The following is a 144,179-nucleotide window of genomic DNA, read 5'->3' on the forward strand; positions in this document are numbered from 1 at the left end:
GGCAAGAGCCTGGGCTTGTCAGGGCCCAGTTTGCGTACTGGAGCTCTAAAGCAGGGGGTCTCTATAAGAGACTGGCTTTTGGGAGTGCAGCCTACCTGGCTGGGTAGGTAAGGGCTCCATGCCAGGCAGCTGGAGGGCTGAATGAGGTGGGTGCCAGTTGGCCACCTGCCAAGCTGCTTCCCAGGGCATTGGGCCCTGGAGGCAAGGACCTGTCTATCCGGCTGGGTGGGGGGAAAGTTTCCAGGGAACCTCCAGTGCCAAACGTGAACACCCGGATTGCTGAAGGGGGCTCTAAGCCTCGTGCCAGGCCAACCCTCCGGCTGGTTGCCAATAAATTAGAACATATCCAATTTCAGAAATAATCAATGTGTTAATGGGAAACATGACCTTTTCCTCTTATAAAAACAGCTTATATATAAATGCCATGGTGCCTGTGGACCAGCTCTATGACTCAGATATCAGAGGAAGGTCTTGAGTAGGACATGCAGGACCAGGGCAAGCCTCATATGGCTGAGTCTCCTGCTGTCAGCAGCTTCAGAAGCCATCCTGCATGAGTCTGTAATGGGGCCCTTTTCACCAGACACTTCCACTTTGCAGAAGGAGGCAAAGTACACCCAACTCCTTCCCAAACCAGCGATGAGAATAATTATGTGCAGGGTCCTGGGCCAAGCACAGTGCAGACAAAGGAGAACAACAACTACTAGCAGGGAAGCTGAGCCTGACTATTTCCCAGTCTATTTAAACAGAGACTTGGGAAAGACTGCATGGCTGGCTCAACTGGCCATGTCCTAGCTCTTTGCCTTCAGTTCCATTTCCTGGCCCCCAGCACCTATCAATGTTCCCCAAGTGTTGCTTTCTTGACCTGAGTGCACCACTTCAGAGGAGATTTCACTGGGCTAACCTGCAGATCTCATGACATAAAACCTCACACATTTCCTTAGAGATTGTCCCTTATTCCATAATGCATTAAAGGTGTCATTTTTCTAGCTGTAAGCTGTAATGGGAAAGGCCACCACATTGCAATAGTGAGCAATATTACTGCTAGCAGCATTTGCTCCTCTGTGACACCATGAGGATACACAAATAGTCTGTTTTTTTTAATATTGCCACTTTGACAGGCTTGTAACTCCAAGTTTATGCAGGCTGTGGGTTTCTTTAATTTCTTCTCCACATCTCTGCACAACATCCCCATTTATTTCCAGGTATTCACTTTACTTTCTGTAACAAATACTGGCTGGAAATTTGGCTCAAGCATATGAGCTAGTTTCTCTCCCCCCCCCCCACTCCCTTTTTTTAATTTGTTTTACAATAAGTCATCAGAGTAAGGCCATAGGGGCAGGAAGTAAATGTTATGAAGCTGAGCTGGAGGCTTAATGGCCAGTGTTTTATCATGAGGTTCATGGAACATTAAAAATAAGTTGGGACCTTATGCTTCAGCATTTCCCCTTCTGTGTAATGCTGATATGTTTCATGGACAGTGAATTATACTTCAATTAAATGTTGCAATTTGTAATAATACACAGCTTGTCCAAAGATGGAGCCATAAGACTATTAGCAAGAAGAGTACAATACTGTTTATCATAAAAGAAAAGAAGGAAGCCTTCTCACCAATAGTCAAAATTTCAGTCTTAAATACTTTGGTCACTTTGAATGTCAATATAAAATTCTTGGAAGAGGGGACAGCAGTGTTTGCTGTCTGTAGCAATGTGAGGGGATACTGGGTTTGAAATGACACAGATGTGTCTGCTAAAGGTCAAGAAACTATCAAAATGGTGACTTTCTTTAAAGATTAGTGGCATGGAAAGGACTGATATTGGTAAGTAATGAGGTATGAGTGACAGAATCTCGGGAATGGCTTCTACTGATCTAAACACCGCCTGTGGCGCCACGGGCGCCGCGGACTAAATAATTCGCTAAGGGCTTCTGGGGCGGGATCTGTCTGTGATGAGGAAGGGTCCGGATTGGACCCTTCCTCTGGACAGACAATCAGAGGGACCAATTGGCAGGCGCAAAGCGCCTGCCGATTGGTCCCTCCGATTCCCAGCCCCAGCAACTGCGAGCCGCGCACAGCGCGGCTCGCAGTTGCTCCCGGCCTGACGCAGCGAGAGGCGCGAAGTGCCTCTCGCCGTGTCAGGCCACCCCCTCAAACAGCCACCACCGCTGAGAGCCCACCCTGAGGACCGCCGCCGGGGGACACAAAGGTTAGTTCCTAGCGCCCGCTGTATTCTTCATACAGCGGGCTATATTACTAGTGTTGACATATTGCTCTATTATCGTGTAAAGTTGTCTAACTGGTTAAATGTTTCCAAGACACATCAGACAGCCACTCTCCAGGGGGATAAATCCTCTCAGGTACTTAATGAAGCAATAATGTCACCATTTGTTGAAAGTATCTATCTATCTATCTATCTATCTATCTATCTATCTATTTATTTATTTATTTATACCTTAGAAATACCTGGCCTGTGCTGAACTTTCCTTTTTTGTGAAATGTGGTGACAGTGTAACTTCATGCACTTATGAATATTTTTTTCACTGAGATATTTCAAGCCAGCTCCAAATCTGGTTGCAAGACAGTGATGAGTTTGGTTATAGTGGTAATTCATGCCTTCAGAGCTCTCATAGGCCTTTGTGACATTTGGTCTTTGGGTTACTCTCTGGTCACTTTGTTTTTCTGGACAACACAAAGTGTTCCATCAGAGATGCCAAATCAATCATTAATTTCACACTAACAATTCTATTTAACATCTGTACAAGACTAGTGGTTGAGAAGGTCTGAATATAATCAATTCTATCTCTTAAACAATGAGAAGCTCATGACCTTGAAACAGTATTTGGATACTGTGTTCAAATAGCTGAAGGACTGAATCCAGATCAAACTGGGGTGAAGCTGACAAGGAACACTGATGTTCCAGAAATTATTTTACTTGTGTTAGAAGAAGTCCAGGTTATCTTCTGTTGCCGTGAAGAACATGGGGAAATATTGGACCTAGTATTGTTGATGGAAGAGCTGGTTAATGAAGAGCATTTTCATTTACATTTGGTCTGTGTATTATTTCCCTTCAATACTAGTTGGGCAACATAGAATTGGTTTTAAGAAACACTATGAGTTTTCTTCCAGGACATTTAGCTTCTTACTCTTAAAAAGTCTTTATGACTCAAATATTTGAATTACTACTTTTCCCCAAATGAACACATGTAGCAATTTAGATCCTATGAGCCCTTCTGAAAAAAACAATTGAATCCAGTCTCTCTCCACTTTTTACCATTGAGAAACCCCTGAAATATTCATGCTTCAAGAAACCGCAGAAGTGATGTGATTGTGTAGAATACGGCTGAGAAGCATAGATGTGTACATGCCCACCCAGAGACCCTCCCCTTCCCACCCCTTACAGGCCCATCATTGGCCATTTTGGGAGGGGGGGGCAGTCAACATGATCATATGTGGTCAATATCACCCAATAAGTGTTTAATAATTTTTACATATATATTAAAAAATAATTAACTCCTGCCCAGCTTGGTGTAGTGGTTAAGAGCAGTGGCTTCTGATCTGGAGAGCTGAGTTTTATTCCCCGTTTCTCTCCATGCAGTCAGCTGGGTGACCTTGGGCTAGTCACAGTCCTATTAAAGCTGTTCTGACCGTGCAGTAATATCAGGGCTCTCTCAGCCTCACTTACCTCACAGGGGTGTTTGCTGTGGGGGGAGGAAAGGGAAGGTGATTGCAAGCTGCTTTGAGGCTCCTACAGGTAGTCCTCTCAAGAAACCCTTCCATTTCACAAAACCTTGATTGAGAAAGCCTGATCTAATCATTAGGCTCTCACAGCAACAGAACAGTGACAGCTCTTATTCTTTGTAATCTAAGAAAGTAAACATAGCACCCTCATCATTTGCTATGGAGCCTGTGAGTAATTGCTAGCATCTGTTTTGAGCTGGGCATTCTGTATTGTGAATATGTGTTTTTTTTAAGCAACTATCAAGAAAATGAATACAACTGTTTTTTTTTTTTTTGAGATGCAAAATGAAAGCTTTGAATGCATACTTAAAATAGTTACTTGAAAGCTTGAAAAAGAGTTGATTTACCAAACTGCTATGACCAATGACAATAATGAAAGGGGGATCTCTTTCCATACTTAGCCTTCTTTTCCTCCTCTACTGCTGCTCACTGCAACTCCTGCCCACTCCCCCACAATTGCCACTACCTTACCCCTCTGCTGTCACTGCTAAAGCGTCCTCTTTGGCTTCTTCCATCGTCCCCACCATTACTGTTCCCAGCAGCAAGCCTGCTGTGGTCTCTGACACAGGTCCCTCTGAAAGTTCTTTAACCTGCCCCTTCAGCATTTCCAGCAGCAAGCCTGGTGCAGTTTTTGGTGGGTCCTCTGAGGCATTTCTCACACCTACCATTGCTATGCTCATTTGGGATCCCAGCAACCCTCCTGGCTAGCTGAGAGCAGGGATGTATCCAAGCTGAAAATAATAGCGGGAAAATACCCTATGGTTAGTTTTCAGCTACTCTTTCAATTGAATATACATTAGAGCAGTGATTCCCAACCTCTTTATTACCAGAAACCTCAACGCTTGACAATTTTACTGAGGCCTGGGGGGGGGTAGTATTTTGCCGAGCGATGACTTTGGCGCTGCAGCCTGTGCCCCTGCTCCGCTTGCTTTCCCGCCGGCACAGGATGGGGGGAGTCAGTTAGATTTCCTTGTTTTTGAGCTTCCTCTCCCCCCAGTGTGAGGCCTAAGTAGCATATATTGTCATTTTCCATTTTATCCTTACAGTGATCTGCTCCAGTGAGGATAGGCTCAGAGTGTATGAGTGCTTGAGTGTTAGAATCATAGCATCATAGAGTTGGAAGGGTCATCTAGTCCGATCCCTTGCAGAATTCTCGACTATCTGCCCACCCACAGTGACCCCAATTTGATGCCGAGATGCCCCCCCCCCAAAAAAAAAACCCTGGCCAGTTTTGTATGGAGGAAATTCTCTCAACCCCAAAGTGGGGATCAGTATTTCCCTGGGCATACAAAAGAGAGCCAAAAAAGCCAGAAATAGCAGTTTTGTCAGATAGCTATGTAGCCTCTGCTTAAAAATTTCCAAGGAAGGAGAGCCCACCACCTCCTGAGGAAGCCTGTTCCACAGAAGAACCGCTCTAACCATCTAACCATCAGGAACTTCTGGATTTAGTTAAAAAAAACTTTGTTAATTTCACCTCATTGGTTCTGGTCTGTCCTTCTGGGGCAACAGAAAACAACTCTGCTCCACCTTCTATCTCAGTGGTCCCCAACCTCTTTATCACCTGAGACCGATCAATGCTTGACAATTTTACTGAGGCCTGGGGGGAGGTAGTCTTTTGCCGAGGGACGTCGCCACCGCCTGAGCCCCTGTGTCATTTGCTTTCCTGCCGGCACCCGTGACTTCCCGCCACCAACTGGGGGGCACTGCCAGTAGCTGCACAATGCCATGGCAAGGGGCAGCCCCAGCCATGGCAGCCACTGGAGAGCACCAAAGGTGAGCCATCAGCAGAGTGGTAGGGCAGCCCCAGAGGCAGCAGCCAGGGAGGAGTACAAGGAGGAGCCATGGCCCAGTACCGACTGATCCACGGACCGGTATCAGTCCCTGGATCGGGGGTTGGGGACAGATGCATTAGAGTATTTTTTCAGATCTGAAATAGTTGTGTCCCACAAATTCACCATTCCTAAGAGTTAGCTTGGCATTTGGGATTCTTCAGGACCACTGGATAAGCAAAGTTAAAGGGAATTAAAGGGACTATAGTTCTTCACACCCTCTGACTGAACTTGTGTCTTGGAGAAGGCATTTCAAGAGAACATGATCCCTTTAAAAGTCTTCTTTCCATCCACTGAAAACCATGGGGGTGGGGACACCTACTTTGGGGGTCCATAGAATTGAAACTTGAAGGGTTTCTTTTTTTTTTGAGGAGTGGCCTCATGATGCAAATTTGATTTGTTTACCTTAATACTAGGCCTTGAGACAGCCAGATACCCCAGACTGATTCCCCATTATTATCTATGGGTTATATTGTTGTTCTTAGGTGCGAAGTCATGTCCGACCCATCGCAACGCCATGGACAATGATCCTCCAGGCCTTCCTGTCCTCTACCATTCCCCGGAGTTTTCCAAATTTGCTGACTTATTGAGTGTAGCACTTTTATTGCATCGTCTTTTAAAATTTTGAATAGTTCAACTGGAATGCTATCACCTCCACTAGCTTTATTGTTGCTCAGACTTCCTGAGGCCCATTTAACTTTACATTCCAGGATGTCTGGCTCCAGGTCAGTGACTACCCCATTGTGGTTATCAGGGGTGTTAAGCTTGCTCTTGTATAGTTCTTCTGTATAACTTCGCCACCTTTTTCATAATAGGGTTATAATAGACCTTATAGTGTATAATAGAGCAAAAAAATGGCATTCCTGAAAATCCCATATCAAAATACCATACTGTTATTGGGATTCAGGATTTTCCTAAAATATCAATATTTCTCAGGTTCAATATATCCATTCCCCCAAAATACCATTTTTGTTCACCCCTGACACTGAGACTTTCCTCCTCCTCTCTTCCCTTCACCACTCCTGGCATAGAATCATAGAATTGGAAGGGTCCAAGCTGGCCATCTAGTCCAATTCCCTGCTCAATGCAGGATCAGCTTAAAGTATCCAGGATAGACATCCATGGCTCCTGGCTGACGCATTGCAACTTCCTCCTACCCCATAGTGCTGACTCCAGCACAGCTCCTTTCCGCTCAGGACCAGACCGAAGAGGTAGTAGATTGTTTATCTCCATAGCTGCATATAACATTGGGAGAGTGGATTAAATATCCCCATGTATTTGTTAAACATTTTATGATGTTTCAACAAATCAGAAAATCCCCCAACTTTGCAGAAATATCTGTTTTCATTTGTTTAGTGAGATGCCCACATTTATCTATTAGAATGATACTGCGTAGATGCACCAAATGTTGCCTTTATGCTCTTTGTACTCTTGCCTAAACCAAAGAATCTAGTGTAGCTTGAACACATTTCTACTTAATAAAGCAAATCAAATAGGCATGTAAAGACAAAAACTTATAAGAACCTAGCTTAAGGTGAGAATGCAATGTATTTTTTTGAAATGATTGATAGTGAAATGTGAAGGCTGCTTGGTTTCCTGCTGTTGCAAAGAGCACAGTGTTAAGGAAGCATAATTTTAAACACACCTACTCTCATTGTCTGATTTTCTTCTTTGTACTTGATTAGATGGTTCTTTCCATTAAAAACAGAAATACATACACATACACTAGCAGGGGACCTGCAAGGACTTGTAAGTGAGGATTCATTTTCTATCCATCACTATTTCTTCTTTAAGGTAAAGGTAAAGGTATCCCCTGTGCAAGCACTGAGTCATGTCTGACTCTTGGGGTGATGCCCTCTAGTGTCTTCTTGGCAGACTCAATACAGGGTGGTTTGCCATTCCCTTCCCCAGTCATTATAGCTTTACTCCCCAGCAAGCTGGGTACTCATTTTACCGACCTCAGAAGGATGGAAGGCTGAGTCAACCTTGAGCCAGCTGCTGGGATAGAACTCCCAGCCTCATGGTCAGAGCTTCAGACAGCATCAGCTGCCTTACCACCCTACACCACAAGAGGCTCTTTATCATCCCTAAAAGCCTCTCTAATGCATCCTCCTTTTCCTTCTTTCCTTCATACACACAAGCCAACCTACCTTTCTTTGCTCCCAGTCTTCAGCTTTCCCTCTTTTCCTCCTAGAATCATAGAATAATAGAGTTGGAATATACCTCATGGGTCATCTAGTCCAACCCCCTGCACTATGCAGGATGCTCACAACCCTATCACTCATCCACTATAACCTTCCACCCCCTTAAGCCTTCACAGAATCAGCCTCTCTGTCAGATGGCTATCCAGCCTCTGTTTAAAAATTTCAAAAGATGGAGAACCCACCACCTCCCGAGGAAGCCTGTTCCACTGAGAAACTGCTCTAACTGTCAGGAACTTCTTTCAGATGTTTAGACGGAATTTCTTTCGAATTAATTTCATCCCATTAGTTCTGGTTCATCCCTCCGGGGCAAGAGAGAACAACTCTGCTCCATCCTCTATATGGAAGCCTTTTAAATACTTGAAGATGGTTATCAAATCCCCTTTCAATCGTCTCCTCTCCAGGCTAAACAGACCAAGCTCCCCCAAACTTTCTTCATACATCTTGGTCTCCAAACCCCTCACCATCTTTGTTGCCCTCTCCTGGACATGCACCAGTTTGTCTACATTCCTCTTCAGTTGGGGTGCCCAAAACTGAACACAGTACTCCAAGTGAGGCCGAACCAGAGCAGAATAAAGCGGTACCATCACCTCCCGTGATCTGGACATGATACTCTGTTTGATACAGCCCAAACTCCTATTCGCCTTTTTAGCCACCAAGTCACATTCTTGACTCGTGTTCAATGTGTGGTCTACTAAGACTTGTAGATCCTTTTTGCACATGTTACTGCAAAGAGAATACCATCCTGTGTTGGTGTATTTGGTTTTTCCTACCTAAATGCAGAACTTTACATTTGTCCCTATTGAACTTCTCGAGCCTATCAAGATCATCCTGTATTCTGATTCTGTCTTTGGCTGTGTTTGCTACTGCTCCCCGTTTAGTATCGCCAGTAAATTTAATAAGTATCCCCTCTAAACCCTCATCTAAATCATTTATAAATATGTTGAACACCACAGGCCCCAGGACAGATCCCTGAGAACTCCACTTGTCACTCTTCTCCAAGAGGATGCTGAACCATTAACAAGTACCATTAACAAGCACTCTAGCCTGTCATCTCTAATGTCATTTCCCTGCCTACCTGTATCAATGCTTCCCTGGCTGCAGAGACAGGAATGCTGGTTCCTCCTCCTCCTCACCTATCTTCATAACTACTGCCTCAGCATCAGCAATGATAGGAACTCGAGCTCCTCCTGGCCCAGCTGTCCATAGTCCTCCTGAGACACAGATATTTTCATACACATAGTTGACTTTTCTTAATTTTAGATTTTTAAAAAACTTACCTCAATTTTAAAGGGTTGTTATTTTTTTTCCTAACCTTGACCTCTACGGTTTGTAGGAAAATCTCTGTGGATTTCAGTATCCATTGATGGGACTATGACAATTACTGAAAAGAGCAAACACCCACATCTGTGTTCTTAAAGTATCTAAGAATGCAAAAAAATCCACAAACTTTTAACTCCCCAGGAGTATAATCTGAATTTCATAACTTCTTATCACACATTGTATGAATCATACTTTACAGTGATTTCCCCCCCCCCCTCAAATCTTGACTGAGGGCTTTTATGTATGCAATAAATATACTGAAATACTTACCTAATGTAGCCATTATATTCCAGCCGCTCCACATGACATCACTAATATCTGTGTTTTTCTGTGTTGTGACACAAAGCATGCCTCACGAAAGTTGTCTCCCCACCCCACAGCATCCTGCCCTCCTCCAAATGACAACCTTTCAAATACTTAAAGAGGGCTATCATGTCCCCTCTCAACCTCCTTTTCTCCAGGCTGAACATTCCCAAGTCCCTCAACCTATCTTCATAGGGCTTGGCCCCTTGGCCCCAGATCATGCTCATCGCTCTCCTCTGTACCCGTTCAATTTTATCTACGTCCTTCTTGAAGTGAGGCCTCCAGAACTGCACACAGTACTCCAGGTGTGGTCTGACCAGTGCCATATACAATGGGACTATGACATCTTGTGATTTTGATGTGATGCCCCTGTTGATACAGCTCAAACTGGCATTCGCCTTTTTTACCGCTGCATCACACTGCCTGCTCATGTTTACTTTACAATCCACAAGCACCCAAGGTCTAGTTCACACACAGTATTACCTAGAAGCGTATCCCCCATCCAGTAGGCATGCTTTTCATTTTTCTGACCCAGATGCAGAACTTTACACTTATCTTTATTAAATTGCATCTTGTTCTCATTTGCCCATTTTTCCATTGTGTTCAGATCTCATTGAATTCTGTCTCTATCTTCTGGAGTATTTGCCAGTCCTCCCAATTTGGCGTCATCTGCAAACTTGATGAGTAGTCCCTCCATACCCTCATCTAGATCATTAATAAATATGTTAAAAAGTACTGGACCGAGCACCGAGCCCTAAGGTACCTTGCTACTCACCTCCCTCCAGTCTGATGAAACACCATTGACAATAACTCTTTGAGTGCGGTTCTCTAACCAATGCCCTATCCACCTAACTATCTGAAAATCCAGATTGCAGTCCTACAATTTATCCATCAGAACATTATCAAAAGCTTTACTAAAATCCAAGTAAACAACATCAACCGAATTTCCACGATCCAGCAAACCTGTCACTTGGTCAAAAAAGGAAACCAGGTTGGTCTGACAGGACCTGTTGGAGACAAATCCATGCCAACTTCCTTCGATCACCAAATTGTCCTCCAGATGTTTGCAGATCGCTCCCTTTAATATCTGTTCCATTATCTTCCCCACAACAGAGGTCAGACTCTCTGGTCTGTAGTTTCCCGGGTCATCCTTCCTCCCTTTTTTGAAGATCGGAATAACGTTTGACACCAATTAAACTCAATATGGCCTTTGGCTATAATGGGAACTCAGCTTTTCCACCTTTCCAAGAACCTGGGGTTTCAGTTACAACCTCCAACATTTCAGGGCAACTCTGGGAAGCTCTTCCCTGACTCCCCTCCAAATTCCATAATGATTGGTTGGTTCAAGGGGTCTGCTTTCAGGTGCTCCCAAAGAAGGTGCCCCACCCCTCCATTATATCCAAAGGAGAGTCTGTCCCATAGGATATAATGGAGGGATGGGGGCAGTCTATTCAGGAGCCCCTAGATGTGGATACCTTTGACCAATCATTCTGAAATTTGGAGGGGAGTCCGGGAGGAGCCTCCCGGAGATACTCTGAAAGTTAGGGGGCTATACTTCAAACCCCATTCCCCAGTCCACAAAAATGGCAGAAAAGCCAAAATTCCTATTGTAGTCAATGGTGGAAGCGGATTGGTTGCCTGAATTGATTAACAGGTGGAAGCACCACATGTATAAGGTGTGTTGCTCTCTTCCACCATTTCCAACAGCAGATATGGAGGGTGAGATGTGCAAAAAGGTGGTAGACAAAGGCGAGACAGCAAAAAGTCGAGGAGAGGCTAGGAAGCGCAATAAAATTTAGCATTTTGCCATTCAGCTGGTATAATTCTATTTTTACTAATGTGCGGAAATGCCCTCACAGATTATGCCCTCACAGAAGGTTGCTGAACTTCAGATTTGTTTTCCTGGCATCACAACATTTTGTGTCATCATTTTGGCATTATTGACCTGCACTAATTCTGCCTTCTGGTCTCCTGCCCTCACCATAGTTGTCCCGAAGCCATCATTTGGGGATGCAATGCTATTACGTTGTGACATTACTGGGCATGTGCAAAAACAGACTCTGTTAATAATGGTACATGACAGGAGGTGACATGGTCTCCATTCAAAATAAATGTGGAACTCATTAAGGTTGTCTGATCCTTGCTTAAATCTCCATTATAAAATGAGCACTGCAAATGCAAATCATAAGATGGGGCTTCAACTTGAAGATGAAATGAGGTCATATTGTACTGTGGAAATGGTCTATATGGATCCCTCCCTCTCACCTGGTTATCGGTTTATGTTTTTTTAATTAAAATTTGCTAAGGTTTCTAGAGTTTACTGTTACAGTTAATAATGTTGTCACAGCTGCAAATTTTGCATGAGATGGAGCCTGTTGGCAGGGAGTCTGTGTACCAGACTCTCTGGAGGTTTTGTGGGCATCTTAAGAGGTGACATGGAACAAGCAGCACCAATCCAGCTGGGAAGGCCTGGGGGGGGGGGCTCATTTGCTGGAGATTTGGGAGCAGACAACTGAGGTTGGAACCCTTTGGCTTCCCTACAAGAGGTCACTTCCTGTTAATGGTAGGATTCCTGTAGGCAAGCGGATTAACATAGAATCATAGAATCATGGAGTTGGAAGGGGCCATATAGGCCATCTAGTCCAACCCCCTGCTCAACGCAGGATCAGCCCTAAGCATCCTAAAGCATCCAAGAAAAGTGTGTATCCAACCTTTGCTTGAAGACTGCCAGTGAGGGAGAGCTCACCACCTCCGTAGACAGCCTATTCCACTGCTGAACTACTCTGACTGTGAAATTTTTTTTCCTGATATCTAGCCTATATCGTTGTACTTGAAGTTTAAACCCATTACTGCGTGTCCTTTCCTCTGCAGCCAACAGAAACAGCATCCTGCCCTCCTCCAACCTTTCAAATCCTTAAAGAGGGCTATCATGTCCCCTCTCAACCTCCTTTTCTCCAGGCTGAACATTCCCAAGTCCCTCAACCTATCTTCATAGGGCTTGGTCCCTTGGCCCCAGATCATCCTCGTCGCTCTCCTCTGTACCCTTTCAATTTTATCTACGTCCTTCTTGAAGTGAGGCCTCCAGAACTGCACACAGTACTCCAGGTGTGGTCTGACCAGTGCCATATACAATGGGACTATGACATCTTGTGATTTTGATGTGATGCCCCTGTTGATACAGCCCAAAATGGCATTCACCTTTTTTACCGCTGCATCACACTGCCTGCTCATGTTTAGTTTACATTCCACCAGTATTCCAAGGTCTCGTTCACACACAGTGTTACCTAGAAGCGTATCCCCCATCCAGTAGGCATGCTTTTCATTTTTCTGATCCAGATGCAGAACTTGACACTTATCTTTATTAAATTGCATCATGTTCTCATTTGCCCATTTTTCCATTGTGTTCAGATCTTGTTGAACTCTGTCTCTATCTTCCGGAGTATTTGCCAGTCCTCCCAATTTGGTGTCATCTGCAAACTTGATGAGTAGTCCCTCCACCCCCTCATCTAGACCATTAATAAATACGTTAAAAAGTACCGGGCCAAGCACTGAGCCCTGAGGTACCCCGCTACTCACCTCTCTCCAGTCTGATGAAACACCATTGACAACAACTCTTTGAGTGCGGTTCTCTAACCAATGCCCTATCCACTTGAGTATCTGAAAATCCAGATTGCACTCCTTCAACTTATCCATCAGAACATCATGGGGAATCTTGTCAAAAGCTTTACTAAAATCCAAGTAAATCACATCAACCGAATTTCCACGATCCAGCAAACCTGTTACTTAGTCAAAAAAGGAAACCAGGTTGGTCTGGCAATACCTGTTGGAGACAAATCCATGCTGACTTCCTTGGATCACCAAATTGTCCTCCAGATGTTTGCAGATCACTCCCTTTAATATCTGCTCCATTATCTTCCCCACAACAGAGGTCAGACTCACTAGTCTGTAGTTTCCCGGGTCATCCTTCCTTCCTTTTTTGAATATCAGAATAACGTTTGCTCTCTTCCAGTCCTCCGGGACATCTCCAGTCCTTAAAGAGGTCCCGAAGATGATGGACAAGGGCAGTGCAAGTTCTCCGGAAAGTTCTTTGAGCACTCTCGAGTGCATTTCATCCGGCCCAGGGGATTTGAACTCATCCAGTGCAGCTAAATGCCTTTCGACAACCTCTCTATCCATGTTAACCTGCCATCCAGACACTATCCTTTGGCTATGGCCATCTCTAGATGTGCCTAAACCCTTTGACCTGTGGGGAAAAACAGATGTAAAACAGGCACTAAGCCTTTCTGCTTTCTCTGCATCTTCCGTTAGAGTTTGTCCATCCGCACCCAACAGTGGGCCTATTGCCTCCTTTACTTTACGTTTGCTCCTGACATAACTGAAAAATCTTTTCTTGTTACAATGGGCTTCCCTGGCCAATCTTAGTTCACTCTCAGCTTTGGCCTTTCTAATGATTGATCTACAGTGCCTAGTAACCTGTAGGTACTCTTCTTTAGAGCTCTGTCCTTCCCTCCAATTCCTGAACATTTTCCTTTTCTTTCTTTGTTCCTCTTGAAGTTCTCTGTTCATCCAAATAGGCTTCTTAGAGCTCCTGCAGTGTTTTCATCTTTCTGGGATAGTCTTTGATTGAGCATTCAATAGCTCTTGTTTTGAGTAGCGCCCACCCTTCACATGCTCCCTTCCCTTCCAGCATTCTCGTCCATGGTATGACACTCATCATGTCTCTGAGTTTATTAAAGTTTGCCCTACGAAAATCCAACATCCGCGTCTGGCTACAAGCTTCCTTGGCTCTCCATCTCAAAAGGAATTCTATGAGGACATGGTCACTTCCCCCTAGGGTCCCCACCTCCTTCACCTCATCCACCAACTCTTGCCTGTTGGTCAGTATTAACATTCCCTGCTGGGAACCAGAGTGTGTCTCCAGGGTCCCTCTGGAGTCTGGGGGTTAGCTCTGTGTGCTGGGTCAAGCTCCCTCTCTCATGCTATGCCAATCATCCAGTGGGGGGGGGGGTATAAAATCTGTGGCCATGTTGAAGCCAAATTGTGTCACATCTCCTTCTAGCCCTAAATGCAAGTAAATGTAACTTAACCCTAAAAGAAACAAAAACCCTGTCTTGAGAAGCCAGTTAAAGAACCCATATGAAAGGAACCAGTATAAGAGTGTGTGTATGTGTGTGTGTGTGTGTGTGTATATATACATACACACACACACTTTTCATTGATGATCTATAATAGAATTCAGCCGGTTATATTGAATAGAGCATACATATTACTCTCATATTGCAGGAACTTCACTGGCTGCCTATCAGTTACCATTCTCAGCTTAAGGTATTAGGTATCCTATGTAAGTCCCTTAGTAGCCTTGGACCCTTATATCTGCAAAACTGCCTCTCCCTCTATGTCCACCATGACAGCCTCTGCAGATGCCAATCTGAAAATGAGCAAAATCAACAACTGGCCATACACGTGTCTGTTCTATTGTGCCCCCTACTTTGTAAAACAACTGGGGGGAATTTGTTTTCTGATGAGATCTTATGTTCTCAAATTGTCACTACATTTCAACACTCTAATTGGCCATTCCTTTTTAATATTGTGACTAGTCAAATGTGACACATTCCAACGTGACCTGGAAATATGTTGCTGTTAAGAAGTCTGCCATTTTGTCAATATCCAGTTCTCATTAGAAGAAAAATTAGGTACAACAAGGTAATATTTAAATCTTTGTATCCACTGGGTAAATCAAAGTGCTATTTCAGCTTAACTATTTGGAGTTTCTGTAGACAGCTTAGTTAAGATTTCTATTTTATTCTTAATGAGCTAATAATTCCTTGGTATTTAAAAGGGAAGTGCATGTTTCAGAATGAGCTAAAATGCTTAATGATTCATTCTTTGAAGCCAATGAGATATCCAGACATTGCTATTTTAGCAGTACTTATAAAAAGGAAAACTTTTTTTCTAGTTTCCATGTGTACAATAGGTTTATTGTTGAAGCCATAGGCCACAATAACCATAAGAACAAACAGTATGAACATCTAACAATATGCATCTTACACTAACATTTTAAAAGTTACAAAATTTAAATTAAAAATAACATGTAAAACTGAAATTGAAATTAAGTACAGCCAGTTAATGGGTGTTGTTGGTAACACTGGAAACACACCTTTTCCTAATAATTACTGAAGAAAGTAACATTGGCAACAGATAGAAAACAGGTAAGTAACAGATAGAAAAACATCTGCCAAGAGAAACACATATGATCCTCATGCCTGCCAGAAACCTCAGATAGCATTAGAGTCAATTGTTACCGAATATAGAATCATATAAAGGACATTACAGTAAATACTGGATAAAGTCTTCTACTTGAATAGAGCCAAAAGAGCTCCTGTGTCTCCTTATTAAAACATCTCTGTAAATTCATTGAGGGAAAATTTGAAATTGTGTCCTAGTAAAATCCTTCCTAAGAGGTGGAGTTATATAATTTAATCAAGAAGAAAAGAATATTGAGCATTTGAACTATTTTAACTAGTCTATGGTCACTCATTGCATCTTTTCTGTGAGCTCAGTCTTGAATTTTACTAAAACCGCATGGTTTAACCACATTCAGTGCGAGTAGTGCATATAATGGCAAAATGGGGGGAAAAACAGAACCGATCAACAATTCCTTCACAAAAAAACTGAAAACTGAGTTTAACTAGATCAGGGATTCCTAACCAGGGCTCTGTGGACCCCTGGAGGTCCACGGGAATTCTGAAGGGAGTCTGCAGGAGTTCTGCAATGACATGGTATGGGGGGGAGAGCGGTTTGGGCGATGTCCTCAGCTTCTTTACAGCCTACATAAGGCAGAACCACCATAGTAGTAGTCAAGGCAGGGGGAAGGAGAAAAAGGGAGGCTAAGGGTGTGGAGAGTGATGTCACTTCTGGAGGTATGGAGGCATGGTCAGCTGACATCACTTCCAGGGCTCCTTGAAATCTAAAACATTATTTAAGGGGTTCCTGCATGGTCAAAAAGTTGAAAAGGCCTGAACTAGATGTTTCAAGTTAGCTAGTTTTATATAGTATTTCAAGAGTTTCAAGTGCACTCTAAGATATAGACAGGAATCCCATTTCAGTTCTTAAAAGGACAGCCAGTATACCTTGCAACCCCAGAATTTTCCTAATGAATACAATATTGGATTAGAATTTAAGCCCGCTGTAAGAAAAATACAGCAGGTGCTAGCAAGCAGGGCCATACAGCGGGCCCAGGAATAGCCTGTGATGTGGCAAGGCTGTCCCCGGGGCCGGGAGAAGGCCGCCACCCACCCAGCTATGACCTGGGGCCTTCTCCTGGGCTCAGGAACAGCCTCGCCGCATTGCAGACGCACGAGGCTGTTCCTGGGCCCAGGAGAAGGCCCCCAGCTACCGCATCCCCCCGCAGCGTAAAGGGATCCGGGGCAGGAAAGGAGCAGGGAGGCTGCATATTCTCCTCCCACATTGCCCTTAGCATTTTATTGCTACCGCTCCATAGGAGCGGTTTACAGATGGGTTTAAGTTTATCTATGATCTTTCCAGTCTAGCCAGTTCAATTGTTAGATCATCTGAATTTAGGTCTACCATTACCAAAAATTACTACTTTTGTGTTGTTAATATTGATGTTCAAATGCTCTTTATAACAGTAGGTGGCCAATCTAGTTAACATTCTTTCATATGAGTAATTACAGAAAAATATATCTGCTATATTTGGAGAGGCTGTGGCTCAATGGTGGAGCATCTGTTTGGCATGCAGAAAGAACCAGGTCCTATCCCCATTATTCCCAGTTAAAAGATGTGGCAGTAGGTGATGTGAAACACTGCTGCCTGAAACCCTGGAAGGCTGCTGCCAGTCTGAACAGACGAAACTGCCTTATTTTATCAAAGTCAGTATTGTGTGTCAAAATAATATTTCCAGGCATAAAACAAATACACTGGCACTTCCCAAGTCCTGTTTATAATGTTTTTTTAAAAAAAATCTGGCTAAGAGAGGCTTTCTCTATTCAAACAGATCAAGTCAAAAGATAGTGTGGAAACAAAAAACAAAATACAGGCTTACTGTATCAGACTTATTGACACAGTCTTCAAGAATAATCTACAAAACCATTATATTCTGGATTTAAATTCTTCCCTTGACGATACTTGGATATTTAGGCACCTTTGTAAAGGAAGAGGAATGGTAATGGAAATTTTGAGAACATTCTTTGAGTATCTATATGCTTTTATCTGAGGTGATGTTAATGGAAAGACCTTGATCGTAGACATTTTACTGGATGAAATCCAGCGAAATCATAGGGAGTCTAAGATCAAGGAATAAAGGCACTGTAAACTCACTTATTTTATCGAGTTATTAATGTATTCATAATAAAATCCATGTGGCAAATCTGTATGTAGCTGACAAGTAACTTAAAAATACTAAATGTCAGGAGATGTTAAGAATAAGCTGTAAAGTTTTATTTTGACCTTTGGACTTCTGTGTTATGGAGAATTGTGAAGCTAGGAAATGAGGCTGTTTTCATCCATCCCAGAGATTTTTTTCTCTCTGCAGAATAGATGAATGCTTAAAAGGTCTTTGTTATTTTCATCTTTTTCAAAAGCAGATTATGGAAATGACTGTGTGGCCACATGAAAGAGATTTGTACACATAATAAATTCAGTAAAAAGAACCCAAAAGGTCATTTAGCCTAACAACTTGCCTAAATGGAAAGCATCACATTTTCTTCTCCCTCACGCCATAGGATCCAGCATGTTACAGTAGAGAGTAGAGGATGAATGTACCACACAGCTGTCATAAAGAGAAGCAATAACACAATTCGGGGGAGCCAGATGTTAGGCTACAAGAGGAGGAATACCTTTTGGATCTGAAATACTGGAATGCTACTCTTGCATGGGTTGGAAAACATCTTTTCTTATTAAAGTCATTCACTCTATTATTGCATGCATCCATGTAGGGTGGGGTAGGGTGGGGAATATCCATATCCTATTGGGGCAAAAGTCAGAACAAATGAAACTGATTTCCTAAAGCCAAGAACTGAAGGAAGAAAAGATATACCCAAAGGGGGCTTAAATAAATAGATGAGCAATTTGCATTTCCTGTAGATATGGGAAGGTGGAGGGGGAAACAGTTGAGCTCTGTTTAACCTTTATTAATTGCATTCTCATCCACTTTAATCATTTATAATTACCTACAGTACAAAAGTGTATCAAATCATTTTCTGTGCAACATGCTAATTTATACGGAAGCTCACCCTAGACAAAGGTGTTCAGCGACAATTAATATTTCATCAGCATATTTCTCCATCCTTTATTACTCTCCAATGCCCCTATGCTCTTGGACATTAAAAATTTACACAGTCTAGCTACTGACTAAAGCACAAAGCAAACTGGGAACTGCATAGTAGCCCTTGAAGAACATGGAACTGTGCTTTGTTTCACTCTGCAAAAGATTCACAAATTAGTCTACTTTATATTGAGTCAACCCACATTTACTGTGACTAGGAAGACTTCCAGATTCAAGCTTGGTGTGGCACAAAAAATGCATGCCTTATTAGGAGGTTACAAAAATCGGAAACAGGCCTAGCTTGCATAACTGAGTTTTGGATGGAAGAAAATGATATGGTTTGTCTGTCCCAACTAAGCCCATCTGGCTATGTAGTCCTCTACCAACCTCACTCAGGCAGCCAAAGAGGAGTGATTGTTGTTATCCTCTGTAACTCCTTTAACTTTTTCTCCCAGATTGTTTCCACAGTTGTGATTTCCCAGTTCATTCTCACCACAATGAATTCTGAATGCAGACCCTGAATTTGTGCCTGGCTTACTACGCTTGTGACTTTCTCCATTACTGGCCAGAAGTCCATTCTCAACATGTATTTTGCACTTCCTGCCTCTCACCCTGGTTCCCAGCCCCCTTTATTTTTGTTCTGAGCATGAGTAATAACAAAATTGCACCCTAGCACAATAAAAACTTCAAGGAGAGTTGTTGGGGACAGGGGACAGGCACCAAAATGTGCCTCTGCCCAGCATGTTCTCACATATCCTGGTTGCTGCCACTGCTGCCTGGAGAAGGGTAAATGGGCACCTAGGGCTCAGGCAAGGGCAGCAGAAGCCTCATCCCTTAGTGCAGTTCTTCAGTTGCAGCCCATTGCATAGGCCAGGTGAGTGGGGGAGAAAAGTGAGCATAGCAGCAATCATGAACTTGTGCTGTAACACAGTGGTCTCCAACCACCGGGCCGCGGCTCCCTCTCCCCACCCTCCTGCAGTAAGAAACTTCCCAGGCCGCAAGCAAATCGGCCGCCAAAGCGGCCAATTACCTTGTGGCTCAGCAAGCTTCTTTTTGTGGGGGGGGGGAAAGGGAAGCTCGGCCGCTGGTGCAAACATGTATGTGCGGCAGTTTCACGCATACGCTAAAATGCCACGCATGTGCATTTGTGGCCGCACATGATGCAAACGTGCATATGTGGATCTGCCGTTCAGGCACGAAATTGCAGCGCATGCGCGCTTGTGGCCATTCATGGTGCAAACATGCATGCGTGGACCTGCTGCACATGCGTGTTTGCGCATGGGCTGCCGTGCATGTGCGGTACCCGGATTGCCCTCCCCCCACCGGTCCGCAGCCTAAAAAAGGTTGCGGACCACTGCTGTAACACAATCAAAATGAGAAAAATTTTAAAATGCTGGAAATAGCTCTGTGTGATGTCTCCTTACTTGAGACTCTAAATAGGAAAGCTGTTTACCATAGATTTAGTGAGATAAGAAACTGATCACTCACCTTTGATCTCGCTGACCTGTCCCTAGAAGGTAATTTCCTGCTTCCAGAGTCTCTCCCTTCTCCTCCATTCCTCAAGCCAGCAAGATGATGGGCACAAAGATGCCTCAAACTTCTCTTACCATCTGGCTATTAAGATTAAAATAGGTCCCTTATCTTTACCTTTACTTATATAGTCACTATATTAGTTAAGTACACTCTTATAGAGAATGTGCTTTTCTTTGTTTTTTTCTGACTGCATGTACTCTGCGCACTGTGCTTATTAGCCATAGAGGGTACTCTGCTAACTTTCAGGTTTTAAGGTTTTACCATAAGTAAACCAATATTTAATATCCTTCAGAAATGTACCCCATCCCTCAATTCTCATGACACTCATATCACCCAAGCAAGGTGGGGGTTCTTGTGTTGATTTATGCTCACCACACATGCAGGAATACAAAGCATATCAGTTTCTATTACACACATGTTTTCCCAAAAATAATTTACAAAGTGCCCCACTGCACCTTAAAATCATAAGGTGTATTTAGATGCTGGAAGGGGGGATGGGGGAGTAGGAAGTGTCCCCAGACAGCCGGCGCTTATGCTACTGCAGATTAGCATTATAATGAGATCATGTTCAAGATTAAACAAACATACAGAGTGGAAGGGATGGAAGGGAAGAGGACAGAAGGACAGGCAGAATATTGGTTGGATTTGATACATCATCATTTAAGGTGGGAAATGGAGGAGACAGACAACTCAGCTCTTTTGAGCTTCCACTTTAGGTAAATGCAAATTCCCTCTCAGGGGAGAGGGAAAATATCCAATTTTAACAGTATTCACAAATCGTGCAGCAAATAAGGAGCTGCACCTGAATAGCAAGATCTGTCTAACACTCATGATTCCATAGAACATTAAGACAGCCATTGCACTGTTTTTTGTGGCTGTGGAAACAGTCCCAGTACAAACTATAGCTAGCATTGATTGGCATTAACTGTATGTCTTTTATACAGATTACATATTATGTATCAACCACCTAATTCCCCAGCAATCACTCTCTCTGGGTTGGCAGAGGTACTCTCAAATATGGTGCTGGATGTATCTAGACTGATTGTTCCAGGTGATTTTAAAATTTATCACAAGGGCTGATATAGGATTTTATAGCTTCTTTAGCTGCCCTAGGCCTCTTTGTAATATTTTCAGTTTTCTGCATGCCAAGACCGACTGCATTGTTTATAGGAAGTCCGATCCTGTTGATCATACTGACTTACAGTGTATAATCCACCTTGAGCCTCAGTGATAAAAGTGGGCTATAAACAACATAATAGATTCTAGTTAAAAGACAAGCTTCAGGTAGTGAAAAACAGGGTTGAAAAACAGCTCTTTTTCTGACAGAGATTATCAGCTAAGAGTTTTGCAACAGATTTTTATGGAATTACAAAACCCTTCTGATACAGTCAGAAAACAGACTGACAAAACCAGAATGTACCCACGGACAACCTACTACAAGTTAGGCCTAAGAAACCAACAAAAGAACACCACTGATAGAGCCCGCAGCTAAAACCAGTTCAGTACATTAGTTACCTACAATGTATACTGGATATTCCTCTCTTATAGGCACTGGGAGGCATACCTTTTCTTGCCTGCAGATAGTCCCTAATCTTAGCAACATGTCACAATAATTAATTATCTAAAGTGGGCTCTGGAACCAGGACCTATTGTAAACCAAGATGCCAAGACTGACTGCTAGATCAGGCTCCCTCTCCCATGCTGTGCTAACCCTCCTGTGGGGAGGTAGTAAAGCTGTGGCCTTGCTTATCCCAGCATTGGTGTGTTGCATCTTATTCCAGCCCAAAATGTCCTTCTGTGAGTCAACAAGGTTCACCCACTCAATATATGCATGGATTGAATTACTATTGTCAGCAACCACTTTATCATTGGTAATAGAAGGCATTTCCTCATCATTTGGAAATGTCATGATATGGCAGAATCACAAATACAACAGAAAACTACACAGCTAAACAACTCTTTCAGCAGCATAAACATAGTACTTACAGTTAATATTTTCTTGCTTTGCTTTGTATTATAGAGTTGAATGAGTTCCCAAAAAGGTCTCACATTAAGGCACAGACAAAATTTTCTACCTGAAACCAAAGAATGGGGTTAAACATCTAAACAATTTGCATAGAATAAGAAACAGTGGTGGATGCATCTTTCCTCTATTACAGAAGCATTCATCTGGAAGGTGTTTAAATGAAAGAAAAGGTCTCCTTGCCACAGCTGGTTGCTTGGGGGGATTATATGCTTGAGAAAAAAGAATAAGAAAAAATCAGTGCCGCAGTGAATAAGAGCTACTGAAGATGCAGAATACTGAATTAGAATCCAGACTTTGTCATCTAACCTCCGCCAGTTGTTGTATTTTAACTGCAATCATATGATGACACTTATATATATAATTTATACATATATTAGAGGGACAGCCCTTTGCACCAAAGGAAATAACGGCTGCTAGGATACACACCTGCACTGTGGCCTTCCCGGGGGCTGGATATATGGCAAAAACTCCTGCCCATGACTGGATTTTTGAGGTACCATCTCCAAATCTCAAGGAACAATCCTGACCCAGAGGTCACCAACTCCAGGAATTAGAGGGGAATGGTTGTTTTGAAGGGGGGATTCTGCAATGACAACTCATTTTCAGGCTCCTAGAGATGAAAGGGCTTGCTTGGGAGAAGGAAACTCTGTGGCACTGTGCCCCAGAGAGGTTGCTGGATGCCAGTCTCCAGGTGGGGCCTGGAAGTTGCTGGAATTGCAGGACATTTCCAGGCAACAGATATCACTCCCCTTGGAGAAAAGGGCTTTTGGGAGTGGGGACTCTGGCTGTGGATCCCATGGCGCTGCAGGAATGCCAGGCTCCAGATAGGAAACAAAGAGAAAGGCTGGGTGGCAGGAATTGCTAATAACAATAAACATGAAATAATTCATAAACTTGTCACAGTTTAATTGCTATATAATTGATAGCTAAATTTGCTTGAAGAACTGAAAACCTTTGAGTCTGTATATTTTCCAGTTCCGTATCAGAGTAAATCAAGAACAGTTGTATATTTCAATCAAACATGAAAACATTGGCTGGCAAAGAACTTACAGAGGGTTTCTCTGTCAGCTTTTCTCAACATTTTTACCACTGAGAAAACCCTGACATATTCTTCAGGCTTTGACAAACCCTAGAGAGCAACAGGTTCCAGCTGGAAGCACTCCTCTACACAAACACAGAGGGAACACAGAAGACAAAAGCATTCCATCCTTCTCAAACAGCAAGTCTTATTAATCACACAATCACCTCTTCATATAGGAAATAACTGTCTCCCTCCTTGGATTTCTCTGAGAAGCCATTGGCCAGAAGGCCCATATTTAAAGGAAAATAATCCCCTAACAGTCAATGAGCAAGTCAAAAAAGACTTACACCATCCTTCTGCAACAGCTTCTTCTGCCTATGCCCCAGCTACATCTTTTAAAACAATAGCCATTTGTTCAACTTGGTGTAGCGGTTAAGGATAGCAGCCTCTAATATGGCAAGCTGGATTTGATTCCTTGCTCCTCCACATGCTTGGTGACCTTGGGCTAGTCACAGTCCTGTTAGAAACTGTTCTCACAGCAGTTTCTCTCAGAGCTCTCCTTGCCTCACCTACTTCACAGTGTGCCTATTGTGGGGAGAAGGGAAGGCTATTATAAGCTGAGATACTTTTGGCCAATGAAAAGCAGAGCATAAAAACCAACTGTTCTTTTAATCCACTGGGAAGGTGCTACTGGGAAACAGTGTCTCCCCCCTCCACATGTCCCCATGTTCTCATAGTGCTTCTTGACCCATCTATGGTATCCCATCTTGCATGCCATAGGTCTCAGCAGTACCAAGGTGACAAGCATATGGAAAGGAAAGTCTGTATCTTCAGAGTCCTACCCACATCAGCATTATTTTCCCTGCTGAAAGTGCCTGTGTTGGTTACCCCAAAACATTCCTCCCTTCTGAGATTGCAAATTGCAAACCTCACATGGCCTACTCTTGAGTAAATATTTCTAGGGCAGATGATTATCCTGGGTCCCAGAGAGACAGCAGGTTCTGAGCATCCCACAGCCCCGTCTCCAGATGGCATACAGAAGTTGTACCTGGAAGCAGCTGGCTTCCCCAGCCCTCCCAAATCTGCAGGGCCATTCCGCACAAGTTAAAAGTAGCAGAAGTCTTACAAATGGTAAACGCTACAAATTTGACATTCCGCATGATGTCGCACACAATCTGCAACACTCCTGCAACACTAGCGCTAAAATCACATCATTGTAGCGATTTCCGGTGAATCCAGAAAAGTGGATTCACCCAACAACCTGCAACACTTGCAAAAAAGACCTGTGCGTTCTCAATGTAGTGGCTGCAACAAAGTCCCTCCCCCTGGCTCTCTCCTCCGTACTTCCGGCGAAGCAATCGCCATTTTTTTTTCCCTCGGAGCAAGCGGGGAAAGCAACAAACCAGCGAGGCTTGATTCACCCAGCGAGGCTTCTCCGGCTACAGTCCCTCCACAGAAGTGCTTTAAAGCTCCCCTAAGTCCCCAAGCACAACACAGCCCCCTGTTTGCACGTTCCCTTTATTTTCGGCTGAAAATCGTGCCCGTGCAGGGGGGGGGATTTTTTTTCACTCGGGGGAGCGTGGTAACGATGACTTGCCAGCTCACACACCAGCTAGATGGGTCTCTATGTTAGGAAGAATCAAGGCATATTCGTTGAAACGTGTGTGTGTGTGTGTGTTTAACATGTGCTTAATGGGAAAGGGGCTTTTCGGGAGCATGATAACAGCTGCCCATTGGCTGTTCGGTTGATTGATGGCCAGGGGTAGGAACAAGCACAGAAAAAAATTGCTTCCTTTCTAGCGATTCCTGCAAGACCGGAAACATGTGGGGGAACGAATGAAACGCTACTGGATACCACTACAAATGCAGGTATGCGGAATGCTGAGATTCCACTATTTAAAATAGCATTTCCGCTTTGTGAAACCAATTGGCAACATTGGTCCTTGTGCAGAATGGGCCACAGAGTTGAAAGTCCTGCTGCTCTTTCACTCAGCAGACTTCTGAAACTGGAGGGAAGTGGGAAGGGGAGAGCTATTCCCTTATTAGCTTTTCCTGATAGAGATCTCCCTCCTGATTAGGGCTAAACTACCAGAGTAGGCCATTCCTGGCTAAGGTTCATGACTTACTCATAAGTAAACATTCACAGAATAAGATCTATGACTTACTCCTGGGTGTAAACTGCACAGAGCTTTTATTCCAACCCCAGGTTGATTCAGTCCCTGCCCTCTACACAGAATGCGATTTCCGTTTTGATTTGGGCCAATTTAAATTTTCCTTCTGCAGCAAGAAGGATTGATCCGGAGTGACCCTACCTTTATTGTGCAATATCTTAGAGTGCTTTTAATGCTCAATATATTTTAAAATTGCATTGTTTTGAATCTGGGCTCTCCTCCATGGTAGAGAACCCATGATTGGCTACAGGTGGTCATGTGACAAACTTGTCATAGAATCATAGAATCATAGAGTTGGAAGGGGCCATACAGGCCATCTAGTCCAACCCCCTGCTCAACGCAGGACTAGCCCTAAGCATCCTAAAGCATCCAAGAAAAGTGTGTATCCAACCTTTGCTTGAAGACTTCCAGTGAGGGGGAGCTCACCACCTCCTTAGGCAGCCTATTCCACTGCTGAACTACTCTGACTGTGAAAAACTTTTTCCTGATATCTAGCCTATATCGCTGTACTTGAAGTTTAAACCCATTACTGCGTGTCCTCTCCTCTGCAGCCAGCAAAAACAGCATCCTGCCCTCCTCCAAGTGACAACCTTTCAAATACTTAAAGAGGGCTATCATGTCCCCTCTCAACCTCCTTTTCTCCAGGCTGAACATTCCCAAGTCCCTCAACCTATCTTCATAGGGCTTGGTCCCTTGGCCCTAGATCATCTTCGTCGCTCTCCTCTGTACCCTTTCAATTTTATCGACATCCTTCTTGAAGTGAGGCCTCCAGAACTGCACACAGTACTCCAGGTGTGGTCTGACCAGTGCCGTATACCAGTGGTCCCCAACCTTTATTAGGCTGGGGACCGGCAGGGCATTGGGCCGCGCCCGCGGGGACCGCGCCCGCGCGGGCCACGCTCACGCATCGGGCTGCGCCCGCGGATCGGGCCGCACCCGCGGGCCGCACCCGCGGATCGGGCCGCACGGGCACGGCCTGCACGGGCGCGGCCCGGCTCTGATTCCCTCTCCCCACCCTCCCCGCAGTAAGAAGCTTCCCGGGCCGCAAGCTTGTGGCCTGGGAAGTTTTTTACTGCGGGGGGGGCGGGGAGAGGGAGCTGCGGCCCGGCGCCATGGCCTTTGCGGCCCGGCGCCGGGCCGCGGACCGCAGGTTGGGGACCATTGCCGTATACAATGGGACTATGACATCTTGTGATTTTGATGTGATGCCCCTGTTGATACAGCCCAAAATGGCATTTGCCTTTTTTACCGCTGCATCACACTGCCTGCTCATGTTTAGTTTACAGTCCACAAGTACCCCAAGGTCTCGTTCACACACAGTGCTACCTAGAAGCGTATCCCCCATCCAGTAGGCATGCTTTTCATTTTTCTGACCCAGATGCAGAACTTTACACTTATCTTTATTAAATTGCATCTTGTTCTCATTTGCCCATTTTTCCATTGTGTTCAGATCTCGTTGAACTCTGTCTCTATCTTCTGGAGTATTTGCCAGTCCTCCCAGTATTTGCCAGTCCTTGTCTTAAAGGAGAAGTCCCTAATTCCTCTCAACTTCCGTCAGTCTTGGATTTTTTTGTGCCTTCTTCGTCCCCCCCCCTCAAGAAAAGAAAGGATTTTTTCCTCCCTCCTCCGACTTCTTGGATCCTCTCCTCCACTTCAAGAAAACAAAGAGTGTCTCCATTTGACTCCCCCCCCCCTTCTGAGCCTCCCTAACTATGTGCAGAACACTTTCCTGTTTCAATGGGGAGGGGGGGAGAGGAAGACTGGAGTTCTGGAGTTCAAAGTGATCTGAATTCAACAGGATTGACAATGGAATAAACGAAGTAAGTGCAGACTTTGCCCTGGATAAACATTCCCAGGCAAAAGCATTTCCTGGTGGCCCGGCAGGGTGCCGTTTTTGGGCCTCCCACAGCCTCCGCTCTAGAAGGCACACAGAGGCTGCCCTCAGGAGGCATCCCCCTCCCCCCTATAATGAAGGGATTTACCAGTCAAAGTCCGAGTGGTCTTCCACCAAACAACTCCACATTTGAACTGATCTGGACACTGCCTTATTAACTTTTCATGCAGTCTGGTTAACCCTGTGAGTGGATCAGCCCCTCCCCCCCATGTCAGCATTTCCACTACCCCGACCATATAATTTGAATCCAAGGAAACTGTATAATCAAAGCATCCAGGACCTGAATAATCAGTTATATCAACTGCACACATTTTGTGACCCAGATGCACAACTACTGCTACTGGGGTCCCAAAATCATGAATTGTATGAGACACAATCCTCCAGACTGTGGGCCATTGCAGGCCATGGTGTGCCAACCAGTGAATAGAAATGCCATCTCCCAGACCCAGATGGGTGGTCCAGCCAGAAACTGAGACATAGCAGGATGCCCAGAAAACAAAATTGTGGCCCAGTGACAGCAGCCCTGAAACAACTCATAGGTTATTATCTGGCAAAGGACACACATATCCCTTATAAGCATGTGAACGCCATCTGCCCAAACTCATACTTTGTCCTGGGATGTCCCCTGTTGAATGCCTGGGTAGTAGTCCCAATTCAGAATGAATGGATGCTTTAAATTGGAAACAGAATAAAGAAGTCTTTGTGCAATACCAAATGGGCAGGCAAGCTGGGGCATAAGGCAAAGTAAGCTATAACATTTTGCACTGAGCAGAATCCATTGTGCAGGGATCTGACCAAAATAATGCACATGACCCACCCCATCTGGTATATCTTGGAACAGCATAACAGGATGCATAGCTGCTCCTTGGATGCCTGCACATCCCCAAAGTCCAGTGCTGGGCCACAGTTAGCTGACCTAGCAGGTACAAGAAGCTCACTACTTCTGAAAGCCTTACAAATGCAAGACTAAATGCTGCCTTAGCAAGGGTGGCCCCAAATTTGTCAAAACACACCTGTGGAAGCTGGTCCACTAATTGTTGTAACAATTGAAACATAATGGGGTGTCAGGTATCCTTTTCCAAGGAGCCATCCTCCTCCAACCGCCCACTGCCATACAGGCCAGAAAGGAAGAACTAGGGTCCCACCTTCCCAGGTCTTTACTATAAAAAGGTGTTAATGGGGTGCAGTCCGCCATGGTCTTTTCAATATTTTCAGGAGTCTATCATATTTGGAGATGTGTCTGATGGTTTTAACAGGGTCTTAATACAGACAAAATGTAACCCACCACAAACCAGTCATGAGAGTGGTGAACAATAAATCCAATGAATGAATGAATGAATGAATGCATGAAAGGACCAAGCCCTATGAAGATAGGTTGAGGGACTTGGGAATATTCAGCCTGGAGAAAAGGATGTTGAGAGGGGACATGATAGCCCTCTTTAAGTATTTGAAAGGTTGTCACTTGGAGGAGGGCAGGATGCTGTTTCCATTGGCTGCAGAGGAGAGGACATGCAGTAAAGGGTTTAAACTACAAGTACAACGATATAGGCTAGATATCAGGGGAAAAATTTTCACAGTCAGAGTAGTTCAGCAGTGGAATAGGCTGCCTAAGGAGGTGGTGAGCACCCCCTCACTGGCAGTCTTCAAGCAAAGGTTGGATACATACTTTTCTTGGATGCTTTAGGATGCTTTGGACTGATCCTGCGTTGAGCAGGGGGTTGGACTAGATGGCCTGCATGGCCCCTTTCAACTCTATGGTTCTATGATTCTATGAGTGAATGATTCTATGATTCTATGAATGAACAGGTTCCTTCTTGCCCTGGTGAATGCCAAGAACCCTTTGGCTGCTCCTTCACAGGCCTTGTGTGTGGAAGTAGCCATTGATCCTAAAACTGCGTACAGGATCACCCACCCACTCCTTTTGGGATGACCCTCACTGGCCATACCTTGCTCTGATCCTCCCCCCCAAGTAACCCCACACTGCCCTAAGCCATCACGTCACCCACTCCACTAACAATGAACAAAAGGGGTTCCCCAAGCTCCACTACATGATGCCTCCCCCACTGTGGTACTTCGGCAGGCCATGAGCCACTGTTTCCTGGCCTCCTACTGGCCACATGCATTCTGCTTCCAGGTGCAAGCTGTTCATTCACTGGCTCCTAGAAGGGGTGAGAGAAAGCTGTGTGATGCCACCTACACCTTAAATAAGATGCCCCAGCCACCTGTCCTCCATGTCCCCCACCCACTAATCGAGGACACAGAGTGCCTTCTTCCCACCGGCCTCTCTGCATTGTCAATGGCAGTTTTTGTGGAGGCAAGTCCCTAGCTGCATTTCACCCTAATAAGACATGATGCTTTAACTTCCATGTATAAGAGGGCAAATATATGAGATTGCCAAGGGAGGGTCATTTGCATATATGCAGAGATTGAAATCTTGAGACAGTAAAGCATGTAATTTTTGAATGTCTCCTATATAAACAAATTCAAGAATTTATTTTAGGTCCCATACGGGAAAGCTAGAATGTTTTATCTGGTTAGAATGCTAGGATAAAAATCCAGAAATCACATTTAAAGTGGCTAAATCTGGCTGCCTGGCAATGAAGATTACAAAAAAAGGGTTAAATTACAATGATACTGCCCATTGTTGTTGTTAGGTGGGAAGTCTTGTCCGACCCATCACGACCTCATGGACAATGATCCTCCAGGCCTTCCTGTCCTCTACCATTCCTCGAAGTTCATTTAAGTTTGCACCAACTGCTTCAGTGACTCCATCCAGCCACCTTATTATCTGTGCAGCCACCTCATTCTCTGTTGTCCCCTTCTTCTTTTGCCCTCAATCACTCCCAGCATTAGGCTTTTCTCCAGGGAGTCCTTCATTCTCAGAAGGTGGCCAAAGTATTTCAGTTTCATCTTCAGGATCTGGCCTTCTAAGGAGCAGTCAGGTCTAATCTCCTCTAGGACTGACCGGTTTGTTCACCTTAAGTCTTCTCCAGCCTCAATTCTTTGTTGCTTGGCCATACCTAGGTAATAACATATTTTATATTTCTTAATGGATAGGATTTCACCAATTTATTTAATATTTTATGCTGCATCTCATATTTTGTATGTTTTTTGTATGACTGGTTTTAGACCATAAGGGAATAAAATCTGATTCTCATCTGCTTATAAGAGCCTGGGTTTAACCTAAGATGAAAGCAATTCTACACAAACTGGGGAATGGGAATAATATTTGTCAGGGTGATTTAGGTAGTGGACTGAGATGTCCAGTCAGGCAAATGGAAAGGAGATGAGAAATCATGCTGGAGCTCTGTGGTAGAGAAGCTGTGATTGGCCAAGGCTGCTCAGGTGACAAGCTTGCTTTAAAGGGGAAGCCCCTAATTTCTCAGCAAAAGCCTTCTGTCAGTAGAGATTTGTGTCTTGGATTTTTTCTCCCTCCTCTGTTGTCTGCAACCCTCTTCCCCTCCGCCCTTCAAAAAAGAAAGAAAAAGGCTCTTGCTGTGCTTGGCTCCTCCAATCCTCTCCCCCCACTTCAAGAAAACAAAGAAAGAGGCTCTGGCTGTGTTTGCCTCTCCCCTCCCCTTCTGAGTCTCCCTAAGCATGTGCAGAACACATTTCTGTTTCAATGGGGTGGGGGGGGGGGTTAGAGGAAGACCCGAGTTCAAACTGATCTGAAATCAACAGGATTGACAATGGAATAAACAAAGTAAGTGCAGATCCATCCCAGGAGTGAGAATCAAACTGATTTCAGAGAAGAGGAGTCTGGCTACTGACAGGGCACCAGCCTTCAGAAGACTAGATGAGTTTAAGGGACCTCATAGAAGAATACCATGGTGTTTGAGAAGAAAGATACAAAAGCCTCTCAATATTAAGAACACAGGAAATAAGCTTCATTAATTCTCAGGATGTAAGAACTACAAACTGAACTACTGATTTTTGCCTCAATGTTTTTAATTCCTCTTTCCACCTGACCTACCACTGTGTTAAATTAAATCTTTGATTCTGTTTGTCTTTTTAGAACATCTCAAGAGCCATTTTGAAGGGATTTTGGTAAAAAGAAAAAAAGAAAAAAAGTGCTCCTGCATATTCCTATGTTGTTCCAGGGATGAGTTAAAAAACAAATTATTTCTTTAGACACAGGGGGAGAAAGCCAACTTGATAAATCCCACTGAAGAACCCATGTTACTTGGGCATCTCAGTCAGTGATGGAACAGAAGGTGGGCCGGGTTGTTAATGCAGTCAGATTACATGGATGTCCTAATATATGGCCTGTATTTGTAAGATATATAGTATGCACTCTTTTCAAAATATATATAATTTTAGGAATTTTTCCTTTAATGTGGTTTAATGGATTTGTATGAATTTAATGGATCCTTAATAGCACTGTAAAGTGCTATAATATATGGTTAAATGTACTATATGTCAAGTAGAGGGAAGATTTAAAACTATGCACATTATTTTAAAAACTCTTCTAAGTCACTCCATTTAGAAGATTTTCAAAAAATAATCCCATGCCACCTGTCTCATAGCCATACCTATAAAATAGTCATAAAAGTACACAATATTATGTACAGTTGAAACAAAATAGACAAGCACTCCACAGATAGGTGATTTCCAAAGAACCTATGTCAGGCAAGTTCTTCCATGGAAACACAATTAATCCTTATCCATTGTTGTTCCTCTATATATTTCTGAAACAGCCTAGGGGGTGGGATGTGTCCGGCTGTCCAAGTTAGAATAGGGCCAATCAGGGTGCATCCAGCTTTGCCCTGATTGGCCCTGCTCCTGCAGCTCCTGCCCTCTGGCCCTGGACTCTAGCCGCTTTGCTTTCAGATGCCTCAACGCCTGGAGCCAGCAGTAGGTGAGAGGACCCTGGGAAAAAGGTCATGGTGGAGGGCTTGCTAACGAGGGCCTCCTGGCCTGCTCGGCTGGGCCTGCTCATGAGGGCCTCTCGGCCTGCTGACTGCCTGCTAAGGAGCTCTGTCTGAGCCCTGCTAACAAGCTGCCTAGTCCCCGCCCCACTTGATTTGGCTGCGAGCTGTGGCCCATAGCCACCTTAAGCTGCCTGGCCAGGGGCCAAGGGAGGGGACCCTTCCAGGGCCTGTTCTTAGGAACAGGCTTTGAAGCTAGTGAAGCAATAACAGAAAAATTAATATGCTTGCACCAATTGGGTGAAGATAGAGTTGGTGTACATGTATTTATTTTTAAACTTTTAGCCTACCATTCCCCAAGCTCTGGGCAGTTTACAAAACATCAAACATTTAAATCTCAACATTTTTACTTATAAAATTACATTATAAAATACATATGTTTAACAGATTGTGCTGTTAATAATAACTGAGCAGAGCCCTCCTAGGTGGGCCCTATCCAGCCTTCAGTTCTGGTCCTTGGGCCCCCACCAACCTTGTGAGGGGCAGTGTGCACCTCACTGCCACCAGGAAAGGAGGTTGGTGGGGCTGTGGGGGAGGGCAGGAGTGGGGGAGGGCCCAAAAAGGTCTGCTGAGACTTGCAGAGGCTGTGGCAGGCCTATTCAGCCCAGGGGGAATGTGGGTGGGAGGTCTGCCTGACACAAACTCTCCAAGCTGTGGCATGGTTTTTCAGCCCACAGGTGAATGTGGTCCAGAAGGCTCCATGATGCTGTGTCTCCCAGGCTCACAAGTCCTTTTCAGGGTGAGGGAGTGCGGTACAGACTCACCACCCAGTGAGTCTGGGAGATGCCATGACAGCCCTTGCCCGGCCAGGGAGGAGTATGGGTGGGAGGGCTGCCTGCCACAGCATCTCCCAGGCTCTCTGGGCCTTTTTGCAACTGGGGGAGGAATGGAATTCCTCCTCCACTCCAAAAAGGCCCCTGAGCCTGGGAGACATCACAGAAAGCAGCCCTCCCAGCAAAAGGTGAGTGTGGGCTGTGGGGCTGCCTGCCCTGGCATATATAAGGCTCGCCAACCCTTTTTGGGGAAAGGGGGCATGGGACAGAGTTCCTTCTCCTATCCAAAAAACCACAGCTAGCCTGGGAGATGCCACAGCATGCCTTTTCAACATTCCCTCTCTCTCCTTTTCTATCTCTTACTACATCTCTCCTTCTATCTCTTTGTCTTTCTCTTCTCTCTTTCTATCCCTCTCACCCTTTCTTTATCTCTTTCTATCACTCTTTTTCTTTCTCTCTTTATTTCTCTCCCTCTCTTTCTATCTCTTCCATTCTCTCTATTTCTCTGTCATTCTCTCTGTCTTTCTCTCCCTCTCTATATTTGTCTCTCTGTTCTTCCTATATCTCTTTCTTGTTTCCTGTCCATCTATCTATACTTCTTGCTATCACTTTCTTTTATCTCTCTCTCTTTTCTCATCTCTCTTTCTTTCTCTTTTTCTCTCTCTTAATCACTTTCTTAATTTCTACCTCTCTCTCTACCCAATTTTTCCAACCCCCCATGCTAGTGCCCATTGTATCTGCAGCAATAATGGGCTTTGATTCTAGTAATTACAATATAATCCAAAACTAAATGTATAATTATAATACCATTTGCCCAGTTCTGCTTCCTGTCTGGGGTTAAAGGAAGGGTAGTATATGAAGTAAGTATATAGAACTGACTAGATAAACTCAGTTGGGAATTGGGCAGAGAGACCAGCTGAAATGAGTTGAATCTCAAGCCTCAACCATAGACCTGGTAGAACAACTATGTTTTATCATCCCCGCAGAGTTGGTTGAAGTCCCACTGGGTCCTGATCTCATCAGGTAGAGTGTTCTACCAGGCTGGGGCTGGGACCAGTTTGACTTCTGTGGGGCGAGGAATCCTGAGCACATTATGACCAAAGTGCTCTTTTAGAGGACATAATGGAGATACGATGGTCTCATGTTGTTTAGAGCTTTAATGGTTAAGACCCAAACTTTGAATGTGATTTGGCCTTCAACCTAGAGTAAGTACACTTGGGAGATCACAGGTTGCATGTGTGCTCTTCATTGGGCCCCTATGAGGACCCATGCTGCCATATTCTGGAACAGCTAGTGTTTCTGGTGCAACTTCCAAGGCTGTCATCCATAGAACAAGTTACAGTAGTCTAACCTGGAGGTGACTGTTGCATGGATCACAGAGTCAAGGTCAGATGACAAGTAAAATGCTAATTTTTATGCCCAGTGAAGGAAGTAATATGTCTGGCATATGACATTAGTGACCTGAGCCTCCACTGACAAGGAAATACCTAATTTTTATGCCCAGTGAAGGAAGTAATATGTCTGGCATATGACATTAGTGACCTGAGCCTCCACTGACAAGGAAATACCCAGGAATACTCCCAAACTACTGACAGTGTCTGAAGTTATTAGTTGGAGTCTGGCAAGAGCTGGGAGTTGCACTGTCTTACCTGGGGCATAATAAACCATCCAAACCTCTGTCTTATCTAGATTTAACTTCAACAGACTCCATGACAATCCTTGATGTCCTCCAGAACCTGGCCAAAGACTCTGAAGGATGGGAAAGATGCCATACGTCAGTATGCCGCACATATCTGGGTGTCATCATCATATTGATCATACCCCAGTCTGAAGCTTTGGGTTAGCTGGGCAAGGGGACAAATATAAATGTTGAATAGATCCTCATGGAACCCTGCATGTCAGGGCATACTGCTCGAATGATCCCTGGCGTAACTCTCCATTGCTGATCTTGGAAAAAAGACTGCAGACATTTAAGAGTGGCACCTTGAATGTCAGCTAAGGGGCTATTAGTCCATGATTCACTGTATCTAATGCTGCCATTAAATCCATCAAAAACAGGTGTTGGCTTTCCTAGATTTGCCCAATTCATACTGAGTTATACACCAATGTGAAGACTGTTGATGATATAGTCCAAGGCTATGGAGTATGAAAACTAAATTTTTTAGAACCATCCCCAAAATCATGGCACTTGAGGCATATTTCAGAAGCAATATGTGACAATATAATTTTAATACATTCTTATTGTGACATTGTATTAAGGAATACTTATTTACTTATATATGGAGATATCTGAAGGTGACCAGTGACTCAAGTAAAGTCATATCCTGCCACTAATTTTCTTAGTCTTTAGGGTACTACTGGACTCCTGCTCGTTTCTACTGATTAACCAGTTTTGCAAAATATAGACTTTATTTATTGAACAATGTAATGTTCAATGTTACTTTTTGAAGCCTATAATTAGCATTGCATAGTTAGTAGTACAGTATAGATACTATAAACATGAAGTGTGATTTCTGTTACATCTTAGATATTGAAGGCAACAAACACATTTGTGGCACCAAGCCTAACAGGTTTAATAAGTGTTGGGATTAAGAGAAACAAAAGACTAAAGAGTAGGCTTCACTTGGTTCCTGAGTTTGCTATCTCTTGAAACTAAGAAGCATTGAATATATTTTTCTGTTTTTAATGCTGTTATCAAAAGATTGGTTCTACGAGAGATCCATGTACTTGAATTGAACCATAGACCTGTTGATTGTTCTGTTAAATAGTTATTCTCTGTTATTATTATTACTATTGCCATATTTTACTTGAAACAAAACTGGGTTCAATGCATTGTTCTTTATGTTCCATGTGACCTGCCCTGAGCCCCAGGGGAGGGTGGTATACAAATGCAATAAATAAATTCTTTAAAGGCTGTCATGGACTGTCAAAGCCTCAGTATTCATTTTGTGTTTTCTTTCATCACAGTATTGTATGTCTAAATATTGTTGTACAGGGAAATATTTCTTAAAAGTGTCACTTGTATTTATCAGTATTGAAAAGTAGAAGAATGTCTTCAACTATGAATTTGAAAGCCCCCCTTCCTTTTGATCTAATTGGATATTTCTTTTTTTTTTAACATATTTGTGGGAAGCTTAATGGTATTTATAATCCTTTTACATGAATGCAGTATAGAATGAAAACTACCTCAGTATAACCCCATTATGTAGGAAAATTATGAAAAAAGATCACACAAGAATTGGGCGTTCTATTGAATAAATAGTGTTCCTTGGAAAAGACTATGCAATCAGCTGTGACCAAGTGGTTTGAAATTTTCATGAGTACATCTCTGCAATCTGGGTTGGACCACTCTGAAGTAACAATGGCAGCCATGCTGCAGACCATGTACTTGTGAAACGGAGGGCCCTAGGCTACTAAGTGAAGGATTTATTTCAGACTAGTAGTAAATATCTTTCCATGCTGAAATGTAATGGACACTAGCTAGTGGTTTTGTGTGTGTTTTGTGGAGTGTTGTTTGGTCAAGTGTTTGTACTTGTAGAAGTGCTCACAGAATAATAATTTTCCCAGGGCAAGAGATGTGGACTCCCTTCTCCATGTTGCCCTACATATTGTTCATTTTGGCTTGTTTGGTGTTTTGGTTTAGGGTATCTCCACAGATGTTGGCCAATGCCTTGTGTATCATATGGCAGAATTGTTGTTGCAATTGTTGGCTCAAGCCGGAGATGGCTGTTGATGGCCCTAGACAAAATGAACCATCCTAAAGACAGTGCTATCTATTGACTTGATGATGGGCTTAGCCCCTGGCAGAACGGCCAAGGGTGAGGAGACAAAAAAAGTAGCCAATAGCCCCTGGCCAAACCAGTTCTGGCCAGACCACACTATCAGCAAAACTATGGGGTGGGGTGGGCACCTGAAATTCCAACCTGTAGCAAGGGTAAGCCAAGGCATGTCCTGGTTTCCAAGATGAATTCTGTCTTAGCAGTGTGTCTTGTCATGGTGCTTCAGTCTTTTCCTGTGTCTGGCTTGCTCCCAAGCGATGTACTACTGGTTATGGAGTACAGTGTGCCAATGTGTGAGACAGGGGTGCTGCCATACTTAACAGCTGTATGACTATGATACATTTAACTCACCCCCCCCAAAAAAAGAGGATACACAGAAATATTACAAAATACCAACAAAAGAGTATACAACCAAATTGTGTATAAGGGCAGTGTATAATACAATTGATGCATTTGATGAAAGGTCAAAGGTTGAAGCAGGTTCATTTCTTTCAGTTCTCCAAATTCACTGGCAAGTCATCGAAATTGTAATCCCTTCTCTTTCCTGCTCCTGAACAGGGGAGCAGTTGGCCCAGTGTACTTTGTCCGCCCTGGATTTGTGCTCCCATACAGGAGTTGGGGCAGTGAGGTTTCTCTGTGCTGTGGGGCAGTGGGAGCATGTTTTGTTCTTTAGTTTTAGGAAGATGTTATTGTGTACCAATGCAATACCATGTTTTTAAAAATTAAAAAAAAATCCCCCAGGCAGCAGGAGGTATTTTTTGACCCTTCTGGGATGCTGTACCCATGGCCATGGGTTGGGAGGAGCCAGGCAAGGGATGGCCAGACTCTTCCTTTCTGGATAGCCCAGGCCTGACATAGGTCCTGTTGCCACCCAAGGCACAAAAGGAAACATGGATATATCTTTGTTCCCTTGCCCTGGAGCAGCTAAGGGCCTGAGTAGGGCCAGGCCTGGGACAGCCCCGGCCCAGTGCCAATGTCAAGTAGAACCAGGAATTTGCCCTACCATCACACAAGCGGCGAGTCATGGCAAAATCCTTGTGCAGAAAAGGTCCTAGAAAGTCTTGTAACTGTTGTTAAAGCCTCAAGAATCATGCTGGCTGCTTTCTTGTTTTGTCAGAACAGAAGAAGGAAGCAAGTGGGACTGGCTTCTCTTTTTTGTTACACACACACACAAACAATACTGTTGGTGGTTCAGACATGTGCACACATGTCATTTGCAGGAGAAGAATGAGTGATTGTCTCATGTGTGGTAATCATATAAATAAGCAGTCTTCAGTCTGAATGGGGTGCCCCAGAATCCCTTGTGAAACTGCAGAGAATTCTGGTGCATTCCTCTTGGATTACATGTATATGAGGGGAACCCTTTGCACAATTCTATAGGACTACACAAAAAATTGTTCAAAAGGAAGATCTGCTGCCTCATTCTTAAAACATATTTTTCAAGACATAAAACTACTCCTCTTAACAGGGAATCTTTTATTTAAAGATCAAAAGTGTTGACTAGGAAAACTAGAGGTCAGAACATACAAAACATGCAGCACAAAAAAGTTCTAAATTGAGACTTGTGCATTCCACCTCCTACTGAAGTCAATGGCAGATCTCCCATTGATTTGAATGTTTCTAGGCTGCATCCTGTGTGATTTTAGAAAGCTTAAATTGTAGCTGGCTTTCATCTTTTAGAAAGATGCCACCTTTGTCAAACTGAACCTTTAAAGTTCAACAGAATGAAATCTGAGTTTTTAGAAGAGAAACAAGCTTGTGAATTCATCACCTCAGTTACCATAGAGCTTGAGTTTATACAACATTTTTGACTGCATCTTCAAAATGCCACAAGTATAAAAATGGAGTATGTTCTTTATCTTATGGATATTTTTGTGAACTCTGTTGGTTGGCTTACCTGGAACTTATGAAATAAATTGTTCAATATTACAGAGAAACTGTGAACTGATATTAAAGCTACAGAGGCAGAATAATTAGTGTAATTAATAAGAGTGAGACTACAAATTATGGATGTGGATTTACCTCCTGATGGACAGCTGTTCGCAGACACTCCAGACAACTTTGCCATATGTTTGGAAATAGTGACAGGGTAGCTCACACAGAGTCACCTGAAACTCAGCCCTTCAAAGACTAAGGTCCTGTGACTAGGTAAGAAAGGACCAGGCAAGAAAGTGTGCATACCATGCCTGGATGGGTTCAACTTTCTGTTGTTCCCTCAGCCAGGAATCTGGGTGTCATTCATGATACCTCCTTACCTATGGTCTCAAAAATAGCATAGCTGGCATTTTCCCACCTTTGCCAGGCCAAATTACTAGCACTCTACCTGACCATGGAACACCTAACCACAGCTAACCATGGAAGAGTCACCTCTAGACTGGATCTCTGTACTCACTCTATGTGGGCCAACCCTTATCCTTGCTCCAGAAATTGCAACTGGTCCAGAATGTGGCATCCAGGGTTCTTACAAGAACACCTTGTAATAGCACACATTTGGCAAGTACTCCAACAACTGTACTGGCTCCCAGTTCAATCTGGATCAAGTTTAAGGTATTGGTACTCATCTATAAGGTCCAGGTCCTGCATATCTAAGAGACTGCCTCCCTAACCCTAAAGAACACTATGCTCTACTAATACTAACCAATTGATGGTCACTGGTCACAAAATGATATGTTTGGCCTCAACCAGGGCCAGGGCATTTCCTGGTAGAATGACCTAGTGACTCTACCTAGTGGAACAAATCTAGGCCCTGCAGGAGTTAGCACAATGTCACAGAGCCTTCAAGATAGATCCCTTCCACCAGGCTTTTGGTGGGGGGGAGGTAATATATTAACATCTAGAAGGCCCCACCTATTTGTTCTATTTTACCATCCACTATCAGTATCCTATTATCCATTATAACAGGGGTAGTCAACATGTGGTCCTCCAGATGTCCATGGACTACAATTCCCACAAGCCCCTGGCAATGTTTGCTGGCAGAGGCTCATGGGAATTGTAGTCCATGAACATCTGGAGGACTACAGGTTGATTACCCCTGCATTATAAGATATCAGAATGTAGTCCGGCTTGGATGAAACTAGAAGGGGACTAGAAATTGGGCTGCTGAGGCAGATATTGCATATATGAATATCACTATTGTTTTTTAACAGTTTTAATTTATAATCTAATTTAAAATTTTAAAGATTGAATATTACAAATATTGTTGTACACCAACCTGAGCCAGGCTACCAGGAAGGAAGTATAAAACTCAAATAAATAAAATAATAACTACAATTTTGAAAGCTGTCCCATTTAAACTGTTCACATATAATAAATACATGCTTCAGAGACAAATCTAGTATTCTTCTCCCTATAATGGGAACTCTGTATTTCCCTGAATTTCCCTGTAGTTAAATCTTCTTTATATGATGAGTATTTTTTAAGTTGCCCATTACCTTCTTCTAAGCACTTTGCCATGCTCACAGTAGTCAAATCAATATTTGCTCCTGTTCATAAAGAGTAGTAGCTGAGCTGAGTGCTGGGTAAGCCATGGTAGCAAGGTTTGGTGTAGTATGACTGTTGAAAGATACTAACTGGCGCTGATTACTAGGCTTTTACACTGACTGGTAACATTATGGTTTCTACTAATTTATGAGTATCCTCACACCAAAAACAATTCTAGTCAATACCTCTATAAAACAAAATGAATGTTATTCTACCTTGCTCACTTTCACATCTTAATAAAACTTCAACCTAATATTTGCCTCCATAAAGAGGGCAAGAGAAATACAAATAAAGATATAACTCAAAAACTTGGACTATAAAGAAATGGCATTACTAGCCTTATCAAACATTTACCATATCTTTAGGGCAAAAGTTGGGAACTGTAGCATCTCATTTCGCTTTCAAAACCAGCACATTTTTCTATTTAGGTTTCCGGTCACCTTGCCGCCAGTTATAGTCTTTAATCTGGAGAGAAAACAGAAGTGACGAACACATTCCTCAGCAGGCTTCCTCTGCAAGACTTAGTAATAACAGCAATTTGCATACAGTTTTCACAAAATACCCCTGTAACAACGGCACTTGTAAGTAGAGCCTAAGTATGATAACTTTTTAGTTACCTTGTCTAATTGTAGATTTTCCTATTAAGAAATAAATGTAATAGGTCTAAGAATAGAGTGCCATAATGATAACTACCAGAGGCAATGCAATAATCTCGGAAAATTAGAGATAAGAAAAGATTGCACTAAATCGCTCATTGCTTTTCTCTTTTCACTTCTAGGTTATTTCAGAAACTTCATTATTTGCAGAAATATGTTCTCACGGAATATATGCTCATTTACTTGACATTTGTGTTAGATATCTTTTTAATGGCTTTTAAAACTAAACTATGATGAATGAATAATACTTCATTTATTAGAAAATGACTATGCCACCTCTCAAGGGAGTTCATGTGAGTGAGCATAGGATTGCAGCCATAGCACCTTCAACTGTTGGTCATAATGCCATAGTGGGCAACAACAATGTAGGAATACTATTTCCTTTGTTCCTTGCTAATGGCTTCTTTTAGAAATATCTGGCTAGTCACTATGTGAAACAGGCTGTTGGGGGCAGGGAACAGAAAAACCCAAAGGTGGTTTATCCTGGTAGCACATGCTATTGATCCCACAGTTTCAGGGGCCCTACAGTGCTGTATGGTCAGGGGGCATTGGCACCATGATTGTTAGCAAGTCATCATCCTTTTTCAGTTTGCAGACCACAAGAATTAAAAAAAGAGCTGTCAATTGCTTCCAGCATTCCAATTAACCACTGCAAGGGTGCCCTACTGCTACCACCTGTGCTCTCCTAAGGCCCCATGAATCCTTAAATTGGCTCTGGTGCTACAGGCCCTATGAATCCTTGAACCAACTCTAGAAAAACTGAGTGGTTTAAGTCCTGCATGAAAATGTGTTGCCTTTCATAAATTATGTGTAAAGTGCTTAGATATTATGAATGGGTCTTGCTGGAATTGTGCTTGTGCCATTAGTAGTTGTTATGAAAGCCAATAATGAGCCTCTTGTGGCGCAGGGTCGTAAGGCAGCAGAAATGCTGTCTGAAGCTGTCTGCCCATGAGTTTGGGAGTTCAATCCCAGCAGCCGGCTCAAGGTTGACTCAGCCTTCCATCCTTCCAAGGTCGGTATAATGAGTACCCAGCTTGCTGGGGGGTAAACGGCAATGACTGGGGAAGGCACTGGTAAACCACCCCGTATTGAGTCTGCCATGAAAACGCTGGAGGAAGTCACCCCAAGGGTCAGACTCGGTGCTTGCACAGGGGATACCTTTACCTTTACCTTTATGAAAGCCAATAAGGTGTTTTTTTTTTGTTTGAATATGTAAAATTGTATGCCTGATTCCACAGCATATAAAGCATATCCTACAGGGGGGATTAAAGGAGCTACTAGCTAGTTTATTTTTATTAGGAACTTCCAGTTGTTTTTCAAATAACATCTTCTACATCCTGATGAGCTCATGGGGAAATTCCTGCTCCTTTGAGCCAACTTCCTGCCTGCTTGCCTCCAGAACATATATAATGAAGACAAAAAGTGGCAGTGAGCTTACCGTGTACCATAGTTGGCACAGTAGGTGGGCAGGGCAAAGAAAGATGTGGCTGTGACTAGCCTGGCAGGAATGTGGACACACCATGGAGGCACACTTAGGAAGCACTATAAGTGGTGGGCTCTAAGAGGTGCCTTATAGAGCACCATGTGTGAGAACTTGCCCCTTTCGTTGCAGGAGAGGCAGGAGACAGCTGCCCACCCTCCCGCCCTTTTATAATGGTCCAGGTTTTCTTTTAATTCATCACAGTGGCAGAATATGGGCACGAGGTAGAGTATTTGACCAGGGATCAGTCTGTGTACTGGGGCCCTGGGGTTGGGGGTCTCAGTAAGAGATCAGCTAACATTGAGTGCAGCCTTACCTGGCTGGGAAGGCCAGGGGCTCAGAGCCAGGAGGAAGGGATGGTTGAATGAGGTGGAGGCCTGGCAACCATTTAACCAACCTCCTCCTGGAGAAGGGTATCAAGGGGCAAGGGATCCTTCCTCTCGGCTCAGAGAGAGTGGAATGCAGGGCACCTGTTGAACCCATGTGAGCAGCCAGATGGCTGCACGGGGGTTACTCTACACCTCATGCCAGGCCAACCCTCAGATCATGTTGGTTAATAAAGCTGTGATATTTTGATACCAAAGAAAAAGACTCACATATTGATTGGCCTACATGTCACCCTGCCAGTCAACAGGACAATTAAACAGCTAGGTCTTTCTTCTTTTTATACCAAATTTGTATCTCTTCTAAATAAAATTATTTTATTCCTTTAAGCAACATGGTGCTTTACTTTTTCTTTGCATATTTAAACTCTGCTAATCATCAGAGATTAAATTTTGTATAATACATGCCTGTACAGGGAAAATAAGATTATGGCAAGTTTGCCAATCTACATGCAGTCATATGCGTGCACTTACAGAGCCAATGTGGGTAACCTGTACTGTGCTTGTCTCTGTGTAATTTTTCAAGAGATCCTGATGACATGGAAAACCAAAACTTATATATGATGAGCCAAAACTTATATATGTACTAGAGGGTAAGCCCACTGTAGGGGATACAATGGGTGCTAGCATGGGGGAAGGGGAGAAAAGTAGGAAATAGACAGGCGGAAAGAGAAAAGGGAGATATGAAGAGAGAAAAAGAACTAGAAAGGGAAAGAGCGTGCAAGAAGAGGATGGCAGCAAGAAATATAGGCAGTAGGAAGGAAAAAAGATTTGGAGAGAGATAGACAGAAAGAGAGGGGAAGGCAGAGCGGAGAGAGAAACAGAAGGAGATCGGGAGGGAGACTGAGCGGGAGGGAACAAAGGAAATATATATAGAGAAATAGGTGGAGTGATAAAAAGAAGGAAAAGTTTGGAAGAAAAGGAGACACAGAAAGGGAGACAGGAATAGGAAAAGAGGAAGGAAATGAATCATAGAATCATAGAATCATAGAGTTGGAAGGGGACATACAGGCAATCTAGTCCAACCCCCTGCTCAACGCAGGATCAGCCCAAAGCATCCTAAAGCATCCAAGAAAAGTGTGTATCCAACCTTTGCTTGAAGACTGCCAGTGAGGGGGAGCTCACCACCTCTTTAGGCAGCCTATTCCACTGCTGAACTACTCTGACTGTGAAATTTTTTTTCCTGATATCTAGCCTATATCGTTGTACTTGAAGTTTAAACCCATTACTGCGTGTCCTCTCCTCTGCAGCCAACAGAAACAGCATCCTGCCCTCCTCCAAGTGATAATACTTAAAGATGGCTATCATGTCCCCTCTCAGCCTCCTTTTCTCCAGGCTGAACATTCCCAAGTCCCTCAACCTATCTTCATAGGGCTTGGTCCCTTGGCCCTAGATCATCTTTGTCGCTCTCCTCTGTACCCTTTCAATTTTATCTACATCCTTCTTGAAATGAGGCCTCCAGAACTGCACCCAGTGTGTGTAAGCAGCAGGAGTCCTGGGCATGACGTTTTAGAGGTCCTCCGAGCTCCGCAGAGGCAGCGAAGGGTCTGGAGGACAGGGGTGGAGGCGGGCGGAAGTCCTGCATCCTTACTGTGGGAACAATTTGGGCTGATCCTGCGTTGAGCAGGGGGTTGGACTAGATGGCCTGTATGGCCCCTTCCAACTCTATGATTCTATGACAAAGAGCAGCGCAAGTTCCGGGCAGCTTCCACAGCCCCATGGCAGTGCATGGAGGTGGGTGGAAGGCTGGAGGAGGTGGAGGGAGGCAGCAGGTTGATCCCCTCTGCTTACTATGTCGATTAACAGCACTGTAACTTAGGGGTGGGCCCTTCAGCGCCAGTGCGTCGGCAGGGGAGGGAGGGGGGATCTCTCTGCTGGCTCCGCTCAAATCCTCCAGCCTTGCAGCCGGCTCGGCGTGCTGCACTGGGTCTGCCAAAGGCGGGCGGGACTTGCAAAGGCAGGACTCCCAGCTGCCTCCAGGCACACCCTGATTGGCCCTATTCCAACTTAGGCAGCCAGACTTGCTCCACCCAGCGGCCAGTTTCAGAAATATATAAGGAAAAACAATGGATAAGCATAAGCTCTATAGTGTCTTCCAATTAAAGCATTTATGTTGCACCAGAGATTGCTGACATGACCCCACTCCATACACATTAGTTGTTCCTCTGGCCCTTAGGAAAGAGCTATTAACCATGGCAGAAAAGAACTGAATGGATGACGAACCAGATACAATGGCCACGTGATCCTAAAGGCCTTTGAATCACTAAAATGCATTTGCATAAACAGAAGGTTGTTTGGTTATAACATGGAAAAAACTAAAGGAAATATAACTCAAAGGAAGTGTAGCAGCTAAGGTGAGAGTTGCTTGTTAGATTAATGGGGTTTTAACTTAATATTTTAACCCTCCACCCCTAATATTTCTGGATTGTTTTGATTTAGGCATTAAAAACTATCAAAACATTGTCAAAATGATGAACAGGCCAGATTATTTTTGTTTGTATGTCCTGCCCCCTCTGTGAAGCCAAAAGCATGTCTTCTCTCCCCTATATAAGTCCAATTTCCTCTGCTAATGAATGAACACATTCGGCAGCATGGTCCCTTTGCTCTGGTAAGAATAAGCTTCTTTTTTCTGAAAGAAAAAGCTATTAAATGCAATGGACATTATTAATGTGTTTATGTCACTCTTACTATATTTATTGTAAGCACATTAATGAAACTGCCATGAATATTAGGGCAGATTTATAGAATTGGGACAGTGTTTATAGCTAGATTACTGTGAAGCTCTGGAAATATTTTATTTCACTGAACTCTACACATTTGATATTTATTCAACTATTTCCCACCATTTCAGAAAAGAGGTTCTATTAGAAAGATCAATGATCTTAGGTTTATAGTCTTAACCGTCTTTTCTTTTAAAAAATGAGAATCAATTTTTAATGCAAGTAACATATAGAATGTTTTTCAATAATTTTATTGAAATATTATCAGGGAAAGTGTAAGATTCCTGAATAAGACTTAAACATATGGATGAATGTGCCCAAAAACACAAGGGGAAAATTAATTTAGTCTCAAACCCTTTTAGAAATCCAGAACCATGCAAACCACAGTTATCAGTGTCATATTTTATACAACTTTGCTTTTTTGTGTTCAGAAGCAACATATATAAAAAACATGTATTCTCATGAAGACAGTTGAATGACACTTCCGAAAGTAGAAGAACTGGAAACTACTACATGTATACTGTATAGATTTTTTTCCTTATGATATATTCGTTCGTATCCCTGCAAAGATATTGATTCCAATATCACATGGACAGCCAGTCTTTTCCTTTAATCTCAATTCTATTCCACTTTTCTCCTCAATGAGGACTCAAAGTAGCTTACTATAATAACCACTTTATCTTCATAATAACTCTATAAAATATATTAGGAGTGATTTACTGGTTCAAGGTCACCCAGAGAGTTTCCATGGTAGAACACGGATTCAAATGTGTGTATCCCAGATCAGAAATCAGCACTCTAACCACTAGAGGTGGGAATGAACCTGAAAAACAGAGATTAGTGAGGGCTCATGGGTTGGGGAGGCATCATGAATCTTAAACCTTGAATTTACACTAACCCCATTGTATTTGAGGACTGGTTCAGTTTGTTGGGTTCATTATGTGGTAGGCTGTCTCAGTAATAAGTGCAAGTTAAGGGGGTCATGGCAGCGAGGTCAGAAATATTATAATACTTGGGGCAAAGCCCATTGCATCCAAGAATACAATGGGTGCTAGAGCTTGGCAGTGGGAAGAGGAAGGGGAGGAGTTGTCCAGTCTGTAAGGGCATGGGGTTGAATGTATATGTTGTGTGGGAGGTTGTGGTGGCATGGTGGCAAATGAGGGTATGGGTGTGGAGATATGGGTGTCAAGAACCTGTGGTGTGGAATTTTCGTTGAGTGTGGGAGAGGACAGACCTTTGGGAATTTTGGCATAGTGGTTACAGATGAGCTTTCCAGAGCCATGTCCTCAGATATGTGAAGGGAAAATCAGACTGGAGACTCTTCTTAGGGGAAGATTACATGGCAACCAATTCCCCCCAGTTCTGCGTCATTTCCCTTCTTGCGTGAATTAGGCCACATTCACCGAAATGCCCCTCTGCCCTAATACACATGGAGTAGTCACAGTACACAGGTGTCCACCCTGTTCCTTCTTTTCCATTTTTTCACTGTTGATAAAATGTTATGTGCCCAGATGCTTCTTTCATGGTTGCTCCTTAGAAGAACGGATTTTGTACCCTACTGCTTACTACCCAAAGGAGTCTCAAAGTGGTTTACAAACACCTTTTCCATTTGTCTCTCCACAATAGTCAACCTGTGAGATATGTGGGGTTGTGAGAGATCTGAGAGAACTGGGAATGGGCCGCAGTGACCCAGCAGGCCTCAGGTGTCTCAAAGCATTTTCCAATCATCTTCCCTTTCTCTCCCCATTGCAGACTCCCCATGAGGGAAGCTGGCAACCCTAGGAGGAAGACTCTCTGTGCACAGCAATCTTGACCTTAGTAAGGTTTTTTATACTGTTTTTTTTTTTGCAAGGCCAAGGTTATTTGCCAGGACAATGTCATTCAATTACCATGTGTCTCCAGACATTTATTTGTTCTCTATTTACAGTTTCAGGCTATAAATATTTATTTAGATCTTCCTGCACTTTCCAGACTCACAGGACTGATGCTGGTCTGCCTGTCTGCGCCCCAGAATACAAACAGTTGCTGGTAAGGGCTGGCCATAATCCCTAGGCCCGGAGGGACACACCTGCACCACTCCCTCCCAACTGCAGGCAAAAATGGCTCCTTTGAAGGCTGGACTCTGAGGCATTGTACAATTTTGAAGTCCCACCTCCAAACCTCCAGGAATATTTCCATCCCAGGGGTAGCCAGACTCCAGATGGGGCCTGGAGAGGTCCTGGAATTACAGCTCACCTGCAGAGTATAAAGATCAGCTACCCAGGCAGAAAGGACTACTTTGGACAGGGTTGTGGTAGAAAAGAAACATTTAAGGCCTCCAACACAGGTTGTTGTTGAATTGAAAAACTTGAAGCCTACTGCACAGGGTTGTTGTGCAGATGAAACAGGAGACAAAAGAGCCCATTTCTTCTGCAGAATAATGCTGTACAGTGGACTCAAATCTGCATAGTTGCAAAGGAGAAAGACACATGGCTTGTCTATGTCTAACCCCCGGCCAGAGCAGTATTTTAAGTGAAAAGGGGCTTTTCTGTGGCCTCCCTATCAGCCAACTGTTTGGCAGAAGGGGAAAGTTCCCCACCCTCGAAAGGAAAGACCTCAGGATCCCCTGCGTTGCTCCTGAAGGGAAATGCCTCCCTCCCCTCAGTCAGGGCCTGTCAGAGGCTCCTTCGCAGCATGCCTGAAAGGGGGGAACACCTCCTGCCAGATCTGTCAGTGTTCTGAGGCAATTTGCAGTTGGACATGACAGTTAGGACAGCCTTGGGGCAAAAAGGGCTGCCGCAGCCTGTGATCTCATCTCCCTTGGCAGCCCTGCTAACCTCCTCTCCCTGCGGTGGTCAGGAGCAGATTGGTAGCCAGATTAGGCTGGGTGAATGGAATTTTGGTCTGTCCTGGTGAGGGGCCAATTGGAAGGCGCTTCGCACGCCTCTCCATTGGCCTCTTGTCCCTTGAGCTTTTATCACGGACAGAGCCCGCCCTAACTCCTCCCCAATAGCCCTTAGGGCTTTATTTAACCGCAGGAGCAGTTAAAGATACATTTATAGTTAAATTGTCTCAATCACAATCCAAGCAAGTGGGGCATTTTTGCTAGTTCAGTAGAACCAATATAAATCAGCGTGCCCAGCAGAACCCAGTACCAATATAGAAATGCCAGCTAAACAGGAATGATATCAAGCATAGAATTACAGCTCAAACAACTTGTCTGGTCCCCATTGACTTTCTCAGTGAACACACTTGGCATTAGCAGTAAAAATAGTTTATTGATGTGCTCATGGCATCATTCATGCAAGGCTAACTCAAGGCCAGCCTCACCAATAACGATTAAGATCCCTTCTTCCACAGCTCCACCCTTCTAAAAGAAAATGGGCTATTTGAGTACACAAATGAGGAAATAACACAAAGCAATAAAAACAGCTACAAATCCGTTTCCCACTAGCAGATGACAATATACAAAATGAAAAGGGACACTGACACTGGCAATACCAAATAATCATGGCAGGAGGCTGGCAACCAAGCAGATTCTGGCATGAGGATGGGATTAGAAGTCCAGCAGAAAGAGTATAATGTACTAGTGACCAGCAAAACCCAGTGCCAATGTACCTTCCAAGCAATGGGGGCATTTTTTTTGAAAAACCAGCAGAACCAGCATGGTAAACAGATTGCCCAAAAGCACCCAGTACCACTGGACTGATATCAAATAACAAATCCAAGCAAGGGGCTGGGATTTTGTAAAGGAATGCCATGAAGGGGTGATTACATAGTAGATGTAATGTGTAGTTTCAACCTGAAAGGGGTACAGGGAAAATTGCAAGAATGAAAGGGTTATATATCTCCTCCCAAGTGGTATTTTGAACTGTTCATGCCACTGCAGTAATAGCAAGTTCTTAATTTGTCCACTTGTTGTGGGAAGTTGACAAAAAAAGATTGTTTCAGGAAACTTCTTAGATGACTGATTTCAAGGCCATAACATTAAACATATTTAATGGGATTGATGTGTTATTGGTATAGCTGGTAGCTTGCAACTTATTCAACTATCAGAAAAGGATGTTACTCACCATTAACACTCAAGGCAAAGAGGTTATCTTTTCATTATGCCATTCAAATAGAGCATGTACATTTAAAGCACTGTTCAAATAAGTTCCAGTTTTAGTTTGTAAACCCCCTGTTGAGAATACTCAGATGTAATCATTAGAGTCCTGTCTTTTAATTTAGAGAAAATTGTCCTTTTAACTCCATTTCTCTTTTAAGGGGTATTGAAATTTCTGGTCAGTGACTGAAACATAAATTGAGGGAACTCTACTTTAAAGAGCCAATAGCTTGTTCTCATACTAGCACACCTGTTAAAGGAATGTAAATTTTTTTGATATGCAATATGATCAGTTAAGCTCTTTAATGAATTAAGGGACATTAATAATATATTACTTTCTGATCAAAAGGTATCTGCGTATTTTACTGCAATTAGCTTGTTTTATTAATCAAATTAACATCTGTCATGGAAGAAAAATGTTATTTAAAAATTATCTCTGAAAACTTTTTATCAAAATGAAAGATAGCTTAGCTGACATCACTTTGAATATACAAAGAACTCTGCTAGATAGTTTTAAATGTATACTTTTATTATGTTGTTAGGAGAATTACATTTATATTAAAATAGACATATATTTCTGGATGGTTCCAGTTTACAGAACACCCCCCTCCAGTAACATTGCATGATCAATGTATGTTAAGAAGATAAGTAGCTACATGAGAATTATCATAGATACTTGTTAAACTGGATGAATACAAAATAATTGACTGGTTCCATTTTTTAGATGAATGTCATGTGTTCTGTTCTGTAATTGTTCAATAGTTTTGCTATAAGGATGACCCATATCCAAACTTATATTTAGTGAGTACATATGTCTATCAATAACACACAATTAAACTAGGTGAGAAACCAAGTATAACAATAGCATAAAAGCTTACCTACAAAATAAGAACATATACAGAAGTATGTGTACATACACATGTAAGCAGAAAACTACATGCAATGCTTCTTTTTGACAATGCAGAGATACACACAGAAACACTAGGGAATACTTTATGCATTCCCCAGAGAAAGCTACAAACCACTTGCATCAATATCAGTTAATACTCTGCTCAGAGTACTTAGAAGAGTAGGGAGTTAACCTGACAAAACTCCCAAGGCAATATAATGCTTTGTTACTCATATATTCTATCTCAACTAATTTACATATCATACCTCTCAGCTCTTGTGCATATAAACTGAGGATAGCTTATTTTATGTGGCATATTAAGTGCCACATTTTAGAAAGAAGCACTTAATCTGCGGTTATCTAAAATGCATGCCATATAAATTGCTATCATTCAGTAGCCCTGATAAAGGCATGCAGGATTCCTATGTAAGTATACAGAGTTGTATTAATTCAACACTAAACAGCATTTTTGATGACAGTGAAATTTATTCAGAATTCATCTCAGAATTTGGGCTGAGAGTGGCAAATTTAAACCCGCACAATAAGGCCAGGAACAGAAAAGGGAGGTATTTCTAAAAGAAAAAAAGTTATGCTACTAGTTAAGAATCAGTGTGTAATCTGTGTACAGTACACATCCCAGTTTCGAGAAATGCCAACCAAGCAACCAAGAGGAAGGAGAAAAAATTGTGACAGGACTATTCTGACGAAGAAAGCGGTAATGATGAGAGGGTTTGGAAGGAGGGTAGAATTAGGAGGGTTGTGATAACAAGAAACTTGCGGTCAGCAAAAAGGAAGGATCTCATGGACAATATTAATAAAATTTGAGCATACCCTATCTCATCTTTCAGGGATGGAGGTGAAATTGATCCAGTGCTTTCAGCTTCCATTCATATGATGATACTTTGTCATTTTTTAAATAGGAATATCCCAAATGAGTGTTAATATTTGTTATTATGACTATTACCTACTGTAGAGTTCATTTAGAATTCGGTTGACCTAGCAGTGAATTCAGAGATTGTTCTATCAATATGTTTAAGAATTTGTGCTAAAGTAGGCACCAATCTATGGCAGGTTATGCCAGGATAAGAATGTATTTATCTTTAAGTGCCATAAGACTCCTGTTTATTTTTTGCTGAAACAAACTAGCACAGTTGCCCCTCTCAAAATATTTAACAAAGAGACTTTGATTTGCTGTGCAAATATATCAATACTTCAGTAACTGTTACTGAAACACGGTCTAAATCTGACATCAACTGACACAAAGCAGCAAATGATTACATTTTTTATTATTTTAAACAAAAGTGAGTTTAAGAATAAGAGCAGTTATTCCAATTGTCCACTGTTAGAATTTTATTTTAAAATATTTTGTTAATAAAGCTCTCCACTTCCTGTTCTGCCTATGCCACTTTCCTGGTGAACACCCCACTGCTTCATATGGGGCGTAAATCTGCATGGATCTTGTTTGGATTGCTCTCAGTGCATGGGATAGTGGCCCCTCCTTAATTTTGTTTGGTAACTCTGTTCTGTGTAGCATGTGACTGGAATGCACACCTTGGGTACTGCTAGGAAGTTTATGGGTCCATTCTTTCCTAATTTTCTGTTTGGCCCTGTGGCTGCCACCCAGTGCGCTGGTTGGTTGATTCTATCACTATTCGTATCACAATGAAGTACAGTCCTAACCACTATATGTGTAGAGGGAGTGTGTATAAGCACACACAGATAATCATAACCTAATAGGACATCATTAGGATCTGGAAATTAAGGTTCTTATGATTTCTGCAAGACAAAAAGGGAACTCTTTCCTAAGTATAAAACAGAAAAAATAAGTAATAGTTAAGTGTTCATTTACTTAATACTTTACTGCTCCAGCAATTTTGTTTTCTTTGTACTAACACTTGACTGCCAGCTCAATTGCTAGTATCTTTGCTTGGCTAACTGTTTCATTAAATTAATCTATTGATCCTTTATCTAATTAATTCTCTGCTTGACTAATTAATTGGTTAACTAATTGCTTGACTGATATTCTCTAACTGCTTGTTTAATTGCTTGCCCAGGTCTGGCTTACATTATTATTTAGCTACTTCATTGGTCTATAGATTCCTTACTTAATCATTATGTTAATCTGTTATTAAACTGGTTTTCATACTACTGAACTGGTTAATTTTTGTACCAGTTTTTCCATTGCTTATCACTCCCCAGTCATTTTGCTTACTATACATGACATGTTTTGGCATATTCATCACTTATTTTTTACCATTCCATTTTAATTAAATTGCTTGCCAGTATTTATAACCTCCTGAAGATGAAACTCAAATACTTTGGCCACCTCATGAGAAGGAAGGACTCCCTGGAGAAGAGCCTAATGCTGGGAGTGATTGAGGGGAAAAGAAGAAAGGGACAACAGAGGATGAGGTGGCTGGATGGAGTCATTGAAGCAGTAGATGCAAACCTAAATGGACTCCAGGGAATGGCAGAGGACAGGAAGGCCTGGAGGATCATTGTTCATGGGGTCGCAATGGGTCGGACACAACTTCGCACCTAACAACAACAAAATTTATAACCTCCACATTCATACAATCCAGACCTATATTTGAAATCCAAATAAAGCACTACCATGTGGCTATAAACAATTTTATCATTATGCTTTTGAAAATTCCATATAAATCCATACATTCCATAAAATGCTAAATAATAGCTTAAGTACCAGCCCCTCTCCGGGTATACAGCCATGACCAAAGACAATTATTTTGTATACCCTCTGAGCCAATTTGCAAAAGGTCACTTGCAACATGGGGTCTCTTTTTTTCTTTGCCTCTCGGTATCTCCCCTTATCACCCACTTTCATCGCAGATTTTACAAAAGTGACTATATTGATCCGGAATCCCTCCAAAGCCCTCTCCCATAATTTAATTAATTATACATTTATATACCGCCCTCCCCATAGGCTCAGGGCGGTTTACATAGAACATAAAAACAATACATGAAACAGTCTATAACATATGAATAACAACTAATAGTTGTAACAATATAACAGTATAAACAATGTAACAGTGCAAAAGTGCAAATAGGTCCAGAGCACTCTGGTTGAGTTCTGAGGGGGGGGGAGCAGGGGCCGTTCAGTTGCTGTTGGTTATGCTTGGTCTCAACCAAATGCCTGGCGGAAGAGCTCCTTTTTGCAGGCCCTACAGGCCTCTTTAAGCTCCATCAGGGCCCTGATCTCCTCCGGGAGCTCATTAAACCAGGTAGGGGCCAGAACAGAGAATTCTCTGGCCCTGGTCGAGATCAGGCAGACATCTTTAGGGCCAGAGACCATTAGCCAGTTGGTAGCGGTAGAGGGCAGAGCTCTTTTGGAGGCATAGGCAAGGAGGCAGTTCCTCAGGTACACTGGGTCTTGACCGCGTATGGCCTTCAGCATTCTTCAAGAGATGAATGCCAGGGGGGCTTCTTTATCTTTATACTTCCCAGGAGGCTCCCTCACATCACATACTACCTTCCCTAAATCCACCAGTCATCTGGCTTTGGCCCTTTGCTTGTGCAGCTGAGCAGAAAGGCCCCGAACAAATGTCCCCTCCAACCAATACCAGTCTTTCGGATGGCCGCCATCCCTGTCATCCCCAAAAGAGAACTCACCCAAAGACAAATTTCAGTGTGTACCATACCTGTGTCTATGACTGCTTTTTCTCTGCCCTTTCTCTTGGACCTGGACCATGACAGTCCAATGAAGTATCAGGTTCTTTGGGACTACCAGTCATCTTCCTGCTGAGGTTATCAGATATGCACATCTCACTTCCATGGGGCCATCTCATTTCACAAGTGGGAAGGGAGGAGAAGGAAAAGGCCACTTCCACCCCATCTCATTGTTATGCACCCACCACAGCAAACCTGTGGGATGGGGAGAGCAACAAACTCCCTATGAACCTCATGGCTGCTGGAGTCCAGTGGATGTTGCTATCTCCACCACCAATCCTCACTGCTGGGTTGCTAATCCCCTCCAGCTGTCACAGCTCACATGATGGCAACACTGCTGAGAATAGCTTGCTGTCCACAGGCGGCATTCAGGTTAAAGATGATGGGCTGGCACATTGAAGCCCTTAATAGCCCATTCCTCACCAGCTCCCTGATGATGCACTGCATCAAGCAACACCTTTTAATGCGCCACAGGCATGCCAAGCCAAGTGCACCTTCCCTGTCACCCTGTTCCTCAGCTGCATCAGCCAGTGGCCCCCAGTGAGTTGGAGGCATGATTATACCTATTATTTATTCATTCATCTATACCTGGGGTTGTCAGCTCTGGGTTGGGAAGCACATGGAGATTTGGGGGATGTTGCTTGAGGAGGATCAGATTTGGGCAGGAGAGGGGTGTAATGCCATAGATGCCACCTTGTAAAGTGGCTTTTTTTCCTCTTTTTCCAAACCAGCTGTAGAAGAAGCCCTGTGTGAAGTCTGGCAATACTATTTTTTTTCTCTTTGGTTCTACTCACCTTGAAAATCATTGTATTCCTCTAAATAAATACCTCCACTTCAGGACAATTTTAGCTAGTCTCCAGCTTCAGCCTTTTAATGTGCATCAGTCTTTCATGGTTTTAGACTTACTGCTATTTTTTCTAGAAGACCAGGATAAATTAGAAAAGTATTAAACACTAGATAGGTATTATTTAATGTACTGAAGCCGGTGAAATGAATTCTGTAATCTCACTTCTGACACTAATTTACGTATTATCATTAGCCCATGAGTTGCCCTAACAGCCCCCATCTCTGTTTCACTAATGAAAATGATTCCAAATTTTTCAGGCACTTTTCTCACTATCAGTAACTCAGCTATTTCCCCCTAAGAAATAACTTCTAAGTGAAAGGGACCTGGAAGTGCTGAGAATATAAACAAGATTCAAGAATTAATTGAGATAAGAACTATGAGTTCTGGGATGATTTGGTATAGTGGGGCTCATATTAACTACCAGATAAAGCCTGTTAGTTCATTGTCAGAGGTTTCCTTTGTCTCATATCTGTTATTAGAGATATTGAGGCAAAGTGTTCAGATTGGTATGAATGTCAAGGGCATATTTGCATGACTAAGTACATAGAATTTAATGTTGAAGTTATTGATAGGAATTTAGGAGTGCTTAGTTGATCTTCCTTAAACCATATGAATTTCTCCAAAGTCAGTCCCTCCAGCTCTCACTCTAATGCTGTTATGTCAAGTCCAAATCTCCTTTCCTAGATAAAGTGGAACAGGACCTGCCTTTTTCTTCTTCTATTTTTCCTCTTCTGTGAAGAAGCCAGACTTTTATTTTGGGATATTCATTTTGTTATGGGAACTTAATTGAATTTGTTCAGGCTTATACTTTTTCATTTTGTGGTATTTATAGGATCTTCAGTTGGTATTTTGTAACATGCTTTTATTATTCTGTTTCTTATGTCTGGCAATGGTTTTAATTTAATTCAAGTGTTTAAGTGGTCCCTCACTTGTCTTTTTCTCTGAGTGATTTATGATGGGAGGGGGGGGGGAAAGCTGCAATAATGCTCAGAGTGAATCTTCCAACTGTTAGTATTTGATCACTGAAACCTTTTTTTTTTAGTAATTCTTATTTCTTGCCCGACAAATGTTGACTAACATTGTTCAGATAACAACAAATAAATACTTTGAAAGGGTAACTCCTAAGACTTACCCATACAGCATTTCATTAAAGCAGTTTGGCATCAGTTGAGTGACAAGTAGTGATAAATAACTGGGTGGGGGATTCATATGTAACGTTTGGGTTACATAAGCTTTATTAAAATGGCAAGTGGACAAATGGCTTTTTGTTTGAAGCTGTTCACGATGCCATGAATCTATTCTGCAGGACGAGGTAATGAGGTAAAATATTGAGAAAGCTGTTTGGTATTTGATTAATAAGACAACTAAAGTCTTTCCTAAAACATTTAAGAATGTATAGGTTTATTGTCCTTGGATATAGACTCATAGCAATGCAGAGTTCTTCGCTTTCAGTCCATCTACTTAATCGAAAGTGTGGTTTTATTCTTCTGAGGGAAACTAGAAAGAACCAATTGGGCTTTTATTGTGTTTTTTTCAGTTGTAATCTGTTTGTTTAATGGGTTTTCTTTATTAGAAGGGGAATAAGCAATGAGAAAGGACATTTATTGCAGCATACTTTAGATGGGGCCATTGATTTGTTTTATTCTTGGATCATTAAGTTTATTATTATTGTTATCCATTTCTTTTTTAACTTTAAGTAGGCAGAGTTTTCTACTTTGAACTTTTAGTTTTATTCAATAACTTCTATTCAGCATAACTTCATGCCATATAACTAAGACATATTGTATACAATCTCAACACAATTACACTGTAGAAGTCATGCTGACATTAGGAATGCATCAACATGGAGAATTATTCAGTGCATTTATAATGAGATCAGCAAATCAAAAACAATCTGGCACAAATGGAATTTAAAGATTCTTCTATATGACTAATTCAGAATTACTTTGGCTATTTTAACACAAACATTTTGAGTGCAAATTTACGGATGACGAAATCAGAAAAAAAGAAAATGACATGGAAATAACTATATGCTATTGTACTTTGATTTGGGCCAAGAACCAGATCAAGACAACATAGTTCTAACAGCTTATTCTACTAAATGAGGACATTTTTCCTCCAATGGAAGATTCTACCTTTAATGGATAGGAACCATTGGATTCAATCCAGTAATATGGAAGAAGGTGAGAGAAATTCAAATGCATTACCAACATTTCTTGCGTCTGCATGTAAGAGTACAGTTTCTAGTTAAGCTAACATACTGAACTTATAAAATATGTTTAATTAGTGATTGGATAGATCAATTGTAAAATAATCAAGTCAGAAATTCTTAATATTATCCCATTGTAGACACTGATAGATTATTGAAGGGGTTACTTCCAATATTTATGTATTTACAGAATTCCTATTCCATTTTAATCAGAAAATTTCCAAGAACAAATAAAATTGATTGCACATATTTACATTTTCAAAAATATTTTTAAAATGATATAAGATTCATATAAATGAGAGATGATTTATCCTCTTATTTATTAATTCTTTAATAAACGGCCATGTGTGTGCAAATATTAATATGTTTTCTTTAATTAAAATACATTGCTTATTTAGAAAGAACTTAGGGAGGTTTTAAAATCAGGATTTATTAAAAACAGCATATCAATCTTTAAAAAAGCAACATAAAACAGTTAAACTATTTTTCTAATTGAAAATTAGAAATTTGGATCAGGTGGTACATCCTTAGGTTCTTGCACACGCAAGCCACTATTCAAATGTCTGAACTACATTCCTACAGCAAAACCATAGAAGTGAGCCATAGAAAATCTGAGCTAGCATATTACTCCATCAAACACCAGGTTAGATAAAGATTTAGGCTCCTCAGTCAGATGGTCCCTTTGGACCAATTAGGACACTTCCTTACTTGAACCCTCCAGAAAACTACCTCATCCTCCAAATCACACTTTCCTATCCAGAAACACACAATCAGTTATCTAAGGCAAGTTGTTGTTCTTGAAGGTGATAAGAGAGCCATCCAAGCTAGTTGTCAGTTATGAATACCTGCACAATGAAACAATCTAACATTATACAAATTAACTAGGGTTTTATGAAACCCTGTGGTCTCCTGACAGTCCTGGAAGGGTTTCCTTAGTGGGTAGGAATTAATAAATTTTTGAATGTATTTTTAAAATTTGTTAAACATTTATCAGATGAGAGGACTATATATGATCATGTCAACCTGCCCTACCCTCCCAAAATTACCAAATATAGGCTGGGAGGAGGTGGAGAGGGGTGTTTATACAGCTCTGTTTCACAACCATATTCTGCTTCATTGCATCACTTCTGGGCTTTCTCAAAGCCTGAAGTATGTTTCAGAGGTTTCTCAATGCTAAAAAAAGTTGATAAAAGCCAGACTAACCCTTGGGAGGAGGGATTGGGGCTACTTATATTGTAAAGGAGGTAAGCAGCAAGGAGTTGCACTTGGTTGGTCACTGTTTCTTTTGCCCTAATGGGTTTGATTCAGTTTGAATTTCTAGTAATGCAACCTTGGGATCATAGGTATTTTAACAGCAATACCACACTGACTGTGCATAGTTCCAGGAATAGGCAAAATGCCTGCATAAAGAGCCATATGAAGGGTAAGACAAGTGAAGCACTTGCTTTGGGTACACCGGGGAGGGAGGGAGAGATAAAATCTGTCCCTATGTGGCCTCTAAATAGGAGAAGTGAGTTTGATTCCCCACGTCTCCATATGCAGCCGGCTGGGTTTACGTTGGCCTAGTCCTCTTGTGGCACAGGGTGGTAAGGCAGCATGAATGCAGTCTGAAAGCTCTGCCCATGAGTCTGGGAGTTCAATCCCAGCAGCCAGCTCAAGGTTGACTCAGCCTTCCATCCTTCCGAGGTCAGTAAAATGAGTACCCAGCTTGCTGGGGGGTAAACGGTAATGACTAGGGAATGTACTAGCAAACCACCCCGTATTGAGTCTGCCATGAAAACGCTAGAGAGCGTCACCCCAAGGGTCAGACATGACCCAGTGCTTGCACAGGGGATACCTTTACCTTTTTAGTCATGGTTCTCTTAGGGCTGTTCTCACATAGCAGTTATGTTAGAGCTCTCTCAGCCCCACCTACCTCACAGGGTGTCTGTTATGAAGAGCGAAGGGAAGGTGATTGTAAGCCACTTTGAGACTTCTTTGGGTAGTGAAATGAGGGAATAAAAAACAACTCTTCTTAGTAAGAATGAGTCAAAAATTTTTTTTTCCAAATCCCTGACCATTCGTACTACGTGATCTAGCCACACAAACTCTCATCAATAGAGATGATTCAATTAAATCACCTTCTATTTTCTGGGTATATATGCTAAGCCCCTGCATTTTAATGTAATTAAGACAACAAAATGATAAACAATGCATCTGTACAACAATCAGCATCATGGTGAAAAATGAATGCACTCACTCTCATATAAAGACTCCTGACAGATCTATATGAACCCTCACCATTTAATAATCAAAATGGCAACAAATGATTTGTGCTTGCATCCCTTAGTGAAATGTTACACAATCTCATATTAAAGGTAGCCTGGGATGAAGACAAAACTCTTAATGTATTGTTCATATCAAATGGGATGTGGGGCATCACAGGGATCTATATAGAGAAGGTTCCCCCCGCCCCACATCTCATTTCAGTAATGGTTTTGGCATTTGACTATTATAGCGCACGAGAGAGCAGTTGCTACAATGAGCACTTCAATGAGGTCATGATAAACAAGCCCCCTGTGATAAAGTGTCTTTTCCTGTGGTGTACAATAAATAATCATGAATATTTTAGGACTCAAAAGGTGGAAATAAGCTGTTGGTTAAATTGCTTTTGAATTGGTGCCGTCCATTAACTGTATGTAGACTTCCTTTCAAATGTTCATTTTAAAAAGGCATTGAGAGCTCCTGTTATATATAAAAACAGTAATAGACATTGACATGGTCACTCAGCAACTGGGCAACTATTGCTTTCCCTCCCTTTCTGAGAGAAGGAACCACTGCAATTTCACAGTTGTGCTAGGCAGTTATTGTCTTCACAGCAAAGTGAAATAAGAAATTATTCCTCTGTCTGAGTCTGTGCGCATTAGGGATGTTCAACTTGACAATGCACAGCAAATTAAACTGTGTCCTTGACATATATATATATTGAAAGTCATTTACTTATAGCATATTAAGTCTATCTTCCAATTTTCTTCAGCAACCTTGCCAGCTCATATTGCTACAGGAAATAGAAATGGTCAGTGTTTTTTTAAATGCAGAGCTGAAGCAAATAATACTTCTATGTCCCATGTTACTTCATGGACATTTATTTTAAAATATTATCATGGATCAACAAGAGATCGGGTGAATGTGTCTCTATCATGAGTAGTGTTAGACCAAAAAAAAAAGAGAGTAGTAATTATGCAGCAATTTAAAAAATGTACGACAACAGGATTCTTGGCCATTATGTGGAACAGCAGCGGACCCACTGACTGCCCTGCCACCTGTCTTCTGAGGCTGTCCCCGCTCTCCTGAGGGTGGGAGTGGCTGTGGAAGATGGGCAGTGGTAGGAGTGGCAGTGCAGTGAGGTAGGTTCATCAGTGGGCCTCATCAGTCGCCACCACCCCTGCCCTGAGGCCATTTCTGCTCTCCTGAGAGTGACCATGGAAGATGGACAGTGGTGAGGGCAGTGGTGCAGCAAGGTGGGCTCAGCAGCAAGCCTTATCAGCTGCCACCCCTGCTCTCCTGAGGGTGGGAGCTGCTGTAGAAGATGGGTAGAGGAGGCAGCACAGCAAGGCAGGCTCAGTGGCAGACTCACCAGCTGTCACTGCCTATCTTCTGAGTTGTTCCCACTCTCCTGATGGCCAAGACAGGTGGCAGCACAGTGAGCGAGGCTCAACGTTCAGCCTTGCCAGCTGCCATCTCCTGGCACACTCTCTGGGGCGGGACAACTGATGTCACCTCTATACCCTTTTCTGTCTCGGGGGAAGGGGCACCAGGAGATTATTTCAACATCAAAAGCAGATGTAGAAAGTATCAATACAGCTTAGCCGCATAGTTTCCACATTGGCAAATATGTCAATAACCAATTCATACCTTAGTATGTATGATCCATATATTCTACACCAGGGGGCGCTGCCAGCAGCTGCTGCACAGTGCCACGCCGAGGGGGAGCCCCAACCATGACAGCCGTCGGAGAGCACCAAAGGTGAGCCAGCGGCAGAGTGGCAGGGCAGCCCCTGAGGCAGAAACCAAAGAGGAGGACGAGGAGGAGCCGCGGCCTGGTACCGACTGATCCATGGACTGGTACTGGTCTCCGGACTGGGGGTTGGAGACAGCTGGTCTAAGGGATCCAGGATAAGGAGCTGCCCAGCAGCTACTTGAAGACTGCCAGCAAGGAGGAGCTCACCACCTCCTTAGACAAGGTGATTCTATGGCTGAACTACTCAGATTGTGATTTTTTTTTGCCTGATATCTAGCTGATATCATTGCACACATAATTTAAAACCATCACTGTGGGTTTATTTGCTGCTGCCAACAGGAACTTTTCCCTGCCCTCCTCTAAGTGACAACCTTTCAAATATTTAAAGACAGCAATCATGTCCACTTTCTCTTCTCCAGGCTGTAGATGCATAAGTACCTCAGCCTTTCCTCATAGGGTTTGGTTCCCAAGCCCAGGATCATTCTTGTTGCTCTCCTCTGAACCCTCACAATTTTGTCCACATCCTTTTTTCAAGTGAGGCCTTCAGAACTGCACACAGGACTACACGTGGGATCTGACCAAAATGGTATACAGCTGGACTATGACATATTGTGATTTTGATGCAATGCCTCTGTCGATACAGCCCAAGACTGCAATAGAGTCCAGAGAGGTAAGTACTCTCATTCATATGGGGGGATGGAGTGGTATAGGCCTACTCTGGCCTTATTTCTTGCATTGTAGGGATGGAGGTGATTGAGCAGCACATGCCTGCTCCAGACCTGTTTCCAGTGTTGGGGGTGTGGAGGCGATGTATCAGCATAGGCCTGCCACAGCCCTGTTTCTGCAGGCTCCTACTGTAGACACCCTTTGGTGAAGAAGAGCAAACTGGTAGTCTACCCAGTGTGTAGGGAAGGTTCTATTCAGAAACCATCAGTAAAACTTATAAAACCCAAACTGATTGCTCACCCATTCTCAATTGGCTCTCATCCAGGAATGGTCTGCCCAGGTAGTTTAGACCAAATCAAGAGGCAGCCCTAAGCATGAAAGGGTTTAACACCTCCAACTTCCTGCTGGTTTCAGATGTTTTCTGGGTAGAAGAGGAGCCAGCCTAAGAGCATGCCCTCCTGTCTGTAAGTTGCCCTGGCTTCCTGGTGTCTTTCAACTTGGCAGGCATAGGGAGGAGCTGGGGCAGCCTCTGCACATGTTCTGGAGGTGGGGTCTGCAGAAGGCTCAAAAATAGCCCCTTGACAGCCCCCTGAGATCCAGGGTGCCAAGGAAATGCCTCTGTCCAGGGTGAGTTTATTCATGAGTAAGTGATGGCCTTCATCCAGGAATGGCCCACCCTGCTAGCTTAGCCCCAATGTGGAGGCAGCCGTCATCAAGGAAGGGCTTAACAAGGGAAGGAGGTGAGGCTGAGGGAGGTCTAAGAGAAGCTGCTCTGTGAGAACATTTTCTAACAGGACTGTGACTAGCCCAAGGTCACCCAGTACATGGAGGAGCAGGGAATCAAATCCAGCTCACCACATTGCAAATCACTGCTCTTAACCACTACACCAACCTGTACAAAGCCCATTTAAACACCTGAGCCTTATAGAACAGTTTTCTTAGTTTTGAGAAGGTTTTATCTCAAGAAGAGCCTTCCAATTTGCTGAATACATTGATACAATACTTGTCAATTGGTGGAACATTCAAATATTAACTTGTACAATATTAGACTACAGCTACCCTAAGAAGTAGCGCCAGAATGAATGAAGCGGCTGGGCCAAAGCCGAAAGGACGCTCAGTTGTGGAAGTAACTGGTGGCGAAAAGACAGTCCGATGCTGTAAAGATTTTTATTCCATAGGAACCTGGAACGTCAGATCCATGAATCAAGGCAAGCTGGACGTGGTTAAACAAGAAATGAGAAGACTGAACATCGACATTTTAGGAATCAGTGAACTAAAATGGACAGGAATGGGTGAATTTAATTCAGATGACCATCAGGTATACTACTGTGGACAAGAATCTCGCAGAAGAAATGGAGTAGCATTCATAATCAATAAGAGAGTAGGAAAAGCAGTCTTGGGATACAATCCCCAAAATGACAGAATGATCTCAGTTCGAATCCAAGGCAAACCATTCAACATCACAGTGATCCAGGTCTACGCCCCAACCACTGCTGCTGAAGAGGATGAAGTTGATCAGTTCTATGAAGCCCTACAACACCTTCTAGAAGCAACGCCCAAAAATGATGTGCTTATCATCATGGGGGATTGGAATGCTAAAGTAGGAAGCCAAAAGATAACCGGGATAACAGGCAAGTTTGGCCTTGGAGTACAAAATGAAGCAGGGCACAGGCTGGTAGAATTTTGTCAAGAGAATACAATGGTCATAGCAAACACTCTTTTCCAGCAACCCAAGAGACGACTCTACACATGGACATCACCAGACGGTCAACACAGAAATCAGATTGACTATGTGCTCTGCAGCCAAAGATGGAAAAGTTCTATCCAGTCAATAAAAACAAGACCAGGAGCTGATTGTGGTTCAGATCATGAGCTTCTTGTTGCAAAATTTAGGCTTAAATTGAAGAAAGTAGGGAAAAGCACTAGGCCACTCAGGTATGAACTAAATCATATCCCCGACGAATACACAGTGGAGGTGACAAATAGATTTAAGGAATTATATCTGATAGACAGAGTGCCTGAAGAACTATGGACGGAGGTTCGCAACATTGTACAAGAGGTAGCAACTAAAACCATCCCAAAGAAAAAGAAATGCAAGAAATCAAAATGGCTGTCTCAGGAAGCCTTACAAATAGCTAAGGAGAGAAGGGAAGTGAAAGGCAAGGGAGAAAGAGAAAGATACACCCAACTGAATGCAGAATTCCAGAGAAAAGCTAGAAGAGATAAGAATGCCTTCTTAAATGAACAGTGCAAACAAATAGAAGAAAACAATAGAATGGGGAGGACCAGAGATCTTTTCAAGAAAATTGGAGATATGAAGAGAACGTTTCATGCAAAAATGGGTATGATAAGGGACCAAAATGGTAGGGACCTCACAGAAGCAGAAGAGATCAAACAAAGGTGGCAAAATTATACAGAAGAACTATACAAGAGCGAGCTTAACATCCCTGATGACCACAATGGGGTAGTTACTGACCTGGAGCCAGACATCCTGGAATGTGAAGTCAAATGGGCCTTAGGAAGTCTGAGCAACAATAAAGCTAGTGGTAGTGACAGCATTCCAGTTGAACTATTCAAAATCTTAAAGGACGATGCAGTAAAAGTGCTACACTCAATATGCCAGCAAATTTGGAAAACTCAACAATGGCCACAGGATTGGAAAAGGTCAGTTTACATTCCAATCCCAAAGAAGGGCAATGCCAAAGAATGTTCAAACTACCGCACCATCGCACTAATTTCTCATGCTAACAAAGTTATGCTCAAAATCCTACAAGCTAGGCTCCAGCAATATGGGGACCGAGAACTTCCAGAAGTACAGGCAGGATTTCGAAGAGGCAGAGGAACTAGAGATCAAATTGCCAACATACGCTGGATCATGGAGAAAGCTAGGGAGTACCAGAAGAACGTCTACTTCTGCTTCATTGACTATGCTAAAGCCTTTGATTGTGTGGAGCACAACAAATTGTGGCAAGTTCTTAAAGAGATGGGAATACCAGAGCATCTTATTTGTCTCTTGAGAAATTTATATGCAGGTCAAGAAGCAACAGTGAGAACTGAACATGGAATCACTGACTGGTTCAAAATCGAGAAAGGAGTTCGGCAAGGCTGTATACTGTCGCCTTGCCTATTTAACTTGTATGCAGAGCACATCATGAGAAATGCGGGATTAGAGGAGTCACAAATTGGGATCAAGATTGCAGGGAGAAATATCAACAACCTCAGATATGCAGATGATACCACTCTAATGGCAGAAAGTGAAGAGGAACTAAAGAGCCTGTTGATGCGGGTGAAGGAGGAGAGTGCCAAAGTTGGCTTGAAACTCAACATCAAGAAAACAAAGATCATGGCATCCGGCCCTCTCAATTCCTGGCAAATAGAAGGGGAAGAAATGGAGATAGTGACAGATTTTATTTTCCTGGGCTCCAAGATCACTGCAGATGGGGACTGCAGCAAAGAAATTAAAAGACGCTTGCTCCTGGGGAGGAAAGCTATGGCAAATCTAGACAGCATCCTAAAAAGCAGAGACATCACCCTGCCAACAAAAGTGCGTTTAGTCAAGGCTATGGTCTTCCCAGTTGCAATGTATGGCTGCGAAAGTTGGACCATAAGGAAGGCCGAGCGTCAAAGAATTGAGGCTTTTGAACTCTGGTGCTGGAGAAGACTCTTGCGAGTCCCTTGGACTGCAGGGCGAACAAACCAGTCAGTCCTAGAGGAGATCAGCCCTGACTGCTCTTTAGAAGGCCAGATCCTGAAGATGAAACTCAAATATTTTGGCCACCTCATGAGAAGGAAGGACTCCCTGGAGAAGAGCCTAATGCTGGGAGAGATCGAGGGCAAAAGAAGAAGGGGACGACAGAGAATGAGGTGGATGGATGGAGTCACTGAAGCAGTAGGTGCAAACTTAAATGGACTCCGGGGAATGGTAGAGGACAGGAAGGCCTGGAGGATCATTGTCCATGGGGTCGCGATGGGTCGGACACGACTTCGCACATAACAACAACAACAACCCTAAGAAAGTCTACTCAGAATCTTACTCGGCTTTATTCAATAGGACTCACTTCCGGAAAAGCGTTCTTTGCACTGAATATCTCTGTTGTGTTTCTTTCATCCTCAAAAACACATTTTGTTAAATTTATGGATCATAAAAACAAGTTTTGCAGTCCAGGTACAAATACCACATATGTATGCAACAGGCTAATATGCACCACTGGAATTGTTTAAAACAAATGCTTTCAAGCTTTCTGATCCACTTGAAGCACTACAAATTAAGCCCTTTTCTGAAGCTTAAAACTTCATCAATGAAGTATTCTGGTTTAGCATTAGGATGTATTAATATGCATTTACTTTTGTTTTCATATATTGCCCATTTTCACTGTTTGCGTTCCTAACTCATTAGTTTCTTTGACACAATTCCTTTATATTTAATTGATTCATGGTAATAATTCTATCAAATTATTTCAGTATGGTTTGGCAAAACAATGACTACAGGTTTGTTTGAAGAGGGAAGAACACAGACCATATTTTAATTGAAATATTGTGTTATCAAAACATAACACAGCCATCCTGCCCTTCTCGCATATATACTAAATTATATGGAAGAGTAGTATACTTAAAACAAAATCAAGGCACTGGAAATCTTTTCTCTCAACACATATTTTTCTGAAGTTTTCCTGAAGCTTATTTCCTCAAGCAAGACATGTATCTTAGGCAAATACAAATCAATACAACGAGTATCTGTTTCAAGATGCATTCCTGAGCGCAATGATATGCTCTTACAACAGTGATATTTTTGTATGGGAGTTTATATCTGTGTTGTGAGCCTTTTTTGGGAGTGGCAGTATAGAAGATGAACTATAAAATCTGTACACCGCCCGTGGCGCTGCGGGCGCCACGGACTAAATAAAACAGTAAGCCCTTGGAAGGCGGGCTGTGTCCGGGATGAGGAAGAGTGCCGATTGGCCCCTTCCCCCAGACAGACTATCGGAGGGACCAATCGGCAGGCGTGGCTCGCAGTTGCTCCTTGGCCTGCGGCCTGACGCCTCAGGCCGCCAGCAAGGGAGTCCGCCAGCAAGCAAGGCCGCAAGGCCGTCAGCAAGGGAGGCCACCGTCAGGCCGCCAGCAAGGGAGCACCCGCCAGCCGCGCGTAGCTCTCTGCCCGGCAAAGCGCCTCCCTGCTGCGTCAGGCCGCCGGCTACTGAGTCCCCGGCAGCCGCACGCTGGGCGGCTGCTGGGGGCTCCCTGGGCCGTGGCCTCTCGCTGTGTCAGACCACGGCCGAGGGAGCCCCCAGCAGCCGCCCAGCGTGCGGCTGCCGGGGACGCCCGTCCCCTTCAAAAATGGCCGCCGCCGCCGCCAGCCAGCCAGCCAGCCGCCGCCAGCCACCTGACGCTGCCACCGCCAACCAGCCAGCGGAGCCACCAGGAGCCGCCCAGCGTGCAGCTGCCAGGGATGCCCGTCCCCTTCGAAAATGGCCACCGCCACCGCCAGCCAGCCAGCCACCCGCTGCCGCCGCCGCCAACCAGCCAGCGGAGTCCCCAGCAGCCGCCCAGCATGCGGCTGCCGGGGACGCCCATCCCCTTCGAAAATGGCCGCCGTCGCCGCCAGCCAGCCAGCCGCCGCCAGCCACCCGACGCTGCCACCGCCAACCAGCCAGCGGAGCCACCAGGAGCCGCCCAGCGTGCGGCTGCCGGGGACGCCCATCCCCTCTGAAAATGGCCGCCGCCGTTGCCAGCCAGCCAGCCAGCCACCCGCTGCCGCCACCGCCAACCAGCCAGTGGAGCCAGCAGCAGCCGCCCAGCGTGCGGCTGCCGGGGACACCCGTCCCCTCCGAAAATGCCCGCCGCTGCCGGCAGCCAGCCAGCCACCCGCTGCCCCCGCCGCCAACCAGCCAACGGAGCCCCCAGCAGCCGCCCAGTGTGCGGCTGCCGGGGACTCCCGTCCGTTCTTCAGACGGCTGACCAACCCAGCTGACCTGCACCGGAAGCAGCGCCAACGCCATCGACGCCGGTGCCGTGATTGGGGGCACCGGAAGAGCCTCCATTACTCGAGGAAGCGGCGCCGCGATCGCCGGCGCCGCCCGCCCAGCGAACGCCCGTGCCCGGCCCGCGATCGGCGGAGGGACCTTTGCCGCGACGCCGAGGACTCGCTCTGCCGCGGAAGCAACTCGCCTCCCAGTGCCACGCCCCGCCGAGAAGGAGCCGCAACGATGAGCAGCCTTCAAGAACCGTGGAGCTGCCCCTGACGAGCCGCCGCAGCCCAGCGCGCCGAGGAGCCCAACCCGCTGAGGAGCCACCGAGGAGCCGCCGCCCGCCTCCTCTTTAAGGTCGCCTTCCGTCCCTCACTCTGGCTCCCACCTCCTAGCGCCCATTGTATCCTTTATTGTATTTTTTTACTAGTAAATAAATAAAACTAGTTAAAATTCAGTGAAAATAATATCAAAACATGGAACTGTTAGCCACAGTGATCCAGGTGATAGTCACCTCTAGGCTGGATTTCTGCAACTCACTCTACCCATATCCTTTACCCCTGACCTGAAAGCTACAGCTGGTACAAAACACAGAGGGACACCTTGGAAGGTGCGCATCCAGCCTGTGTTCAAACAGCTGCATTCATTATCAGTTGAATACCCCATCAGGCTTAAGGTTCTGGTAATCACCATCAAGGCCATACACTGTCTGGGCCCTGAGTACATGAGGGACTGCCTATCTAACTATGGCCCCCAGAAAACAATAAGCTCTGTAAACACCAACAAGCTAGTGATCCTTAGTCCCATGGAAGCTCATCTGGCTTTGATCAGGGCCATGGCCTTCTCCATCCTAGCCCCCACTTGGCCAAGTAGCCCCCATGCCACCACCCAAGGCAGGAGCTCTGGCAGCACGGGGATAGCGTGGAGGCATCATGGGTGGCATGGCACTGGCATGAGCAGCGTGGAGGTGGCATGGGTGGCACAGAGGAAGCAGCACCGCGCTTAAGAAGTGCTCAGGGAGGGAGAGGGAGGGCAGTAGTCCTAGGCAATTGTGGAAAGGAATGGCTGAACAGCAGGCAGGTGGACTAGCAGGCTGGGGAAGAATGGAGCAGAAGGGATGGCTGTCTGACAACCAAGCGAATGAAGGGAAGGAGACACTTAGTAAAAAACCACTACAGAGAGACTTAATGGAGGTTGAACTGACAGGGGGGGAAATGTGTCTCCCTCACCAAGCCCTCTGCTGGCCTGCCATGTTTTTTTTTTGGGGGGGGGGCTTTACCTTACATGGCAATGTGTATATATAGCAATAAATACACATTGCCATGTGCAAGTTTCAACTTTTATTTTTAAAAAAGCTAGACCAACAAACCTCTAACTGGTTGCCTCCATTGATCAACAGGCCCAGGAGTGGTGAGTGAATGTGTTTCTCTCTCTTTTTGCACAGCATGTGAGAAGGGGGAAAGGTGAGATGCCACAGCTGGAAGGCTTTAAGTTGTGGAGGGGAGAAATAGCATGATTTTATATCCCACTATAATGTGGATAGAAGGCGTCGCGCAATTTGACCCTTTGTGCAGAAATGGCTTTAGAATAATAGATCTGATTAGTAGATTATAATGTAACATAATAAGTAGCAGAATGTAATGTAATTTGGAATGGTAGATTAGAATGTAATTCTCTGGTCTGAGGACAGAAGAGATAACTCTACACAACCAATCACTCCACTTTAAGGAAGAAAATGCTTTAAAGATGCCTCTATACTTGACAGGAGACAGATGGATCGTAATGGCAGGATCTCAATTACTCTCAGCATTCCAGAATTTAGGATATATCTGCCCATTAATCCCATTTTGACAGATTTCTTTCATTTTCTATGTTTTCCCACTGACTTAAATCCAAACAAATGGTATCCAGAGTATGCATTTTAGTAGCCAGATCTTTAGTAGCCAGGCTGCATCTGCTTAACAAGCTGAACTTGGGAAAAGGCACCCCTAGCCACAGCTGCCACCTGTTTATCCAATATTATGTCTGGGTCTCAGAGCACTACTGGATTATGGATATGTTAATTCAAGGGGAGTGAACCCCATCCATAATGTGTGATACCTGAAATCCTAGGTCAGACATTCCATTAGCCAGTAACACTTTCTTCTTGTCAGAATTAAACTTCAATTTATTAGCCTGCATCTACTCCAAAGCTACATCTGGGGAGTGGTTTTAGAGTTTCTGCAGCCTCCCAAAATAAGTTGGTAGCACATGGTGGATCTGAGTGTCATCTGCTTGTTGGTGATAATCCAGTGCAAATCTCCAAATGACTTCATCCAGAAGTTTCATATAAATGTTAAAGAGCATATGAGACCCCATAAGGCAAATGCCAAGGAGCTGAGTTGCAATACCCCAGTACCACCATCTAAAACCTACCTTCTAGGTAGGACCAGAATGACTGCAGAACGGTGCCTCCCAATTGTAGCCTATTCAGAAAGATGGCATGATAGATGGTTTCAAAAGCCTCTGAAAGACTGCACAGTGCCACACTATTCATGGTTGGACCTGCTTGTAGCAAATGTCAGATCTATAGATGTCAGCATAAATACTATCATCCCATACTTGGTTGAGCATGGGTTAAACAACCCAATCCAAAGATCAATGGGAATTGCATTTCATTTAAAAGTAGGGCAGGCACAATGGCATCCATCTGCTGGGGAAGGAATTAAGTATAAAAAAAATTTCAGCACACTTTTTATCTCTTTCCTTTATTCTGTGGTGAATGGAGGAGTTATTCAGTGGGTAATCCAACTTCTACATAGTAAGTCAGAGAGTGAAAAAGTGTGTGCATTTGACCCAAATCCTTTTTTAAAAACTCTCTTGTTTAGAATTTACTAAGAGAGAACCTTGGAAGAGGAGAAAATATGGCTGCTTCCCATAACAAATGCCAGGTTTGATTCCCTGCTCCTCCACATGCAGCCAGCTGGGTGATCCTGAGCTCATCACAGCCCTGATAGTGCTACTCTGACTGAGCAGTACTGTCAGAAGATCTCTCAGATTTACCTACCTCTCAGGGTGTCTGTTATAAGGAAAGGAAGGGAAGGCAATAGTAAGTTGCTTTGAGACTACTTCAGGCAGTGAAAAGCAGGATATAAAAACCAACCTTCTTCTTCTACAGCTATTGCCATTGTGCCATTGAAAAATATTTCACTGTGAAATTAAACTGGGTTCTATACTGCTTCAGGAGAAGGAAATACAACATCTTCGAGTTAAAGATGCCTTAAACTGAGCCATCCTCATAGGAAAGAAGTGGGAGGGGAGATATACAGACATCCATCAGGGATTCTTGATTGATTGTTGAGTCTTAGCCACTGCCATCAGACTTTTAAATCTCTCACTTGTGAGATCTATTGGTACAGTCCCTGGTGCCAGAGGTTACTGTTTCTCCTAATTTCCCTTGATATATAAATACAGGCCCTGGAGTGAATAGGATTGCTCCTTACAAGCCAAAGTTCTAAACCACAAGGTCCAGAATCCTTCTTTATGGGAAACAAATTAGCTTTGATTTACGAGAGAACCTTCATGCATTTATATGTCAAGGGGAATTCAAAATTTATTTCAAGCCAGGAATACTTCATTCTTTTCTGTGCAAGAAAGATGTATGTGGAGGAGAGACAAATATGTGAGCATGACCACATTTATGCATAGCTTAACTGAAGCTTCCCATTCATATGAGGGTAATTTCTAATTAGACTTCATGCTGCTCTTTTTGAATATTTCAGGAGTTTCATTTATTTGCTTCATTCATAGTGATAAGCTGCTGCAAGACAGTTATTGTTCAATCTGGAATATTCAGTACCACTTGCATTTCATCACTATCTTTTGAGCTGATATTGAAGGAAAATGCTGATTGAGATATATGATGTATATATATGAAATGAAATATATAGTGACATTTTATTCTTAGTTTCTTAGGAACGGGAACTGCTTTGTTTTCTGTAATTGAGATCTGAAGGCCGTTTGGCATAGTTGGGAATAAGGAGACAATATGGAGGCAGTTAAATGATTTCTACAAAATCTAGCAGATAAACAGAAAAATAATATGCTACTAACCAAAACAATTAGAAGCAAACAAACTCCCCCCTCATGAGTACACAAAGGAAACTCAATATTAGATAAGGATGGAAATCAAATACCACTATCATGAGATTGAGAGATATGCAATAATTGTGTTCTATTGATCTTTAATGAAAAGGGAAAGTAAATAATGATTACAGTACAGTTAGAATGTAAGCCAATCAAGGGAGAGAATTAACAAGGGAGTAAGTATACTTAGATAAACATAAAGTCTCAGCTCATGGCTAATTCTTCCTGCTGCTCTGCTTATAGCAGCTGTTGGTTTTATTTCAGCACAGATTGTCTTTCTGCGTATTTCTAAACCATTCAGACTGCTGTGGTTGAGCTACTGCCAATGTATTCTGATGGCTCTGTGTGGCATCTGCCACTCAGCACATAGGGGCATGACTAAAAGTCAGCATGTGTTAACTGAAAAGCAAAACTGCCACAAGCAATGAGCGTTGTCCCTTAGTAACATCTCCCAAACAGAGTCTTCTATCATGTTCAATTAAGAATTGTGTATGGATCACTGGGCAGGCCCCAAAACTGGGTGATAAGATGGTTTTCTGGCAACATTACATGAGAACAAACAGAGCAGGTTTTCAAGGAAATGAGTGCAAGAAACAAACTTCTTAGCTTGTTTTCTTATTGACCAATTTGTACTACTGATTTTAATGCCTTTGGGCTCTTGTAAAGCAATTCTTTGACAAGACTTTTGTCACACAGAGCAGGATGTTTCAGGGTCCAATTCATTCAAAACAAATATTTTTAAAAGAAAACTCGTGAATAATTGATACTTGGAAATGAGACTGTGTGTTTCATATGTCAAACTTACTAGGATAAACATCAACTAGGAATAGATTTTTACCATCCAGTGTGGATAGGAGCAAGCCAGCTGTTTGTAGTGGTTAAGAGAGGCAGACTTTAATCCGGAGAACCTGGTTTGATTCCCCACTCCTACACATGAAACCAGCTGGGTGACCTGGGGCCAGTCACAGTTCTCTCAGAACTCTCTCAGTCCCACCTGTCATTGGGAGAGGAATGGATGTCACTTTGAGATTGCTTAAGGCAGAGAAAAATCAGATGTAAAAACAAAATTGCTCTACATGAAGGATAATTAATTTAACTTGGAAAGCTTAAAAAGCAGAAAGTGTGAGCTTTTGGGCCTGGGTCTAATAGAAAATAAAATGAGACAGGAAATGGGAAAAGCCCTTAAACATGCTAAGCATAATAGCCAGGGAGACACAACTAAGCATGTTATCCAGATAAATGCCTATCCTGACTTGAAAGTTTATGTCTGTAGAAACCAATGGACAGCAGTCCAGAAGGTAGAAAAGTTTCTGCCACCCTTAGCAGCAATATTGCCACATTTGTTTCAAATCTTGGAGTTTGGTGGTAGTAGCAGCCGGAGGGTCTGCAATTCTATTTCTCCTGTGAAGACTGTGAGGAACCCACGAAGTCGAGAGGCACCCTAGGGACCCGCATTGTTCCCTGCTGGGAGAGCAGATCCCCTTGGCTACTGAATTCCACCACTACGGGAAGTGACCTATGTGGGAGAGCAATCAGGCACCAACCTTATTTGACTGCCCCCAGGCCACCTGACAAATGAGCCCCTGGCATCCCAGCTGGGTAAGCCGTGCTTGCACTGCCTCGTAGGGAGGCCTCAAACACCAGGGAATCCGATCGCACACCAGGCTCCATCCCATGCAAACCCACAGCTGTGACAATTATTGAGCAAAACATCCACCTCAAAATCCTGAGCAATTCTGTATACAACAACATTAGGGTAGGTGGGAGGGAAGCAGCTCCCACAGCGTCCCTGGCGAAGAGGGCAAAAACCATGCACATGGTGACTTAAGTAGTCACCACAGGTCCTGCCCTGCCTTGCCCTTAACACTGTGTGCACTTTGTTCTGACAGCACCCACACTAGAAGGCTTCTGGTGGTCGTTTGTCCCTCCCAGTAAGCCCTCCACCACATCAATGTTAGGCTAAGGTAAGTCTTGGATGGGTTTTTTATTGAGGCCTTATAGTGTTTTTGACTTTTTTTGTAATAAATACATGTATTTCATATATTTTATTTTTTCTAAGCATTGCATTTATAATATGAGGCCATATGTTTACATTTCTTTAACTTGTTTGGCACCTTGATTTAACTGGTTTGGGGGTAAATCATTTTGTCCTTTTTTCCCCTCAGGCCTAAAATGTCTTACAACATCTCTCTCCTCTCTTCCATTATATTTTCACAAGTATAACCCTGTGAAGTAAATTAAACTAGATGCAAGTCTGGTCCAGGGTCACTCAAGTAAACCTCCATTGCAGACTACATGGGGTTTCAAACCATAGTCTCTCAGATCTTAATCTGACATTCTTGGGATGTCCAGGTGTAGAAATCCCAGCATCTCAGCTATTTTAGCTCACCACCTGGGACAGCAGACTTTGTCTATCCATTGCACCCACTGTTTCATGTGTGTAGACCCAGGAGCCTACAGTACTGCTACTGCCTTTGGGGTTGTCATTTTAGGTTTATATACATCTATCATTTTAAAAAATCAAACATTTTCTTCCTGGTTAATAAATGCTATAGGGGAGTACAGCATCTGTACTCCCTCATACCACATAAAATGATTTTCATGTAGTGTTGGATGCCCCTAAAGCATTTTTAAAGTTTAAGCACAAAATTGGACATGGAGACACTCATCCTGTAGAAGAACCATAACTCACATTCTGCTGGGTACCTTACAACTAGTTCCAGTGATAAATGGAACAGTTTCTAGGAACTAGCTAGCACAAATAATGCTTTGGATTGCTTGCTGTACTCACGTGGAAAGCTGAAGGATCCATTTTTCTTCTAACCTTTAAGGACACAACTGCATTAGTCTTTGTAGCTCTAATCCAATCAGTGACATTCTTTCCCTCTTGCGGGTAAATGGCCAAGTAGTGCCATTGTCTATCATTATAAGAAGCAGAGTGTAAAATTTTTAGTGTGACTTAGAGCTTCTGTCTTTGTTTGTAATCTGCTTTACTGAATTGCAGAAGACAGGCAGGAGGGTGTAGATCACACAGGGGATAAAGCTAGGATTTTGGAATTCAGAGGCTTAAAGCTTTAGCTACACATTCCCATTTAAATTTGTTGAATCAAAACTTGACAAAGATAGCACAATTTAGGATAATAATAGCATCACCTTCATATTAATTCCATGGATTAAGTGTTTTTATAAAAATGATGGGCAAGATTAAAGGATCTGCTCTATGGGTAAAAAACAACAACAATGACACCATGCATAATTTTGCTCCAGAAGATATTCAAAATTGGTTAGAGGGTAAAGGCACACTAATACTTGACAACCCATTGATTTCTAGGCTTCTTGGTTTTCAAACAAGGCTAGTAGCCATTATGATGGACTGATCTTGGCCAATTAATTACCTATTAAAAAGATGCCTCTCACTATACTGAAGTATGGTGGGGAAGTCATTCTGAAAATGTAATGGAACATTAAAAAAACTGTATATTTCTCTGATGTCCTTTCAGTTAAAAGATAAAAAATTGACCACTTTCATTTTATCACACCACTTTCATTTTCTCCATTGAGGCTGAAGCTGGGAAGCCACTTGCTTGAAGTTCTTAAAGCTAATGTTCAGCCTGGAGAAAAGGGGGTTGAGAGGGGACATGATAGCCCTCTTTAAGTATTTGAAAGGTTGTCACTTGGAGGAGGGCAGGATGCTGTTTCTGTTGGCTGCAGAGGAGAGGACGCACAGTAATGGGTTTAAACTACAAGTACAACGATATAGGCTAGATATCAGGAAAAAAATTTTCACAGTCAGAGTCGTTCAGCAGTGGAATAGGCTGCCTAAGGAGGTGGTGAGCTCCCCCTCACTGGCAGTCTTCAAGCAAAGGTTGGATACACACTTTTCTTGGATGCTTTAGGATGCTTAGGGTTGATCCTGCGTTGAGCAGGGGGTTGGACTAGATGGCCTGTATGGCCCCTTCCAACTCTATGATTCCATGATTCTATGAATGTGGATATATGTTGTTTATGCTGTCCCTTCTTCAGCTGTTGTGATTCAGCAGCAGCAGGAGCAGCCTGAGCTATATTTTGGCTTGGGCCTCCTTTGGATAGGGAAAAGCAGCATATAAGAACCAACTCTTCTTCTTCTTCTTCTTCTTCTTCTTCTTCTTCTTCTTCTTCTTCTTCTTCTTCTTCTTCTTCTACTATTACTACTTCTTGAACTTGAGGGATCTCAGTGACCCAGAGGCTGCTGGAGAAAGTACAGAAGTTGAGCAGCAGCATCCCTTGTCTGTTTCCGCACTGGAGGTTTGGATCAGCTTTGCATTTGTTTAGGGTTGGGTTTTTTATCCTTTTCTGTATTGAAATTCTCTTTTTCTAGTGCACACACCCAATTTGCCCCCTCGCCTACAGCAAGGGACTCCTCAGAAATACAGTTTTCTTTTTAGAAGAAGAAGAGTTGGTTCTTATATGCTGCTTTTCTCTATCTGAAAGAATCTCAAAGTGGCTTACATTCGCCTTCCATTTCCTCTCCCCACAACAGACACCCTGTGAGGTGGGTGAGGCTGAGAGAGCCCTGATATCACTACTTGGTTAGAATAGTTTTATCGGTGCCATGGCGAGCCAAAGGTCACCCAGCTGGCTGCATGTGGGGGAGTGCAGAATCAAACCCGGCTCATCAGATTAGAAGTCCACACTCCTGACCTCTACACCTATCTGTGGGTGTCTGGACACTTTTATAGATTGATATATAGGCTCTCCTGCACAGCACACACACACCTTGCTACCCTGAGGCTCCAGGCAGCAAAGAGGAGGTGCATGGCTGCAGGTGGGAGGGGAACACAATGGGAGATGTGGTGCCTTAGATTTTTTTCTAGAACAATTCCTCCTAAGAAAATGGGGGGAAATCCCCATACTGCCCTGTAGCATGGCAGAGCTGCATGAAACATTTCCCCCCATTTCCCTAAAATAATTATTTCTAGAAAAAAATGTTTCATGTAGACCTACCACACTGCTGGGTGATGTGGAGCCTTTATTCCATTTTCTTAGGACGAGTCTTTCTAGAAAAAAAATAGAAAAAAAATGTCTCTACCGTTCAGGAATGCTGCAGGGCAGCCTGGAGCATTTTCCCCATTCTTTCTATGTTGTTTTTATTTAACATTGTTTATTTAAACTTTTAAGTTTAACATAGTTTTTATTTTTTTAAGATTTTTGGCTTACAGGGGGCACTCAGATGTAAGAAAATGGTGCAGGAAGGTAATAGAGTACCACATGACAATGATTGATAAGCCCCCCCCCCAAAAAAAAAACAGTGGAAAGTTTCCTTTTCCTGTCTATCAGCTACCTCCTGCAGGAGCAACAATCCAGGGTAGACAGGGATTAATGCCTCCCATCACTCTGCAGTGCAGCAGCACGTCATGGAACATTTTTTTCCATTTTTATAAGAAGTTTTTGTGGGTGAAGGCAGTGAGAATCCAAGCCAGGCTCAGTTTGGTGGCAACAGAAACGAGCAAGGCAGCGAGCAGTAGCTGGTGGAAGTGATGCTTGGGGGGTGGTTACAAGACTGGATGAAGCATGTCCAGACTCCCCAAGTTTTTCCTTTCACATGGTCCAGCACCAACTTACACCTTGTTGTATCCTGCAGCAAAAAGAGAGCACAGATTTATCCGGGTTCCCTTACTGTGGGCCAACTAAAAGCCTGAGTCAGACCAGGTCTTGGACCATCCTGGACTGCGCCCAATTCCATCAGGAAGTGGGAATTAGCCCTGTGTGCAAACAGGCAGTAATCGCTGCCAAACATCTCATGTGGAAGTGGTCTGTGTTAGGAATAATTAGGAATGACACTGAAAATAAAGCATCTGATATTATAATGCCCCATGGGCATATTTTAAAATTGTGAAGTAGGATCATATGAGGAGAATGAAGTATTAAACATTGGCATGGCCTGAGAGAAGTAATACTTGCAATTTGTTTAACTTAGGCTGCAGGAACCCTGCCTGGTAAGGTTATTGTTGCAAGATACCCATGGGAAAAAAGAACAACTACGTTATATTCAAGAGGTGATCTTTTGTGTGAAACTTTGTTGGTCTTAAAGCCACCTTTGGATTCACATTTTGTTCTGCCACTTCAGATCAACACGGCTACCTCCATGAATCTATCTTCATGGGAAAAAAGGTTCCTTTGGTTATCCATTCTGTAACTTGTTATTCATTCCTGATGATGTCAAGTACTTAGTAAAGCTGCCTCTCAATCTAGTGTTTGATCTTCTTGCCTCCATGCATGCTTCTATTTTTAATTCAACACTTCTATTTCACATGCAAAGATCAATAAAATACTTCACTGACTCAGCTCCACCTCTGTAACTGTTCATAATTTGTGGACAGAGCAAGAATATTCTTCCACACATGTGGAACAGAGACTCCATCAAACCATGTGAAAGCCTGGCAGCATGTGCACTCAGCTGAGTGCACATGGTGTGTTAGCGGCAGGCGGGGCATGAGCACCCTTATAAGGCACCACATAAGGCACGTCAGCCTCTCTGCTGCGTCCCTGCCACCAGAACAGTTCCCTCCCTCCTGCCCTACGTTCAGGGTTTTTTCTGGTTGTATTTTCTAGTTTCGGTTTGTTACAGCTGCTGCTATGTGGCATGGGAATGTGTTTAGTTGGGGATCCAGCTTGCACACTGGTCCCCGAGGCAGAGGGGTCTATTAAAGATCGGCACGAAGTGAGCACAGCTGACCTGGTTGGGCAGACCAGGGGCCCTGAGCTAGGCAAGGATTGAGGCTGAATCTCTGGGCAACCATCAGTTCTCAGGCTCCTTCTCCTCCTCGCGGTGAAGCCTCTAGGGATCTGCCCTCCTGGCTGGGAGGAGACATATCCCTATAGTATCTGGAGCCCAGATGAGAGCAGCCAGACAGCTACAATGGGAAGCAGCTCATTTTCCTATGCTGTGGGCCAACCCTCGATTGCAGGAGAGAATTACAAATAAAGCTGTAGCCTTATATTTGCCAAATAAAATTGGTGTCCTGTCTTTATTGGCCAGGTGCTATCCTGCAAGTCAAAACTTTACTCCTAGTGTTGTGAGAGTAAAATGGAAGAGAAGAGAGACCTTTGTAAGCTACCTTTAGTCATGCAGAGGCATGGTAGGAAATATGCCTTAGATGTAAAGTTTTTTCTATACTTTTTGCTACCTAGGCTACAAGAAAAGTCAACTTATTTCCTGTAATATAAACTTCATCACTAAGATTAATATTTCAGTAATTCTTTGATGTTTCAGTGATTCTTTTCAGAAAAGCTTTTGTTGTAAAACAATCAAGACCTAAAAAAGCAACAACAACAAAAAAGAATAGAAAGAGAATACTAATGACAGTACAGTTGTATGAAGAAATACTTTGAACAAAAACATCACAAGTGTCATCATAATTATTTCCTGCCAGATGCTTACAACTAAAGCGGGTTGCAAAAACCCACAGGAGGCTCATTATTTTTTCTAGTATTAATCATTATTAGTTATTATTTTAAAGCACCTAAAATTGCTATGTTATACAGAAATTTAAAAAAATAAACAGGTTTCCAATTTATACCATATTCCTGTGTTTATCACTGTTACCAAACTCTAAGCCTTTTAATTTGTCTTCAGTGACTCAATGTTTACTGATGGTATGATTAATAGTTTTTTCAATAGAAGTCAACATAAATGATTAGAATTCATTTGGCATATGGTTGCACCACAAACTACCTCATTCTAGTAATCAAAGAACCACTAATATTTCTTCTTCGTCTCAAATAAAGCAAACAAAAACTGCCTTCTCAAAATGCTTGTGTATAAAACGGTCATTCAATTGCCATAGTTATCTCTCTTGGATTAATAAGGAAAGAGTGCTGGAGAGAAAATAAACATTTGTTGAAAAAAGAATCTATTTTAGCAACAGTAGTAATGTAATGATTTAATGGCACAAGTACATAAGGCTAGGGTGTAGAAGACCTATGGGTAATAGAAAAAAGAAACAAGAAAATAAATCTCAACACAGTTGGAAAGTGTCAGTGATTAACAACCATATCCTGTGCTCAGGGGCAGCAGTGCCTGGGATGTTAAGGTCCCAGTTGCAAGGAAAACCTTTGCCCTCTGGTCCAGCATAGGCAGCCAAGCATGAGAAAAAGTTTTATTCATGGATCATGGACAACTCTGCTTTACTTCCTAATACAGGATGCTACTTTTAGCAGATAGTCAGGAATTAACAGAGACCCTGCTATCATGCCGCATCTGTCTCCTCTCAAATGTGGTGGCCATAGTACAGCATACCCTTCTTTGAAGGGTTTTTATTGGCTGTGCAGGATATCTCCTCTTTTCCCAGACAAGAGAAATGCATTCCAATCCACCATTCCAAATTACATTCTACTGTTCATTGCATTACATTATACTATTCCAATCAACTATTCAAAATAAGAAATAAAATAAAGATTTCAGTTTCTGAAATTCTTTTGCAATAAGCAATCTTGAGGTCCCCTATTTAATGTCCTGAAAGGTTGAAATGTTCTCTTACAGGTTTCTCAATCTTGTGATTTCTGCTGTCAGTTTATTTATTCTTTACCAAAGGGTTTTCATCTGTTTGCCCTATGTAGGAAACCAAAAGGCACTATGGGCATTTAACTTATATACAATGTTAGAAGCAGAACATGTAAATGAGCCTGAGATTATATAGCTGATATAGTTGATAGATAAATACAAACACTCCAAGGGAACTACATGTGTGATAAAAAACCCACATGGTGTGATTGATGTATAAATTAATGGAAAGGTCAATTACTCAGAAGTCATTTTATGTAACTATAATGATACTCCCAACAAAATAAATGTACTTTAACAGCAATATTGCATCAGTTATGCAAACTCAAAGGATGTAAAACTGAGAATTATAAATGGAGAAATACAAACACTACTTTGCTGGATACACAACACATTTGTTGATTTAAAATGCTTTCTAATGCACTGCAAGTTCGTAACTATTTTTGATGTGGAACACATCTTCTGGCCCCTGGGATGAAAATGGTTATGGACATGACATCCATAGTCCCACCCCAGGGAGCATGCCAAAAGAGGCAAGGAGGGCCGAGACAGCGGCAGAAGCCCGGGCACCAGTGGCAGTGGAGGATCAGGTGCCAGTGGTGGCCCAGACACCAGTAGAAGCCACAGAGGAGCTGGTGGAGGCCTGAAGAACTCAGCAGAAGAAAGCGGACCTCCTGCCACAAGAAGTAAGGAGACAGAAGATGAGGGAGTGGGAGGGAAAGAGTCTGTGTGTGCATGCATGTGGGTATGTATATCTAAGAGAGAGGAAAGGGGGAAGGACCAAGGAGGCAGTCAAGGAAGCAAGAGAAAAGGAGGGAGAGGAGAGGTGGAATGGGGGAAGGAGTCTGTGTGTGCAAGTGTGTGGGTGCATCTGAGACAGAGGGAGAGGGAAGGAAAAGGAAGCTTGGGAGCAGGCATGTGCTCTACATACCTGTGAGAATAAGACTGTCACTACTTTAGTGGGGTTTTTTTTGAGGGGGTGGTACAAGCTTTGTAACTTTTTTATTTTAAAGGACAGAGTATTTGTTATGAAGGGATTTTTTGGATGATTGATCTATATTACACATAGCCTCACAGATTTACTTTGAAATGAAATATTATTTTAGTAGTAAATGTATGGCATAGGGAAATGTCTGCACTTCTGTTGAACATTTCTTGGCTCATAGAATTCATTTTTATTGCATTTAGCATAAGAGCGGTATTTTTGCCAGTTTGCCCTCACTCTGCATAATTTCTGTAGGCTATAAAACTCAAAACTGTTAATCTTATCTCTGCTTACATGGTGAATTATTATACAACAGTCTTTTGTTACTATGAGAAAATCCTAGAAATATTTTATTGAAAGTCTCTTCCATTCGTGTCTCATGAGCTGTGAAATATGGTTTGGATACAAGAGAGAAGATAAATAGTTTTCATTTGTAGACCACAGAAAATGGTTTGTTCTGCACTGGTAACTGGTAAATCTAAAAAAAAAATATCCTGTCATAAATTCTCTGTTCTGTTTAATAATAATAGGCCTTTAAGTGGATGGGCGAGTTCATTTCGCCTCTGTGTGATGCATCAAGTCAAATCCTATTAAACATTTAATTCTACATGAGCTTAACATTTAATACCAATATTTCATATGGCATAAAAATGTTCTGTATCTTCTTAATTTGTAACAAAATTAAAAATTATTTCATCTGAACAAAGATTTCATATTTGAATCTAAGTGACTGCCCTTTAAAAAAAACCTTTATCTCATACTCTGATATGACAATAATCATCATACATGCATACTAGCTAGTTGGACACCAATTGAAATTCATAGCTAGATGGCCACTGTCAAATGAATCCAACCTATTCTATAAACATTAATTCACTTAGACTTATTCTGTTAATTGAAGGTTGAAAGGCAGGACTGTATTCTGAATTTTTTAAATAAGCTACGTCTTCAAGATTTCATCTTGATTCATAGTTCATAACCACACCTTATGTTTTGGATGAGTGTCATCTGATTTCCTGAGACTGGGATTCCTATATTATTAGGAGTCAACAGGTTGTTCCAACACACAGTGTATTTTTTGGAAGTTGTATCATGGATAGACAGATAACACAATATTTAATTTTTAAAGTTTAAGTTAAGAGGAAGTTAAAAATATTATTACCATACTAGCTCCAACACTATTTCAGTTAAGACTGTGGAAGACATCTTAAAAGTATTAGAATCCTGGTAGCACTAACATGTCAGGAGTCTTGTTCATATGTTAATGTCCTAATGTTGAAATCCTGACCCTTTCTGCACTCATCAGTTGCTGTGGAGTGGGGGTGTTGTCAGGTTTGATACCCTTTTAAACCAGATCCTGTCCCTCTTCTGTATATTTTATGTAAGTCCATTTTTAATTTTGCCATGATGTAGCATACTCCTTGAGCCTCTTGTGGCGCAGAGTGGTAAGGCAGCAGACATGTAGTCTGAAAGCTCTGCCCATGAGGCTGGGATCCCAGCCTCTGGCTCAAGGTTGACTCAGCCTTCCATCCTTCCGAGGTCGGTAAAATGAGTACCCAGCTTGCTGTGGGGTAAATGGTAATGACTGGGGAAGGAACTGGCAAACCACCCCGTATTGAGTCTGCCAAGAAAACGCTAGAGGGCGTCACCCCAAGGGTCAGACATGACCCAGTGCTTGCACAGCGGATACTTTTACCTATACCTTTAGCATACTCCTCTGCACCCCAGTTAGAAATAATGGAGGGATGAGGTGGAACCAGAAAAAACTCGTTTTGGAGGGTCAGGAGTTTTGCATCTGGGATAGTCCATGCTTATCGGTTGTTTATATGGGTGGATTTACTTGTGGGTTTACTATCCTTGGTTTACTTGTGTCTCCTCCCAAAATATTCATTGTCTCCCTCCACCCTCTTCCTTGTGTTGGAATTATTTTGGAATAATAAACAGTGGTGAGAGTAAACAAGTATTGTTTTGTCTTTGCTCTGTGTTGAAACAACACTTGAAAATACTCCTTGACGAGACAAAAAAACAAAGCACAGCCATTTTTCCCATTCCCTCCTTTTCTATTTTTGGAAACTCTCTTCAATAAAGCAGAGTGGCTACCAAATCAAAACAGAGAAGAGAATTTAGCCATGCACTGAACACTTTAAGACTGTAGCACACCTTCCACTGGCACTGTTTGTGTTAAGCAATGCACACTTTAATTCTTTCATGCAAGCCCCTCTCAAAGAGATTGGGCACCATTTTTTGGTTAAATTTTCAATGAAGGAAAAGGCAAACAACAACTATTGGGGTCTAGTGCTGATCAAAAGTCCTCATTTCATTTCATTCATGCATTCATGGGGACTTGGGACTAAGGAATTGCTAAATGAAGTAATGACATGCAGGAGAGAGATTTGTAGTGATTCTTGTGGGGGCAATGTAACATTGGTGGAACAAAGAAGCAACTGAGAAATGGCCACCTAGAGGTAAATAGGTTAATGACATTCAGACTCTCACAAGGTATGTGGAACACATACCTGTTCTGGGGCTCCTTGGTCTCTTTCCCCTCCCCCTCTATCAGACATACACACATGCAGATACAAACTCCCCCCATCCCCCCTGCCCTCACACCCATACCTCTCACTTCCCTGACCCCTACCCTCATCCCTCCCCCTCCCTCAGTTGCACACAGGCTTGATCCTCCCTCCTCTCTCCTTTCACCCTCACTGTATCTCTTGTGGTATTGCTAGCCCAGCCTGCTGGTACGCTGCCCCACAACTTCCCTGGCCACCTTGGATAGCAACACCTCTGTCCCAGCCTGTAACTGCCCCAGCCACTTCTGGTGCGCTTCCTGGGGTGGGACTACAGATGTCATGTCTGTACCCATTTCCATCCCAGGGGGTACCCCAGAAGATGTGTTCCACATCAAAAATGGAAAGAGGATTTCTGCATTTCAAGACAAATTCCATGGGCACACAGATTTCCTCCAAAAATCAGGGCAACAGGACTCTCAAATAGCACAGAGAGTGAGGTAAGTGGATGCATGCCGGCATTAGTTGTGGGAGCAGCACAGAATCAGAAACAAAAATAGACTTCAGAGAAATCAGAAATGGCTTGGTATGCAGAAATTAAAAAATAGTCAGGAAAGCAATTTAGAACAGGGCAAAAGATAAATGCAGAAAGGGTACCTTATCAAAACAATAAAAGGTCTGCTGTGAACTCAGGAATAAGATGATTGTGTTCTGGGCAGCTTGGTGAAGTGGTTAAGAGTGGCAGCTTCTAAACTGGCAAGCCAGGTTTAATCTCATCTCTCCCCCAGATGCAGCCAGCTTGGTGACCTTGGACTAGTCACAGTCCCAATAGAGCTCTTCACATAAAACAGTCCTGTCAGAACTCTCCCAGCCACACCTACATCACAGGGTGTTTGTTGTCGAGGGAGGAAAGAAAGACAATTGTCAGACTCTTTCTAGTAGTGAAACATAGGGTATAATAACTAACTCTTATTCATAATGATGGATTAGATCCAACAGTTCTATGACTGGAATAAGTTTGTACAAACTGTTGTTTCTACTTCTTTTACAACATCCCTTGAAAAGCCATTGCTGAAGTTTAGGAGACCTTCCAAAACAGAATGAATGTAGCCTAGTAAACTGCAGCAAGATGGCAGCTTAAATTTGATGTGCTTTTATACAATAGGAATATGTTGCAAGACTCCCAAGCAAAGAAAGAAAGAAAGAAAGAAAGAAAGAAAGAAAGAAAGAAAGAAAGAAAGAAAGAAAGAAAGAAAGAAAGAAAGAAAGAAAGAAAGAAAGAAAGAAAGAAAGAAAAGATCCGCTGATGGCTTTTTCTCCTTTCACTGCATGGCATAGGGTTCCAGGATATCAATCAAACCTCTATAATAGCTGAGTGGTTCTGGAAACTCATGGGGATGCCAGAGGAAAATTACTTCCATGAACAAACTCTATTCCTAGAAGTATTTGCTGGAATCCAATGTTTAATAGCAGTGAGGTGAAAAATTACATACATATAACACTTCTTAATTTTAAAAAAGCCTTTCAGATTGCCTTACTCTGAACTAGCTGTATTTCAAAGTCAATGGAAGAGCTACAAGTGACATGAGGAGAGCATTTTAAAGGTAGTTGCTTTCTCCAGTGTGAAAAATGCCATCGCTTTTAAGACACAGCCAATTAAAACTGTTGTCTCACTTGAACAGTTATAGAGTGCTTAAAGGGCTGTTTTCAAGAATGATTGTTTTCTCAATCTTGGATCATTTTAATGACTTTCTAAAAACATTTCTACACAAAGAATCTGCCCCTGGACAGTCTTGGGTTGTTGGTGGGTTTTAGACCCTGTGCCGCATGACATCACCTACATCCTGAGGCTGGCCAGGGGCTGGCTCACATTTTGCCCAGATTTGCCTTGGGATGAAAGAAATCACAAAAAGTGAATTTACTACTTTTTATTATGTATCCCATTGGTGAGAATCCAGTAGCAACCAGGGGCAAGCCTGTTTGGAGGGGGAAAGGAATAATAGTCTCTGCAGTATTGTCCAGCCCTTGCACCCACCCTCCCCTCTCCATTTCCTGCTCTAAGTAATTTTAAAAAACGCTTACAAAATGACTCTTTGGGGTCCAGTTACCATGTTCAGCATCTCAGAAATCCACCCAGACATAAACAAAGTCCCAAAGAACACAAATCCCAAAAGAGGGAAGATGTATTGTTCTGGCGTTTCTCCATAGCAACATGGAAGTGTTGATTTTTATTTAAAATGCATTTGTGTTTTGGCATTACCACATAGTGATGAAGAAGAGTTTTAAAAAGAATTAATTTCAGTGTTTTGGGGGGTAGAAGGTTGCAGTCCACAAGAGAACTGCTGTGCTGTGATTGGTGGATTGCTGTGATTAACAAGCCAAGGAGCAGAGGGAGAAGTTAATTTTTCTTTCCTTTGCAGGGTCGTCGGGAGGCAAAAAGCCGTGACAGGGCAGAGGAAAAACGTTGGAGGGGTCTCCTGTATGAAGGGCTAGAAACATGAGGTTTACCATCCCACGTTTGCAAGCCACACACATTTTACCCCTTCCTGCGGAAATGGTTTCTGTGTCTGCTGGGGCGTGAAATGTAAGGTGCTCTCTGGAAGTTTTCATATGCAATTATTGTCATACACTGATTAATTAACAGGGAGCATATGACTTGTTTTGAATAAGTTAAATAAATTCAGATTTCCTCCCTCCCTTTTCTGCAGCTGAATATTTTCATTTTAATACTAATTAGACAATCATTGACATTTACACTGAATTGGTATTGAAAAGTACAGCAAAACCAAATTTCTAATATATTTTTAGAGTTTGTGAAAGTTGATTTTATTCACAGTTGTAGTATCTATAAAAGACAGAAAAACACTTAACTAGAAGGATGCTTGGATGATGGCATTTTTCTCTGCCTTATACATAACATTAAAATGATTTACAAATTAATATGCCTAAAGGACACATAGTTTTATGAACCTGTAGTCACATTAGGCAGGCAATATTATAGAAGTTCTCACATCTCTTATTTCACTAATGCCAGATAAATTATTTCATTCATATAATGAGAAACAGCATTCTTTTAACATTCAAGTAATTCTTGAGGAATCAAGACCATATCATAGGAAGTCCCTGCTCCCTGAAAGTACTGTCCTAAACAGGGTTAACCCCTAACTCCACTGAAGTTAAAGAACATAGAATGGTGTCACTGCATTGATTGATTGATTGAATTTCTAGCCTGTCTTCCTTCTTGAACTTCAGGTGGGTTACATATAAAATCCCCATAAAACCCTATCCTAAAAAATAACACACATCTAAAATATACTGAGATGGCAAAATCCCTCCTACATCCTGCAGTCAACTAGCAACTAATAAGATATCACAGCATAACTTGGGGGGGGGGTCCCATTGATCTTGGTAATCTAGCCTCAGCCAAAGATCTGGCAGAAAAGCTTCATCAGGGTCCTCAGGTCTTCCAGGAGCTCATTTCACCAGGTTGGGGACAGGACCGAAAAGGCCTGGCCTGGGTCGGGGCCAGGCATATCCCTCTAGGACCAGGGACCACCAACAGATTAGTAGTACCCACAGGGTGAAGTGTCCTGTAGGGGGCATAAGCAGACAAGTGGTCTCTCAGATAGGCTGGGCCCAAGCTGCAAATGGCCTTAAAGGTTAAAACCAAAACATTGAACTTGATCTGGGCCAGAACTGGTAATCAATGCAGCTGCCTCAGCACTGGCTGCATACGGGTCCTCCAAGATAAACCAGTGAGGACCCTAGCAGCTGTGTTCTGCACCAACTGGAGTTTCTGGATCAAGGACAAGGACAGGCCAACATAGAGTGAGTTACAGAAGACCAGTCTAGAGGTGAACGTCACATGGATCACTGTACCTAGACAGCCTGGGGGCAGGTAGGACACTAGTAGCCTTGCTTGGCAAAGATGGTAAAATGGTGTGTGCACTACCCTGTGTCTCCATCTTAAGGGAGGCATCCAGGATCATCTCCAAATTACTTGCCATGAGCAAGATGTCAAGTTGCGCCTCTGCAAAGGTAGGGAGGTGTGCTTCCTGTCCTGCCACTTTCATGCTCATCCACAGAATCTTTGTCTTGGAAAGGTTACGTTTCAGACAGCTCTGCTCTAACCATCCAGCCATGGCTTCCAAACATCTGGCAAATATATCTGGCAGGGAGTCCAGGTGGCCATCCATGAGGAGATGGAGCTGGGTGTCAACTGCATATTGATGATAAACCCAGCCCATAACTTCATACCGGCTGTCATAGAGGGTACATGAAGATGTTAATAACCAATTTAGGATTGGAAATATTCCTAGAAACAGGAAAATGGGTTTGTAAGCAACCCATTACATTCTATAGAAAGCAGCAACACATTAAGAAGGCAGACATTTCAGAAATAACACTAATACAACTTCTTGCACTGGTGCTATGGTTACATCTGCTTTAATTGCATAAATTGTATTGGATTGTTATGTCGACTTTATGCCTTGTTGTAAACTGCCACGAGACGGCCAGGCCGAGAGTGGGGGTCTATAAATAATATAATAAATAAAATAAAATAAACACCATCTTATTTGCTAGGGTAAGCCTTGGTTAGGACTATATTGTATAAGTCATTAATACTTTTAAGTTTCACAGATATGCCAAACAGTACCATTATATATGCTGAGTGATAAATGATATATTGCATGTGGTTAAATTTATTGTATAAATATTGTGCTAAAGATAGCTATTGTATATTTACCATTTCTCTCCCCAATTTCTGTTTTTTCTGTTGAAAAGGGTTCGTTTTCAAAATAATTATCACCGGAAATCTAAAACATACAAGAAAGAATAATGTCTCCCCAGTGCCTCTTAAATGAAAAGAAATGACACTTTCTCTATAAGAAGAAACCTAAGGATAGGCTTTCCTAGAATGCGTGTCTTCAGTAACTATCTTGTTGTATCCATGAGTCCTGAGCTTGACAGAATCTTCCTGCTTAGACAAAAATGGCAAGGGATTTAATTTAACAACATTGTTTTGGGTTAATACCTGTGTAGGACAGAAATAATTAGACATTTATTCACCCTAGTTTTCATATCAGCAAAAATACAGGTTTGACCAACATATTTATGCCTGTTCAGAAGTCTAATGAGAACAAGATTAAAGACGTAATTGAATTGAAATGTTAGAACAATATTACTGCTGACTGTAGAACAGAATGTCAATTGAACTGGGGGAATGTGTTCAGTGGGTGTGTAATTTGTAATTTAAAAAATAATGGCTGAAAAAGAGAGATTAGCAGTACAGTCCTAAACAAAGCTATGCCCTTTTAAACCCCTTAAAGTCAATGGGTTTATAAAGGTGAACCCTTTTTTAGGATTGTACTGTATGTACCAGTTTGGCTTGTTGTATGCAACATAGAAAGGAAGTATATATATGCAGGCCTACCCTCATCCTTGATCTGGAAACTACAACTGATGCAGAATGCTGCAGCCAGGATTCTCAGGTCCATTCCGCATGACTTCAATGTTGCAAAAGGCTTCCAAATTGTAAACGCTACTAATTTGCAGTTATGCATGACGTCGCACACAATCTGCCACATGCTTGAAACAGTCCCGCAGAAAGCGATTCGTTGTAGCGCTTAAAGGGAAATGCAGAAAAGTGGATTCACACTCCGAAAAGCGCTACACTCTTGCAAACAATCTGCAACAGTAGCGAAAAAGACCTGTGCGTTCCCATTCTTGCGGTTCCAGCCAAGTCCCTCCCCCTGGCTCTCTCCTCTGAACTTCCGGCGAAGCGATTGCCATTTTTTTTTCTCGGAGTGAGCAGAAAGCAACGAACTGGTGAGCCTTCGTTCACCCAGCGAGGCTTCTCCGGCTACAGTCCCTCCACAGAGCTGCTTTAAACTTCCCTTAAGGCACCAAGCACAACACAGCCCCGTTTGCAAGTTCCCTTTATTTTTGGCCAAAAATCGTGCCCATGCACGGGGGGGGGGGATTTTTTTTCACTCGGGGGAGCGTGGTAACGATGAATCACCAGCTCACACGCCAGCTGCCAGCTAGATGGGTCTCTACGTTAGGAGGAATTAAGGAATCAAGGCATATTCATTGCAACATGTGCTTTTCTTTTTTTTTTAAATCCTGTTCTTAAAGGGAAAGGGGCTTTTCGGGAGCATGATAACGGCCGCCCATTGGCTGTTCGTTTGATTGATGGCCAGGGATAGGACAAAGCACATAAAAAATCGCTTCCTTTCTAGCGATTTTTGGCGAGACTGGAAACCTGTGGGAAACAATTGAAACGCTACTGGATTCCACTACAAAGGCAGGTATGCATAACTCAGAAATTGCACTATTAAAAATAGTGTTTCTGTTTTCAGGAACCAATTGGCAACATTGGTCCTTGTGGGAATGGGCCTCACTAAAACATGGAGATCCCACATCCAGCCGGCACACCAACAACTTGGCTGGCTCCCAGTCGAATTCTAGATTAAGCTTAAGGTTCTGGTAATCACCTTTAAGGCCATACGCGGTTTGGGCCCAGTGTATTTGAGAGACCACCTCCCTGCCTATACCCCCAAAAGAGTCTTACGCTCCGCCACCTCCAACTGACTGCAGAACCCTGGCCGCAGAGAAATGCGTTGGGCCTCAACAAGGGCCAGAGCCTTCTTGGTCCTGGCCCCCACCTGGTGAAACGAGATCCCCGAGGAGATCAGAGCCCTGCCTGAACTTCCACAGTTCTGCAGGGCCTGCAAGAGGGAGCTCTTCCACCAGGCATTTGCTTGAGGCCAATTGACTCAGAACACATGCTGGTCCCCCAAGACATGTCCCCATGACTGAAATAATTAATCCTCCCAATGTTACTGTTAATTGTTATTTATATTATAAATTGTGGTATTGTAATCTTTTGATGTTTTACTGAAAGTTGCTTTGATGTTACAGTCTGTATAATGTTCCATGTAAGAATGTTCAGTGTAAACCACCTAGAGCTGCAAAGAAATGAGTGGTATAGAAATCTAAATGAATAATTAATTAATATAATAAATTCTGTGTCAGTTATATTTCTTTGTGTAAGTTCACAAGTGTATAGAGAACCATGAGAACTGTTACAGAATGTACAGATTGTGCATTCATTAGTACAAGTGGAATAACTCTGCATTTAGTTCTAGTTTTGCAACATTCTTTAAGAGATATAGCATCCTTTCTATGAATAGACATTATGTTCCATATATAGACAGACAACTGTTGATCACATCATGTGTATTTTGGAAAACATCAGTCTCTGACAAAATGCTGTTCTATTAATTGAAATCTTACTTATGTGAAATTTGGTGCTGTGTTAGTGGTAGAAGGCCACAGGATCAAAAATTTCTCTCAGATGCAAATAAAACTGTTAGTATTTCACCCACTTATAACCCTATTTAAATATTAAATTAGAATATTTTAAAGAAGAAACCTCACATGTACAGCTTACCGTCATTTCAGTAGATGGATAATGCTTCAAATATTATTTCTATAAGTGCAAAACAAATAATAATTATGGTGATATTATCTGTTAAAAGTCACTAAAATTTACCAGTGCCAAGATTCAGACAAATTATCCATGCATACAAGGGACAACTGGAAGCTTTATAAGTAGTACAACCAGCACCTGCATCCTAGTGTAACTCCCATCTACTGCCACTTATAGCAACAAGGCAGTGAAATGATAATTCTCTGAATTAGGTCTTTGTATGTTCTGTTTATGTTGCTTTTATTCATTCAATGGCTGCATGACATAATATCTGAGTTGTCACCAAATATCTGCAAAATTACAAGCTCTTATCTTATGTTTGGCTGGAAATGTGGATCTTGAGAGGTGAGGCCACCACTAACCTCAATATGTTTTTTAACATTTACAGGCAAATGCAAGCATAAATATAAAAGCTCTGGTTATGACTGGGGATCCTACCTTTGGTATGCATAGGATCTTTCACAGGAAGAAGTTAGGGCTGATCCTGCGTTGAGCAGGGGGTTGGACTAGATGGCCTGTATGGCCCCTTCCAACTCTATGATTCTATGATTCGATGATTCTAAGTTGAGATCAGGGTCGGTGGCTATATTATAGTGTTGCCTGATCTGAGTTGGGAAATTCCTGGAAATGTTTGTGGTGGAAACTAAGGATGGCAGAGTTGTGGAGGGACCTCAGTGGGGTATACTACAAGTCCCTTTTCCAAAGTAGTCATTTTTTCTCCAGTGGAACTGTTCTCTGTGGCATGGATATCAGTTGTATTTCTGGAAGATCTCCAACCACAGCGGGTAACCCTGGTGTAATCCCATTATTTCTCACATAGACCGTTTATGCACTGGGAACTTCACTGCCCCAGCTCTCATGCAGCAGTACAAATCAGGGGCGGATGAGGTTCACCGGGCCAAATGCTCCCCCGTGTGGATGCAGGAAGAGGTGGAGCAATTTGCCATAACTAAAACTCCAGCCTGCAGCGAAGCATGAAACCTCCAGTGCATAAAAGGTCATAGAAGTTCTTCTGAATATGTGAAACCCATACAGACTCAGAGATTGACTGACCTGCCTTCTGAAGATTAATGGTCTTGCTTTTTGAGGTCACCATTCTCAAAAATAAATAGATGTTTTCCTAGTTTCCATTAGAGATAAAAATGTACAGTAGTGATATAAAGTTAGACCTGAAAGGAACCTCCAGGGTCATCTAGTCCAACTCCCCACACAATTCAGGAACTCACAAGTACCAGCCCACTCACAGTGACCCCAGTTTCATTTGAAATAAATGTTACCTGTAATGAAGGTACAGCAGAGAGAAGTCCTAGAAAGTAATCAAATTAGAGGCACATACTCTTCAAAATAGTAAATTACAGCAGACTTGATTGTTATTATGGGCTTTCTGTGTGTGTAAACACCATTTATGGCAAGCATCTTAATCAAAATCCAGAAACGTCACCAAGGAGCAGTTGTAATAAAAGCAATCTTGAACTGAATGTTTCCCTCGTTACCTTTTGCCTTAAAAGTCATAACTTCAGGGGCAAAGGGGGAGGCGAGAAAATACTTTGTCTAACTTTTTGTGGCTGTTTTGACCACCTTTTCTCCTTGTTGTTTCTGCTTTGGCTACATTTGTTCCTTCAACTTCAATGTAATCTCAGCCAGACAGGGATCAAGTACAGGAAATAAAAATATCACAATACATAATAGGTTCTATACTTACAGCAGATAAATGAAGATCACATAAAATGAAGGCAAAAACCCTATACAAGACATGGAAGTGTTAAGGGGGATTGAAAAAAATGTGACATGCTTTATATTATGTGCCTACAATTCTGAATGCCTTTTATGACTGTTAGTGATTGCACTAACAATGTACTAGAAAAGTACTTTACTTATGCATTGTTTACCCTCTCCAAGCATGTTGCTCAAAAATGGGCCGACTCACCTCCTGTTGGCTGATGGTGATCAGGTAACCAATTACTGTAATCAGTCTTCTGCTGTTTCCAACCAGTTTCTCTATATTCAATGGAACAGGCTGCCTGCAGTCATCAGAAGCCAGCTACTGATCTCTTGCTGAAGAAACTTTGCTCTATACTCAGCAAAGCTTCAAGAGCCAATTTCCAACTACTCAGTTGGAAGTTGGGTTCTTCTGGTGTCCCATCTTGTAACTTTATTTACTTTAAACTAATTAAAGTGCAGGGAGAAAAAACCTAGAGTACAGAAGTCCAGCTGGTTTTCTTTCACTTCTCCCCATACCAAATTGTGGTCTTGGACTACAGAGAGAAGGAGAGAAACCTTTATTTTCTCTCTTTTGCTATGCAAAGATTAAAACCATTTTATCTGTCCCTGACCAGTTTGGAAGAGAAGGAAGTGAAACAAGCTCATTTTCTCCTTTATGCAATGCAGAGATCAAACGGACGAACGTGCTAAGAATATTAAAGACTTACTAGTTAGAACAGATCACTATAAAGTTGTGAAACAGTCCCACTTGCCACTTTAAATGTGGCTTGTGCTCCTTTTGCAACAGCTTCATTGAAGGCTCTATACCTATATTACCTTAAAACATAACAGTTTTTCCAATTGCATTTCTATGTGTTCGACAGGTTTGAAAAAGAAAGCTTTAAGAGACTAGATGTTAACCATTTATTGGAACAGGGGGAAACTTGTCCCATTTTAAAAATTAGTACTATGGAACCTAAGGGATTGGACATCCTGTTGGATTTCCACTGCTTTTTGTAACTCCTGACTCATCAATGCTTTACTGTATCCCACAGCTGTTGCTGGTTACAAATGATATTTAACATTCATGCCACCCTGATTCAGGTGCGTCCGGAATGCCTTAAGCTAGGAGAAGCAGTTTTTATAACACTTATAAGTCTCTATTATAACTTGGGTTTAAAAAGAGAGTAATAATTTAGGACTTTGTGATACTTCTTTTTGTTGAATTCTGTTTATTCAATTAATTTTACAGTGGTCGACTGTATGGAATACAAGTTTATATACTAGGTAGAGATTCATATTACCATAATAATTCTAATGTTTTGTTTTTGTTTTAGACTCTCTGTTAAGAGATTATTTCTCTATATTGAAGTTCCTGTTGAAACATTGAGTATGTATTCATGACATTAGTCAATTATATCTTCATTATGCATTTATTAATTATTGAACTATTATAATTGTACCTTTATATATTTTCTAAGAATTGATGTCCCTTGAAAAAGCCACACAGCAAAACGTGTTGGGATTTGTTTAATAATCTAGTCATTAAAAAACCACTGAAGTTTAAAGACTCTGTAGAATTCTGTTCATTATACTGAAACATTTGATACACCATACTGGTATCCCAATGCCCTGTCACTTGCCTTCCATTGGCCCCCAGAGCACCTAAGAGAGTGCGAAAAATATCCACATTCCCTTAAATTGGAGCAACGAAGACTTACCATGTGCCAGGCCTGGGAGAGGCCCACCCCAGAGGCAATGTCATGTGGAAGTGGGGATTAGCCCCACTGCCATATGACCACACTCCCAAACTTTTCCATCCATGTGGATTCGACCTAATGTAGCTCTGCCCAAACAGGACTGCCAAAGATAAAATATATTACCAATACAATTCTTTAGTTGTTCTCAGAATTCAGCACCACTGGAATGTTTGAAAACACCTTTCCCTTTTACCACTGTTACTTGAAATATGTCTCAAGGACATAAAACAAATGTTCCTTCAGTTTTCCTGCTGACTTAACAGCAGTTTGCTAGAGAGATGATCATACAAACAGGTGCTACCAGTCATGTCATCATCCAACTTATATTTTCTTATACTCCAAGGCTACTTGTTTGTAATAACTTGGAATATTTTCTAGAAAATAGTCTAAAGTCAGAAAGATTATAGTAATAACTCATGATAATATTACTGGATAATCCTTATCCACTGTTGTTCCTCTATATATTGGTGAAACAGCCTAGGGGGTGGGACGTGTCCTGCTGTCCAAGTTAGAATAGGGCCAATCAGGGTGCAGCCAGTTTTGCCCTGATTTGCCCTGCCCCTGCAGCTCCTGCCCTCCGTCCCTGGACTCTAGCCTCTTTGTTCTCATGCTCTCAGATGCCTCAGTGCTTGGAGCCAGCAGCAACTAAGGGGAGAGGGCCCTGGGCAAAGGGTCATGGTGGAGGGCCTGCTAAGCAAGGCCTGCTGACGAGGGCTTCCTGGCCTGCTGACTGCCTGCTAAGGAGCTCTGTCCCAGCCCTGCTAGCAAGCTGCCCAGCCCCTACCTGCCCCCATTTGATCTGGCTTCGAGCTGCGGCCCAAAGCCACCTTAAGCTGCCTGGCTAGGGGCCAGGAGAGGGGACCCTTTCAAAACATGTTCTTAGGAATGGGCTTTGAAGCTAGTAATAATAATAATAATACCAAAATCATTTACAGACTTGATAAAAAGTTATGGCAGGAACTGACTAGATTGGTTTGTGTAAGTAGCGTTGTGTAAAGTAGATTAGTCAGCATCTACCTACAGCCCTTGCATGCAGGCTCATTTTCTTTACTACAAGTTGGACTTAGACCAATTCGCAGTCACAAAAGCTATTATTCCTTTGGGTAAGTACAAGAAAACAAAAAGTTTATGAAGAATGGGATAGCCACAAGTGACTTCCACTCATAAGATCATAAGAAGAGTCCTTTTGAATCTGATCAATAAAACATTAACAGAGAATCTCAACCAAATGCCATGGAAGAACTCTGAGTGCAAGGCTGCATGCTGGTGCTCCCATCCAACAACTTCCATTCAGAAATACAATCTCTGTAGTGTAGCAATCCATTTTACTCATCTGGGCTAGGAACCATTAATTGACTTTCATTTGGGAACTTGTATAACTCCCTTCCCAAGCCATCTAAATTAATAACCATCACCACAAACCCATGACAATGTTCAAAAAGGCATATTTTTAAAGATGTTATTGTGTGGAAAAAATAGCCAAAAAAGGGGTTTTCTGTTTGATTTGCACATATCAAAACACGCATTTACAGTTAGATTTCCCTGGAGATGAATGACTACTAATATGGTGCAAAGATAGTGCACTATCCAACCATGTGCTGATGTATGCTTTGATATCAAGAGCCTTGAGCCACAACAATGTGGAGTTACTTCTGTTGAAGGAATAATCTTTCCTTAGGCTACTTCCTGAAGGTTATGTTCCTTTTCCAGATAAGTCACTAATTAACACCAATCAATGATTAATTGTCAATTAATCAACAAACAGTTAGTAACAGCCTTCAAAAACATGAGTTATCTTGAAATGTATGAATAATAAATTATATCTCTGCAACTGATATCACCTTGCTTGTGGAATTTTTTGATGGAACCATGTCAATATCTTCAACAAGTTTCCAGTATGCATTACTAATTATGAAAACAAATTTAACCAAGATTAGCTGATGGATGACTGACCTTAATTTCTATCAAAAGATGTTGAAAAACTCTAATTTTACCAGATTAATTGACAGAGAAGATAAGAAAAATACAATTCTGGGTACATGTCTGATCTAAAGTACCAACAGTACAAAGACAGAAGGGTGGGACCCAGTGAAAAAACAGAACAGTAACCAAAATAGGATGCTGGGATGCCTGTATGGAAGTACAAAATAGCTGAGTCCAATTTAGTAAGTTGACATTCAAGGAGTCTTCAACGCAGTATCTGTTTAATAGTTCCCAATGTGTTTCACTACACAGTGCTTGATTTATTTATTCATATTTATATACCGCCCTCCCTGAAGGATCAGAACGGTTTACATATAACTGAAACTATACATGAAACCATACATATAATAACATTCATATTATCTTTTCCCTCTTAATAAAACAGTAAGGTGTGTTGGGGTGGGCTCAGTCCGTGATGGGGAAGGGCAACAATTGGTCCCATGGCCCTGGACTGAAAAGCAGAGGGGCCAATCGGAAGGCGCGAAGTGCCTTCCGATTGGCCCCTCACCAGGACAGACCAAAATTCCATCCAGCCAGGGGCAATCAGGAGAAATGGCTGCCAGTCTGCCCCTGACCACCAAAGGGAGAGGAGGTCAGTAGGGCTGCCATGGGGGTGAGAGCACAGGCTTGGACAGGCTGTGCCAGCCTTTTTCACCCCAAGGCTGTCCTAACTGTCATGTCCAACTGCAAATTTCCTCAGAACCCTGACAAAGCTGGCAGGAGGCTGCAGAGTGCTCCCCCCCCTCCAGGGCTGCTGCGAAGGAGCCTCTGACAGGCCCTGAATGAGGGGAGGGAGGCATTTTCCTTCAGAGAGCAACGCAGGGGAGCCTGAGGGCCTTCCTTTTGAGGGGGGGGAATTTCCCCTTCTGCCAAACAGTTGCCTGACAGGGAGGCCACAGAAAAGCCCCTTCTCACTTAAAATACTGCTCTGGCTGTGGGTTAGACAAAGCCAAGTCATGTGTCTTTCTTCTTTGCAACTCTCTGCAGATTTGAGGCCACTGCACAGCGTTATTCTACAGAGGAAACTGTGTTTTTTTGTCTCCTGTTTCATCTGTACAACAACCCTGTGCAGTAGGCCAGCAACAACAACCTGTGTGGGAGGCCTTAAATGTTTCTTCTCTACCACAATTCTGTCCAAAGTAGCCCTTTCTGCCTGGGGAGCTGATCTTTATACTCTGCAGGTGAGCTGTGATTCCAGGAGCTCTCCAGGCTCCACCTGGAGTTTAGCTACCCCTGGGTTGGAAATATTCCTGGAGGTTTGGAGGTGGGACTTCAAAATCGTACAATGCCTCAGAGACCAGCCTTCAAAGGAGCCATTTTTGCCTGCAGTTGGGAGGGAGTGGTGCAGGTGTGTATCTCCTGGCCTAGGGGCTATGGCCAGCCCTTACCAGCAACTGTTTGTATTCTGGGGCGCAGACAGGCAGACCAGCATCAGTCCTGTGAGTCTGGAAAGTGCAGGAAGATCTAAATAAATACTTACAGCCTGAAACTGTAAATAGTGAGAGGGAGAGGAATGGAAGATGATTGGAAAATGCTTTGAGACACCTGAGGCCTGCTGGGTGACTGCGGCCCATTCCCAGTTCTCTCAGACCTCTCACAGCCCCACATACCTCACAGGTTGACTACTGTGGAGAGACGAATGGAAAAGGTGTTTGTTAACTGTTTTGAGACTCCTTTGGGTAGTAAACAACACGGTACAAAAATCCGTTCTTCTAAGGAGCAACCATGAAAGAAGCATGTGGGCACATAACATTTTATCTACAGTGAAAAAATGGAGAAGAAGGAACAGGGTGTACTGTGTACTGTGACTACCCCATGTGTATTTGGGCAGAGGGGCATTTCTGTGTCTGTGGCCTAATTCCCACAAGAAGGGACATGACGCAGAACTGGGGGGAATTGATTGCCATGTAATCTTCCCCTAAGAAGAGTCTCCAGTCTGATTTTCCCTGCATATATCTGAGGACATGGCTCTGTAAAGCTCATCTGTAACCACTATGCCACAATTTCCAAAGGTCAGTCTTCTCCCACACTCAACGAACATTCCAAACCACAAGTTCTTGATGCCCATATCTCCATACCCATGCCCTCATTTGCCACTACACCACCACAACCTCCCACACAACACACACATTCAACCCCATGCCCTTACAGACTGGACAACCCTTCCTCTTCCCACTGCCAAGCTCTAGCGCCTGTTGTATTCTTGGATACAACGGGCTTTGCCCCTAGTTAATTGATAAACCGGGTGACAGTCTAACATAAAAGTATAACATTATAACATAAACAGTGGTAACTCGAACAGGTCCAGGAGTATTAGTGGGTTTCTGGGGGGAGGGGGGCAGGGGTTGGTTGGTTGGCATGGCCTCAGCCAAATGCCTGGTAGAAGAGCTCCCATTTGCAGGCCCCGCGGAACTGTTTTATTTCTGTCAGGGCCCTGATCTCCTCTGGGAGATCAGGTGGGGGCCAGGACAAAGAATGCTCTGGCCCTAGTCAAGGCCAGGCAAATTTCTTTTGGGCCAGGGACCATTAACCTATGAAATGATGGTTTTGTAAGCCAGTAAAGGTTTATTGATTCAGTACTAATTATTATTTTGTATATTTTCATTTTTTAATTTGTATAATCCCTTGACAAAGTACTGTGTGAAATGCATTTGGAACTATTAAACAGAAGATTAAACAGAAGATTGAAGACCTCTTGTGTGTTAACTTACTATGTTAACTTATTATACAGCTATTTTGTGCTTCCATATAGACATCCCAGTGTCCCCTATTTTGGTTATTGATCTAAAGTCCCTGCAGAGCCAATTGTCTACCACACTGACCTTGTATTGTGTAAATCAACTCCTTACTTCCCACTCCTCCCACTTTTTAAAGTTTCTCTACCACTGCTATTTGTTCAGTTTTCTTTATGCAATGGAGAGGCTTCCAGCAATTGCTGCCTGGTCAAAATCCCTCCTCACTCTGTTGAGACCAAGGTAAAATGAAGAAGCCAGAATGAGGTGGATGTAATCTATCTACGAGCTGGGCTCTGGCAATAGCTGAGGAGAAGAGTCAGTTCCTGATAAAGGCTATTTTGACTTCAAGCCAAAGTGCATATTATATATATGTAACTCTTAGCTTGAAAAGCCCCTTCAGAAGGAGAGCTATAAGGAGAACGCTGTTCCCCAGCTGTTTCTTTTCTCTCCATTGGTGCTTACAAAATAGATTATTAAGCTAAGGTTTATAAGCACTATATATAATGTATCTCTTAGGAGTTATGGTAAAACAGTCTGTGCACACTGCTGTGAAAGCCATTTCCCATTGTTTGACAACCACAATATCTGGGATGGCAAAATTATCTTCTTCCTCATCTTCCAGGTCCTGTACAACAATGCAGAGCTCTAAAGAGAGAGACTTACAGATGTGCATTTTTTCCCTTTATAATGGATTTATTTTACAAAAATAGAAACACCTTTTTGCTCTTGTAATACAAGAGCACAGCCCTTGCTTCTACTCTTCAGCATCCTCGTATAAAATACTGATATGTCTATAGCATCCTACATGGATGTCTAACCATCCTATATGGATTCTTAAGAAAGGATTCTTTAGAATGAGGTCTTTCATTCCATAGAGGACCATTCAAGGGCATAAATTAAGTATTAACTAGCAAAAGATTTTCCCCCCAAAGAAACACTTCAAACATATTTGCATGATTGACCTGCAGATTCAGGGAAATGGTGGGCAGATTGCTGCATGAGGGATAGAACAGATGCTTGTAGTTTTGAAACTTCTTCGGGGAAAATGGGTTAAGACTGCCACCTATAGCTTCATATAAAAAAAATCAGCATTTGTGCTTTCAGCATTTTCCTGATGTTATGATTTTTTGCTATTGAATTTTCTATTAGAAGTTTTAAAACATATTGACTAAAATAATGTTTCAGATCTCTTAATGCTTTGGTGAAACTAAAGAATTGGTTGATTCTACACAGGGCACACTGAGGGCTACTTTAAACTAGCAAATCAGCCCACATGATCCTATATGCAGGTCCACAAATTCATGGTAGGTCTACATGGAAAACTGGCGGCCACTTTGTGGATCCAGGCTATATTTTGATTGTCAATCTTATTTTTGAGTTGCATGCATGGATAACTAGGGATGGCTGTAATTGCTTACTCATGAAACTCAGTATATATGTAACTAGCAGAAAGGCACGCTGAAGTATGCAATGCAGCGAGCGCTAGTGGGGGTGGTTGTTTGGGAGGTGGGGGAGGCAGTAGATGGGTGGAGCGGCCTGCATGCTGCAGTTGTTACAGTGCAACAGGAAAGGTAGCGGGGCAGTCATGGGGCTGTGGGGAGGGGGTGGATCTCTGCCTTGCGGGGGGAGCGGCAGGAGTGGCAGGCAGGCAGCATACCTTGTTTCCTGGTGGCTGCATGGTGGAGCACCTTGAGACAGAGGGTGGCACATGCAGCATCTTTGTTTTTTGTTTTTTGGGGGGCCAACGAACCCGCCGTTTCTGAATGGGTGTCCTTTCTCTAGCCATCTCATCTTTCCTCCATCAGGATAAGTAGAGGTGGGCTGGAGTCTAGGGTCCTATCAGGGAGTCTGTTCCTGGCTGACACGACATTGATGAAGAAGAGGAGTTGGTCCTTATATGCTGCTTTTCTGTACCCAAAGGAGTCTCAAAGCGGCTTACAATCCCCCTCCATTTCCTCTCCCCGCAACAGACACCCTGTGAGGTAGGTGAGGCTGAGAGAGTCCTGTTATTATTGCTCATTCAGAACAGCTTTATCTTGGCTGTGGCGATCCCAAAGTCACCCAGATGGCTTCATGTGGAGGAGTGTGGAATCAAACCCAGCTTGCCTAATCACTACACCAAGCTTGGATACCTTAAGTGGGAGAACATATAGTCCTTTATATATACGGATTCCCAGCCATAAAGGTTTTAAAGGTTACAGCTAGAATCTTGGGCTATACTTGGAAACAAGCTGGTAAATGTATCTGTTCTCACTGGCTTGCTCTTTACAGTAATTGGACCCCTTCATTCAGAACTATCTGCAGTTTCTGGATTATCTTCAAGGGCAGCCCAGCAGAGTACATTTCCATCATAAAGATATAGTCTCATGTCATATGCTCTGTCATTGGACATACAGATGTCCCGGCTTGGTTTTATTTAGTGCTTGTGAATATGATTGAGTGCCAGGAATAATTGAGGCTTCAAGCTGTCTCAAGTCTTGGAAATGCAGGGAAAAGCAGTTGTATTCTTACTAATAATTACCTCTGTGATAATTTTTTTTCCAGTTATGGCAGGGTTTTGTTTGTTTAGATTTTTTATCTTGTTTTTCTCCCAAATGGGGGATCCGAAGTAATTTACAAAATGCAATTTAAATAAACAAATGGAATCAAACAAATAAACAGATGGATCCTATATCCAGTAGCCTCAAGCTACAACCCATGGCTAAAGTTGCTGGACCTTTGGTTCATATCATAGGTTCCCACTTCTGACCATACCTGGAGGAGTACACATAGAGGAGAAACAAACACATTTTACATCATATCTGGTGTATCCGGTGTAACGTTATAGAGTTCTCATGGTTATCAGAAGGATATCATACAGGTTCTGGGATTCTGTGTTTGGAACTCAGTTCTCAGGTGTGCACAGGTCTACTATGGATCAAGACTGTGATTAAAAGGGAGGCATGGTTTAAGCTATTTTTTTCCTGTGCCATATGCCATAAAAAACCCTGAAATGTCATACAGTTGGGTGAAACCTCTGTATTATGTTTTTGTTTTAGGACTGTTTCCATTGAGGAAAATTATGAGGAGGGAGTCTTCAGCCTCCTCTAGCTTCACAGAATAGCCCCAAAATCATAGCCATTAAGTTCTTAGTATTGAACTCTAAATGTATATGAGATTGAGTGTGGTAGCTGTGAGGACTTTGTGAGATGTGAACTGTCACTAAACTAAGCTGCTGTGAAACATTGTTTAGGATTGCTCTCATAAAACAGCATGTTAGTCTAGAATTGTTCTTGAAATTCAAACATAAATTTATTTTCCTCTTTTTTTAAAAGGAATTTGGACTCAGGTTCTAATCAATTCCATTTTGAGCAAAAATGACTTTGAAGGGGGCATAAAAGGATTTCTTCAAAAATTTAGAAATTCACTCTGAGGGTGCTCAAAGTCAGACAATGTCTTCCCAAACCTTCATATCCTTCTGTTAGAGTATCTCTGCTGTGTAACATGAAACAACTGGAAGGGTTGAAGTTACAAAAGAGGTGTTGATTTCTCTTCAAAGAGTTGAAAAGAGAAATCCCTCTTTTTAAGAAAGAAAAAGACATTGGAAAGAAAAAGTGGCCATAATAGTGAATTTCAGTAAAAAGAAATTCCCTGTCTGTAACAATCCTATGTTAGTTCATCTTTCCTGTTACAAGTGTATTCCTTTTCAGATATTAATATGCGGTTACACTGGTAACATTGTTCAGGTATAGAATCTGTTCAAATAATTTCATAGCTGTATTCAAAGTATGATTGTAAATATTTTGGCAGCACTTTAAAAATAAAGGTTCTTTTAAAAATTGATATATAATATACAGAGGAATCTGAGCAGCATGATACTATACAGAAATACATTCATGAGCTTTTTTTCTTGAAGAAATGCAGCATACATAACAGTTTGTCAATCCCTAAACAAATAGTAGGAGCCTTAGGAATTTGTTCTTTAGTTTCAAGTAGCATTATAATAACAATAAAAACATTTAAGCTTTAGATACTGTTGAACTATTTGTTTCAGAACATATTTGAAGACTGTATGGAATTTAGTAAATGAAACAGCTTAAAACAAATTATAGAATCATAGAATCATAGAGTTGGAAGGGGCCATACAGGCCATGTAGTCCAACCCCCTGCTCAACACAGGATCAGCCCAAAGCATCCTAAAGCATCCAAGAAAAGTGTGTATCCAACCTTTGCTTGAAGACTGCCAATAATATAGAACAAATCAATTGATCAGTATTTGTAATATAGAACAAATCAATGGAGCAATATTCTCACATATGTTCTCTCAAGGTATGGAGCAGGGCATTATTTCTGCTAGAAATGATTTGGAATGTTTTTCCCTTTTTAAATTAAATTAAATTTTTATTAGTAAGAAAGAATAAAAGAATGATACATTACAAATAGGGGAAAAACTCCAGAAACACAGGAGTACTTTGGAGTACTTTGGAGTACTGGAGTACAGAAATTTGGGAGTATTGGTTTACCATTATTCACCTTTAAATCTGTTTACTGAGAAAATCCAGAAAATAATGCCATTGTTCTTGGAATTCTTGTATTGATCTTCCATTGACCTGGGTAGTTAATTTGGCCATCCAGGCCAATATGGCCATCTAGGCCAATATGTCCATCCAGGCCAATATGAAAGGCAATCTCAACAATATCCATTCTCTTGCCAGTGTTATTCTGGCCTCAGTCGTAGCATACAAAAAGTCTCTGCTTGACGTGGCAACTTTTCTGGATAAAAGCTCAACAACATAATTGTTTTAAAGGAAACTTAAACCTAAGCATTGACTGCAGTATTGTATGCATTTTTGCCCAGAATTTAGCTATTTTAGTACAACTCCACCACATATGAAAAAAGAGCTTGTTTTTTCATTACATTCCTAACAAATATCTTCATACTCTTTTGCAATTTTTCTTATAATCCTAGGACTAATGTACCATTTATAAGACATTTTGTACCAGTTTTCTCTTAATGGTTGACATTTTGAAACTTTAGATAAATTACACCATGACTTTTCTAATTGGTCCTGAGAAATATTTAACTGCAAATTTTGCATCCATTTTACCAAAGGATGCTTAACCTGCTCGGTTTCAGTTTCATATTTCAATAGCAACTTATATATTTCCCCTTGTAAATGCAGTTTATTCTGAATTAAAATAATTTCAAATTCTGGTAATCCTGATAAAGGGTTCAAATACATTGAAAATTCAGATTTAAATCTAGAAACCAGTTGATTGTATTCCAGCCATTACAAATTGATTCCCTCTTTGTTCAAAGTTGATAGGCTTTTGAGTAAGCCAGTACCAGTTAACAGTTCCTTATATTAGAGGAAACCTAATCTTTTCAAGTGTGTTCTGGAAAAATATGCCTCAATAGGCAATTTCAGAAGTGATGATTTACCTGAGAATCTAGACTAATATTTATTCCAGATATTCATCATAGTCGTCACCCATTTGTTCATATTCATCTCTTTTTTTTTGTCCAGGTAATGGCCAAAGAGCCCTATGAAAACATTCTGACCACCCCACTTTTTCCAATGTTAAATCTCTCACTGTAGGATTTAAGATCCAGTCTGATATTGCCATCAATACAGTTGCATGAGAATAAAGTTGTAAGTTTGGTATTCCCTAGCCTCCTCTTTTCTTTGCATCTTGCAAAATTTTGAAGGTCTTTTATTGTCCCAAATAAATTTATTTACTACACTTTGCCATTTATGTACAACAGAGTCTTTAATTTGTAGAGGAAAAACTTGGAGCAAAAATTGAATTTGGGTAATACGTTAATTTTGTCAGTAGCTATTCGGGATAAGTTCAGCTTAAACCATCTTGTGATTTCTTGTTGGATCTCATTCCATAGCTTAGAGTAGTTATTCTCAAAAAGATTTTTAATATCCTTATCTATTATCATCCCAAGATATTTTACCTTGGGTGGGTTGACTTGATATCCAGTGCAAGTTTGTATATCTTTCCTAATTGGATCAGGGAGCCCTAAAAAAAAATCTTTGTTTTGCCATTATTAACTTTATATCCAGAATGTATACCAAACTCTTTTAAAGTATCAAATAATACATCAGACAAACTTTTCATTTTAAATTCATCTTCATCTACTTTTAACCTTGTTAAAACTGTATGTCACCTGATTTTGTTAGCCAAAGTATATTTGTGAGTTTTTGGGTTGAGTTCCATCCACAGATCAATCAGTGAAAATTGTTGGAAGTTTAAAAAGCAGATTTTGGAAATCATGCTTCTCCCTTATTTTTATCGATCAATAAGTTGGTCATCGCATTAAAATCACCAATTATTAGAGTCTGTATCTGAAAATTCCTGATATCTTTGAAAAAGATTTCGAAATTTTTTCTTAGCATTGTTGGGAGCATAGATGTTATTTAGTATAAAATTCTTTCCATCAGGTCATCTGATTCTTAAGGACAAGAATAGACCATCCGGGTCATTTATTAAAAGTTTGGCTTTGATGTTAGAGTTGGTAACATAAACTACCACTCCACTTTTCTAGACTTCTGCTGATGCTATAAAATTAGTTCCTAGTTTTTTTTTTTCATTTGTAAAACATATTGGTGCTTCTGCTTAATATGGGTTTCTTGCAAGCAAATAATATCTGTTTTAAATCTCTGAAATTGGTTAAAAAATCTGGACCATTCTAGGAAAGCATTTAAGCCATTGATGTTTACAGAGATGATCTTTTGCCTCTCCATATTGAACAGAGAAATCTAAGGCCACTTATTAAGTAGGTGGTGCTGTAGCACCTTGTGGTGCAGATGGGGCTGGAAGTTGAAGTAGAGGGTCTGGGCCTACAGCTCCTAGTAATTCCAACCTAGGAGGCTGAGGGTTCATCTGTGGGGTTTCACCAGAATCTTGAGTCAGTTGGTCTGCTAACTCTTGAGCTTGTTGGACTGTTTTGATTATCTTTCTGCCCGTAGGTAGAATTACTTCAAGAGCAAATAGAATCATGATTTAGAATTTCTTATAGCTGATCCAAAAATCCCTCTTTTGATTTTGGTTATTCTTCATCTGACTTTTTAAAAGGATTTTCTGCATTTTTCTTCTGATTTCTACTTTTGCAGGCTATTTCAACATTGTTCATATATAAATGAGCCAGCATGTATATGTTTACTGTGAATATTGCAGATTTTGCATGTGAATGCATGCACAATTAGTGGCCCCAACTTACTGCAATCACCATTGATGCAGCGGGTGGTAGCCAGAAGCCTGATAAGTTTCACGGCATGAATAGGAGGTGGGGCCATGGGAGCCTATATAGGCACCATGTGCACCCAACCTGGCCAAACAGCTTGGGCTCTCTCAGCATTTGGCTGTGCTGCAGGGGTGGGGATGAATACATGATGCTGAGAGCTGCTCTAGGTAGGCCTGCTTGCCTCTTCTCAATGAGGGGAATTCCCAGGAGCAGCTTTGGTGGTGCAGCAGCCACATCGAAGTCAGCAGAGGGGCCAGGGCTTTGGGCGGTGGGCTACAGGCAGCAGTGGCTGAGTGGCTTCTTGCTTCCCCCCCCCCCCTGTCTTAAAAAAAAAAAATCAAGAGCTGCAAACATGCCACCACGGTGGCAGCAGGCAGCCAGAGGCCGAGAGGGGAGTAGGATGGGCTTTGCCTTGGGACTCCCAGGCAGCTGGGGACTAAGCAGAGAGTGGGTGCAGTGGGCTGGAAAGGAGGGTCAATGCATTGCGGGTGAGAGAGCGATTGTCTGCTGCCATGCCGGGGAGCTGGTCGAGCAGCTGCAGGGGCCTTGGGACAGGACGTGGGTGAATCAAGGGGCCCCAGACACAAGCACGATGAGGAGAACATGGGAAGCTTGTAGAGGATGTGGAAGGCTGTTTTTAAAATGGGTTTTGCTCTTTGCTATTTCTCTTGTATATTAGTGTTAGGTGGTTCTTCAATGATGCTCAATGTCCACTCTACCTCTTCCACCACCAAAGTACAATGTTGTCTGTAAGTATTCCGATACCTCAGAGAAAATCCTGAAGGCCCTAACTATTGAGTCATAGAGTATCCTAGCTGGGATTTTTGTCATGAGGAATAGACTGTGTTTGGTTGGGGAAGGGGTGACTGGCTCCCATTTGTAGGCAGGGGCCTAGCTATGGTAGGGTGTTTTGCTTTTCTATTGTAAGAGTACCCAGCTTGCTGGGGTGTAAACAGTAATGACTGGGGAAGGCACTGGCAAACCACCCTGTATTGAGTCTGCCATGAAAACGCTGGAGGGTGTCACCCCAAGGGTCAGACATGACCCGGTGCTTGCACAGGGGATTCCTTTACCTTTACCTATTGTTAGAGAGCCTATAGGCTACACTGTGGGTTTTGCTGGAGTAACTTTCCACTGGTTTAGGGGACATACTTAGGCTATGGTGACTTACGGATCTGACAGATTTCTGCCACATTGCCCCTTTTCCTAATATTGCAGCATCTTGTGCCAGTGTTGATCTGTGCCATAGCCACATGTTGCATCTCAGACTCAGAGATAAGCCAGTGTAGCACCTTGATGCCTCCCTGCATGCTCTCCCTGTCTAGGAATGTGCTGTAAACCTAGTACTGAGAGCCAGCCTAAACAAGAGGGAACTTGCAAGGACTTGTGGGAAGTATCTCATTTCTTTGCCCTTCCACCACTTTTTCTTCTTTTGCTTTCCTGGAAGTGCCCATAGCCTCTCCCGTTTTCCTGCTTCCTTCTCTCCTTCTACGGTTGCCAGCCTCCAATTGGGGGCTAGAGATCATTACAGCATTACAATTTCTTCAGGTGACAGAGATCAGTTTCTTCATAGGGTAGCCTGCTCTAGATTAGGAAATTCCTGAAGATTTGGGGGTAGAACCTTGAAAGAGTGAAGTTTGGTGAGGAAAGTGACCTAAGTAGGTATAAACCCAAAACAGACATTTTCTCTAGGGGAACTTATTAGATGTAAATTCCTTTGCAAACCTGCCAAGGTCAACCTAGACAGGATGTTGCAGTTTTATAATCTTATCTTGTTACATAACATAAAAAGTGGAAAGAAAAATTTTAGTGGGACAATTCAAAAAGGACAACCCTTTCAATCTACACTTTTCTCAAGGATTTGTGACTTTATTTAGTCCTGCGGGGAAAATATACAGGGGGAAATGATTTGAAAGGGGAAAAATGATTTGAGGAAATCAGGATGTCCGATTTTCTGATTGTAAAATTGGAAGATTAGCTTTGCTTTTAACCCATTTCTGTGCAAAAATTATGCTTACACTGAAATATGAAATGCCATATTTTAGCACAAAGCAGTTCAGAAGAGGTTCAGTACTTTCTGTTCTGAATAAAACCACTTCCCCCACAAATTCTGAAAAGTTACTGTCCATAAGAATATTTATTTATTTATAATTTAATTTATACCCTGCCCCTCTCGACAAAGTTGGCCCAAGGCAGCTTACAAAAAGATAAAAGATAAAATACAACAATTTCCATTAAAAAACCTCAATTAATACCCAATAAATAATAGTACAATATAAATAGGCATTACAATCTATTGCCAATGGAACTACACAATAGTTTCAAGAACCTGTCAGGGACAGGTCAAGCAAATGCAAAAAAGGAGATTGTATATCAGAAGGAGTGACATATTAGAGTAATGAAGAGTAGATGTCTCAGGATTAATTATAAAGAAAAGCATCTGCCATCAGCACTGATGACAAGAAAAAAATGGAAGGTACTTCTAAAAAAAATGTGATCATTAAAATCAACTAAATATAATTTTAATCACCTCATTAGGTAACTCTTGATGTTAAAAAAGCAGGATTTACATCACTGCAGAGCTCTGTGCTCTTAGAATGATTTTCTGTATCTCATAATTAATTTTCTTGATATTAAAAAGACATGTTTGGAATTAAACGTGTCTTTGAAGTCGCTATGAAAATAGTTTCATTAGAACTCATAGCAACTTTTAAAGTGAAATATATATTATCAATATTTTAGTTGATTTTTGACTTTGTCAATAGAATGTATATAGGTTGACAGCGATGTAACTGTAGTGCTCTCTCTCTCGCTCTCTCTCTCTCTCTCTCTCTCTCTCTCTCTCTCTCTCTCTCGCTCTCTCTCCATATATATATGCACTGTAGCCTTCCTGGATAGACTGTAGCCATCCTCTCCCTGCTCCCTGTTTATTCTTGATGCAATCGTTAAAGAATGGTGCTGGACTCTAATCTGGAGAGCTGGATTTGATTTTCCACTCCTTCTACATATGCAGCCAGCTTTGGCATTTTGGGCTACTCACTTTTCTCATAAGGCTGTTTTCCTAGAATGTTTTCTCTAGATCCCTCTCTGTGTTGTGGGGAGAGTGGGGCAGCCAGCCAGAGGAGCTGAGAAACTGAGGCCAGCACAGAGATGAGCACCCAGCCACCTTCCCCCTGATCACCTGACAGGCAAGATGGCTGGGAGAGAGCAGGGTGGCCCAGCCAGGGGAGCAAGCTGCCAAGCTTATATTACCAAGAAGCAGGTCTGGTCTAGATTAAAATCCTAGGACAGATAACGGTAAAATTAGAATCAGTAGGGCCCATTCCGCACAAGGACCAATGTTGCCAATTGGTTCCTGCAAGTGGAAATGCTATTTTTAAAAGTGCTATTTGGCGTTATGCATACCTGCCTTTGTAGTGGAATCCAGTAGCGTTTCAATTGTTTCCCACAGGTTTCCGGTCTTGCCAAAAATCGCTAGAAAGGAAGCAATTTTTTCTGTGCTTTGTCCCGCCCCTGGCCGTCAATCAAACAAGCAGCCAATGGGCGACCATTATCATGCTCCTGAAAAGCCCCTTTCCCTTTAAGCACAGGTTTAAAAAGAAAAAGAAAAACACACATTGCAATGAATATGCCTTGATTCCTTGATTCCTCCTAACGTAGAGACCCATCTAGCTGGCAGTTGGCATGTGAGCTGCCAATTCATCATTGCCACACTCCCCTGAGTGAACCCCCCCCCTTGCACGGGCACGATTTTCGGCTGAAAATAAAGGGAACTTGCAAACGGGGCTGTGTTGTGCTTGGTGACTTGTGGGGAGCTTTAAAGCAGCTCTGTAGAGGGACTGTAGCCGGAGAAGCCTTGCTGGGTGAATGAAGGCTCGCGATTCGTTGCTTTCTGCTCACTCCGAGAAAAAAAATGGCAATCGCTTCGCCGGAAGTTCAGAGGAGAGAGCCAGGGGGATGGACTTGGCTGGAAGCTCAACAATGTTAATGCACAGGTCTTTTTTGCTACTGTTACAGATTGTTTGTAAGAGTGTATCGCTTTTCGGAGGATGAATCCACTTTTCTGGATTTCCCTTTAAGCGCTACAATGAAGCGCTTTTTGCTGATCGGTTTCAGGAATGTGGCAGATTGTGTGCGACATCGTGCATAACTGCAAATTAGTAGCGTTTACAATTTGCCACACTCCTGCTACATTTAACTTGTGTGGAATGGGCCTAGATCTTGATGTGGGCCTCCACAATTACTCATGGATTAAGAAATTGGCTCAGAAATTATAACACAAGAAAGAAGTCACATAATCAGAGATGAACTTATGAAAATATGGTTTTCATCCTGGAATTTATTGACCCCATTCCATTTCTTTGCTTATGTCCCACACAGAAATCATTATGATAGGAACATGAAAATAATTTAAATATATGGCATGATAATAAATAGGGGGAAATAAATTCTTGACATTAAAGATGTCAAGACGTTAAAGACATTCAATGGCTGATAGTCAATTAGGACATTAATTGGATATCATGAGTATTGAAATTGGAATTCTAAGAGATGTGACTGAATTTGAGCAGTTGATTACAAAACAAAACTAGCATTTAATATTGTGGATATATAAGATTTTACTATGGCTAGAAACAAAAGATGAACATTTGAAAAAAATATATGAGGAAGTAGGTGCAAAACCTTAAAGAACAGCTATCTATCCACCAGTGGGAACAACTATGGGGGGAAAGAAATCAAATATACAGTCAGCCAGACTCTTAAGAGAAAATTGGCACAAATTTTTTTCAGATGGTATGTAACTCCAAAGGGCATTGGAAAAGAAAAGTTAGAACTATTACAATACATAATGACAGCAACCCACTTCCTGTAGCTGTGCCCTTCTCCAGGTTTCTCTCTTCTCTTGGTGGGGAGATCCTTTCTTTTCAGCATCTTGGCTGCCCCTCCCATCCAGTCCGCTGCTTGGTCCATCTCTTCCCAGTGTATCCTCTTGCAACTGGGCTTCCTCGCTCTTCTTCTCTGGACTCCTCCTGATACCGTAAGTATGCCAGGGTTCCAAGCTGGGGTTCCCGTCATTGGTGCCACCACCCCCTGTGGGAAGCTAGGGGAATATCTTAAATATTCACAAAGTTGTACTTACATCCTTACTGTAGAGATTGTCTTACTGCTAGGTTTTAGAATCAGAAACCCACAGGATCTATACTATATCAATTTAGAATAGCTTTCCTCTCTCCACAACAGACACCCAGTGAGGTAGATGAGGCTGAGAGAGTCCTGATATTACTGCTCGGTCAGAACAGCTTTATCAGTGCTGTGGTGAGCCCAAGGTCACCCAGCTGGTTGCATGTGGGGGAGCGTGGAATCAATCTCAGCTCGCCGTATTAGAAGTCTACACTACTAACCACAACACCAATTGGCTCTTAGACAGCTGGCTCTTAGACAGACATGTGTAGTAGTAATTTCCAGTATAACAACTAATCCCCCCCCCCCAGTTTAGTCCAAATAGGTTAGTTTCAACTCTTGTGAAGAGGCAGGCTTTTTAAATTGTATATTTAAATTTCATAATTTTGATTTATTTATATTCTATATTTAATTTTTCTGTTTTAATATTGTATTTGAACTGTGTTGTCATCTGCCCTGAGCTGTTATGGAAGAATGTATTGTTGTTGTTGTTGTTGTTGTTGCTGTTAATATCTATTTCCCGCCACTCTTGGCATACGGCTCATGATGGATTACACTATAAAGCCTGCATCAATAAAACCCCTTTAAAATATATTACACAATATAGCATGACAGTAAAAACCAGTCCTTCACCATAACAGTATGCCTTCCACAAGAACGGCAGAGGGCTGTACAGCCAGTCATCGCCCATGATGTTCCAAAGATAAGGGGTGGATCTTCCTGAGGGAGGGCCTGACCAGATCTTCTTCCTACACCAGCCTTAGCCATAAACCTGGTGGAAGAGCTGTATCTTACAGGCCCTGTGGAAAGCCAGTCACTCCCCCAGCGCCCACATACAAATATAAAATAAAATAAAACTAAGAGTTTACTTTATAATGGAGACTATGGAAAAGCATAGTCATATTTTCCACCTTTATAGGGTTGAGGGATAGAGACTACCGGAGACAGGTTTGTAAAATCCTAGTTTTTGATGAAGAGAAGAAGCTACAGTGATGATTCTGTGAGGGTTTATGCGGACAGGCGAAGCTGAATTACAAATAAGATTAAAAGGTAAGAAATAAGATGAATGGGGTGCTGCTATCCCATTCATGAAATGACTGTCTGATACATACCTTTGGGGGGGGGATTGTGTTAGTTAATATTTCATCCCAAATGATAATGTTCACTACCCCAGACTGGACACAGAGAGGCTGTGTTTTCAATTTGACATTAAGCTACCACTGGAAATGCCACTTTATTTCTTAAATGGTAATAATTGTGGATAAAGGTCTTGAAGAAAAATAACCTTCGGAACTTCAAAAATTCTTTATCTCTCAGGCACACCACTTATCTCATAACTCTATGGCATTTAAAACATTTTTATCCTATCTTCCCCCGTACTTTAAAAAAAACCCTGAGTTGTACAGTCTTGTTAAAAATGAGTTAGTGGGAGAGTGAACTTTGTTATATAATTGAAAATGTCATGAATTTTTCAGCTAGATTTGATGCACAATAAACCAGAACAGCTCCTCCAGAACTACTGTGTTGCAATCTTTCAGGTCACTGATCTACAAACCAGAAATTTTTTAAGTGTCAAGAACTGGAGTTGGAATAACTTTGTAATTATATTAAGTGATGATCCTATTCTTACTTAGAAACAAATTTCTCTGAAAATGCATTGACCATAATATGGAGTCCATGCACTCACTTAGATTTTCCCTTGTCGTAAATGCAAATTTTGACAACACAAAATAAAGCTGAAATTCATTTCAGTGTTACTATTAATGCCTTGAGTTTCTTCTGGGAAAAACACTGCATAAATGTTTAAACAAATTAAATAATTAATAATATGAGCTTCATCTCACAGCACTGGATATGTTTGTGTTAAGAATATTGTTGGTACAATTCAGTATGGTCTTTGGATTATACAGGGAGTTAGTTGTTCCTCAGTTTTCTCACTGGTAGACAAAAGCTTAGATATAGAACACCAAATACTTAAATTATTATCAGTAAGTGAAATAAATTAAAAGTAATGCTGGATGCATAATAGTTCTGCATGAAAAGGCAGTGTAAAGAGGCAAGTTAGTCCATTCACAATTTTTGTTTAAAAACAAAACTTTGAAGTTCCTAAATAAGATAATACTTCACCAGGTATCTGTCATACTTGCTGCAAACACTGGAATTTTAATTGTTCACAGAGCATATTTATTTATACTTTTATTTCTATCCTGCCACAGGGGCTCATGGCGGGTAATAATTAGTCCACAATAAAAATCCCTTAAAACAATAAAACCCAGTAATCCCAGTCATGATCCCCTTAAAACAGTAAAACCTAATAAAACTCCACCCTTGGCGGTGACAATAAATCCTCCTCCACCCTACAGGCTACATAGCAAAACCCACAGGGGGAACACAACAAGGGGTAGCCTGATGGCCTGGCTTACTCAGGGAGGGGTCCAGATCTAATTGTCCTGGCTGTAACCAAAGTCCTAGCAGAAGAGCTCCATCTTACAAGTCCTGCAGGTAGAAATAGAGTTCTTCCAGAATTACAACCGATCTTCATACTACAGAGATCAATTTCCCAGATAAAATGGCAGCAACAGATGGTTGACTGTATGGCATAACACTGTCCCCTCCCCAAATTATGGCTTCCCCAGACTCTGCCCACAAACACTCAGGAATTACAAACTTACAGTAAAGGATGTGTTTCCTATTAGCCTGAAACTGAGGAGGAATGATCATTTGGGTAGAAGTGCAAGTCTAGGATTTTCATGAAAATGGAGGAAGGAGTATGATGGACAGGGGGCTGTCCTGCCTCTCAGGGGGATACAATCACTCAACTGAGCCTATAGGAATGCTGCTCCAGCATCCAATCACTTTTCAGAAGGCAGATGGCAGCTTACAGGGAAGTACAGCAGGAGTTCAGTTCTGCCTCAGGGGAGAGAGCAGTGATAGTTCAGGTCCAGCTCAGAAAAAAAGCAGACAGAGTGAAGGGTAGCTCTGCTTGGTATTGTGGCAGAGTGGTTTAGAATCATAGAAACAGAATCATAGAGTTGGAAGGGGCCATACAGGCCATCTAGTCCAACCCCCTGCTCAACGCAGGATTAGCCCAAAGCATCCTAAAGCATCCAAGAAAAGTGTGTATCCAACCTTTGCTTGAAGACTGCCAGTGAGGGGGCGCTCACCACCTCCTTAGGCAGCCTATTCCACTGCTGAACGACTCTGACTGAGAAAAACTTTTTCCTGATATCTAGCCTATATCGTTGTACTTGAAGTTTAAACCCATTACTGCATGTCCTCTCCTCTGCAGCCAACAGAAACAGCATCCTGCCCTCCTCCAAGTGACAACCTTTCAAATACTTAAAGAGGGCTATCATGTCCCCTCTCAACCTCCTTTTCTCCAGGCTGAACATTCCCAAGTCCCTCAACCTATCTTCATAGGGCTTGGTCCCTTGGCCCCAGATCATCTTCGTTGCTCTCCTCTGTACCCTTTCAGTTTTATCTACGTCCTTCTTGAAGTGAGGCCTCCAGAGCTGCACACGGTACTCCAGATGTGGTCTGACCAGTGCCGTATACAATGAGACTATGACATCTTGTGATTTTGATGTGATGCCTCTGTTGATACAGCCCAAAATGGCATTTGCCTTTTTTACCGCTGCATCACACTGCCTGCTCATGTTTAGTTTACAATCCACAAGTTCCCCAAGGTCTCGTTCACACACAGTGTTACCTAGAAGCGTATCCCCCATCCAGTAGGCATGCTTTTCATTTTTTTGACCCAGATACAGAACTTTACACTTATCTTTATTAAATTGCATCTTGTTCTCATTTGCCCATTTTTTCATTGTGTTCAGATCTCATTGAACTCTGTCTCTATCTTCCGGAGTATTTGCCAGTCTTCCCAATTTGGTGTCATCTGCAAACTTGATGAGTAGTCCCTCCACCCCCTCATCTAGATCATTAATAAATATGTTAAAAAGTACCAGGCCGAGCACCGAGCCCTGAGATACCCCGCTACTCACCTCTCTCCAGTCTGATGAAACACCATGACAACAACTCTGAGTGCGGTTCTCTAACCAATTCCCTATCCACCTAACTATCTGAAAATCCAGATTGCAGTCCTTCAACTTATGCATCAGAACATCATGGGGAACCTTGTCAAAAGCTTTACTAAAATCCAAGTAAATGACATCAACCGAATTTCCCCGATTCAGCAAACCTGTTACTTGGTCAAAAAAGGAATCTAGGTTGGTCTGGCAGGACCTGTTGGAGACAAATCCATGCTGACTTCCTTGGATTACCAAATTGTCCACCAGATGTTTGCAGATCACTCCCTTTAATATCTGCTCCATTATCTTCCCTACAACAGAGGTCAGACTCACTGGTCTGAAGTTTCCCGTGTCAACCTTCTTCCCTTTTTTGAAGATCGGAATAACGTTTGCTCTCTTCCAGTCCTCCGGGACATCTCCAGTCTTTAAAGAGGTTCCGAAGATGTTGGACAAGGGCTGTGCAAGTTCTCTGGAAAGTTCTTTGAGTACTCTCGAGTGCATTTCATCTGGACCAGGGGATTTGAACTCATCCAGTGCAGCTAAATGCCTCTCGACAATATCTCTATCCATGTTAACCTGCCACCCAGACACTATCCTTTGGCTACGGCCATCTCTAGATGTGCCTAAACCCTTTGACCTGTGGGAAAAAACAGATGTAAAATAGGCACTAAGCCTTTCTGCTTTCTTTGCATCTTTGTCCATCTGCACCCAACAGTGGGCCTATTGCCTCCTTTACTTTACGTCTGCTCCTCACATAACTGAAAAATCTTTTCTTGTTACAATGGGCTTCCCTGGCCAATCTTAGCTCACTCTCAGCTTTGGCCTTTCTGATGATTGATCTACAGTGCCTAGTAACCTGTAGGTACTCTTCTTTAGAGCTCTGTCCTTCCCTCCATTTCCTGAACATTTTCCTTTTCTTTCTTAGTTCCTCTTGAAGTTCTCTGTTCATCCAAATAGGCTTCTTAGAGCTCCTGCAGTGTTTTCGTCTTTCTGGGATAGTCATTGATTGAGCATGCAATAGCTCTTGTTTGAGTAGCGCCCACCCTTCACTTGCTTCCTTCCCTTCCAGCATTCTCGTCCATGGTATGACACTCATCATGTCTCTGAGTTTATTAAAGTTTGCCCTACGAAAATCCAACATCCGCGTCTGGCTACAAGCTTCCTTGGCTCCCCATCTCAAAAGGAATTCTATGAGGACATGGTCACTTCCCCCTAGGGTCCCCACCTCCTTCACCTCATCTACCAACTCTTGCCTGTTGGTCAGTATTAAGTCCAGTATGTCTGAACCTCTTGTGGGTTCATCTATCATTTGATAAATGAAATTGTCAGCCAGGCAGGTCAGAAAGTTGCATGACTGAGGACGCTTCGCAGAGTTTAGCTCTATTTCTGGGAGAGAACAGAGTACCCAAGTGTTAGGTCTATCTCTGGTAATGAACATGCAGTCAGACTGGTATGAATAAAATGAAATGAATGGTATGAATGAATGTACATGTGTGAAAAGATCCAACCTATTGGCTAGTCAGTAAAATCCAAAGTATTCTCTTAAACCATAACTAGTTTTATCCTTTCTTGTGGGGGGGGGGGAGAGACATGATCTCTGTGATGTACACTTCATGGCAGTGAATCCTTTCCTGTATATACTCAATCTGGTAACTGAGGGGAAGGTTTATTGCTAGAGTTGGCAACCTCCATTGGTGGTTGGAAATCTCCTAGGATTACAATTTATCTCCAGCTAATAGAGAACAGTTAATCTGGCAAAAATTGTCACTTTGGAAGGTGGATTATATGGCATTATTGTTGGAATATGCAAAACCTGTAGTGTGCATTGTTTAAAAACGTATAAAGAATATTCTACAGAGGGCATCAGAGGAGATGTGTAGTTATAGTTAGAATAGAAACTTACTGATAGAATAGAAGCATAGTTAGAACAGAAATTTACTGATATTTTTCAAATGGTTTCCTCTGACATCCTGATTGGCTCATTTGCACACTTCCTGCTCCTTTGAGCACACTTCCCCAGCAATAGACTGAAGGAATATAACTGGACAGGTATATTTTCTCCTTTTTCTATACAAAGTATGTAAAGTGGGTAGTGAAAAGCAGGGTATCAAAACCAACGCTTCTTCTTCATCTTCTAAATAAAACTATTTTATTCTTTTGAACAACTTGGTTCTCCATCATCATTGCATATTTAAATTATGCCAGCAAAGATAACCCTCTTTTTCCTAGACCCCAATCTCCTCAGGATCCAACCCTAAAATTTCCAGATATTTCCCAGCGCAGAGCTTGGAACCTTATGTTTTGTTTAAAACAAACCTGGTTCCCCAAAATCATAGGAGGCTGAGTCCTGTCAATAGGTAGAAAAGGCTGCCAGCCAGAAAGAGTTACAGACTGAAACTACTAGACTTGTTTATTCCCACACCTCTACACAGAAGACATAGAATCAAAGAACAGTTGAACTGAGGAGTATTAGATTTAACAGAGCTGAACTGCCACTTTTATTCCTTTATTTCCCAGTTTGTGCAAGTTCCCTAAGAGGCTATGCCACAGACTACCAGCTTTTGGAGAAACAGATTCTCATACAAAGTATAGAGTCGTGTCCCCTCCCCCCTGCGCCTTTTGCTTGTCTGCATGGCAAACTGTGCTGAGAGATGCTGTTCATTTCCCCCTATTCTGGTCAGAATGCAAAAGAGAGTTCAGGCCCCAGGCCCCTGGGTCAGTTAGCCCAGAATATCTGGTTCATTAATATTTTATTTTGCCAGTAAAAGGCTGGCAGTGAGAGTTGCGCAGGCTTTTAAAAACCCATCTCTCCAACTGACTCCACAACACAAGGCAGAACCTCAAATCCAACTGTCATAATCTCCTTTTTGTATATAACTGTAAGCAACCAATGGCTCCCTCTGTCTGGCAGAATCTGCGATTCCTAGTACTTTAAATTCAGTATTAAATAATCTGACCCACATTTTTAAAATGACACAGAACTCCTATCAGAATCTGTCTTCTTTTTGATATCCTTATAAGAAATGCACAATAAAAATATCATACATATATTGTGCTGGAAATACTTCAATGTACAGATGCTGGAGATGACCCATAATTCATACCTGTATCTTATTTTAAGGTTATAATATGACCTATTTTACATCACACTCTTCAATACAAAAGACTTTTAAAACACTGCTGTGGTTGTACAGTTTATAACAAAAAACCCAACTAGCTGTCAGAATGAAATTCTTCAGCGTAGGAAAGCTGAATCATTGATACCTAGAGGCATTTTCAGAAAATAACTGTCCTGATAGGGGAGTTGAAACACTTTCATTCCCATAATTAGACTCAGGAGGTGACAGAGCAGCCCGTGAGAATCTTATCCACAGGTTAAAATTAAGAGATGGAGAAGAATGGCTGGTAACTTGAGGAACTTTTGACATTATAAAGTTTAAGCACTTTCAAAGCGAATCAGTCATGATTTCAAGAAACAATGTAATACAAGGAGACTGTTAGTTATACTGTAGGAACTTGCAGGGCTACTCACAAGGCAATCCATTTTTCTATTCAAAAGAGGTAAGCTTGTATCTTCTAAAAAGAAACACTTTTGCCTATGCATGTGGTCCTTCCTTAGAAGTAGCTTGTTAATGGTATGCCAACACTACAGAAAATAAATTAATCAAGCAAATACCATTCCGTCTTACAGAAGACACAGAGAAATTACTATCTTATATCAGACGTCTTTGGATACTTAAATCCAGTGACTGGTGCTTTGGACTGGCAAGACAGATCTTTCTACAAGGGGGGGGGAGGGGGCTAGGTTTGCACAAAAATGTGAAATCTAAAACAAAATACATTTGGCAGTTTAAAGAAAGCTCAGTGGCTTTTGCTTGGCAACCACAGCATTCTAAACTTGGCTCTGTCAGTAGAATGCAGGGGGAGGGTGTAATACCATTCCCAGTTTTACTTTCACTTTGAGGAGGAATTCATTACAGCAAGGCCAGGCTGGAGTTGCCATCTCATGGTTGGGAAATTTAGGAGAATGTGTAATGAAGTCTGTGGAGTGCAGGGTTTGGGAGGAAAGATGCTTCAGTATGACATAATGCCATAGAGTCTACCCTCTATGTCATCCATTTTCTCCAGGGGGACAGATCTATACTGTCTGGAGTTCAGTTGTAATTCTGGGAGGAGGGCCTCAAGGTCCCACCTGGAAGTTGGCAACCTTAGGCCTGGCAGCAACCTTTGAGTGACTTGATGCCACCTGACTTGCATGTCTGAAATAGACCTGACTGCTTGCTATGGTTCTTCATCAGCCATCCTATGAAAACCAGAGTGGGGTAGCAGTTAGAACTTTAGGCTCCTCAGGATCTAGTTTCAGATCTCCATCTAGTTGTAGAAGCTGACTGGGACCTTTTCTACAATTTAGGGATTAGTTTTTTCACCACATTAGGTGCTTAAATTTAGCATCTGAAATTCTGCCTGGAATTCTGCATCTTTGTTTTTTTTCTGTCACAGCTCAGGACTGAATGCGCTTTGAATTTTCTTCAGAAGAGAAGGTGGTGCTGTCTCCTGTCAAGCTCTCGTTTTTTTAAAAAAGTGTTTTTAAGCTTGTGAATACAAAATAATACAATCACGTGATAATTTAATTAAGAATGTCAGCCACAGTAATTTAGCATGTGGATGCTCGCAAGATGTTAGTCCCCATGCCTGAAGCAATATTGTGTGTTCTATTTGTTTTTTTGTCCCTTCCTGCATCCGCCCAGACTTATAGTGTGTTATCACAGGAAAGAGCCTACACTGTTGGACTAGCACTATGTGCCTCTGTGTTGAGTTGCCACTGATACCCATACTGGTCTAGGCAAGGGCAAGTCAGAGCATCATCACAAGGCACTCTAGGAGCACCGGGAGCCATGTTTGGACCAACCAACTCAGCTTCTGAAATATGCCTTTCTACAGAGAAACTGAGTGTCATGCACACATCACTGACAAGACAAAGAGCATCTGTCTTTTCTGACAGTGTCCTCCTCCTGACTATGGTATTGCTAAATACTGGCTGGCAAGACTCTTTTCTCAAACTCATCCTCAAGCTAAAATCCTTTGTTTACCCCCACCAAAAAAGAACCTTTCCTATCACAACAAGCCTGCCTGCCAAGAGTTTAATCATTTCCTCAGCTAGACATTATGTAATACCATTCCGAACCATACTGCATTATACTAGTCACTGTTACATTACAATCTACTTGTTCAAATCAGTTATTCCAATTAAGAGATAAATTAAAATGCATCTGTTCTTCCCACTTCTAATGTAGAATACAAGTCAGAACATATATTTATTTGTTTGTTTTATCACAGAAGCACAGAATCAGAGTTGGAAGGGGCCATACAGGCCATCTAGTCCAACCCCCTGCTCAATGCAGGATCAGCCCAAAGCATCCTAAAGCATCCAAGAAAAGTGTGTATCCAACCTTTGCTTGAAGACTGCCAGTGAGGGGGAGCTCAACACCTCCTTAGGCAGCCTATTCCACTGCTGAACTACTCTGACTCTGAAAAATTTTTCCTGATATCTCAGGGTGGTTTACGTGGAATATAGAAAACAATACATGGAACTCAATTTTCCCCATAACATATAAATAACTACAACAATAATAATAATATTAACATTAATAACTATAACAGAGGTAATGAGCTATAACAGTGCAAAACAGGTCCATGTTTCAGTTCAGGTATATGGATTCCTGGGAGGGAGGCTCAGGGGCCCTATGGATGTAGCTGGTTTTGCTTGATCTCTACCAAATGCCTGGAGGAATACCTTCCTTTTGCAGGCCCTGCAGAACTGTTTTAGCTCCTCTAGGAGCTCATTCCACCAGGTGGGGGCCAGGACAGAGAAGGCTCTGGCCCTGGTTGAGGCCAGGTAGGCTTCTTTAGGGCCAGGTATCATTAGCCGGTTGGTGGTTTAAAGCTCTTTGAGGGGCATAGTCAGGGTGGCAATCCCTCTGGTACACTGGGCCCTGAATGAATATGGACTTAAAGGTAATTAGCAGAACCATTAGCCTGATTTGAAATTCAACTGGCAACCACTATAGTTGGAGAATGGGCCGAATGTGGGTCCTCCATGGTGTTGCTGTGAGGACCCTTGCCACTGCATTTTGGACCAGCTGTAGCTTCTGGATCAAAGCTAAGGGCAGGACTGCAGAGAGCAAGTTACAGATGTCCAGTTTAGAGGTGACCACTTCATGGATCACTATGGCTAGGTGTTCTGGGGCCAGGTACGGTGATAATAGTTTGGCTTGGCAGAGACAGTAGAATGCCAGCCACGCTACCTTTGTGACCTGGGCTTCCATTGTGAAGGAAGCATCCAGGATCATGCCCAGGTTCTTGGTAGAGTGAGCTGTTGAGAGCTGCAAACCATCCAGGGCAGGTTCCATCTGTATCCTGTTGGCCAGTACCTAGTAGGTCCATAATCATCCAAAAGATTTTCACAGGGCAAATACAATGGGGGTGGAAATATTTTTTTTCCTTTTTTGCTAGCTCAAATTCATCATTTTTCCATTGTCAGTCTAGCCAACTCTGTTGTCTTTTCATCATCTGCAGTAAATGAATGGGCTAGCCAGACTCTGTGACCTGAGAAAGTCACCTAGAAGCAATCATGTCAATTGCCAGGTCATTTCCTCAGTCCAGAGATCAACCATCACAGTATATATCAAATACCAAGGTTTCATGTATTACCAACATTAATTTTTAAAAGAAAGAAAAGAAAGTAGACAGGTACAAAAAACTATACTGCAACAATGTGGCTAGGAAATACTTTGAAAACTTTAATACTCAAAATCAAAGAGGAATATATGGAACAGACAGGTTTCATAGGAAGCCCATTACCATCCAAAAAAAATTGACACATGAGGTTTATTCACCATACGGGCAGTTCAGATAGTAGTCTAAATATAGATGACCATCTTTGTGTTCAGGGGCATGATATGTACAATTTACACACTGAGAAGTTGGCAAGCCTTGGTCCTTGGTGGATTACATCCAATATGCACGACACTGGCAGGCTCATGTAAAAGATACTTATTTCCTAAAGCAGAGTATTTCAACATCTCTCCATGTAAATAAACTGACTACAAAGCCATCTTTTGCCAGCACTATAGTTTTTAGATTTAGATTTCTTTTATAGCTGTCACATTCCCAGCACTTGCAGTCACAGTAATTTAAATATAGTAGGAAAGAAGGTACATCAGAAGGCAATTTTAAATAACAATATCTGAAGTAAAATATACAGCTTCCAAAATGGGTCAACCACCATGGACTGTGACTTCACCCTCCAAGAGTAATCTGGCAAGCCGGAACTGATTCCCTGCTCTTCCTCATGAAGACAGCTGCATGACCTTAGGCTCACCACAGCACTGATAAAGCTATTCTGACCAACCAGTAATATCAGGACTCTCTCAGCCTCACCTACCTCACAGGGTGTCTGTTGTGGGGGGAGGAAAGGGAAGGCAATTGTAAGCCACTTTGAGACTCCTGAAGAAGAAGAAGAAGAAGAACAAGAAGAAGAAGAGTTGGTTCTTATATGCCGCTTTCCCCTACCCGAAGGAGTCTCAAAGTGGCTTACAGTCGCCTTCCCATTCCTCTCCCCACAACAGACACCCTGTGAAGTGGGTGAGGCTGAGAGAGCCCTGATATCATTGCTCGGTCAGAACAGTTTTATCAGTGCTGTGGCGAGCCCACAGTCACCCAGCTGGCTGCATGTGGGGGAGCGCAGAATCGAACCCGGCATGCCAGATTAGAAGTCCGCACTCCTAACCACTACACCAAACTGGCTCTCCTGGTAGAGAAAAGCAGCATATACGAAACAACTCTTCCTCTTCTTCTTCCCCTCCATTTTATTAGTTTTTTATTATTAAGCTTGGGCAGCATTGCAGTCTCAGGAAAGTTAATGAACTAATTTTGGTATGTGTACTTCAGTCATAACTTGGATCACTTTTGGAAATTGTTCCAAAACATACTGCAAAGAAATATGCTCCTGTGCGCTACAAATGTGTAAAATTATGAATAGTAGCATTTGCTCTTTCAGATGCCCTTAACATAATTCACATATTCTCTTAGAGGAAGAAGCCCCAAATTTGCTCTGAATTTCATTTCAGACAAGAGTTAATAAATAATACTTCAAAATAATATTAATAAGAACAAGCATTTGAAACATTTTATATAGACTTCCTGTCCATGTTATAGTATGCATGTGGGGAGAGTTAAGTTTGAGAAAGTATCTTGCCTGAATCCCCCAAATGAATTTATGAGAGTGGCAACATTTGAACAAGGCACCTCTGAAATCATTCTACTTCTAAGCATGCATATAAGAATCTGTTCAAATATCTTACACAAATCAGCGAAATAGGTACAGGTGTGAGACAATAAGGAATCTACCATCTCTTTGCATTTTTCAATCTTTTCTTTGTTCCTGTATTTGTAACCTCTCATTGATATATTCTGTGGTAACTTGTAAAGTCTCGTGTACAAACCATGTTCAGATTAAATAGAAATTGAACAGTACCATTCACTTCTAATAAAATAAACAAGGCATGAAATGCTATGTCTAGAAACATCTAAACATGTGTTACATATTGAATAATGGCCAATTCACAAATTAAAGCTCTGAACTGTATGGGATATTATGGCACAGTTGAAGAATTCCTTTGATAGTGGCAATCTTGACATATGCTGGTTACCTGGCCTGGGCTTTCTTCCAGAACACTGAAATGATGATTGAGCTTTTGGGAAAATGCCTCTGTTACAAAATGAAGGCTGGCAGCAGTGCTAAATATAGAGTACTTGTTCAGAACTGGAAAGAATGACAGTCTTTTAACAAAAGCACCTGTGGCAGTTAGCCTCTTCCCTGTCACCACCAATACTGAGCCCATAATCTGGCATGCCTGCCAACACTATTCTTAATCTCCCCATCATTTCTTATTCCATTTTTCCATTTTTCTTTTTGACATGTGTTATTTCAGATTGTAGTATACTGCAGTGTTGAAATATAGCCTTACTACTTCACTGTGAATTCTGTCAAAAAGAAATGCCAATATTTTTTAATTGGACCAGATTAACACGATTGACAGAATAGAGAGTCTTAAAGAAATTTTGAAATTGATTACTAAGGACCAAACTAGTGATAGTATGGGTCATCCAGTTGACGACATTCCACTAAGAACAAATGAGAGGGAGACTAATTCCTGTAAAACTAATAATTCCTCCTGTGAAATACTCCCAAATAAAGAGTTATTTGTCTGAAAAGACAGTGGGAACTCACCCTGTTCCCCTGGAACCCACCACCTTAATTCATTCTGTTAACCCTTTCCACAAGACTGTTAAACATGAATATGGCAGGCTGGTCTTCCAAGGTTTCCTGTGAAGATACAAGGACATTCTTATCCACTTTTGATATGATAATTATCTAGGAAAGCTATGATGGAGGATGACAAAACCATGATTTATGCTTCTGCCATGTGGCTAGCACCCACAAAGGCCACAATCCAGGCATGCCTCCTAGTGCCTGGTGCTTTCCTTGGTACAGCGGGCTTTGCTCCTAGTGTGAAAATAAATGCCAATGGCTTGAGGCTGGTTACTTTTGCTAACCAAAGCAATTTAGTAATTTTCAAAGGCCACCAGAAAATTGATCCATGTAGCCATTGTACTTTCTTGATTTTCAAGGGAGCTAGTCTTATAAATCATTTCATTGTTTCCTGGGAAATTCATTCCTTTTTTGGCAGTGATCATCTCCTTATTGTTTTGTACTTGAATATGTCTTATTTCAAACTTTCTGAAGTCAGGCAAGACTGTATATCCCAAAATTAAAACTCCCTATGTTGGATCTGCTGGAATAACAATGCTGCTCACCTGGCCCAAGATATAATGGCCTCCTCAGAAGTGTTATCTTTAAGGATATCATTACTTGACTCATGGTCTTCAGGGATCACATGCACCTCTCAGAGGAGGTTGTTTCATAATCATGGGGCTGCCAATTAAAATGCCTTCTGTTATATAACCACCAAACAACCTTCTTTGATTGATTATTTCTGAATACAGGAGAAAAGACACAGGCAAAATAACTGCAGAAAAAAATGACTTCAAATAGAAACCTTGGTCATGAGGTCCAGACTAGTTTTAAACCCAAACCAAATATTCTTAATTTAAAGTAGCAGGAATGTCATATCTCTCTCACACACACAGACACAAACACAAAAGTAAATCCCATTGAATTCTTCCACAAAATGCTTTTAGGATTGTAGCCAACATCTTGCCACTTTCCAGTTCTAAACATGTATTTCACATCTATTCCAAGAGCTCTTATTCTTCCCACACCCTGGAAAAGTCTCAGCTTGCTCAACATGCAGAGGGCAGTCTATAAATTTAATAAATAATAATATGACTTGAGGGCTCCAATGCCATTTTTTGGCTCTTGGAAGACAGTTGCTGCTGGCAGTGAAATCCTCATGGTCAACAAATCTGGAGAGATTGGGGTATTTTTTTTGGGGGGGGAGTCAGCGTGTAAGGATGAAGTCACAGAAGAATCTCCACTGCCCCTAGCAAGGTGCATCTGCAGAGTAAATTACTCCCTTTTACATTGAGCAAATGTTGGAAATCACATGAAAGCCCTTTACTTTGTTTCCTTCCATTTTACAGATGGAGAACCAAGGCAGAGAACACCATACAGGCAATCTTGGCCTCTGGACAAGGCTTGAAACAGGATGTTCCAGGTGAGGAATGGTCCGTGTCTGATGACATGGGATAGGCACATGGACTACCCAACATGATTCTTGCACAGTTTTGTACCTTGGGGCTGGTAGAATCAGTGGGTCAGAGAAGAGTTGAGATCATCATGGCTCTAACCACAGAAAATGTGTATGTGCATGTGGGTGAGTGCATTGAAGACAGCTGTTCTCTGCTCAGACAAGCAAATAAATATTATCCCATTACCTTATTTATTACATTATTTCCCTGAGAACTGGTCTCTTGCTTGGCAGCCAGACAATTTTAGGATCTCCTGGCTATATTACACATATGTCATATGATACATAAATAAATAATAATGTGTCAGAGTCAGTGGGGATGAGAAGGGACTTCACTCCTTTGATTTGAACCCTCATGCCTGCTCCCTGTGAGTTTTCCCAGCCAGTGAATGGTGGAGGGGGGATGAGAGCTTTCTGAGTTAAGGCAGCAGCCCAGTGAAAATCTGACTGCCACCTAGAAGGGTCTACCCATCATTGGGTTTGGGAACTGTAGCTACTTCACCAGGTTTCTTAAGTATCACTGTCCCATTGTCATCACATTCATCCCAAGTAACCAGCATTTCTAACATTGCATTTTCAATTGATGTGGTGTGGAAAGAGACTAAAATAAAGTTAGATCAAATATATGCATTTAACTTCTAAACAAGTTCATCTATCTAAATATGACATTCACATTGGCTCATTTTGGGTCTTTCTTAGTTGAATCCAAATATATGTCCTTAACTTTTTTTATTTTCAGAATATCAGCTAGCAAGACCACATCCAATATATTTTTAATATTTTCCTATCAATTAGGCCTGCTGATTTTGATTATACTTCCATAATACAGTGCTCTACAACAGCTTCAATAAACACCTTCTATATACCTATTGCAATGTTGGTCCTCAATATTTATTTTGCTGTATACTTGAAGTAACAGAAAACAACTAATTTCCTTTATAACAAGTCCAAACTTGCCGGGCACCTAAAAAGGGATTCCATATTCGTACAATGTTTTACAAGAGTGCCCAACTGCAGTCTTGTAAATGAGTATATTGATTGCAAACATACTCTAAACCAAATGCTATTGTAAACCTACATTTGACTTGTATTTTTAGAACCACAATGGAGCAGAGATCATTGAAAAGGTAGCCCTCTGAAATCCACATTATATAGCATTCCAAAGAATCCCCAACCTTCAAGGGTATATTTGGAGGGGCTTGGAGATAGCAGCAACTATTATCAATGAGTAAAGACTCATTTGTGTTTTTAAAACCAAAACTACTAGTTGAAGTAAATTATGCCAGATCACACACCAAACTGTGCATGATCTGAGCAAAACTGGGAATGTCTTATTTGTGGGCTTTAGAAGCTCAAATTGAAGTAAATTCTGATTCAAGTTCACTTAGCTATTGCATTTGCATAGATCTTTTCCCCAACATTTTGGGTTCTGAATTATGTAGGGGAAAACTCTGAGTTACTCTGGATTACCCAGAATAAACCATGACAGTGTAATCCAAACTCTGGAATCATATATGTGCATGATCCCAATCCAGCAGAGTTTGGGTAATGTTAAAGTACTGTGTGTAATGCTGAAGCATAAAGACTTCAGTGAATGATTCAGTTATCTTTATTATATATCCACTGAGGAATTACTTTATTGAATAACAAGAAGTGTTTTAGAGGTCAGAAATATATAGGTTATTTTTTAAAAGATTATCTTCTTATTTATTTATTTTTTAGATTACCACTTTGGATTTATATTGAAGTCCTCCTTCATAGAAGTTCTCTTGCTTGGTAAAACAGAAATAAAGAGTGTATCTCAAATGAAATTGATCCTTGTACAAGGCACCAAATCCATTGCATTCAGGAATACAATGGGTGCTAGATTGGGGAGGGGGGGTGGAAGAATTCTGTGGATGGTCTCTCCCTCCCCCAGGGTATGGAAAGCAGCTGCCTGGAGGCCTTCAGGAAGGGAACTCAACAGCAGTGGCAGCTCTCATGCAGCAAGGATCTGCAGCCTCCAAGCCTCAAAGGGAAATGGAAGGAGGAGGGGGTAGTCAGGAGTGAGGGACGGAAGGTGATTGGCTGGCCGCTGGACAGACAGGCAAGCTGGTTGGAAGAGGAGGCACTCAGGGGCGGGACAGCCACCCTGAGTGAGTGTCAAGCACTGAGTGTCATTAAATCATGAGACACACTTCTCCTCAAGGCCTTATCAGAAATATATTATGTGGAACAGATTTCTACAACAACAAAACATTACTCTAATCATCAGAAAAATAAAACATATTACTTTACTGAGGACAATAGGAATCTACTAGACTACCATTAATATTGTTTTTTTAAAGAACATTCTGGAAATCATTTCAATAAGTTCACAAAAAACCAAACAAAAACAAAACATGAACCCCACAAAATCATTTGTATAACATATGAACCAAACCAGGTTTCTAGTTTATGCTTGAAACAACTGAGCTGAAAGGGCAACCTGTTTGAAGGGGCTTTCTTGGGCTGCCAGCCCCAGGAACATGCCACTCACCTGTGTTTCAAGAAAAGCAGAAAGCAGAGGATTACCCCTACTTTCTGTCTTCCCAAAATGCCACAAACTGCATCAAAATTCATGAAAGTTCATGGTGGTTCTTCAGTTTGCAAACATTGCTTCATGAACTATGAACTGACAAAAATTTAGTTCAACCAGTTTGTATCCATTGTTGTTGTTATGTGCGAAGTCGTGTCCAACCCATCGCGACCCCATGGACAATGATCCTCCAGGCCTTCCTGTCCTCTACCATTCCCCGGAGTCCATTTAAGTTTGCACCTACTGCTTCAGTGACTCCATCCATCCACCTCATTCTCTGTCGTCCCCTTCTTCTTTTGCCCTCGATCTCTCCCAGCATTAGGCTCTTCTCCAGGGAGTCCTTCCTTCTCATGAGGTGGCCAAAATATTTGAGTTTCATCTTCAGGATCTGGCCTTCTAAAGAGCAGTCAGGGCTGATCTCCTCTAGGACTGACTGGTTTGTTCGCCTTGCAGTCCAAGGGACTCGCAAGAGTCTTCTCCAGCACCAGAGTTCAAAAGCCTCAATTCTTTGACGCTCGGCCTTCCTTATGGTCCAACTTTCGCAGCCATACATTGCAACTGGGAAGACCATAGCCTTGACTAAACACACTTTTGTTGGCAGGGTGATGTCTCTGCTTTTTAGGATGCTGTCTAGATTTGCCATAGCTTTCCTCCCCAGGAGCAAGCGTCTTTTAATTTCTTTGCTGCAGTCCCCATCTGCAGTGATCTTGGAGCCCAGGAAAATAAAATCTGTCACTATCTCCATTTCTTCCCCTTCTATTTGCCAGGAATTGAGAGGGCCGGATGCCATGATCTTTGTATCCATACCTACCTATAAAAATGTTTTATAACTGTTGCAAGACATCATGAGTTTAAATAGGGTATTGCCATTTTAGTCTTTTACAGTAGAAATGAGACTTGTGGAATTCAGTTTTCCTAGGAAAAACAGATTAAATAAAATGGTAGTGAGACAAAATCTATAAAACTCTTGTTAGAAGTGGAACATTAGAACCTTGGATAGGTTTGAATAAAAACTGTGGATATAAACTCAGGTGAACTTCTGTGGCCTGTGCCCATTGCTTATCAAAACCAATTAATCCAAATGTTAATTTAATTTGATATGCCAACAACGAGGAAAATGCAGCAGCAGACTTGGTTTTTAATCTGCCAATTGTCTGTGTAATCAAGTCCATTTAACAGAATGACTGCTCATGTGTACGCATAACCTTATATGAACCAAAATTTCAGGACATTCCATGAGCCTTGTTCACACTGAATAGCTTCTTGCTTGCCATAGAGGTCAAATGTTTTTAGAGGGGCTGCTCAACAGACACATTGAAGGGGAAAACACACATTTAAAACTGGTTAAAATTTAAGCTAATTACTATGATGTTTCTGCTTCTAAAATTTGGCTTTCTAGAGTAGGAATAAATTACTAAAATTTTAAAAAGTGGAGCATACAACAAGCTATTCGTGCATAAACAAAACTTGAAACCTAAAGTTTTATGAAGGATTAACTGAAGAATAATGTTCGAAAAAGGACATTTCTTGTGATCTTTAAGATATGACTTTTCTACAACTTCTTCTGTCATAGAATTACAGAAGTGAAATCAATTGAATCTACTGAATATTCCTCATCCCAGAATACTTAAATAACAAAAATATCCTTAAACATTACATAGAGGTAGAAAGGGTGGAGAGGTTAATTGCCAGGAAGGGCTGGCTAGAACAAAGATGCACAAGAGATGAGGTGGGGAGGGAAGAGAATGACATTATTCAAATACCCGATACAACAATCATTTCAACATGATCTGAAAACTCCACACTGGAATATTTCATTGTGCAAAACAAGAGGACCTGCCACAAATTTCTTCAGATGAATAATCCTTCTTGGTATACATTATATTAACAATAAAATAAATGAGTGGGACTACATGATGAGCCAACCTCCAAGAAGTCAAAAGGGCTCCAAGGAGAGCCCAGGAAGCAGTCACTCACCTCATCATCAGTGAAATGATTGTTGTGGATGACAACTTTTTGCCCTCATGAAGGATGCAGCTTTTTGCTGGTTGCAGTGGTGATGGTAAAGCTCAGGTAAAGCAAAACTTCACATTCTCATGAAGCATCAGGTCTGCCTGTCTGCTATATGAGAGGCAGGAAGATGAGGAAGTCCTACCATGCTGTGATTGCACATTTAGTGGAGCAGAATAGTATCATGCAGGATGTCTTCTCTTCCATGACCATCAAGCACAGAGAAGAGGAGCTCAGCATCATCTCCAAAAACTGGCTGATCCTCTCCCAAATGGAGTGTGTCCTTCCAAGATACCACCAGTGTGCCATTCACCAATACAGCCAACCTAGCTCAAGTTATCCCCTTGATTCAAGGATTGGACAACATGCTGGTCTCTGCACTTTGGACAACTGTTCTCCCATGGATCACTGACTTGGCAGAGAGGTCACGGTTGGGCCTATAACATCTTGCTACAATAAAGGAGATTACAAACTGACCTATATAGACTATGATTCCAGGATAAAAGGCAGCATTGTTGTCCTGAATGCAGAGCTCTTGCAATGGAACTGTGAGCTCTGCAAACACTGCAGGGGCTACATACCAATAGACCAGAGGGAACCATGGGTGGAAGAGGCTAAAGAGGAAGGTCAGCACTTCTGCCTCAAAGAGCCCAACCAGAGATAAGTCCACTACTGGTTGTCAGTAATGAACCAGGAGGTCAGCAACTGCAGGGATGCTGTGTGTGCATAGTTTTAATGGGAATTTTAATGGGGTCAATGATGTCTGTTACCTGTCACGAGCCTTTTAGGGAGTGCTGGGAAATAAATCCAATATTATTATTATTATTATTATTATTATTAATAATAATAATAATAATAATAATAATAATAGAGGATTTGGTTGAGGTGATAGTGAGGGAATACCTCATTAAGTTCTTTGAGACCACTGACACCAATCCTCTGGAATAGCAATCCCCAACCTGTGGGCTGCGGACCACATGTGGTCCGTCGACTAATTGGAGGTGGGCCCCGAAGAACACCTTCTCCTCCCCCCCCCCTGGCCCTTTACTTCATCCCCCCGGCTCTTTACAACACACTTCGGGTGTCATTGTCTCCCATCACTCCCAGATGGGACTATCACGTTGCAGAGAAACAAGCTCAGGGTTCCCATTGATTTGTCATTGTCATGAGTTAAAATTTCCATGAAAATAAAATGTTCCTTATGTTCAGTATTGTGGCGTGTCTGTATCTTATTTTGAAGGGATGTTTAAACATTACCATAGCTATCAGAGAGCGTTAGGGCAGTGGTTGAGAGTAGAGGAGTAAATTACCCTCCCCACCGGGCCTCAGTAAAAGGCGTTGAGTGGTCCCCGGTGAGTGGTCCCCGGCGTTGAATGGTACCCGGCGATAAAAAGGTTGGGGACCACTGCTCTGGAGTACTAATCACACAGGGTTGTCATGTGGCCCAACATCTCTTGCATAACAATGAGCCCTGAGATAGCCTAATATAAACCCCAGTAGGTGAGAGAATTTCAGTCAGGAGTATATAAAACCCACCCAGCCAAGGTACCCAGTAACTAAGTACTTGGTATGAGCAGAAAGAAAGGATGGCAAAGAGTCCTGAGTCCACCGAACATCAAATACCAGAGTAATCACAATCAAACTGTGAGTCCCCATTCAGCCAAGGCATTCAGTAGCTAAGCCCTATAACTCAGCGTGAATAGAAACAGAGTAGAAAACGTCCCTGAGCAAATTCCAGTAGAAAGACCATAATGAGCAGGGTATAAAATGTGGGTTACAACTCAGCCAAGACACCCAGTAGCTAAGCCTCTCCACTCAGCATGAGTGGAAAGATGAGGTGACTCAGAGTCTAATACCCATAGTGTAACATTTTCATTATTTCTGATAGTTATTTATAAATATCAAATGGTATTTCAAAATCTGGCAGCATCTCTAATGGGTACAAAAACTTAAACTAGATATAAGGCAGAATTGGGAATCAATGAAGAGAACAGTAAAGATGAGCAATATGATCACAGTGGTTAACAAGATAAGTAACACAAGCAGGAGATTCATACAAATAAAAGGTTTAGAGGAAGTAGAAGACCTAGGAAGTAGAAGACCTAAAATTCAAGGTTAATGAAGACAATGAGTGATTAATTATCAAATGAGAATTTCGCACTAGAAATAAAAGCAATGTTATAAATATTCAAATCAAATACCTTTATTGGCATAATAGCAAAACATGCTATTGTTTTGCAATTCAAATCCCAGATCACTTGCAGAAAATCCCATGGAGGAATTTTGCAATGTCTTCGGTCACTTGAGGATTGTGATCCAATAAAAGACTACTGTCGAGGGACCATGGATCTTGCTCGCCCACATGAGAGGATAAATGTAGCATTCTCTAAGATGGTTGTGTTGCTCACAAAGGAAGAGAACATGCTCCACAGACACAGGTTTCTTGGCGGGACATGAGCAGAGTCTGTCGGCATATGGAATTTTAGCATATCAATCTCTCGTCACTGCAGTTGGTGGAAGGTTTAGCCTTACTAGCATAAAAAATCGCTTCAGGGAAGATCATTTTAAAGATGTAAAGTACTCCGGGATCCTTCTTGCTGGGGGAGAGATATCAAAAAAGATGGTATAGCATGTTCTGCGTGCTCTGGCAATAGTGTTCTGATGTCAATATCCAAGATTCGTTGCCTGATGGTGTTGTAAGCTTGGTTCTCTTCAAGGTTTTCCAAGAGTTCAATAGACAGGCCTAAAGACTACAGTTTGATGTTAATCTTCACGAACCAGGGTGATAGCAACTTATCAGACAACATAAGAGACTAAACTCCCAGCTTAATTCTAAAGTTCATGTGGGGCCAGTATTTAAAGATACGGAGCCAGGCTAGAGAGGCCAGTTGGGTGACACCAGTATAATGTGGAGGCAGAAATGCAGAAATGCATTTGGGGAGACCCAATAATTGACAAAAGAAAGCAGATTGCAGCCACTCTACTCCTACAGGGAGGTCTATAACCCATACTGGTATGCTATAGAAAAGTTTTGGGATCAGCATAGTTTGTAAAATATTAATACCGACAGGGAGATTTTGGCCTACCTTAGACCAATTATGCACTGGGTACTTCACTGCCCCAGCTCCTGTGCAGGAGCACAAATTGGGGGCAGATGAGGTGCACCAGGCCAAATGCTCCCCCATGTGGGAGCAGGAAGAGGTGGGGTAAGCTGCCATGATTAAAACCCCTGCCTGCAGCCTGGCATGAAACCTCCAGTGCATAAACGGTCTTAGAGAAGTTATAAATATTAAAAAGTGGGAATTATATGGGGCCATTTCCCACGGCGATCTTTGTTGCAAATTGTTTGCGGAATGAAAAATCGCCATTTAAAATAGTGGAATTCGTCGTTTTGCACACCTGGCTTTGTAGTGGAATCAGTTGCGTTTTTTAGCGTTTCCCACAGGCTTCCGGTCTCGGCAGAAATCGCTAGAAAGGAAGCGCTATTGCCAAGCTTGTCCCGCCCCTGGCCGTCAAGCAGCCAATGGGCAGCCGTTAGCATGCTCCCAAACAGCCCCTTTCCCTTTAAGAAAGCTTTTTTTAAAAAAAAAACAGACCCATAGCAACGAATCTACGTAGATTCCTTGCACTGGAGAGACCCATCCAGCTGCCTAATGTGATCTATCGTTTGATTGTATGATCGTTGGCACGCTGGCTCGAGTGATAAAAAAAAATCCCCCCCCCCTTCTCACGGGCTCGATTTTCGGCTGAATTTATGTGTAAAAAATAAAGGGACTTTATTTCTGCAAACGGGCTTTTATGTGGTTTGTGCTTAGTGACTAAAGGTGAAGGACTGAAGCCAGGGAAGCCTCTAAACAGAAAGAGGCTCGCCGGTGCGTTTATCCCCGCTCGCTCCGAGAAAAAAAAATGGCGATCGCTTCGCCGGAAGTTTGGAGGAGAGATCCAGGGGGAGGGACTTTGAAGAACCAGCTACAATGGTAACGCACAGGTCTTTAGCGCTACTGTTGCAGATTGGTTGCAGGAGTGTATCGCTATCCGGAGGGTGAATCCAGTTTTCTGGATTCCCCTGAAAGCGCCACAACGAAGCGCTTATTGCTGATCGGTTTCAGGATTGTTGCAGATTGTTGACGACGTCGTGCGTTATGGCAAATTAGTAGCGTTTTCAATCGGCAACCATTGTGCTATTTTTAAGCCGTGGGAAATGCCCCATGGTTTTACAATGCAGTCATTCTAGTGAGAGGAAAACAGTCAACGATGATTTCAAAATAATCCTGCATGCTTGCAGACTAGCAATCCCCCCCCCACTCCTCCCCCACTGGCTTTCACTTCAGTGAATGACAGGAAGTACCTTAGTAAAACACAGCAATGCCACCCATCTCCAAATATAATTATTTTAGTCCTAAACTTCTTTGGACCCAATGATAATTGCCTGCTCTAACGTTAATGGAACAGATAATCTTTTTATTGTATTTGTCTTTAGAAGACTACTTTTTGTGTGTGAGCTAAATGGAACCATTTTTAGTAAAACATTCCTACAAGCTTTTAAAATGGCAATTTCCACAGAACCTCAGGGATATTAGTCCATTAAAAGGCAGGCAGATTGGACTATGCACATTAATGATAGATGAAATGTTTTAGCATTTACCAATTTATTCTCTGCAACTAGCAAATATATTTAAATAGTAAAAATGTTCCTAATGAGTTCTGTTGAATGTTTGAGTGCCATCCTAGAATATTAATGTAGAAAGATTCTGAACTTTCTACATTCACACCAACTCTCTGTCTCTTGGTTGGTGCTCTGCATAAGTCAAAGCTATTCCATTGTAGAACATTAACTATATTTCTTTGAGGAATGTTACACTCTCAAATATCATTATATATACTGAGATTTTACTTTTCAGATCTCATAGTATTAGTGTTGCTTCCACTTCCACAAATACACAGTTGAAAATCAAACTTACTTTATCGTTAATTATCATTCTCACCTCAAGTTGAACACCCATCTAATGAGATTGCCATCATGTCCACAATTTAAAATGAATCATATTTCAAGAATACTTGATGTGTTTTTTGCATCTTTTCTTTGGACAGTATTATATAAATCACTGGCCTGATAACAATTGGTTGTGGGTGATCACAATTCATTATATTGATAGGATGATGCATGGCTTAGACTCATGGACTGGACTTTAAGAGTTTGAAAAGCAGTTCATGTCTAAAACATAATTCACTCCAATACTAATTATGACCATAGAAACAAATACAAACGGGTTCCGTTTGACAAGCTAGGGCTTTATAAAAACCAGGGGAAATCCTAAGTTGGACAGAAGAATATGACTTTTTAAATTAATCAAAAGAAACAGAGGGAAAAATCTGTACATTGGTCTAATGAGAACTGAATATCTTATAGGCAGCACAGGTTGTTAAGAACAGTTAAATTAATAAAAGGTGAAGAAGGAGAGATTAGCCCCTTCAAGACCTTGAAATGTTTAAAATTCATATAAACATAGGAGAGTTGGGGTAGAAGCAGAGATACAAGATGATCTCTACATTATTATTACCCTGCAGTTCCTCAAACCTCCCCCCATAAAATCTTTCAATAGAGTGTCATTCAGAATTCCCACCCTTCAGCTCCCCATCAAGTCACAGACTCAAGTAAACAAATTGTACAAATCAAGCAGCCATCACAAAAGGAACACACAACCCCATAAGTATTTTTGATTGGGTATTTTGTGTGCGTTGGGATAGAAAGACAGTGACATAATTTCATTATGGATTGGATGTTCCTTCTCAAGCAAACTATAGCTCCCAATCAAGAGTGCAAAAACAGGCATGTGCACAAAATAATACAATTTAAATAAGCTTCAAATGCTCACAATACACAATCCAATTGCAATTCAAACCAAGCAATTTGCTTTCTTACTAATTATATTACATGTGTCCTTGGTGAATTTCACTGAATTCTTATAGCCTAAAGCTGAAAGATTTTTAGATCATTTTGAATTTCCTGTCAATCATCTTGAGTTTATCATGCATAGATTCTCTTTTGTACAATCTTCTCTTTTCCATTATAGTCATTGCAAATATACCTGACATATAATACTGAGCATGGATAAAAATTTCTTGTTGTCATCTCTTATTTTGATTTTGATGCATTAATTATAAGTTGGGATCAATGGACCAGACAATACATCTCCCATGGGTAAGAGCTTCAGATAATGAGCATTTGATCTAAAAGTATTTTAAATCTACATAACTTTGGAAGTAAGTCTGACAGAAATCTTAGAGACTATACAGCTAGTTTTATTTTAAGAATTTATTTTAAGAAGTTTCAAACATTAAAAAGAAATACTTAACTTTTATGGCAATACATGTAGTTTGAGAAATGAATCAGATTTAAATTGTGTACTACTTAAGAATTCTTTAGCTAAAGAGCTCAATCAAGTTTGTGAAACTGAGCCCCATCCATCTCTTTTATTAGTCTTCATATTTGTTTCCCATTCATCTTCTCTTTCTTTTTCTTTTTCCATGGGTTATACTTACTACCCATTTCACCATTTCCTTATCCAACATGACCAATCTGCCTGGCTATTAGATTCTTATCCTCCCAAGATCCCCCCCCCCCCAGTCTATAAACACTTAAGGAGATACATTGTTCAATCACCATACGTATGTACAGGAGCAAATAACATCACTTATTTCTTTTAGATATTTCTGTCCAATGGGGACTCAATGCAGCATGCAACGTCATTCTACCCACCTTCATTGTATCCTCCCTGCAACATCCTGTGAGCTGACTGGACCAAGTAAGTAAACTTCCATGGCAAAGTGGGCACTCAGTTTGGGTGTCCCAGATTCTAGTACAACACTCAAACCACTACATTTTTGCTGGCTAAATATTACCATGAGCTCGCCCATTTGCTCATCATCCAGTGTGCCATATGTAATCATGTGCTCAAAATGCTGTTTTGCTATTCATATAGGACAAACAATTCTGTCATGACTTAAAGAATATTTGGACACAAATCTGAAAGTAGAACTCACAGCATTCAGAATCAAGTGGGGAAATTTAAATTTAATGGGGCATCCTGCTTCTGATATGAAAATTATAGTTCTTCAATCTGGTGAAGATTGATTCCTTCCAATCAATAGTACCACCATAGGCAACATTTCTTACTATCTGTGTGTCCCAGGTGAACCATGACTAGAACTTTTGTCTCATAATAACTATCACTGTCTTCAGGAAACCTGTGACTCCCTTCACATTACAGGTATATTGAACAGATTAGCATAACTAGTGAATAATCTCTGTATTTCTCCTGATTAGATTTTAATTTTGTGTAATCACATTTCACACTGTATTTTCTGTATTTCATGATAGCTTGACCCTACTGTCCACTGTTTTAAAAATAAAGTGAAAACTGAGGGCCATTCTGCACGACTTAAATGTAGCAGAAGTCTTACCTTTGGTAAATGCTACTAATTCAATGTTCCGCATGATGTTATACACAATCTGCAACACTCCTGCAACACTCCCGCAAAAATCACTTCGTTGTAGTGCTTTTAGGGAAATCGGGAAAAGTGGATTCCTCCTGAAAAAACCGCTACACTTCTGAGCACAAGCTGCAACACACCAGCAAAAGACATGTGCGTTCTCAATGTAACGGTAGAAAGAATGTCCCTCCCTCGCTCTCACCCTCAAACTTCTGGAGAAGCGATTGCCATTTCTTTCCCCTTAGACCAGGGAAAGCAATGAACAAGCAAGGCTTCTCCGGCTAAACTCTGTCCACAGAAGTGCTTATGAGTAAAACAAAGCTCCCTACTGCAAGTGTCTTTAAAGTTCCCAAGCACAATACAGCCCCCTGTTTGACACTTCCCATAATTTCGGCCACAAGTCGCGCCCATGGGGGGGGGTTACTTGAAGAGCATGTAAACGATTAAGCACCAGCTCCTACACCAGCAAAAAAGGTCTTTCTGAGACAATAAATGAACACATATTTGTTGCTACGAATGGACACATATTCGTTGCTACTGGTGTTTTTGGCTTTAAAAACAGTTTTTAAAGAGAAAGGGGCTTTTTGGGAGCATGAACACAACAGTTCATTGGCTGTTCTGTTTTATTGATGGCCAGGAGCAGGAAGAAGCGTGGAAAAATATTGCTTCTTTTGTTGCAATTCCAGCGAGACCAGAAATTGTGGGGAATGAATACCACGCTACTGGGACTTCAGTATTCCACTAGAATTAAAGGTATGCAGAATGACAAAATTTCACTGTTAAATATAGCATTTCTGCATACTGCAAACATTCAGCAAAATTGGTCTTTGTGTGGAAAGCCCCTGAGAATTCAATAGATTCTGCACAAGTGGACTTGTTCATGTAAGCCTAAACTAGGAACTAATTTTGTCAGGCATTAATTTTATCCCACAAAAATTTTGTCTCCGTTTGATCCCAGACAAAATGACAGCTTTAAATTATCTTATAAAATATAGGTGGCTAACATTCTGAGAGCTTTGTTCTGCAAGAAAGTAAAATGTTGGTTAACCTGCCATGTCTAAAACACTTAATATTTTAGAGACTTTATTTTGTGTGTGTGTGTGTATTAAAGCATTCCTAAGCTTTCCAGACTAAGAGATATGGAATTATGTCCAAATCCAAAACTGAGTCCAAACAGCCAATTTACCATAAATGAAGCAATGCACCATAAGTGATAGCTTTGTCCAGACTTCATCTGTTAAAGCAAGGAAACATGGCAAAGGTCAGTTCCAAAATCAGAAAAGTTTCCTTAGAACAAAGCAACATTTCAGAGGTGTCAAGCAGCATTTAATCACAATACACTGATGAACAACCAAGACTCTCTATATGCAACTAAAACAATAAGCACTGACACTTTAATCATATCTTCAAAGAGATATACAGTGTGTATTTACGGGGCAGTTCAAAACAAAGGAACACTAAAATGTTCTCTTCTTTGCTGGTATATTTCACAGCAAGCTAACTCAATGTGCCAGGCATTTTAAAATGGTGATGTAATGATTGATGTCACATTAACTGCATGACTACATAGTGTACAATCCAAATTGTAAATTGAGAAAAAGTGAGGATCTCTAAGGTCATTTACTTCATCTTCCTGCCAATACAGCATTATGCCCAGAAAAAAAATGTCTGATGCTTTTCCCATTCTCATTTTAAATACTCCTCCACTTGACTTTCCTGAGCTACAGAAGTACCAAAACATCTCTTTCCCTCTTGCTTTCCTTACATGGTTCTTTACATAGCAGTCATGCTTGCCTTTCTTATTCATTGCACATTAAAACTTCCCAGTAGATTGAGTCCATTAAAAAATATCCGCTCCATTGTATTTATGTTTTTGCTGACAGCATTTATCACCCATACTATTTTAGGACATGGGTGCTGTCAATGAGGACTTCCGTGTCCTTGTCCTTTCCATCTGAGTCTCGTATGACTTGTGAAATACTCATCCTTGCCATGAATGCAGATGCTGTATACAAGTGCTTTGACTCTGCATGCAGGCAAGAATTTCATTTTGCATACAACTTAAGCTCTTCTCTCTTTGATTTGCAGGTGGGCATTTAGGCTGGAATAAGACGTGACGCAACAATGTTGGATATAAACATGGCCACAGCTTTATTACCTTCCCATGGGAGGGTTGGCGCAGCATAGGAGTGGGAATCTGATCTAGCAGCCATCGGACTGCACTCACAGAATCCAAAGGCGCTCTGGAGATGCGCCAGGAGAGCTGATTCCCTTATCTTCTGAAATCTGCCCTACAGGAAGCAACCAATGTGGGGGAGCCAACAGATGCCCACCTCTTTTGGCTATCCCCCAGTCCCCTGGCAAATGATCCCCTGATTAGCCAGCAGGACCCGCCACACTTGTTTACATGCCACTTCATAAGGGAGGCCAAAACCCCGGGGAGTCTGATTGCCCATGGGACTCCTTAACAACAGGCTCCATCCCATGCAACCCCCAGCTGTTGTTGTTGTTGTTGTTGTTATTATTATTATTAATTAGACTTGTTACTCGCCTCTCCCCAGAGGCTCGAGGCAAGTTACAGTAGATAAAAACCCCAATAAAAATCCCACACAATAAAATTACAAACAACATCAACATAATTAAACACAATAAACCAAGATGCAGCAAAAAACACATAAACCTAAAGTAACCCACCTCCAATACCCATCTGGGGGAGGGGGAGAGATAACGATGCCAGGTGTTCTTTGCTACTGCTGCTATAGCTGCTATAGGGGAGCCAGATTGATCTCGCAGCCCAGCCTCACCAAACAACCTGTCAGAAGAACTCCATTTTGCAGGCTTTGTGGAATGATGAAAGCTCCCGCGGGGCCCACAGCTCCTCTGGGAGCTCATTCCACCAGGTCGAGGCCAGGACTGAAAAAGCCCTGGTCGAGGCCAAACAGGCTACTCTGAGGCTGGGAATGACCAATACAGTCGTACCCGCATAGCGAAAAGCCCTGCAGGGGGCATAGAACGACAGGCTGTTTCTCAAATACACTGGTCCCACACCGCAAAAGGCCTTAGAGATCAAAACCAAAACCTTGAACTGAATTCAGAAAATAACCGGTAACCAGTGCAGCTGCCTCATCACAGGCTGCCCTTCAAGATGTATCTGTGAGGATCCTAGCAGCTGCATTCTTCACCAGTTGAAGCTTCCATATCAAGCACAAGGCCAGTGTAGAGCGAGTTACAGAAATCTACTCTAGAGGTGACCATTGCATGGATCACTGTGGCCAGGTGTTTGGATGACAGGTAGAGCACTAGTAGCCAAGCTTGGCACAGATGGAAAAAATTCTGGCTGGCTACCTTCCTGATCTGAGCCTTGAGTGTTAAGGAGGCAACAATGGTCACCCCCAAATTTCTGGCTTGGGGTGCAATCTTAAGTTGCGTCCCTGCCAGAGGGGGAAAATGTGCTTCCTCTCCTGGTCCCCTACGGCCCAACCACAGGACCTCTGTCTTATCGGGGTTGAGTTTCAGGTGACTCTGCTTGAGCCATTCAGCTACTGTTTTCAAACATATGACAAATGGATCCAGGGGGGAGTCCAGGTGGCCGTCCATTAGGAGATAGTGCTGGGTGTCATCTGTGTACAGATGGCAACCCTGCCCAAAGCTCCTTACCATCTGAGCCACAGGGCACATAAAACTTAATGACTACTCATCAGGTTTGCAGATGACACCAAATTGGGAGGACTGGCAAATACTCCAGAAGATAGAGACAGAGTTCAACGAGATCTGAACACAATGGAAAAATGGGCAAATGAGAACAAGATGCAATTTAATAAAGATAAGTGTAAAGTTCTGCATCTGGATCAGAAAAATGAAAAGCATGCCTACTGGATGGGGGATACATTTCTAGGTAACACTGTGTGTGAACGAGACCTTGGGGTACTTGTGGATTGTAAGCTAAACATGAGCAGGCAGTGTGATGCAGCGGTAAAAAAGGCAAATGCCATTTTGGGCTGTATCAACAGGGGCATCACATCAAAATCACAAGATGTCATAGTCCCATTGTATACGGCACTGGTCAGACCACACCTGGAGTACTGTGTGCGGTTCTGGAGGCCTCACTTCAAGAAGGACATAGATAAAATTGAAAGGGTACAGAGGAGAGTGACAAGGATGATCTGGGGCCAAGGGACCAAGCCCTATGAAGATAGGTTGAGGGATTTGGGAATGTTTAGCCTGGAGAAAAGGAGGTTGAGAGGGGACATGATAGCCCTCTTTAAGTATTTGAAAGGTTGTCACTTGGAGAAGGGCAGGATGCTGTTTCCGTTGGCTGCAGAGGAAAGGATGCGCAGTAATGGGTTTAAACTACAAGTACAATGATATAGGCTAGATATCAGGGGGAAAAATTTTCACAGTCAGAGTAGTTCAGCAGTGGAATAGGCTGCCTAAGGAGGTGGTGAGCTCCCCCTCACTGGCAGTCTTCAAGCAAAGGTTGGATACACACTTTTCCTGGATGCTTTAGGATGCTTAGGGCTGATCCTGCATTGAGCAGGGTGTTGGACTAGATGGCCTGTATGGTCCCTTCCAACTCTATGATTCTATGATTCTATGGTTCTATGTAAAATAACATGGGGGAGAGTACCGAGCCCTGAGAGACCCCACAAGGGAGTCAATAAGGGCCTGACAACTTCTCCCCCACTCCGACCCTCTGGATCCGGTTCTGGAGGAAGGAGCATATCCAGCTAAGAGCTGTACCCCTTATCCCAGTCCCAGTGAGACAGTCTGCTAGTAGCTTGTGGTCCACCACGTCAAACATGGCTGACAGATCTAATAGGATGAGCACACAGAACCGCCTCGATCCAGCTAGCGATGAAGATCGTCTAGCAGGGCAACCAACACCATCTCCACCCCGTTGCCAGGTTGAAAGCCAGACTGGTATGGGTTGAGTGCTGAAGTTTCTTATTGACTGTGAAACAACCCCTCAAGACACAGAACAAGGTTATATTCACATTAACACAGGGTAAGTGGAAGGGAAGCTGCTCGCCATGGCATCCTGGTAAGAGACCCAAGATCCACACATTTATTATGTGCCTCCTTCTTACCATCAAGGGTGGCAGCCCCAAGAACATTTTTCCCCTTGGAGAGGAATTGGGGATAAGGAAACTGATCTAGGAGACAAAGAAAGTGGGATATGGAGATCAAACATGGAGACAACATGGAG

The sequence above is a fragment of the Paroedura picta genome, chromosome 6 (assembly GCF_049243985.1).
Source record: "Paroedura picta isolate Pp20150507F chromosome 6, Ppicta_v3.0, whole genome shotgun sequence".
Classification (NCBI taxonomy): domain Eukaryota; kingdom Metazoa; phylum Chordata; class Lepidosauria; order Squamata; family Gekkonidae; genus Paroedura; species Paroedura picta.